Genomic DNA, 105,202 nt, shown 5'->3' with positions numbered 1-105,202 from the left:
ACTTTTAAAATGTAGCGTTCTGATCACTGTATATATATACACATACACGTATATATAATGTCATTAAATATGTGTCAATTATTAAATAATTAAATTAAATTATAAAATATACAGTATATTATATCGACAGTCCTTCATTCAAAATGTAATTGCAAATTGAAGATTTTAATGTAGCTACTACTGATGTTATGAACAATGATTTGCCTAAGGAGGGAGGGACAAAATTTAAGAGACATTAAGAGAAGATAGTAGTTTCCTGTATAAAATCCACATACAGGGTGTCATTTTAATGGCGCCCACGGACCACGGAAACGTATAGAGAACATCAAAACAAACAAATTTTCTCAGTAACATTTTTCTCATTGGAGCGTCGTTTCGGCGCTACAGTCGTTCAGAAAAGCCCGTTTTGCCGTCTGAGTGCTCGCAACCCAACAGAACATTTTATAGCATTTTTGACGTCATATCCTGTCGTGAAGCGAGGCGTTACAGGGTTGCCAGGAACACACATATTCTGTGAAAAATGACATAGCTACAATCAACCACATTATGTACGTAAAACAAAAGGAGAAAACGCGTTCTGTAACCTAACAGGAAGTAAACAAACGATACGAAAAATGATAGAAAGAAAATATAATTGAAGTGGAAGTGGTCATATCGAATTTTGTCTCAGCTTGAATGTCAAATATTTGCAAATCTAGTTACCAAGTTGGCATCTACAATTTAGTCTATCCACTTCGTCCTTCTGATACTAGTTGTCTGTGACAACTGTAATAAATTTGTTAGTATTAATCCTAAGTACTTGAATTTGGAAATTGGTTCAAACGAATTATCAATAATGAGATTTTAATTATTACCTAACACTTGGTTTCGGCATGTAAGCATATATTTAGTTTTCTCTTTGCTAACTTCCAAACATATCTCTTTAGCTGCTTTGAAAAATATTTTAGCGTTATTCTTGATTGTAAGTCTACATCATCTGCATATGCTAACAGCTGAGTCACACCGTTTAATTTTAGTCCTTCGTTAGTTTCCAGCGTATTCTAAGGCAAAATTAAAGAGCAATGGAGATAATACACACGAATTTTACTTTGTTTCACTGCTGCACACTTTTATCATATTAACAAGCTTCTTAGGTATTCCAAACTCGACTAATATGGTATTATACAGTGCGTCCATTTCGATCTGCAGCCGAGAGATCGGGAGAAACGTGGCGGGCGGCGCTGACGGAGGTGCCGACATTTGCGGCCTGTAATGCCCGCATATTTTTATGGACATATGCAGACATTTATATAAATATTGCAAAACTAGCACTAACCTGTGTTATAAGAGTTGTTCAAAGTGATGTCCACCTACATTCACACATTCCTGGCATCGTTTGATGAAATTTTGATTCACACGCAAAAGTTCTTCTTCCGTAATTCTTCCTAGTTCTGCCCTTATATTGTCTTTTAGTTCGTCGATGCTATGAGGGTTATTTCGGTAGACTCTATTTTTCAAGGTTCCCCACAAATAATAGTCACATACGGTAAGATCTGGCGAACGTGAAGGCCATAAACCTCTTGAAATTATTCTGTCATCAAACACCTCCCTTATAGCGTCCAAAGAATCAGCGGCGGTATGGGCTGTGGCCGAATCTTGTTGAAAATACCCATATTGTCTCTCATTATCTGATAACAACTGAAAAAACGGCGCGAGTATTTGTGTGCGGTACCTCTCTGAATTTATTGTGTCTTCAAAAAATATAGGCCCTATTATTCTTTTGGCACTTACAGCACACCACACACCAATTTTTGCATCGTGTAACGGAACTTCGTGTATTATTCGGGGATTTTCAGTGCTCCAGTATCTATTGTTCTGTGAACAAACATGACCACGCAAGTGAAACCATGCCTCATCCGAAAAAAATATTAACTGTGGATCAACAATACCATCTACAATATTCTGCAAAACCCAATTACAGAAATTTACTCTACTTACGTTGTCAGGGGGCCGTAATTCTTGCACTATAGAAACTCTGTACGGTTTTAATTTTAGTAGCTTAGTGGCTGTATGTGCTGATGATATTAAAATTTCGGTAACCACCAAACGTCTCTAATTCCCTTATTTTCGTATTTTTCACATTGATACTTACATATTCTGCATTCGTAAGGATTCTTCTATTTCGCGTTTCGTTTTTTGCAGGCAAATAATCTCAATTTTCGAAATATGGAGTATTTTTATTTTCTTCGCTTTTGCTTGCGTTACACGCGATATGGCGGAGAAATCTTGACTAGCGTAGTCCATGATCAGTGGTTATGCAGTGTTGCGACCTTCTTCATAGCAAAATATCTAGGTACTAGTATGGAGAATACGTAAGTATGAATGTGGAAAATACGAAAATAAGGGAATTAGAGACGTTTCGTGGTTACTGAAATTTTAATGATATGGTAAACAACATAGGCCTTTAGCCTAAAAATAAACTTCAGTCTGCTGACGTCAGAACGCAAGGTAGCAAGAGTGTTGTGCGATAAGTGATTGAAATAAAACAAGGCAACTGAAACCATTGGCGCGTGGATAGGTTAGTAGGGCCACGCAAAGGTTTCAATAGTTAAAAATATAGCCCCACGAACCATTGGCGCTAGCCCCACGAACCATTGGCGCGTGGATAGGTTAGTAGGGCCACGCAAAGGTTTCAATAGTGAAAAAGATAGCCCCACGAACCATTGGCGCTAGCCCCACGAACCATTGGCGCTAGCCCCACAAACCACTGGCGCGTGGATAGGTTAGTAGGGCCACGCAAAGGTTTCAATAGTGAAAAAGATAGCCCCACGAACCATTGGCGCTAGCCCCACGAACCATTGGCGCTAGCCCCACGAACCATTGGCGCGTGGATAGGTTAGTAGGGCCACGCAAAGGTTTCAATAGTGAAAAAGATAGCCCCTCGAACCATTGGCGCTAGCCCCACAAACCATTGGCGCTAGCCCCACGAACCATTGGCGCGTGGATAGGTTAGTAGGGCCACGCAAAGGTTTCAATAGTTAAAAATTGGTTTCGAAAAAAATATTCGTAGCCCCACACACCATTCTCGGATAGCCCCACGAACCATTGGCGCTAGCCCCACGAACGATTCACGGATAGCCCCACGAACCATTCACGGATAGCCCCACGAACCATTCATAAATAGCCCCACAAACCATTCACGGATAGCCCCACGAACCATTCATGGATAGCCCCACGAACCATTCATGGATAGCCCCACGAACCATTCACGGATAGCCCCATGAACCATTCACAGATAGCCCCACGAACCATACATAAATAGCCCACGAACCATTCATAAATAGCCTTAGAGATACTGGGCGAAAGGGGGGGGGTTATCAGCCTCATCAACCTCACATTGAGCACGCCACTGATCCTGCGCACGTCATGTTGTCGCAAGTTCGTAATCAGAAATGATGAACAGTAACTCACGTTTATTTACGTTCTAGAACTGTTACACAGTTACAAAACCGCGTATTTGGAAACACTGACCGGTTGTTACGTCATGAAACGCTCGCAAATATTTGGTTCACGTAGTAGACGGACATCAAGGGAACAGCTTTCATGCATCGGAGCGACATTAATGTCGAAAATTACATGATTTATCGGCAAAAAAATTTCAACGAGTTGAAAGCAAACTTCCAAGACCTTCCTAAAGTATAAATAAACCCATTTCGGTAAGTACTTTCTCCTGTAAAATTGAAGAAATACGTTTTGGGGATACGAAAATTTTACCCTGATGATTTTGACACGCCCATCTCCTGTGAAACACGGCGTAGAGGTTTGTTTGGAGAACGTTCTAACGCTGCACCAATTTCATCGAGTTTTGCTTCGGTTAGAATCCGTCGTTTTTGCTTAGGTGTTTTAAAATTTAACAATCCAGTTTCTCGTAATTTAAGGACAAGACGTCTAATCGTATCTCTATGTGGAGGTGAAACGCCTGGGAATTTCTGTACAAATTGCCTACACACGTCTCGACACGAGTCTGTTTTCACGTAAGTGTCATACATAAAAATTCTTTGTTCTAATGTGAACCTTGCGGCTGGCATTCCAATCGTCTGACTGATACAACACACATACACACTGCAATAACACAAACAAGTAACGGCAAGTAACCAAGAATAACACTCTTACGCACAGTACGAAATTAACACGCTCTTGGTTTACATCTGTCTGCCACTATATTCACAGCTCTGTAGTCGCGAAGGAACAAAAAACTTGAGCTAGGAGATTTCGGATTGCAAGGAAGCTCACGAACACCATTAGCTTTTAACGGTTCGTCTGCAGCGTAATCTTGATACAGTGTTGCACATTCGAAACCTCCAAACGATCCCCACCGACACAAAACTCTTTCAAGGATATAAACTTAAGCAGGACATTACTGGTCAAAACTATGATTAAAATGTTTTACAGAGTATTATCTGTGGCTCTTAATATAATTTCTAAAGCGTATTTATTTGTGTATATAAGGGTGGAACTTGGAAGAATTACAGAAGAACTTTTGCGTGTTATAACACAGGTTAGTGCTCGTTTTGCAAGATGTCCACACCCCCTTTACGCCTTCATGGCGTGGTGCTATGCACAGGGGAACACTTTACCTTTTTTTTTCTTTTTACTGAATCATATGCTTTTTTAAAATCAATGAATAGCTGATGGACATTTTGATTATATTCCCACTTTTCTCAAGTGTTTGTAATAGTAATAATAATAACACATTTGTAATAAAATTAGTTTGCTTTATTAGTTTATAAAAGTTATTGTATAATAATCAAAAGGCATAATAATAACAATAATAAATTATTATTATTTCTACTATTACTTTTATCAATGGCCTGATCCCTCTACAAGAACCTTTGGCGATGGCCAAGGTGAGTGACTTACTACTTGTTTTAAAAAGGATTGGAAGGCTAGATCTATTCTTTTCCCCTTTTCTTTGCCGTTATGTGCGGCCTTGCTTCACAGATTTCCGAGAGAGTGTAGTTTACACACAGTCAAATTATAAAAGCACTCATATTCCCCACATTCAATTATACTATATTTAGAGCATGACTGTAGTCGCGGAGAATAATATCGTAACGCAACTCCCATGCTGCGTTTGGGATCGAACCAAGAACCTCTAGATTGTATTGGGTGATGTAGTTATTCCTCATTCATCTTTCAGATGGTTATCACTCGCTTGGCCTAAATGTGATAAATGCAAGAGGTTACATTTAAAGGAATGGCGATAGAAATTAACTTGGGTTAGATATGGGTTTTATACTCTCCATGACTCAGTGGCGTGGCGTGACTTTTTCAGAAGTGTTACCGGCCATCAGACGTTATCATCTCCACTACACCCTACCCTGCCCTCCCCACAAGAAACATGCCTTTGATCTACATTTTTGTTCATTTCGTTCTTTTTTTTTGCAATCCGCTCAATGATTTAGCCACAATCACTCCTAGAAAGAACTACCACTCATGAGAGAATTACCGCAAAAATCCAGTGAATAGTAGTCGAGCCTTGTCAACCATCTCTGTTTCTTTGCAAAGAGGTGGAAAGGGGAAGAAAAACCACACATTCGGATCAGTTTGTGCGTTTAGCAGACGACAGAATTCCCCTCCTCCAGCGGTGGAAGGAAAGTCCAGATGTACGTACTACTGTTGCCAACTTAGTTTTAGGCCTCCCCGATGGCGCAGTGGTAGCGTCGTTGCCTTGTAATCAAGGGGTCCCGGGTTCGATACCCGGTGGAGGCACAAGTGGTTCGGATCCCACTTTAAACTGTGGGTCCAGTCCCGATTAGCCTTACTGTGCATAAAGCGGATTTAAAACACCAAATCAAACACCAACTTAGTTTTTTGGAATAAGGTTTGTCCAAATCACGAATCGCATCAAGTACTCATCTTTTCTTCTATTACGTAAACGGTCTCGGTTGAAGCTAAATCCAGTTTTGGCTTTTCAGTCTAGCTCTTGTTGCTTCAGAGAAATAGTATTCTCTTTTAGGCGGGATTTAGCTCTTTTCTGGAAATCCATTGTGACAACACTTGCTGATCCGGTAGGCCGGACCGGCAACTGGGCCCCTAAACAGTACACTTGCTTCTAAGTCTTTCCCCGCTGTTCCCTTGCATTGGCGCCCTTTCCTCTTGTTACCTTTTGAGGGTAGCGGAACGGCCTGCCTCTTCGCTTTTGTGGGCTGCAGAAAAAATGTCCTCTGCAATATACACTCGACCTTAACGCTGTCGGTTAACGTATTTAACAATGTTATTTTATTGAAAAAACTTTCTACTTTGCATTTTTCTGTTACCTGCGGTAACACCGGTTACATGCACGCCACGCCTCTGCCATGACTGAACCGATATGGATTGGTTTAGAAAAGGATATTACTTGCCTTACAAATAGATGTAAGACATCGATTCAATCACACACCATCGTCCAATAATCGTTCTCCACTTTGCTTCTCTCTCACAATCCGCAGTCCTTACTCTCTCTCGTATTCTCGCCAACTGCCCACCGTATTCCAACGCTCCAAGCCTCCTCGTCTCTCAAGTCAATAACCTAACGTTTGCCTAATTGCTTATTCCGCATTCCTTTTTATGCTTCCTGCTATGCTAAGACTTATACTTCTTACCCATTAGCTTGGGTACGATACGATATTTAGCAGTAAGGTAAAGAATGTTCCACGCTGAAATTAGGAGAAGAGTAAACATTTTTAATAATTCAAATTCACACAATAATTTTGCATTATTTACCTTGGCAATTGTTCCTTGGTTTCTGAGAGAGTCTCAAAGGGGTAAGAGGAGGGAGGCATGGGCGTAACTTGAGACCTAATTTTGAGGTGGCATAATTAAACGTGAGCCTAATTTTGAGGGGGAAGAATTAAACTTGGGCCTAATTTTGAGGGGGAAGACAAACTTGGGCCAAATTTTGAGGTGGCAGAATTAAACTTGGGCCTAATTTTGAGGGGGAAGAATTAAACTTTGGCCTAATTTTGAGGGGGAAGAATCAAACGACCTAATTTTGAGGGGGAAGACAAACTTGGGCCAAATTTTGAGGTGGCAGAATTAAACTTGGGCCTAATTTTGAGGGGGAAGAATAAAACTTGGGCCTAATTTTGAGGGGGAAGAATCAAATGACCTAATTTTGAGGGGGCAGAATCAAACGATCTAATTTTGAGGGGGAAGACAAACTTGGGCCAAATTTTGAGGTGGCAGAATTAAACTTGGGCCTAATTTTGAGGGGGAAGAATTAAACTTTGGCCTAATTTTGAGGGGGAAGAATCAAACGACCTAATTTTGAGGGGGAAGACAAACTTGGGCCAAATTTTGAGGTGGCAGAATTAAACTTGGGCCTAATTTTAAGGGGGAAGAATTAAACTTGGGCCTAATTTTGAGGGAGAAGAATCAAACGACCTAATTTTGAGGGGGCAGAATCAAACGATCTAATTTTGAGGGGGAAGACAAACTTGGGCCAAATTTTGAGGTGGCAGAATTAAACTTGGGCCTAATTTTGAGGGGGAAGAATTAAACTTGGGCCTAATTTTGAGGGGGAAGACAAACTTGGGCCAAATTTTGAGGGGGAAGAATTAAACTTGGGCCTAATTTTGAGGGGGAAGAATTAAACTTGGGCCTAATTTTGAGGGGGAAGAATTAAACTTGGGCCTAATTTTGAGGGGGAAGAATCAAACGACCTAATTTTGAGGGGGCAGAATCAAACGATCTAATTTTGAGGGGGAAGACAAACTTGGGCCAAATTTTGAGGGGGAAGAATTAAACTTGGGCCTAATTTTGAGGGGGAAGAATTAAACTTGGGCCTAATTTTGAGGGGGAAGAATCAAACGACCTAATTTTGAGGGGGCAGAATCAAACGATCTAATTTTGAGGGGGAAGACAAACTTGGGCCAAATTTTGAGGGGGAAGAATTAAACTTGGGCCTAATTTTAAGGGGGAAGAATTAAACTTGGGCCTAATTTTGAGGGGGAAGAATCAAACGACCTAATTTTGAGGGGGCAGAATCAAACGATCTAATTTTGAGGGGGAAGACAAACTTGGGCCAAATTTTGAGGGGGAAGAATTAAACTTGGGCCTAATTTTGAGGGGGAAGAATTAAACTTGGGCCTAATTTTGAGGGGGAAGACAAACTTGGGCCAAATTTTGAGGTGGCAGAATTAAACTTGGGCCTAATTTTGAGGGGGAAGAATTAAACTTGGGCCTAATTTTGAGGGGGCAGAATCAAACGACCTAATTTTGAGGGGGAAGACAAACTTGGGCCAAATTTTGAGGTGGCAGAATTAAACTTGGGCCTAATTTTGAGGGGGAAGAATAAAACTTGGGCCTAATTTTGAGGGGGAAGAATCAAATGACCTAATTTTGAGGGGGCAGAATCAAACGATCTAATTTTGAGGGGGAAGACAAACTTGGGCCAAATTTTGAGGTGGCAGAATTAAACTTGGGCCTAATTTTGAGGGGGAAGAATTAAACTTGGGCCTAATTTTGAGGGGGAAGAATCAAACGACCTAATTTTGAGGGGGCAGAATCAAACGATCTAATTTTGAGGGGGAAGACAAACTTGGGCCAAATTTTGAGGTGGCAGAATTAAACTTGGGCCTAATTTTGAGGGGGAAGAATTAAACTTGGGCCTAATTTTGAGGGGGAAGACAAACTTGGGCCAAATTTTGAGGGGGAAGAATTAAACTTGGGCCTAATTTTGAGGGGGAAGAATTAAACTTGGGCCTAATTTTGAGGGGGAAGACAAACTTGGGCCAAATTTTGAGGGGGAAGAATTAAACTTGGGCCTAATTTTGAGGGGGAAGAATCAAACGACCTAATTTTGAGGGGGCAGAATCAAACGATCTAATTTTGAGGGGGAAGACAAACTTGGGCCAAATTTTGAGGGGGAAGAATTAAACTTGGGCCTAATTTTGAGGGGGAAGAATTAAACTTGGGCCTAATTTTGAGGGGGAAGAATCAAACGACCTAATTTTGAGGGGGCAGAATCAAACGATCTAATTTTGAGGGGGAAGACAAACTTGGGCCAAATTTTGAGGGGGAAGAATTAAACTTGGGCCTAATTTTAAGGGGGAAGAATTAAACTTGGGCCTAATTTTGAGGGGGAAGAATCAAACGACCTAATTTTGAGGGGGCAGAATCAAACGATCTAATTTTGAGGGGGAAGACAAACTTGGGCCAAATTTTGAGGGGGAAGAATTAAACTTGGGCCTAATTTTGAGGGGGAAGAATAAAACTTGGGCCTAATTTTCAGGGGGAAGAATCAAATGACCTAATTTTGAGGGGGCAGAATCAAACGATCTAATTTTGAGGGGGAAGACAAACTTGGGCCAAATTTTGAGGTGGCAGAATTAAACTTGGGCCTAATTTTGAGGGGGAAGAATTAAACTTTGGCCTAATTTTGAGGGGGAAGAATCAAACGACCTAATTTTGAGGGGGAAGACAAACTTGGGCCAAATTTTGAGGTGGCAGAATTAAACTTGGGCCTAATTTTAAGGGGGAAGAATTAAACTTGGGCCTAATTTTGAGGGGGAAGAATCAAACGACCTAATTTTGAGGGGGCAGAATCAAACGATCTAATTTTGAGGGGGAAGACAAACTTGGGCCAAATTTTGAGGTGGCAGAATTAACTTTGGCCTAATTTTGAGGGGGAAGAATTAAACTTGGGCCTAATTTTGAGGGGGAAGAATCAAACGACCTAATTTTGAGGGGGCAGAATCAAACGATCTAATTTTGAGGGGGAAGACAAACTTGGGCCAAATTTTGAGGTGGCTGAATTAAACTTGGGCCAAATTTTGAGGTGGCAGAATTAAACTTGGGCCTAATTTTGAGGGGGAAGAATTAAACTTGGGCCTAATTTTGAGGGGGCAGAATCAAACGACCTAATTTTGAGGTGGCAGAATTAAACTTGGGCCTAATTTTGAGGTGGCAGAATTAAACTTGGGCCTAATTTTGAGGGGGAAGAATTAAACTTGGGCCTAATTTTGAGGGGGAAGAATTAAACTTGGGCCTAATTTTGAGGGGGAAGAATTAAACTTGGGCCTAATTTTGAGGGGGAAGAATTAAACTTGGGCCTAATTTTGAGGGGGCAGAATCAAACGACCTAATTTTGAGGTGGCTGAATTAAACTTGGGCCTAATTTTGAGGTGGCTGAATTAAACTTGGGCCTAATTTTGAGGGGGAAGAATTAAACTTGGGCCTAATTTTGAGGGGGAAGAATTAAACTTGGGCCTAATTTTGAGGGGGAAGAATTAAACTTGGGCCTAATTTTGAGGGGGAAGAATTAAACTTGGGCCTAATTTTGAGGGGGCAGAATCAAACGACCTAATTTTGAGGTGGCTGAATTAAACTTGGGCCTAATTTTGAGGTGGCAGAATTAAACTTGGGCCTAATTTTGAGGGGGAAGAATTAAACTTGGGCCTAATTTTGAGGGGGAAGAATTAAACTTGGGCCTAATTTTGAGGGGGAAGAATTAAACTTGGGCCTAATTTTGAGGGGGAAGAATTAAACTTGGGCCTAATTTTGAGGGGGCAGAATCAAACGACCTAATTTTGAGGTGGCTGAATTAAACTTGGGCCTAATTTTGAGGTGGCTGAATTAAACTTGGGCCAAATTTTGAGGTGGCAGAATTAAACTTGGGCCTAATTTTGAGGGGGAAGAATTAAACTTGGGCCTAATTTTGAGGGGGAAGAATTAAACTTGGGCCTAATTTTGAGGGGGAAGAATTAAACTTGGGCCTAATTTTGAGGGGGAAGAATTAAACTTGGGCCTAATTTTGAGGGGGAAGAATTAAACTTGGGCCTAATTTTGAGGGGGCAGAATCAAACGACCTAATTTTGAGGTGGCTGAATTAAACTTGGGCCTAATTTTGAGGTGGCTGAATTAAACTTGGGCCTAATTTTGAGGGGGAAGAATTAAACTTGGGCCAAATTTTGAGGTGGCAGAATTAAACTTGGGCCTAATTTTGAGGGGGAAGAATTAAACTTGGGCCTAATTTTGAGGGGGAAGAATCAAACGACCTAATTTTGAAGGGGCAGAATCAAACTGTGCCTATAATTTTGAAGGGGCAGAATCAAACTGGGCCTATAATTTTGAGGGGGTAGAATCACACTGGCCCTAATTTTGAGGGGGAAGAATAAAACTTGGGCCTAATTTTGAGGGGGGAAGATTAAAACTTGAGCCTAATTTTGAGGGGGAAGAATTAAACTTGGGCCTAATTTTGAGGGGGAAGAATAAAACTTGGGCCTATATTTGAGGGGGAAGAATAAAACTTGGGGCTAATTTTGAGGGGGGAAGATTAAAACTTGAGCCTAATTTTGAGGGGGGAAGAATAAAACTTGAGCCTAATTTTGGGACAGAATCAGACTTGAGGCGTAATTTTGAGGGAGTAGAGTCAAACTTGGGGCTTAGGTTTGGGGGAAGAGACTCGAAAAGTTTTCAATCCAATAAAAACAACATTCAGGATTATTTGCTAAATAACTGTGAAGTTTGCGAATTCAGAAATAACGCTCTTTATACTCTGCTCCTCAGGTCCCCTAACTTGTAAATTTTAATAAACAAACCTGAAAAATGGGTGGGGAGGGCAAGTGCCCCCTGCCCCCCGCGAAGTTACGCCTATTGATAGAGGTATACAGAGACGCTACTTCACAGGATTCAAACCTGACTTGTGTTTTGTAAATATACGAGGGGAAGTCAAAACTTATCCGCACTTTCACCATAACTTTCTTTAGGTTGGCCACACTGCCTTCAGCGCTCGCGTGCTGAAAGGTGGTACTCTTGTGGTTATATGGCCGAGGTTTTCAATTTTCCTTTCTTTTGTAACAAAGTAAAGATGGCCGCTCAGCTGGCAGTGTGCACCAAAGTAGAACCACAGATAAAGAATATCTTTCTACCGCGTATAAGTACTCTGCCACCAGTTGCGACTATGAATGAAAACTAGTATCTCTATTAATTTTGATGGTTAGTGTGCCTTAAGCTGTCCATACACGATCAAATGAATACAAAAACACATTGAATTCCACACTTAAAGGAAATACAAATTATAAATAAATCAGTTTTCCTTTCAACTTTTTATTACAAAAATAACTTTAAATACTTTTACATTTGCTAGTATTCTGTATAACAGTACCTTGGAATACATTGCAAAACATGTGTGTCATCATCAATCATTAGCTGGATAAATAACAGCTTCATTTTCATCTAAAACAAATATTTTAACCAACAATATCAAATTTACCGAACAAGAGAAATACTTGATGGTATGCTAACGATCAGTGGCGTGCCCAGGGATTTTGTACGGGGGATATGACCATAATAGTGTGATTACGTTTTCTCTTTCTTTAGCAGTCAGTCCAATAGTTTGTCATTAGGAATATTGGGTCAAACGGAGGTATCGTTTGACCAAAACTAACTCCTTATTGGACATCTCTCAGGCTATGACCACACCATCATGAGCATATGAGCCAATAAAATACTTCAAAACTTTGGCAAATCTTTCAAAAAGCTTGCTTTCAAGTCAGCATATATTTAAAAAAAACAACAACAACTTTAATATCTCTTTCATCCCTGCCATAAAATAAAAATTTTTGATCTTGAAGAAGTTATAATGTGGTAATACTGTAAAATAACGTAAATATTGTGACATCTCATGGACCAAATGAAAATTAACTACAGCTTCAGATTGTGTTAATAACAAAAACTCTTACTACGAGTATTTCAATCTAGAAGATGGAGCACAGGAATTAAAAGTGAAGTTTTTATTTAAATGTTGCCACCAAGAAAAGATCTAGCTGGGGCTATCACAGTAAACAGCTTTATGTAATACTCAAGTCTATTTAGTTAGTTATCGGCTTGTTTGTACGAAAAAACAGTTCAAACAAGTATTCGGTATTAACCTATTAATCATCACATGTGTCTACGATTTAGTTAACTGAGACGAAGAAATAAATATCACCATGTCAAAGTGGTGCCCCTGAATCTCAATTTTTGAAATTAAATGCAATGCTGTAACGTTATTCTATCTTGTGAATCAACTATCTAGACTTGTCATTTGGATAAATTTCAAGTTTTATACATAATTTACTTAGAAGGTAGAATGCATTTTACATATTGTTCCTTTATTTTAAATTTTTGATTTTCTTTTGTTTTGTATTGTGTTGCACCCTTGACACAAAATAACATTAATTTCTCCTTTAACTGTTACATTTAACTCCTTAACGTAGCAGATAAAATAAAATAAAAATCACTAAAAATAACAGTGTTAGATTATTTTGCATCTATAAAAAGTAGTTATGCGAACCTTTAAGAAGAACATAGATATTACCTTCTTTGTCTTAAATAACTTATTTTTCATAATTTGAAAATGATAGAAATTAAAATAAATTTATTATCAGGTAAAAGAGGCAGTGTCTTCATCTGTCCTACCCATGACACAAAATTGTTCACTTACAGCTATCAATCTGGGAAAGTATTTGAAGGGTAGTTATGTTTAGTTTCATAATTCATTGCACATAAACTGTAAGAAAAATGTTGGTGAACTATCAGTGACCACAATGTAATGCCCTATAATAAATTATCAACAAATCTATCGTGCAATATTCTAACATTCATTTAGAATTAATGGGTGTGAACAGTTCAGTGTTCGAACCCGCGAACACCTGTTTACAAAATTATGACAATGATTTAAAAGAATGGCCATGGAAGCCATGATTCAATGTAAGATACATACTCTAGATTTGCAGATTTCAATGGTAGCAGTGTTGTCTATGACAGCTTCTGGAAGTACGGATTTTTTTTCGTTCCAGGCACAACAACAAAAGAAACTGATTGAAGCTACGTGGTTGGATAACTGTGGGTTAGTCAGGTTTATGCTAGAGAGGGGAGGGGCTTTGATTTCTTTCCTTAGTAACAATGCTACCGATTCACATTTTTCTTGCATGCAAAATCAGACCCTGCAGGGGTTATAATTCCTACTGATCCTCTTATAAACACGGAGAATGTTATGTATTAACAGCTTGATATTAAATAATAATACTGTCTAAAACTTTCACAATTACTACATTATCAGTAGATTGCTATAAAATAAGATTTAAAAAACATGCTTATGACATGAACACTTGTGCCGCGCTGTTTGCTGCTGATAAATGTCCACAGACAAATTACATCATCACCAGTTTGTCGTGTGCTGCTATCTGCTGACTGAATCCAGAACTATTTGCAAAACTGAACTCTAAGCAGATATATAACATTTGTTGCATACTTTATACTGAAATGGTATGAATAATAAGCTAAAAGTAGTCAATATGTGGTGTCAACAATTATCATACAAACGCCATTCATCAGTTAATAATGCAAACGCAAAAAATCAACAACAATGTAAAGTTGTTGGTCACGGACACAGACACTTATCTTACACTGGAACCAACATATCTCACCAACGTTTCAGTGGAAGCTTATTTACGTCCTTGTGTTACTTTGCCTACTTGTGGCTTCCACAAGATCGAAACTGACCATTGCTATGTTGCACTAGACGATGTATGAGTAAAATAGATGACAAGATGGTGAAATTTTATCACAGATTTGTATTGTTCATTTCCCGGTAAGTGCCCTTGTACTCATCGTTTCCCTCAAAGGCCGGATTGTCCTTGCCTGCGAACTGGATAGTCTGAATAGTGCTGAAAACACCATTCTTTTCAACATCTTTGTTTTGGATTCCTGTGTCAACCTTTTCGCCTTTGGTTGTGACAGCATCTGAAGATTTTTTCACCTAGAAAATGAAAGCAAAGGGGTTTCAAACATTGAATTTTGTTACGAGTTTCTGTTATCTGGAGAATGATACAAAATTTACTGTTTGAAAAGTTCATTATCTTACGAACAGTGGACTTATAGCTTACTAAAATGCGCAAAGAAGAAAGGTTTGGCCTAAACTGTTCACAATCTATAAGCGAAGAACACTCACTATCTACATCCCATAATTGAAGAACACTTTTTTTTATTGTGCAGCTGACATGGACTTACCAACGAATAAGCAAACAACAGTGTAGCAATATCAAGGTATTAGCCTAAATACATAAAAGCATGCAATAGCTGATTGTCAGCCATCTTTCTTTGGTTGGGCGCGTCACCTTGTGGGTTAATTGAAGGTTTATTGTTATTGTTAATTTTAGACCCTGTCCCCAGGAACGATGGCTACATTTTACTCCAACTGGGAGTTACCACCTTTTTAGAAGTCAATGAAGAGGAGTAATTGTCATTCTTTCATACGTTAATGGACTGTTTAATTGGTTTTAGATATATAAGGGGTTAAATGACAATTTCCTGTTAGGTTTTGGGCATCTTGGAAGGGTCTTCTGTAGACGTTGAAGGGAAAGGCGATCTCTATTTCGGAGCGTGGCGTTCGCGTGACGTCTTTGACATTTGCATAATGCAACACTGTCCTCCTGATTTTCACGTCGGTCTTGATGGGTAAGTTCATCTTAGACCCTGATTATGGCACCACAACGCAACACTAAATCAGTCCGACCATAGAAACCAGCAGAAAATTTCCTAAGGAGGCTCGAAATTCGAAAATTGTGTTCTTCAGTGAGATGTGCATGTATCTTTTTTAAATCGTGTTTTACGGGTTATCAAAAAATAGAAATGTTTCCAGAGACCAGTGAGGGAAGTAAGAGAACAAAACTGAGAGAAATAGTGAAAGGAACACAAAGGAAGAACAGAGAGGAAGAAAGGGAGAGAGGAGAGGAAGAAAAGAGGGAGGGAGAGAGAGAGAAAAGGAGCTAGTGAATTTGATGAGAGAGCCAAGATGCTCGAGAAAGAGAAAGGAAAAAAAGTTGGAGAGATTGCTTGATTGAGTTGGTGTTTTAAGTCCACTGTATGCACAGTAAGGCTAATCGGGACTGGACCTACAGTTTAAGGTGGGATCCGAACCACTATGTGCCTCCACCGGGTATCAAACCTTGGACAGAGAGAGAATGGAAAGGAAAGAAAGAAAATATACTTGAGAAAGGGGAATGAAAAACGAGTTTAATAAGAGAGGGAGAGAAAAGAGACAGAAAATCAAAGACAAAAAGTAGGAAAGGAAAAACCTGTAAAGAACAAAGTAAGAGATGAAACAGACATAGGAAGGCAGTTAAGAAAGCAGATAAAGAAAGACAGAAATAAGGATAAGAAATACTCATAAGCAAGACTTGACACCTGTGGGTATCTATGGACCCAACTTAGATGGTTTCAACACCAATGGTACTCACATAATTGGCTCCAACGCTGAAATCCAACTTCTTCCTCAGTCCACGAGGAAGGAAGCAGAAGACTGTCCTCTTCATGGGAGACACGAGGTCAGGGTCCAGCTCCCGAGGGTCTTGTGCTCCAGTCAGGAAGCTGACTATCATCCCAACCACAAGAACCGTGACGCACGAGATCCCAGAGTACCAGAGATATGAAGTATAGTAAAGCCCCATTGCATCTCCACTGGAAGGGAAACAATAGGTGATAAGAAGAGTCCGGATATTGCCTAAATGTATACCTTGTTCCTGTGACCAGATTCGTATGCCCTTCACTGCAGAAGTGGTTTTCAGGCAAATACAATATTTATAAGTAAATTCTATAATGTCTGTCATTGCTTATTAGTACCTAAAATGTTTCAGAAGGGACAAAATAATGTTTCAACTGCGAAAAGTATATTTTTGTTAGGTGTTCTCACAGGTAGATAAGGAAGCATAGGAAGGCGCTTCCCCTTACATCAGAGGCGCAACCACGAATTTTTGTGGGGGGGGGGGGCAAGTACCAGGTGGATAAACATGCCAATAATAATAATGCCATTATTATTATTATTATTGGCATTTTGTTGATATTTTTTCAATACCTTCGATTTCACATTAGATAATAATGAAAAACAGGCACACAAACTGTATTTTTAAATGACCAATAACGAATATAATTATTTTCTTCGTGTATATGACATGTGTAACTTTCATATGTCTTACACATGCAACATGGAGCTACGTAAAATAAGAAAATACATAGGCAACATGTTAACAATAAATTGTGCACGTATTCAATCTTTCTTTAAAATATATGTATATTATTAAAATACATTACATAATGAATTCATGCACCTCTTAACAAACCAACAGCAAAAATTATATAAATTGCCTCTCACATGTACGGTGCTCCTTTTCCTCAAAACAATTGTTAATACATTTAAAGCAAAACTGTTTAGCAGCAATGGTCTGAAGTACATATTTTGTCCTACTTTTCTCTCTAGTAATTTACAATGCATTGCAGAAAAGAAGCACACTGCGAGCGAAGCGAGCAAGAAAATATTTAGATCCAATTCTTGCAAACCGAAAGCAATATTTAATAGGGTGCAAGTAATTTGACGGGGCGTCATGGCATTCTCTCTTTTACAGCTTTTTTCATTTAGATCGTTCGGTGCCCAGGTTCGACTCTTGCCGACCTCTTGCTACAGCTCTGATCTTGAGACTGTAAGAAAAGCAGGAATTGCGAGCGAAGCAATCAAGAAAATTTTACGAAACGTATTTTTATTTGCATAAAATATGAAATCGAGGGGGACAATTGCCCCTCTGTGCCCTCCCCCCCCTGCATGTGCTCTTAGCCGTCTGGAAGAAAAATGCAAGAAATATATGAAAACTAATTTCATCTTGAGTATAATTTTGTCTCGCTACTCTTAGATTCTACTAGCCTTGCTCCTCTTTACGTCAATGTTTTCCCGCCTTGCCCCCCCCCTAGAATTGGTTTCCGCCCAGGGTTGGGGGCAATGCCCCCCCCCCTGGTTTCGCCACTGCCTTACATAAACGTTCAGTATGGAGAAAAAGTTACGAAGGTGGAAAAAAGTATTTGTACGAAGTAAAAAGAAGCATGAATGAAACACAGCTATTCGGGGTCGTATTAAGGTTTGTGGAGGCCCCTGGGCAAAATGTTTTGTGGGCCCCCCCCATTGTTTATTATTTTTTACCAGGAGCTTTATTAGCTCAATATGTTAACCACCAATTTTCAGCATTTGAAATGGTAGACCTGATTTTAGAATCAGTAGTCATTCAAAATCGAACATATCGCAGATAGGTTTGCAGGGAGAATAGCGCAGTAAAATAAAGTTAAAGCAGTAAAATTCTGCGTCTAAATGTCTACAGTATAATATGTAGAGTTAACACCGTAACTACAATATATAGTAGATACTAAGGGCGCTCAGACGGAAAGAGAGAACTGAGCAGTAGACTGTACTTACGTACATAATTTATTATAAATGATATTATTTACAATTAAGAGTAAATATGTCACTACATATGCACGCTCCATCTACTGGACATTTAACGACAAGTTCATTGTGGAAATTGTAGTAACTACACTTTCTTCAAGAAAATTCCCAAAGGCTTAACACTTAGTACACACACTTTTCTTGCCTTTTTCGCCCAAAATTCATCTACTATATCATCAAAGTCCAATTCACGAAGAAGTTCATGTTCAATGCTTAATAAACAAAGATTGGATAAGCGATCCTGTCCCATGCCAGCACCAAACCTGTTTTTCACTAACTTTCATTTTTGATGTTATTAACGAAAGAAAGTTATGTACTTCGTAGGATTATTTATTATCTTAATCGTATCTGAGAATTGATTGTTTGAATAAGTGTGTCTTATTTCCACACCACAGCCGAATCCATGGTATAAAGTATACTGAGCTTCAGATATCTACAAACAGATCGACTGAGAACTGTGCTACAATTGGAGCCAGAAGAGTGTAGACATACGACAATATTGAAGTTTTTATTTTTATTTTTAAAATACAACTTCTTATGTAATTTTTCACAAACATGGCCAGCTGGTTAAACAATTTTTTTTGGTGGAGGCCCTTCATAGCTTCCTTTTGGTGGGGGCCTTGGGGGCAATTGCCCCAGTTGCCCATAGGTTAATCCGGCCCTGCAGCTATGGAATCGCTTACAATAATTTTCGATGTGTAAAGGTCTGATTGCCGTGTAGTTGAGTCATTTCAATTCGGAACGCTTGATAACAGGAACATTCTATGGTTAATTATGACATATTCATAAAAAAATATGTTTTTATAAATATTCCGAGGTGTACTGGCAACATTGGCCATGTCAGAGGACAGTACCAGATTTGCCTAACATCAAGCTATATTATTCAATCAATGCCAAGATCGATTAACAGATTTGAAGTTTTTCATTCAAAAACCTAACCTACATAACCCATCTTGATTGAATGTCATAGTCAGATATCAGGCACACCTGGTACTGACCTCTGACATGACCAATGTTGCCAGTACACCTCGCAATATTTATAAAAGCCCTACTTTTCTATGAATAGGTCATAATTAACCCCACAAATCAACTGGAATCCATTAAAATGCTTAAAAATTTAACGTTCTTTTTGCATTTAGATAAATACCCACACAGACCATTGATACACATCGCTGTATTTTATTCATGTTTCTTTTTCCTTCGTACAAAAAACTTTTTATACATTAGTAACTTTTCCCCATATGGAACGTTCATGTAAAGGATTTTCTTGTTTAATGTTTTGAAATATCTACATAGAGCAAGTGGCTTCATGTCTCTATCGCTTTTTGTATAAAAGTTATGCACGTTCAAAGTTTAGTAAGTATTCGTGATTAAAACTAACCGATATGCCATCTGGTGGGATTTTCAGTAACTACTCTATGTAGGATACGTTGTGTTGAAGTTGTTTAAAGCATGGCAAATATCGAATAAGCGAAAGACTAAGGTCTACTGTTTTTGTTGTTTTTTTTGCTCTAAATCGTTTTATGGGTCAGAACAAATGAAAAGTTTTCATGAGTTTCAATCCCCTGGGAATCAACAAAATGAAATTTGTAAATAAATCATGGAAAACGTAATTGATTGACAGAAGATTTTCATGGGGATATCACTGTAATTCGGCAAGGACATTACGAAGAATGCACGTGTCTGCTCACTTTATTTTTTGAGAGATAGATATATGTTGCCATTAAAGTAAAGTTTTAAATTGAAATTTATAAATAAAACTTTTTTTTTTCGAAAAGTCATGAAGCTTCTTACCCAATGCATGCATGTATTATGTATGTGTGAAATTTGGAACAGGTGCAAGTCGATGAAAATAGTTCGAGAATGAATTAGTGTTAAAGAAAATGGACATGTTAATGTTGCTGTTTCATTCAATACGATGTCCTTTTTCAGTGAGAAAAGCCTGGTCATGAAATCGTGAATATTATTATTAACCAGCCTTCCTCTTTCGATAAAGAACTGCAACGATATGTTCGCAATTTTCTCCTGTCCCAGCTTTTGAAGTACAGGGCAATTTCAATTGCTCTATTTTCAAATAATTTCCGAGAACTACAACCTGAGGTGCAGATGATACAGCACTGCTTTGAAGAACCAGTGCGTATACATTAGTTTCGTCTGCGTTTTCCGTGTTATTTTTGCCAATCATAATTAAATGCTTCGTTCTCAGCACAGCTTCACCTTCGTTAGAGTTCCTGGAATTCACGTCGCATTCGCAATATCGCGTAATTCCATACCAGCAATGACAACACGCTGCTATTACGTACTACTACTGAATGTAAACAAAGATTTATCCTACATAGAGCGGCCATATTGGAAGCGACACTAGCGCTCAGGTGGTAATTTTAATCGCGAATACTTATCTGTTAACTTTTAGCTCCATATAATATAAACAGCAGCTTACCTTGGCTCCATAGAGGGCGCGGTAGTGGTGAAGTTGTGCACACAGCCAAAGGTGGTGACCGGCTTCTTTGGAATGTGCAACAAACCTTGGGCCTTGGACACATGTGCCCCGATGCCAATCCAGAACACAAACACCAGGCTGACTAATGTGCCCACGATGGCTCCCTGGAAGGAAGGATGTAGCCGTAATCACAGGCAAACTTAACAAAAAAAGGCAAGACATAAAATTTCAACACGATTTTCTTTGCATTGTTGGTGTCTAACTTTGCTGCTGACAGTGCACTTGCTGTGAGCTCCGTCTGTTTAACTACGATGCCAGGGGTTCCGGGTTCGAGTTCTGGCCGGTGTATGGGTGTTCTTTGTTAGCGTCCCTTCATAAATTTCATCACTCATCCTCATCGTCGCGATTAGCCAAAAGTGGAAGAAAAACGACGCAAAATAACTTCAATCAAATTAATCCATCTGCTTTTTCAAACAGGTGCTAAAACTAAAAAAAAATATACTTGTGCAACCGTACTATTCTGAACAACCAACATAGTTCTCAAAATGGAGGGCTTCTTACCAGAAAATGAAGCAAAATCATACATACTTAATTAAATCAGCAGTTTTCATACAATTAGTTGAAGAATACTCATCAAAAATGCATTTCTTTTACAATTTCTTCTGTCGTTTAGACATTTTATCATTTTTTTTGTTTTCCCAGCTTGTACGGTCACCGGAAATAATAATTCTGAAATACTCGCTTCCTCACCCATGTTATGCGTGTTGCCTAACTCTACGGTAGAATTGCAAATAAAAATTTGCTTTTTAAATCCACTTATCGCCGTACGGTTAGGCAACACACATAACAGCTTGTAGAGGAGAGAGATTTCAGGATCTAGATGTCCGATTTTTATTGTCGGTGAGCGTACATATGAAATAAAAACATTTTTTTTAAAAAAAAGGAATCGTTTTTCTTTCACGTTCATTTCACATTTTCATGAAATTTTAATATACAGGTGGACAAAACTCCCCTATTGGTAAATAAAAAATACATGTGTAAGAAATATATTCAAAATCTTAACAAGAGAACTAATGAATTTCAGAGAAGAATGAGATTTCTTAGGCATGAATGATAAGAATCTGCCAGGGTGCGAAATCCTGGGGGGATGGGGGGATTTTCCCCCCACCAACAGCATAGGCCTAAAAAAAACCACTAAAATTTTCGGGGGGTGGATTTTTTGTTACAAGAAACAAAAGATAAGCAATTACTTTTAATTTCAAATATACTGTACTAAGAATAATATCGTATACATACATAAAGTAGTGTAGTTGTGAGTGTTCAATGCTTTTTCTTTCTCAAGAGATCATTAACAAATACATCAATACGCACAATAAAAGTAAAACAAGAATGCAAAACAATAATAACTATGAAATCTAATTGATTTATATTAACATAAAGCAAAAACTAAATAAGAACTTACACATAATAAAGCATTCAACTATTTCATAAGTTATTAACATCTTTAACCAGTTACTAAAGGAAGTAGTTTGCTACTTTATAATATCTGATATACATTAAAGCAACAAATTTATTTCTTTGTGTAATTAATAATAATATATCTTTAATTTAGTAATTTATTTGTACTTTTAATAACACTATAAATATGATTTCGCACCATAGAATCAAAAACTAAGTGGCACCCTTATCTCACTTTATATAAACATGAACATTTCTGAAAGTAAGAAACTGTTATTTGCAACCTTAACCATAATAACTCTTCTTCTAATCGGTTAGGCGACATTGAGCAATCATAAACATGTAAGTCATTCAAAAATTCATTATCCGAAAAACGTTAAATGACAATTTCAACTTAATCTGCCATTGAACTGATATCTATTTTTGTCTTCCACATCCCTATTGTCCAGACACCCTAGAAATTACACACAATCACACACAAGCACGTATATAGAAATATATTTCGAGGGGGTCCGATCCAAGTGTCTCAAAATAATAATAATAATAACTCATTATCATTAAGTATTTATATATTAAATTAATTTAAATAGTTATAATTATTAAGAATGTCAATTAACATATTCAAATTAATTAATATACTTTTATTACATGAATAGGTAAAAAGACGGTATAAGGTATTGATACAGTGTGTCCGAAAAGTAACTGTACAGTAGAACTGTTGGTGAATTTGAAGTTGTACTTACGGCAGTGCAGTTTCTCTACAGAAGATGCTGGAAATGTCCTCCTGCGACTTGAAGACATGTCTGCATACGACGTTTCATATTGTTAAACACTTTATGGAGGGTTGCTGGAGTTGTCTGTTGGTTTCAACAAGACCAAGGTCTACTGCACGCACGGCTGGTGCATAATCTTCCGTGGACTCTGGCTTGCTAGGTCTCCAGACCTCACTCCCCCGGATTTTTTTTTCTGTGGGGCTCACTCAAGGGACTGGTATACGAAAACATCCTCACACACTGACAGAGCTGCAGAGAGCCATTACCCAGCACATTGGACAGATAACTCCAGCAACCCTCCATAAAGTGTTTAACAATATGCAGCGTTTGTGCAGACATGTCTTCAAGTTTGAGGAGGACATTTCCAGCTTCTCCTGTAGAGAAAACTGCACTGCCGTAAGTACAACTTCAAATTCACTTCAACATTTCCACTGCACAATTACTTTTTGGACACGATGTACAATAGCACGTATTCATTATCTAGCTTACGTGTATAGTTAAAGGTCGAAAAAAAGGCAACTGTCCTGGCAAGGGAATTAATGTAAAATAGATAAAGAATTGAATATTTATTGAATATCAAAACAGGATGTTAGATCCCGTTGAAGAAAAGTAAATGTCCTCGTAATATTCCACACATATTATTATATTAGTAATAAATCTTGCATGAATATTCTTTGGTACCGCCATTCAAAGTCGTATGATCCCAATATAATAATTGCCTTCCAATAAGTTCGGCGGAAATAAAAAACCCTCGATTAAACAACAATAATACTTTCATTTTTTTAATTTTAGTTGTTTTATTATTTCATTATTTAATTTTAGTACTTAGTAAGTGCCCCCCTTAAATACAACCTGATTACACATGTAAATCCGAATATAAGTCCTTGTATGAAATTTGGAAACTTTGCACCGTCAACATAACAAATATCTTATCTTATTCAGAAAAAAGGTTCTGAGATATAAATATAATGCAAAATGAAATTTCAATAATTTATGTGCTTCTACAATTTTCTGTTGTATCATTTGTAAATATATGATTATCTAACAACGACCAACTTAACACTATCCTATTGCAAGTTTTTTAAAGAATAGTCGATACCTGGTTGTTTAAACTCCGAAATAGTGACAAAACTAATTGCTGTTTACTAATCTCAATTCTTAACACTTGATAACAGAAACATTTTGTCGTAAGTGAAAATTCTAGCTTCTAAACCACTTGTACAAAGAAGAAAGCAATTGAAATTTCATGTTATATTTACTTACAATTGAGTTGGCCCACGGGAAGAATATGCCGAGGGTAAAAACTCCAAGAACAGGTCCTCCGATCATTCCAAATATGCTCAACGCTGCCTGAAATAAGTAAAATGTATATGTGAATTGTAAAACTTATTTTTCTTTCATAAATAAATATATTTTAAAACACATCGTTATAGTATAATTTATTGAAGGTTAAAGCATGTTACTACAGACATAGACAATGTGTTTTCCTCAACATTGATCTACCCAGTACTTACGTTCCTTCCACTTTATATCAATTTAAAGCCGAAAACACACTTCATAAAGCAAAAGCATACAAGCGTGACAACTTTCCAACCTTACGTATGGCAAGAAATGTAAGCACGAGTACGTTATGCTACATTCATTCATTTCCAAGCGTTTCTTTCACCTTTCTGCACACCATAGATTGTCAGGATAAGAAATCAATCCGTATTAACTGTTATAATCATGATCTCATGCCCTGTGAGTCTCCCCTGTGCGTAAAATGCTTTAATTGAAATAAAAGAGTTTCGGTTATTTTACATCATTCATCTAGGATGAAATATAAATTGACGAATTAGACGAAGGAAGAAAAGGAGTTGAAGTTATGGCCTCTGATGTGTAGCATAATACCTCTGGCACGGAGGTTTGGTAATTACAGTGAGGACGCCGTTGCCGGGACAGCCATTATGGCAATGACCCTCTGTTGAAGCGTTTACTACCAAGAAACTTGCGGTCAAACAGCCAATTAGACCTAGGGTCAAGTGCCCATATTTCGGATAGGTTCCTAATTTCGGATACCAAGAAATTTCCACCTTAGAACAGCAGCGCCGAAGTGCAGATAGTGCTAACTAACACGCTACTTCGTCCCAAAGTTTCACCCTTGTGCGTGACCTTGAGCAATGTTTCTTTAGTGTGTGGCTGATATTTCTGACTTTTCCGGAGTTTTGATGTAATATTTCACCATCCAAACTTAAGGCCTACAACTGGAAGTTTAGTATTTACTCACTTCTGTCTAAATTTTATATAATCTTGAGAGATTCAGCAAACATTATTACGTAGTTTCAGTCACATTATTTCAGAGGGGGAACGCACAGAATCGCCATATTGAATATGCGACTGGGTTTCCTAATTTCGGATGCTACACGGGTACCTAATTTCGACTATCCGAAATTGTGCACCCTTTCGAAATATTCATTAGTAACCCTATCCGAAATTAGGAAATACCCTATCCGACATTAGGCAACCTTTTTGTCAGACTAAAAATATGCATACAATTCTTTGTTTCATAAAATATACCAAGTATTTCTTATAAATGTTAATATAACTTTCAGAAACATTAATAAATATATGTTCAATGTTTATCAACACATTTATTGCTTATTTTTTTTACATTTAGGTACTGAAAATCTAATTTGAAATTAAGTATCCGAAATATGGTCACTTGACCCTACCGCTTGGGCAAGAAGCGGCAACATTAAAATCCCTCCTCCCCGAAGCAGCTAGCAGGCAAAGCCCACGATGTAGGCCTGGGTGATTGCGGAGCAAGCGAACGATAAAAGTCATCCGCGCAAGCAGGTCTAGAGAGGTTCGACGCGCGAGAGGTAATGTGATCAGGGTTGTTAAAGATCTAGGAATGCGTTCAATTTGGGTTCCGCTGCAGGACCGGAACCTTTTTCCTCGCACAATTTAAATTCGGTCCAAGTTGCATATTGTTTCATTGAAAAAAAAGGTTCCTGGACCGAATTTAAATTGATACGGAGAAAAGGTTACTGGAACGTGTTTAAATTGATTCAGAAAAAAAATATTCCTGGACCGTATTTAAATTGAGCCGGAAAAAGGTTCCTGGACCGAATTTAAATTCAATCTGAAAAAAGTTTCTGGACCGTATTTAAATTGAGCCGGAAGAAAGGTTCCCGGACCGAATTTACATTGTCTAAAAAAGTTCCTGGACCGTATTTAAATTGAGCCGGAAAAAGGTTCCTGGACCGAATTTAAATTCAGTCTGAAAAAAGTTTCCTGGATCGAATTGAAATTCTTTATACATAAAAAGGTTCTTTACGGTCTAGAACTCATTTACACTTGCTGATCTTCTCTTCCAGACGGGAATTGAATTTATTTAAAATTCCTAGAAATTAACAACCCTGGGATTATTAAGGATCCAGAAATCCATACATTAAAAGGGTTCTATTTGGGTCCCTAACAGGAGGGAACCTTTCTTCTCGCACAATTTAAATTCGACCCAAGTTGCGTTTGGTTTTATTGAAAAAAGAATCCTGGATCGTATTTAAATTGATCTGATAAAAAGGTTCCTGGACTGAATTGAAATCCTTTACAGATGAAAGGTTCTTTACGGTCCAGAACCCATTTACGCGTGATGCCTTTCTCTACTGGACCGGAATTGAATTTATTTAAAATTCCTGGACCTTTAACAACCCTGAATGTGATTTGCATGAGGGGGTAACGCCACTTCAGCTACCAGCCGTTTGCAGCAGCACGCACTGCTTTGCTCCGTTAACTCACTTTCTCCCCTTTTCCACCATTATGCGCGGCGCGGTTCTCCGTGGCGGAGTGGTTAGCAGAGCGCACTTCGACGGCATGGGCATGGGGTGTTCTTTGTGAGTCACCAATTTAACCATATCATCACTCATCTTCATCTTCGCGATTAGCCAAAAGTGGAAGAAATGCGAAGTAAAATAAACCAAAGCAATGAATCATTATGAGGGACTTATACGCCGAAGAGACGTTGACACGCCTTCAGTAACCCCTTACACCAGTATATGAAAGTGAAATATAATAATTACATAGGTGAGGAAAGGGAGAAAAGATCAAGGAAAATAGGGTTGGTAATTTCTAATATGCTCAATATTTTTAACCCCTTAAGCGGGGAGCCCGAGATGTGCTCGGGCATTTGAATTTGGCGGCTTTTTGTGCATTTCAGATCCAGTCAAGGTTCCCGTAGCGGGGAATTATTTTCTTTCAATGTATATACAGTAGTACTACTTACATAGATACATTTCGTTTTGTACAGTTTGCTTCATTGTTTGTGTGTTCATTCACCTTTCTCTCATTTACAAGACATGTAATGTTATAATGTTATAACGTTGTCCAGAGCCATGTGACCTCTGGGACAGGTGCGGACTGGGGGCTCCCTGAACTGGGGTCTAAGATTGAACATACGATTTACTTTAAATTATGTGTGCAGTAGTTTCATTTGAATTTTAGGTTTAAGTTACTCTCTCTCTCTCTCTCTCTCTCTCTCTCTCTCTCTCTCTCTCTCTCTCTCTCTCTCTCTCTCTCTCTCCTTGACAATGTAGTGAGAAAGTTTACTTTAAATTATGTGTGCAGTAGTTTCAATTCCCATTTAGGTTTAAGTTACAGTCTCCCCCCCCCTCTCTCTCTCTCTCTCTCTCTCTCTATCTCAAAAACAACTGCGCATCGGATTCCGCATAGTGTACACAACAATACCTGAGAACAATTCGCGTTACCCGATCTGAAATTGGAATAAACTTTCCTGCCCGAACCTATACCGCGTTTGTTACAACCTGTCCCGGTTCCCGCGCTAGCTGATGGCTGGCTTTTCTCGGTGCAGGGGAAAGTGAAAGCCAGGCAGCCAATTAAAATACGCAACGTGGCAACAGCGTCTACGTAAGCGCCTCTCTTCTGGCGTCCATTCGCTCCTCGCTGTCCAGCAGACGATTTTTTCCTCGTTTCTCATTGGCACCGAAACTGTCGAGCGATTCCTAGCGCGGGAAACGGGACAGGTTCTAACAAACGCGGTATAGCTCGGGAAACCCGCTTAACGTTACACATTGCAACCCCGAACACAACTCGGGTAACCCGCTTGTAAATCAATTTATAAAATCGAAACACCCACTTAAGGTGTTTTAAAGGTATTTGGAGGAAGAAAAAAATCGAAAGTTACCTGCAAGACTTCACCCAGCTGCTCAGCAATGAACACCAATCCATAGCAAAGGATACCGAAACCGGCTGCAACCCACTTTGACCACTTGGCGGCCTGTTCGTCTGTGAGATCCTTCTTCCAGAACTGGGCGACGAAGTCCGACATGGTGATGGCAGCTAGGGAGTTGAGGCCACTGGACACTGTACTGGAAGCGAAAAAGCACAGAATAAAGATCTGACCACACGTTTCAGGCATGGTTCAGATACGGATGCTATTCCGTTTACGTACAGTGGGACACTGGCGTACGCAGAGGGGGCTGAAGGGGCTACAGCCCCCTCCGAAATTTTAAGAAAATCAGTACTTTCAAATGAAAGCATTGAAGGGTACTACTATAGTATGGGGGTAACACCTAAAAATCATATATTTCGCACTTTTTTACATTGCTAACGTACTATTTTGGAATGCGGAACATTTCCTAAGGTGAAATAAAGCATTTCTAACTATGATAATGTCTATTTCTTACACTTACGAGTACTTACTGTTACTTGTTATTTCCATTCTCTAACACACATTATGGCGACAGCGTACTGGTTCATCGCGCGTTCTGAGAGTGTTTTGTCGATAAATGCAGTGTTGCAACCTCGTTCACCGGGAAATACCTACTATCGTGCCCGGATTTGAAATGATGCTAATACCTCGCAAACCATTGACGTTAGCCTCACAAACCATTGACGTTAGCCCCCAAACCATTGACGTTAGCCCCCAAAACCATTCACGTTAGCCCCAAAAACCATTTTCCGTAAGGTTAGGTTAGGTTAGGTTAAGTTAGGTTACGCATGCATAGTTAAAAAAAAATATATATATAAATACTCGACACGTCATGTTATAGTGAAAACATGGCGAGATTTGAGACACTGACTACGGGATTACGTCATCTAACACACGGAACATTGTGCTCTCGTGCAGAAAGCAAATGGCGTTAGCAGAAACAGCGTGTCGGACAGATTTTCGCAGAAAACAACATGTATTCGCATTAAAATGGATCAAAACTACATTCACGAACTTCCACAACGCTACAGAAAATGATTTCCGTAAGTATTTTCTCCTGTAAATTTGAAGAAATCCGTCACCCCTATACTATAGTGTTACCCATTGAAGAACTTGGGATACACCACAGTATAAATGAAAGAAAAAAAATTAAAATGATTCCGATTCCCGTTTTGATAGTGGAAATTTCTAAATACACGAAATATCTTATTGTGTATTCGCCCCTCCTCAGAAAGCAGCTATATACTATACCCCTTTACAATTAGAGCCCCTCCCGAAAAGAAACCTGCGTACGCCAGTGCAGTGGGATGATGCACAAGTATTTATAATCAATTGTCCATGACAACTTGCATTATTCTTTCATGCAACCTACTTGTTTTTAAGAATTGTTAGGGTTGTTAAAGGTCCAGGAATTTTAAATAAATTCAATTCCGGTCCAGGAGAGAAAATCAGCAAGCGTAAATGTGTTATGGACCGTAAAGAACCCTTTTATCTGTGAAGTATTTAAATTCGGTCCAGGAACCTTTTTACCGGGTCAATTTAAATACGGTCCAGGGACCTTTTTCCAATAAAGCAATACGTAACTTGGACCGAATTTAAATAGTGAGGAAAAAGGTTCCGGTCCTGCAGCGGAACCCAATAAAATTTATGGGTTTCCTGCACCTTTAACAACCCTGCTGTACATACGATGTGCGAAAACAAAATGGCAAATATTCACCTTTCAAATGGTGGTAATATTTCTGTTCAGTATTGGTGAAAATATGGCCTTACAAAATCTACCAACAATTATTGCACACCCTGTATATTTACGTATGCTAGTACAAAAGTTGTCAGAGGCTTGTTTGGCCTTCTCATTAAGTAGACAAAAAAGAACAAACACGGTGTAGGATAATACTTGTACATCCCACTGTACGCTTCCTTATCGCGATTAGTGCAACAGAAATGAATGCGCCCTTGTTTTCAGGTAAGTCTACAAACGTTTACTTGGTTAACGTCCAAGATCTGAAGAGAGCCGTGGCCACGAACGTGGGTGGGGATAAACAGCGGGCGAGTTGTTTTCGTCCAATCACACTCAACCTTCAGCCAATGGGCGTAGCTGTCATTCTGGTCGTCTACTCCACGTGGAGTCTCAGTCACATGACTGCGGATACGCTGTTGCCGTACTTTGCAACTTCAATGTGGAGACCGTGGGAAGGCGGAGGGACAAGGTGGCGTAGAGTAGATGTGCGGCAACACTGTGCGTTGAGAGTGTATGTTGCAGCTGGTGGGCGCGCTCCGTGGACTTAAAAGTCAGTCGGTCGTTAACGTAGCTATACAGCATTCCGTTCATTTACATTGGAGCACATTTAATGTATACACATTTTAAGTAAAGGCCTTGTCTTGTCTTCTGTTCTGTGGTCCACGCCCCCTACAGTGCAGTTTCCTGAACAACATTTTGGCAGACTAACGATGCTCCACAGACCCCACAGCCAGTATAATCCGTTATAAGGCTCGTATCTGTGATTGCTCTTTCATTCTTATTTTCACGATCAACCACAAGCATAATCGTGCGCAGACCCTATGATTAGAGGGGAGTGGGGCAAAAGCCTTGATGAAAGTTCAATCGGAGATTTCATCTCACTGTATTCTTATATTGATGGGTACGGAACAAGGGCGTATATACGAGGGGAGAGTGAAAAGTTTTGAGCCTCACATGGAAGGAGTGGTGATAGCCAGTTAAAATTTTGGAGAATATAAGGTTTGAGTTTTAGGACACACTGTGCGAACTTTTATGAAATTCATATGTTTTCTTGGTAAAATTTCCGTATCCTTTAAACGGATTTCTTAAAATGTACAGGATAAATTACTTACCGCATGCAGTTTCTTTAGACTTGTGGAAGATCGGGGAAATGTTTTCTCGCATCGTTCATTGAATTTTGGCGGTAAATCATGTATTTTTCGATATAAATGTGTGACCGATGCACGAAAGCTGTTGCATCCATTTCCTTCCAGCCGGATGTTGCCTGTGTGTGATGACGTGATCCCGGTCAATCCCGGTCAGTGTTTCCAAACACGAGTTTTTGTAACTGAAGAAGGTAAGTTTCCGCAAATGGTTTGTGGGGCTATGTGTCAATGGTTCGTGGGGCTATGCGAGAATGGTGTGTGGGGCTACGCATTTTTTTCTAAACCAATTTTTAACTATTCTAACCTAAACGTGACCCAACCTAACCTAACCTTACCGGAAATTGTTCTTGGGGCTATGTATAAATGGTTCGTGGGGCTATGCGTCAATGGTTTGTGGCGCTACGTAGGTATATTTGGGTGGAGTGGGGTGGAAACACTGCATGCAGACTACGGTAATGAAACTGTGACCGCCATTTATCGTGTTACCGAAGGGAAAAAGAAACCAACAAAACTTACTCCATACGTCGAAAATATAGATAATTTCCTTGAAAAAAACGAAATGCCACCTTCAGCAATGTTTCTCAATGCAGAATACGTAAGTAGGAATATGAAAAGTGACGTAAATTGCGAGTTTCAGGCGTTTTCCGGATACGGAAAGTTTACCGTTTACTTCTATTTTTTTGTCAGGTTGAAAATGAATGAAGTGTCAGAGAAGAGAGTGGCCGACAGGGCCGTGATTCGGTACCTCTGTCGGAAAGGCCTCACTGCACAGGCCGCTTTGGTCGAGTGTGGCTTCACCGCACTTCCCCATCCACCTTATTCCCCCGACCTGGCCCGTCAGATTTTCATCTTTTCCCTGCTATGAAGAATTAACTTCGAGGACGTCACTTCCACACGGACGAAGGCGGTCATTAAGTGGTGTGAGACTCAGGACAAATCATTCTCCCAGACGACTGTAAACAAATTGCAGCACAGAATGCATAAGTGCATTGATCTGGGGGGTGATTATAAATAAATCATAATGTGAAACTGTAGCTCAAACACCCCTTCCCTCCCCTCGTAGTGTGTGTCAGGACCAGCCGAAAATCACCATTAGAAGAAATCAAACGTGTGTGGCACCAGTGTTGTGTGTCCCCTTCTTTCCCCTCTCTGTGGTTCAGATATTAGTTTACATGTAAACATGGTTTCCTACAGCAGATTCAAAACAACTACGCATAATTTATTAATTTCTAACATTGGCAGCGGCAGTTTCGCCCCAACACTTTTTGCCCAATGCATATCAGAGGCGTCTCGTGAACGCAATCTTGCGCATGCGTCAATTGTGGGAAAAAGTACAGCTTGCTCTGCGACGACATTAATGAGCATTTGTACATTCTAATTTCTTCATATAGGAGAAGTATTTATTTTACAAGAGAGCGCTCAACTAAGCTTATATTACATTTCTTGGATCTGAAGTGAAAGGAAGTAATAATTATTTTCCCACAATTGACGCATGCGTCACTTCAGATCCAAGAAATGTAATATAATCTTAGTTGAGCGCTCTCGTGTAAAATAAATACTCTCCTATATGAACGGCCTCCCCGATGGCGCAGTGGTAGCGTCGTCGCCTTGTAATCAAGGGGTGGAGGTGCGATTCCCGGTGGAGGCACATAGTGGTTCGGATCCCACTTTAAACTGTAGGTCCAGTCCTGATTAGCCTTACTGTGCATAAAGTGGACTTAAAACAACAAAACAATCAATCCAATCTCCTATATATATATATGCCCGACCCTGTGGCCGAGTGGTTAGCACATCGCGCTGCGACGCCAAGGGTCCCGGGTTCGAATCCCGGTCGGGCTTGGTTGTTTGTGAATGTCCATTCATCAATTTCATCATTTCATCACTCATCCCCATCTTCGCAAATTAGCCAAGAGGCACAAAACGCGAAGTAAAATAAACTAAATCAAATCAATCTCCTATATGAAGAAATTAGAATGTAGAAATGCTAATTAATGTCGTCTCAGAGCAAGCTGTCCTTTTTCCCACAATTAACGCATGCGTTCAGGAGACGCCTCTGATGCATATGTACATAAAAGTACTGTTCTTGCTCCCCTCCATCCCAAATTTTGTCATCCAATCGCCGCTACTGAATTTTAATGTATTGGCAATATATTCTGCAAACGCATAGAGGCAACACAACTAACGAATACAGTGTGTAGGGTTGTCAATAACAAGAAATTTGCTAGAAAACGAAGTTAAGATAGTTTAATTTCATAGGAACTCGTACAGTAATGCACCTTCCTTCCCTCCCAACTTGCTTGGGACTTTCGTTGGCTTGAATATACTTCATTTTGTATGTAAAGAGCATAATAACAGTGATAAGATTCCTCTACACTAAAATTTCTAAGTGAAAGCATTAGGGGGGCAACTGTCCCCTCTTGCCCTCCGTGCGCACGCCTATGACCTCAAGTAGCTGAAAAGCAAAGTGAAGTAAAAAAAATACCTGAGTGCCGCACTGAAAATTCCAGCGACGAATAAACCGGGAAAACCCGCAGAATCCCCCAAAGTGTCCATTACGAACAGAGGCAGAAGTTGGTCAGACTGTTTTGCTAGCTGAAAGAAACAAACAAATGTTTTTAAATATATTTTTCACTAATCATTAAAAGTGTCCTTAAGTTTGTGACTAGTACATATGAATAATAATTAAGGATAAATCTTCTTTAGTTATGAATTCTTTCTCTACTTATTATGGATCATGAGCGAATTAAGAGTGGGAGGAAGGCAAGCAATCGCCTCTTGACACATAAAACATAAAATAATTGTTAAATTAACAAAAGTAAAGAGCTTCCCCTTTTGATGTCCAACATTAAAACCTTCAAGGGAGAGTGAATTTCAGTAACCCCCTTCCCCAAGTATGTTCTAAGTTTGAATCTCTCGTAATATTTCATTGTGTTGTGTCTTTCATACATCTCATTAATACACCACTCACTCTCATTATCAGGGCCCGGATTTTGAAGACCTAGAATAATGATCTATAAACTGCATAAAAATATCAATAAAATGACCTTAAAAATGACTAAAATGTTGTCTTTATTTCAGGGTATGACAATTAGTATCTACGACATAGTTCTTATTTCTGTAACGTTAGAACTGAAATTTCAAGGTGTATTTGAATGTTAAGTATAAATCTGTAAAACAAACTTCAGTTATACAAAACTATTGAAGTAGCAGTGGCGTGCCCAGGATTTTCGAAAAGGAGGGGGGTTATGTATACTTTTTTTTGGTAGTCAGCCCTCATTTTGTCATATTTTCCTACCTTTGACATTCTTTTCTTTAGGAATACTGAGCGAAAGGGGGGTTATAAACCCATCAACCCCCCCTTGGGCACGCCACTGTGCAGTGGGTAATATCGAGCGGCATGTTGCTTTGTTCCTACAATCACGTGGCGATAGAATTCTTGTTTTCAGTTCCTGGGTAAAAATGAAAGTGAAACGTAATGCAATTACATTACTTTTTTTTGCAATTACGCGAAGAAAAAGCAGAAAAAGAAGTAAAATGCGAAAAATGACCGAAAAATTACGTAAAACTTGAAAAAATAGAAAATATTAAGAAAAAAAATGCACAATAAAATTCACATTTTTCAATCAGAGTTTCATATTCAGGATTTTAATACTTAAGATGCATATTACATAAGAAAAAATGACATGTCATCAAATCCGTGCCACGCTCATTATCATGGTTAACAGACACAAAAACGCCAAATCAAATTAGAACGGGATCAAGAAGGGGCCAATTTGGCAAAGAGGGGTCCCACACAAATTCTTGGAAGTTCGAAATTTAATACAAAATATTCTTTACGGGAAAATGATACCATTGTGTATACCTGATAAAAAAAATTCTCCTTAAAAACTGTGGGGGGAACGATCTCCCCTTTAGAGTCGCCATAATGTAAAATTATAAAATGAAAAATTAATAATTAATATCTTGTTGCTTCTCAAGAGACAATGAATGATAATCCAATATTTTAATATTTTTCTTGGAAGACTATGCTGTGTGTTCTTTTTATTACTGAACAATAGTACCATTTTTTTAAAAATATTACCTGTGATGTTAAAGGATCGCAAGTGTGGTATCTGGCATAGATAACAAGGCCTCCGAAGCAGCATATTAGCAGAATTGCTAGCAGCCCTATGAAGTTAATCCACAGCGCTCTGAAATGAACAAAAAATTAATGTCACTAACAAAATAACTGTCAATTTAAAAGCAAAAATGTCAACAAAAATATGTTTGATCCGAACCACTATATGTTCGATACTCCACTGGGTATCGAACGCAGGACCACTTGATTACAAGGCACTTTACTTTTACATATCCAAGGCCTCTAAACCCTCACATCAGAAAATTTTCCAAATTTTGACGATTGGGAACATTCCTGTACTTCCTACAGTATTTACACCTAACAATTAATAGCGTAGCACAAACCAGTTTCTAAAACTCAAGAAATGGGTTGGTATGTTTGTTTTCTTTTTATGTACAGCGCATTCCCTGACATTCGCTACGACACTCGGCGGCAAGCGGCTCGGCGTCAGAGTTTGTCTTTCCCGGCGAACGGGGTCCGCGACAGCCGGTACAGTCGGCTATTAAAATTACAGTTTTCATATTCTGTACTAACCTTGACTACAGAAGGTGTTGAAAATGATGTCCCTCTGCTGCAACACATTCCTGGCATCTCCGAAGGAAATTGGCATTTACACGTGCAAGTTCGTCTACTGTAATTAGTGTTGCCCACGGGACGAGACGGGTCAGGCTTTTAAAAATTAGAGACGAGACGAGATTGATCATGTGTCCCGAGACAAACGAATATTTTCGAGACGAGACAACATTTCACAGCATTTCCACGAGACGAGACAGGCCAAAGTCTCGTCTCGTGGGCAACACTAACTGTAATTCTCCCGATTTCTCGTACAATACTCTCTTTTAACTCACGGATGGTGTGCGAATTGTCTTTGCATACTTTATTTTTTTTTAATTTTTATTTTTAGATTGAAGAATTTTAGCGGCTCTACGTAAATGCTGTGGTTTTCGAAACACCCGTTTCTTGTGAGAGGCGGCGGATAGATTTCCGAGGAGACTGTTCTAACCTTTGTCCTATCTCAGTAAGTACACGTGGGTTTTTCTTTCCATTTTTATTGAGAACTGACCCTGTTACTCTAAACTTTTTTTTACGAGGTTTAATATAATGGTCCTATGTGGAACGGGAACACCAGGAAATTTCATTGCAAAACGTCGTCGCACTTCTCCACAATTCCTCTTTCCGAAATAACACTCGACAAGATAAATCCTTTGTTGTAATGTAAACTTTTGTGGTGCCATATTAAGCCACAATCTTCAACACACGGACAAGACACAACACAACTTCCGAGGGGGGATTATACTGGCGTCAGTCTGCAACGTCAACAGAAAGGGAAAGAGAGCGAAGGCAGGGAGAGCGAAAAAAAACAGACTGTAGCGTGCGACTGTCGCAGACCCCGTTCACCGGAAAAGACAAGCGCTGACGCCGGGCCGCTTGCCGCAGAGTCTCGTAGCGAATGTCAGGGAATGGTATGTATATGTGTAATAATTACAAACAATAAAGGACAAAAAGAAAACGGGGTAACCGTATAACCTTTCGCGGAACTGACGCCCTGGTTTTAAATATTCAGGCACCAGGGCATAAGTGCATATTCCTGAATGCATGCCGGTGGAGGCTGGGCATATTCGGGGGAACCCCTTGGTGCATTTTTACAATATATTTTGGCTCTTTTGACGCAAATCATGGTGGAAGATGAAACCCAAAAACCACCCATTGAATTGTGTCGACAATTCCCTTATTTGAGCCATTCTTGAGTTACCGACAAGGTATATGATCGACTGTGTTTCCTAATAAGGCACAAACAAAATTCTGAGGTAATACTCACATCTGGGCCTTCTTCATTGTGGGAACTGTGAGGTATCTCTGCACTTGCGCTTGGTTAACGCCATATATTGTCACCCACGTGAAGTAACCTCCAAATATCAATGTCCATGTGGTATGACGCTCTCCTGGGTTCGGGTCAAAACTGAAAATAAACAACGTTTACATTAATTAGCAGTTAATGATTTTGTTAACTTTCCTGATCATATGAGAATTTTTTTGAATTTAATTATTCTCAATAAGATTTGTACTGACCGCCTTTTCAACTGGGGTCTGGAAAGCAACAAATGAACGATCGATTCGATTGTGTTCGGCCAATGTCGTTTACTTTCGTACTACAAGGTGCCGAACGCCGCTCGCGACACCAAACAGATGAGAATTAAACACACGCCATGTTGCCAAACTTACTGGAAGAGTATGTCTTACCCCTCGTGCTGTTGCAAACGGCACAGATGCTATAGTGTCATGTTTAGAAGAATTGATACTTCTATATAAAAGAAAGTTCATCTTCTCAATTTCCCTGCTCATTTCCTAACAATAGAAATTTATTTCGGGGAGCAGCTCATTCCTTATTAGAAGCCGCAATCTAAAGGGGCGTAGAAGCCCTGAAGATGAATATTTCAGCATATTACAACTTGTTATACGTTTAACCCTGCAAAGGAAGTCAAATTAATTACCACTATATACTCTCTCCATCGAAACATTTGTAGGATTTGGGGGGAGTCTTCAACCCCCAGAGCCCACTCCCTGGCTACGCGCCTGTGTGTACAGCAAACAACCGTGGTTTGTATACGATTCAGGACCGGTTTTAATTCGCGAGTTCAGCCGTTCGGGTCATGCACCGAACTGAAGCGAGTTGTACAGATCTGAACCAGGAGCTCGTAGGTAAATTCTAGTTTCATTTCCTTTAAATCAATTTGCCAATGGTCGTCTGTGCCGAACCGATCGTTGATAATGGATTTCCTGCATTGGGTACACATACAACTGCATGCTACGGATCATGTTTAGATTTAGTTTTGGTAAATATGCAGTATCGCCCGAACGGATTTCTTCATTTTTACAGAAGAAACTACTTACTTTAATCAATTTCTTTGACGTTGTGGAAGTTCCTGAAGGTGTTTTCTTTGATCGTTTAAGCTTTCTTACCCGGAATTCCTTTTTTTCTTTCGTGAGAAATGTTTCCAACACGCAGAGGCGATTGCTGCCATTCCCTACGTTCGATGACGTACCCCGTGTGTGTTTCCAAACACGCTTTTTGTTTCGTGAAATCGAAAACGACCCCAAATTTTAACTGTGTTTGCCTAACCTAACCAAACCTAACCTAACCTTATCGTGCATGGTTCGTGTAGGTAATCATGCAAGAATCATGGAAACATGTAAAAAAAATCTTTAAAAAAATGGTAATAGTACGTAATTTTCGGTCATTAAGGTTTGAAACACTGCTTGCGCACTGCAAATCGACAAAACACAAGCATGACTCGCGATGATCCATGACGAGTGCACGCCATATTGTCTGTTAGACAAGCGGAACAAGAAAGACAAATAATGACTCGTAATATGAAAAGTTGACACTATTTTATGGAAAAAGGCATAACTTCACCTTAAGGAATCTTCCGCAATGCAGAATAGGTAAGTATCAATGCTGAAATTAACGAAATAAATGAGTGAGAGGTGTTCGGGCATAATTAATTTAGTTTTTAACAGTCTGTCTACTGTACATGAACAAGACAAGAAAATTATTATCAGTGCTTAACTGTTGTTCTTACTCAAAAAGTTCCAATCTTCCACTATCCTTGTTTCTCTGCCAAACAACATCAAATCCTCCAACATCATAATTCCCTTTGATGTAGACGGCCAACATTGAGATGAACATCATGGATACTTGAAAAGCATCGGTCCACATCACAGCCTTCATCCCTCCCTAACAATGAAAAGGCATATTTAGAGGTTAAAATTGTGTACATTTGAAACAATTTTTAAAACGTTCAAATACTCAGAATTTGTTCTAAAGTTGCTATATATTTGACAATTGTCTTGCAGTGTATAAAGCTTTGGAACATTGCTTTCCTTAACTCTGCCACGATAGCATAATGGTTAACGCTATCGCCACGTAAACAAGGCTCTCTATACTACATTTAAGCTTTCAACACATTCATTATTGTACTATTTAATTTGGATATATTGCTAGCTAAATGTGCTTTAATCAGCAAAAACGAATTTAACTAGAAGTAACTCTCAGAGAAAAGCAACTTTATATAACTAATATTGAAGTAGATAATTATATAGGTTGAAAGATTGTAAAAATGTCATTGTAATATAATAACTTTGAACAATTCTATTGGAATTTTCAACGTTAGCAGACAAAATTGGTTAAACAGTTACGTAAGTACCGTACTGAAAAGATAGACAATTCTTTGGTATTTTCACTACTATATTAATATATTTGCATATGTTAATATAGTAGTATTGTTATTAATTGTACTTGAAAATTATAATATCAGCAAAATTACTCTCATGCCACGATTTTGACCGTCCGTTTGTCTGTTCATCTGCCGTATTCACATAATATAGCTATCAGTCTAAATTCTAAAACTAATGAATCTGAAAATCTAAAATTTCCTTAGGTTGACGAACGAGCATATATAATTGTTTAATGCAACGCAAACTATTGCTATTGGTCCGTTATCTATTAATACATTTTAAATTTAATTTAATCTTCGAAAGCATTCGAGTTACAAATATAAAATTTAGCGAGTTGAAAGAATTGAATTACCCGTCTGTTTGTCAGTTATAGTCAACACACAAAACTAATAGAAATCTATCGATTACTCAGAAACTGATAGTACTACAAAGATAAAATTTACTGTATTGTAGTTCCTGCACAGCAGTAATGCCAGACGGTTCAGGGGCGGATTCTTCCATTTCGACCAGCCCCCCCCCCCCCCAAAGTAATTTCCATCCTCATGGAGTACATCGCAGTTACACAGCAAATGCCTCTGCAGCTTATATTTATTTTGTTCCAATTTACGTTCTAATGTTGCCTATTTAAGAAAACATGTATATTTCTAGTCTATATGGTAGCAAGTCTTAAATTCACGTACCAGAACAGTGTAGAACATACAGACGAAGAAAATCAGCGTGACTGTAATATAATGACTGATTCCTGTCACTGAAAGAGAAAGAAAGACAACGGAATGATTACGAAATCATTATACATGCGGCTGAGATTAAAGTAACATGTTCAAATGTCTTACAACTAGTATTACTAGGGGCCAGACACCCACACAATATTCTGTTAATTGGTTCCTAGAAAGTAGCGAGATTTCAGATCAGGACTTGCTTCTACATCTCCATGTGTCTGCAGCGGGAATCTGTGGAGTAAGGCCGCGCAAAACTGTAGAGAAGTGGAGAAATCGAGTGGGCGGAGCAAAGCAGAGGCCGCTGCAGCAAAGTGCTGGTGGTTGCAGTCGCGTTTTCCCATCCATGCACTCACTTTTCCTCTTACGCATTCATTGGTCGAGCCCTCCCTCGAGTTCTACTTGCGCACAGATTTAGTTTTGCTTCTCCATAGATTCCCGGGACAGACAAGAGTGTTGAAGTGCTACATGCAACGACACGTAAGAAGGCGGTTGACCATTCTGCCATGCGATTGAAGAACGAGTGCGCTGTTGCGAAATTGAACATCACGGAAAATGCCGAATTCTGTCGTCTGCTACGTTCCTTTTATTTCGCTGGCCAAGTCAGGTTTACCAGGCTGTAGCCACTAGGGTACAAGAACCCATACATTCTAATGTGTTCCACTGCAGGACCGGAACCTTTTTTCTCGCACAATTTAAATTCAGTACAAGTTGCGTATTGTTTCATTGAAAAAAAAAAGGTTTCTGGACCGTATTTAAATTGATGCGGGAAAAGGTTCCTGGACCGAATTGAAATGCTAAACAGATAAAAAGGTTCTTTACGGTCCAGAACCCATTTACGCTTGCCGATTTTCTCTCCTGGACCGGAATTGAATTTATTTAAAATTGCTGGACCTTTAACAACCCTGGTAAAATCACTCTTAACAGGTAATTTATCCAACAACTGTGGTATCTTTCTTCTTCCCCTTCACACATCACATCTTGTATTGTTATATGCATAGCAGTAAAATAAGACAATAAGATTACTATTAGCCTTTCTGTGCATATAGCGGACTTAAAACATTTCAATCAATCAATCATTAAGCTTACTATCATCAATATGCAATTAAAGTTTATGCATATAATATAGTAATATAGGCCTATAAATGGCACAGTGGGATCGTCGCTGCCTTGCAATCAAGGGGTCCAGGGTTCGATACCAGGTGGAGGCACATAGTGGTCTCACTTTAAACTGTAGGTCCAGTCACGGTTAGGCAATTTCTGCCTAAAGTTGACTTAAAACAAAAACATAAACTCCAAGCGTTAAAAATTAGCAATTACAGGCGGGAATTTTCCCTGATCCCCCATTATTACATCACCCTCATTATTATATTATTAATGTATTATTACTATCAACAGAGAAGATTTTCTCTAATTACAGAAGATGATGGCATGCATTAGACAGACATTTAAGATATCGTAATATCATAATTGTAATTTGCATACAAATATTACACGAAATAGTTTATTTATACCAATGCTATAAATGGTTAATTCCTGTATGTTCATTATAAATATACACTAATCTAAAAGGTGCTATATTTATACGGTAAAAACTCAAATTAATATCCTCCTATAACCAGTTTGAGCGTTGCTGGTGTTATTATCAGCAGCATCATAATTTTGGAATAAACATATTATAATAATATGAACCTTATGCATACCTTGATTTAATGCCAGGGCTGGTGCTAAAACTACGACTGCCATGTAAAGACTCTGTAATAAGAAATTGCTGTTTAATATACACAAAATAACTTCTCTAAAAATTACTAAAATAACTTTAGTTTCTGAAGAACACAAGTCATTCAACTGTGTCCAGTTGAATTGGGTGAAAAAATTTCTTCATTCGTTAACATTTCTATAAATTAATAGTTAATATATCCCTCCCACCTCACATTTATCATGCTATGAAGTCCAACCAAGGATCCCGGGATATATTGTATGGGATTTTATTCCATTTGTATTCTATTGTACTTTTTTGTTTAATTTCTTTGTAATCTTGAATTTTATTTTATTTTAATTTTAATCTGTACTTTTTGGGAATAGGTGGTAGACCAGCAACAGCTGAACCTCGCCCAGCAATAAAGTCAATTCAATTCAATTCAAATCTCGAACTAAATCCAACAGTCATTTGTTTTTTCCTCTCGCTTCGCATTCCCTTCCTTTGCATGTCAATTTTTATAGGGAACATTGAGAAGCTGAAAAGTTATTGAGGAATGTTTGGGTTTCCTAGCGAAAGAATCGTCCTTAATTTATATGTATGAACATAAAGAATGTTTATATCTCGATTAACAAAGAGCAAACATACAGCATAAGAGATTTACTTACAGTTTGAAACATAAAAATGGCGGATGCCAGAGTCCGGACAGTGGGATTGAATCTTCGTCCCAAGTACTGAAAATAAACAAAGCTATTTTTTAAATCATAATTACTAACTATTACAGGTGAATTAGCAATTTGGTAGATTGAGAGTTGTTATACAAAAAGCAAATCACGTTGCTATGTGGAAGAGTTCTATGCTCGTGTGTTTAAAGAAATGTTTGTTTGGTTATCGATTCTCACACCATCTAGCGGTTGGGAATCAAAATATCAGCGATAGACCTGTAGGCTTAACAAAAATGGGACGTGGAAGTTATAACTTACATTACTATCATTGAGTGCTATAATAGTGTGTGTATTACCTGTATTCTAGTATGTATATCAACTACTCCTACTTGTAATTTTTTAAGAAAATGTAATATCTACATAGTTCTCCATGTTAAAGATATATTTAGTACAGACAGTTTTTACTCTTGTCATTTTCTTTTTCAAATTTACTAATGTTGAAGAAAACTGAAATTTACATCTTGAATATTCACATTTTATCATCCAATAGTAACCTACAGAATGAGGTTATTAAAACATCGACTGTAATCGAATGCTTATTTACAATATTTTGTCTAATAGACTCCAACGTGAATAAGTGGTTTAACGTGACGTCAGGATGCGTACAGTCGTCATGTTTGCGGCCAATTTTATTAGTTTGCAAGAAAATATCAACCATGTACCGTTCGTTACATCTGCACCAACTGCAAGTTTGTCTTAAATCACGAATATGTGTTTTAATATCCCGCCCGCTTCAAATTCGTATGCTTACAAGAACTGGCCTCAATCATGGCTGCTCGAAGCCACAATGCAGCAGTTTGTGACGTAGGTGAAACGCACCTATTGCAGGAACATCTTGGTTAGCACTTCCACTTTATTGGCAGAAGACAGCAGCGTGCAACTACTTGTTAATACAGACATTAGAATCACATGTTCTCAGGCACGTAGCCAGGGGGAGGGCCAAGGGGGCTGAAGCCCACCCGAAATCCTACAAATATCTAATTTAAATAGTGTATCGTGGTAGATAATTTTACTTGCATAGCAGGATTAAACATTAGATCGAAAAAGGTTTAGTGTATAATAGAGGAAGCAGGTTATATTTTTATATTCTACAATTTAATTAAAAAAAGAAATAGATCCACAGCTTCCAAAACTTCTAGTTTTCTTTGTGAGAGGTAACAGAATATAAACTTTATGAGTAAAATTTAGTTCTAACTTTTAAAGCCTTTTTTAAGAGAGAGAGAGAGGGGGGGGGGGACATGAAATGAACAAGAGAAACAGATTATTGAAGCAGTCACCGTGATAGCTGCAAGCAGATGTCAGAGCACTGAATGGTGGGAACAGTTTCAGGATGGGTCTGGTCTACTCGTGCCACGGATCTCAATCACCTCTTAAGCCCCGCCTTTCGCGTTCTCACGTCAGGCTCAAATGGCTTCGTTGTTAGATTAAGTCGGTTAGGTTTAGTTCTCTTAGCAAAAAACACTGCCATTTTAACCTGACGTCAGAAGACGAAGGGCGGGTCTTGACCAAAAAGGCGGTTGAGATCCGTGCGACGAGTGAGATCATTCAGGACAAACCGTCTGAGGTATACACCATACTCACCTCGTACGCGGATGTAACTTGGAGCTTGTAGAACACTGGCATATACCAATACGCGGTCGCAAGGGTGACCAAAATATATCCAATCGCCACCAGGACGTATTCCGTGCCATAGTTGTACATCTCTGCAGGGGTGCCCAAAAGGGTGATTGCAGACATGAAGCTGCAATTACAAGAGAAGATGCTTAGTAATTAATTATATTAACAGCAAATTATTTATAAAATATCCAGTGGTTAATAGCTAGAGAATTACTGTAGGTGGAGCTAAGATACAAACAGAGTCACTATTGAGTTTCAGTCTATTTTATGCACAGATAGCCTAATCGGAACTGGACCTACAGTTTAAACTTGGATCTGAACCACTGTGCAATGTGCCTCCATCGGGTATCGAACCCGGTGCCTCTTGATGACAAAGCGAGACAGTGGCACTAAATAAAAGACTTGCTTTATAATTTTACACAACATAATCCGTGTCAATTCCTTTGATCTCTCTGAACGAACTATTATATTAACTTTCATACTATTGACACAAACACGGGTAGCATAAACACAGTACCTTAATATAGCTATTGTGCCGGTCGAACACGGACCGTGTAGCGGCTGGAACAATTCAGCTTGCCGGCGAAATCGCAACCCCTCAACTCAGACTCATAGAACACATCGTAGCATTCTAAGCCGAAGCATAATAACCTAACCAAAATACCAATTTGGATATGTAACAGAATGATTTGAATTATTCTGTTAACAATGAAATTGTTAGAAAGATGTAGTGTAACCTAATTAACGTTTATTTTGTTAAATTAAGAGACTTTATATTTTATTTATGTTATAAATTGTGGGTGGAAGTATGGCTTCTTTTTTTAATAGTCGTTGTTATAATATACAAGTATTTTATAACACTTGTATTTAAAGTGCAGGTTAGGTTCTGGTTTTTTTAGCATTTACACGTTTTGAGTATAGGTTAAGCTAATTACAATGAGTTGTATATTTTCACATTTCTTTTATTTTACTTGTGATTATTTGTTGTTTTTTTAACACAAGAAACTTCCTCTGAAACTTACAAGAGGGTTAACTTCAGCAAACTATACTAATCGAAAGCAAATATTTCCGAAATTGGTAGATTACTTGACTTAAACTTGCAAGAATTGCATTCTCAAAGCTTTATACATTATTTAATGCTCATTTCGTATCTTAAGAACGCTTTGCTGCACGCTCGAGTGACTAGGGTAGACCAGGGCATTACGGATCACAGGGCATTATGGATCAATGTAAGGTTCACGTGACCTGCAAAGAAAACTGTTGCAGGCACGAACTTGAAAAATATAGCGGATCATGCTGCCATCTGTCCGCTTACTAGCTGCCTGTCTTTGTTCGCTGTGGCAGTTGGCGCGCGTCTGTGACAAGTGATTGTTGTAAGCAAGTTGGTGGAGACGGTGCAGAAAAAGTACCCATTGTAAGTTTTGTTCGACGTTTGGTAAGGTTGCATTGTAGAATGTAGGGGTTTAAGTGCTCTACAATTTAACATGTGATAAGGCAGGGTGTGTTTTTGCGATGTGCCAGTATTTGATATGACTAACCCTATTTGTTATTATTTAAATGGACATATGTCGAGAATATGCAAATCAGGGCATTACGGATCGGCCAAAACGGGGCAAAACGGATCTCCCACTTTCAGTACATTTTACGTACTTTTACTTAACATTATCTCTTCTAACACGACGCTTTCAATTTTCAGATAGTTCGCGATTATCAAAAGAAGTCCACCAGAAATTCGTGGTCTGTATTAAGAATGTCCCGGGTTCGATCCCCGGCCGGTTCAAATCCGGGAACTTTTCTAACGATGGAAGCGGCCCCGGCGCCCACCCAGCGTCGAATAACATAAGTACTTGGGGGAAACCCTGGGGGGTAAAGGCGGTCAGGGGCGTGATGCTGATCACATCACCCCCACTCACGACCGGATCAAGAAAGTGTGGGGCGTTACCCCCACACCCCCTATACGCCTTCATGGCGTGGTGCTATGTACAGGGGAGCACTTTACCTTCTTTAGTAGGAATGTGTGAAGCTGTGCGTTTGGTGACATCCGGAGAAAAGACTATTCGGCAAGCTGCGGAACTTTGTGGTGTGCCATATACTTCATTGCAACGAAGAACATCTGGTGGATCAGATGACGTTGGTCCTCCTGGTGTAAAGCAAGTGTTTAGTGATGAGTTTGAGCAGGCCCTTTCTTCGAGATTGTGTGATTTAGCTCGAAGAGGATTCGGGCCAACACCCAAAGCTGTGCGAAGATACGTTTTCAAGTTTGCAGAGAAAGAGAACATACCGCATCCCTTTAATAAAGAAAAAGGACTAGTCAGGGCGCACGAACAAATGTAATGTCGAATGTAGACATGATTGCTAGCAATTCTTGTAGTTTTTGTAAGATTTCATATGATGATCCAAGATGTGCACAGATGGGAGATTGGATTCAATGTCAGTCCTGTCGTAAATGGTATCATGAGCGTTGCGTAAATGCTGTCGGAAGAAAACAATTTGTGTGCGGTATATGTCAGACCCCAAAACTGTAATACAGTATACGGTACTTGTTTTTATGTTTTTAATCTTATGTTACATACATAAAATTAAACTGATCCATATTGCCCCGTTAGTGATCCGTTTTACCCCTGCTATCAGGGCAATACGGATCAATTGCAGTGTCCCACAAAATATTTTTTTCTGAATTGTATTTTCAACTTCTGGTTCTTTCAATGCTATGCACATGTAGTAGAAACTATAATTAATTTTTTGGTAGAGTTTTGTGTTGCTAGCATAATTCCTTGGCAAATAAAAACTGTTGTAAAGAAAAATTGATCCGTAATGCCCTGGTCTACCATATATGTATATTTTTCCTAAACACGAATGCGATCTATAGTGGTGGACAATTTAAACAACACTTGTTCACAGAACTTACTGTCAATCTTGCAAGTTCTCTGCCAGCAGTCTTGCTGACCAAGTGTTCATCGTAACGTGCTGCGAATTCAGAAGTCCCAGGTTCTAATTCTGGTCTCATAATCAGTTTATCATTCATCATCCAAGTCGCGATTAAACCAAGAAGCGAAATAAAACAACTGAAATGGAAAGCAAGTTCACTCCCGGATGTTACTTTCATCTGGGTTCATCCAACAAGCAATTGATTGGGACATGATCTACTGTTTATTTACAGGGCCTCCCCCATGGCGCAGTGGTAGCGTCATTGCCTTGTAATCAAGGGGTCCCGGGTTCGATACCCGGTGGAGGTACAAGTGGTTCGGATCCCACTTTAAACTGTAGGTCCAGTCCCGATTAGCCTTACTGTGCATAAAGTGGACTTAAAACACCAACTCAAACCAAACCAAACTGTTTATTTACAAAACCTTCGATGTGCACTTACCTCGCTATCAGAGACATGGACATGGGGAATATTCCCATCTGTCGGTTTCCCATGAGAAACTCGCTGGCCGTCTTTTGCTTCCCTCCAAAGCACCCATAGAAGATTCCGATGGCCGCTGACACCAGCAACATGAAAGCGAAGACCACATAGTCTGGCCACCCAAACCTCCCGCTCTCAATCTCCATGATTCTTGATCAATCTGCATGAAAATAAAGCAAAAACCCTGAAATCCAATACCAAAAGTATATCTGAAAATATGACATTACGAATTAAAGTTAAGTTATTACTACAGTACAGGAATACAAGTAGTGGTTCTCAACTTACCAGCACAGTAACAGCCGTTTTCTTTTGTGCAAAGGGAGAAAACTGCCACGAATGTTTCTTAGATCACTACACGCTTACTATTCTGGAAGTGGACAAGGACCTTCTTGAACGTGAAAAACACTTGCAATTTGACAAGTATCGACGAACAATAATCCCAATTTTCATTGTAAAGGAAAGCAAAGAAAAAGTATAAGAGAAGTTGGAGGGTCGAAATATCATACTTAGACGGGGGTGCCCCCCCCCCCCAAGGCCGGGAACGCATCCCCTCCAAAGTCGTTCATCAAAATCCCCCCAAAGGAATTGTTCAGCATAACATCTCTCCACGCCACACACACACGGATATAGTTTGGATAAACACACAATAATTGATTTTTGTTTGAATGTCGATCATTTGATTTAATTTTTTACAAATTTTAAATTTTCGAAATACGTATGTAAACTTTAGACAACGAAATCTGACAGTATTTTACAATTATCCAGTCAGTCCTAGCACAGGAATACATACAAGCGAAACTAATCACAAGTCATGCCCGAAATCATGCAACACAAACTGAAGTCTGCATGTCGGAAGTTACGAGCCGATTCGGAACTTCAACAAATAAAACACCAGAGATTGTTTACCACTGGCGGAGATGCCAACAATCGAAAGGCTCGTGACATCGAAACCTTTCATCGCATTTGAAATTAAAAGACTAAAGAAAAAGATAGCATGACAAGTCAATCAAACGAAACAACCCCCCCTTTTTTGTGTGAAGGTATATATAATTTGTAGCTAAACTATAAAATGTTGTCCCCCCAAAAAATTCCCATGACGCAGGCACGCCATGAATCACCCCTGTGGGCACGCCTGTACTTAGACAAGGTTAGTTGCACCAAGGGTTGGCAAGATTTGTTTTTTTCGACATTTTTTTTGTTTTAAACAGGTTATTAATGTTTTAAACAGTGATTTAATCAAGAGCCAAAAAACATGTTTTAAACAAATAAAACGTTTAAAACATTATGCCAAGGATTCTTATGTTCTAAGAATAATGATTAATAAGGTATCTGTTAATAATTCAAGGAAGGACAATTTTCCTAGTTATAACGTAACCGCTTGATTAACTTCTTAAAATACTTATTTTTGATAATCTTAAATCTCGCATGTAGGCTGTTCATGAATCTTCAACTAATGCACAGTTGCCAGGTCCCACTCTATTCACGTGGTAGCTACTCTCACAAGGCTACTCTGTTATTCGAAACACATTTTTTCGTGAATGCAACAAAATATTGACATTAAGTCATTAACCACCATGTGTTTCATCCATCACTACATGTTTCTTTGTTAATTGAATATATGTTTTCAGCCACTGAACAGATTTCTGTGCACAATAAACAAATTAACACGGAATGAATGAACAAAGTTACAAAACCCGCAAATAACCACAGACTATCAAACATCAAGTATCAAAATGAGTTTTAAACAAGTCTAAAAAAGCACATGTTTAAAACAGTTTGTTTTAAACGTTTTAAACATTTACAAAAAACAAAGCCGTGTGTCTTAAACGTTTAAAACAAGTTGATTTAAACATTTTTGTTTAAAACATGTCAACCCTAGTTGTACCGTACCTCAAAATACTGTTTTGCAGCAACGATTGTAACATACTAACTTCGAGTAACACTTTCTTTTACAATGTCAAGGTTATATGCAAAGAGATTGGGAGGAGTTGCTGTAAACAAATCGGGTGTTTCTTCACAAACCAGAGATAAAGAAGGTTTTAAAAACAATGGCCTTCTGATAACTTGAAGAACAAAACGAAAGGTTGTCCCGTTTGTCACACTTGAAGGTAGTAACAATGCATCAAGGTCTGAAACAAGGGCATGTTCATTATTCTCATGATATGGTGTTCACCGGGCAGTATTTATGACAGTTTATTTTGATCAGTTTCTGGGCGCCTACGACATATTTTTCTAAGGAGATGTCAAAATCTTAGTTGTTTCCTGAATTTGGTTATATTGATGTCCGTGTTTATGAATCTTCATTATCATTGGCCAAGGACGTATTTTGGGAAGGTCCGGACCTCCCCCGAAAGATTTACTAAAATTAAGTAATCAAAATACAATTCTTTAGCATTTGAACTTATTGGAAGGCAAGGAATTTGGCTCATACGGCTTTGAAGGTCAGTTCCAAAGCATAGGCGTAGCTAGAACTTTATATTTGGGTTTGCACAAAGAAAAAAAATGAAGTCTTGTACCTTTTTAATAGCATATTTTGCAACATAATCACTCGGCTCTTAAACTGCACTGATGTTTGTAAAGGAATATAAATTCACTAAATGACAATGTTGAAAATTTCTGATTATATGTAGTACAAAAAAATCAAATTGCATAGAAATTACACACACACAAAATGTTCATAAATGTTACAAACAAATACATCAAAATACACGTCATCTATAACAAGAGACGTCTGTCAAAAGGTACAATGTTCTTAAACTGATCAATAACTTCATTTACATCAATAGACTAAGCTTTTTCCTGTTCCACAAATAGCAAGAGCAGGGCTTCCAAGGAGAAAGAAAGAATGAAAGGAAGAACCAAACTTTGGTAAGTTTGGAGAAAGCTATCTCTCTCACATGTGCAGCTTGAGACAGGTATAGAAGAAAAGTGCTGCAGGACAGAGTAGAATGCAGTACCGTAAATATCTTCTTTCTCCAATGACATCAAAAAATCGAAAATCTATAGACACTCGTTTCATCGGCGATAATGCACACTTTTATACCAGGTAATGACATTTTCAACTTCTTACAAACTGCCGCTTATTTTCTCTCTTATTGAAATATCTGTCTTTAATTCTCTTTGATAAAGCAGCCCATTAGGGTGTGCCTAGGCACACCCGGCACACCCCGTAGCTACGCCTATGTTCCAAAGATTTATGCACTCTACTACTTATGATAATATGCATAAAATATTAATTAACAACTTTACTTTTCTTCAATTGCAATAGGCAATTAAAAGTGAAAATTGAGCAATTATTTACTTTTGCCTATTAGAATTGGATCTAATTCCTTCTTGTTATTAAATAAATATTCAAATTTTTATCTATTTGATATTAATTTCCTTTCCAGGACAATTGTTTTTAAACAAAATTTGTCGAGTTAGTTAAGAGTCCAGTAAATCTAGTAACGATTAATGAGCTTAACTTTGAAAGTCCCGTACATTCAGAAAATGAAAAACTGTAAAGGAACAAAGGTAAGAATATAATAAAAGAAGAAAAGAAGAAGAGGATATAAAGAGACGATGAAAATGTACGAATATTACGTAATATCCGAATATAAATATATAAAGCGTGATTTTTCTTAGGTCCATGTCCAGGCATTTCATCCAGGCATTAAATGTGAAATATAAGGTAGTTTCAAAGTGTTGGTTCTTTTAAAGATAACACATAGTCGTTGTATAACAACAAACTCCTCAAACATGTGTTTCGGTTTTGTTGAATGTACGTATCTCCTTTAAAGAGCTCCATCTGAAGTCAGATCGACATGTATCCACTTCTTTAACTTAGCAGTAAGGTGGAGCCACCTATCGCCAATTTACTGACTCTTTAAGACCCAGACATATTCCTGAGAATACATTATTTCCTCTCTCCAGTAAAATTGATAAACTGGACTTACGTCAGTCTGGTTCTCACACGACGTTTGCGAGATATAAAGGCTGAACAACCAATCGAGAATTGAAAACGATCAAACTCCCTTCAAGATAGGGGAGTTGTGGTGTGTAAAATTTAAGAAGTGAATTATGAGAAAGTGGTTCATCATTGGGAGTAGTAAACAGGTAGAAATAGAAACTTTTATATTCTTAACATTCACAGCTGGGTAAGAGTCAAGTAGCATAAAGTTCTGGCCAAATGACACTTGGGTCGTGCCAATTTGCGAAATATGGGAATATGAAAAATACACACATACTGGAGTGTACCTTATATCTTTGTACAATATGTCTGGGTCTTAAAAGAGTCAGTAAATTGGCGATAGATGGCTCCACCTTACTGCTAAGGTTTAGAAGTGTATCGCTTTACTTCAAAATGTACATTGTTTCTTTCCAAAGAAAATAGTAGCTTTTGTATTCAGTGTCTACATAGTACGCACTGTAATCAATAAACTGGTCGTTAGACCAGTGGCGGTATATTTTAGAAGTTCAACTCAAGACACTATTCTGCACTTAGAAAATATCATTAATGCACAGATCAGCTAATCAAAACTGGATTTTCTGTTTAAAGTAAGATCCGCGTCACAGATATGATTCCATTAAGAACCGAACCCTGGCTTGTTCTACATGACACGTAAATTACGCATAACGGGAAGTACGTAAAAAAACTTGAATCAAACATAAAAATTAAAAGAAAGCATTGATTTTTGCGATGGTTATTGTTATGTATGGCAGTTGGCAGTGACAGAAAACAAAAAAAGGCTTTAAAAAACTTTCCTTCCGAATTTGTATGTGCTCTTATATTGGGGTTTTACAAACTGCCATATTCACATTCACATCTTAACTTGAAGCTGTTAAAATTTTGAAATCCAATCCAAATAAATTGTCTTTAATCGTTATGATTTATTGATTGATTTGGTGTTTTAAGTCCACTTTATGCACAGTAAGGCCAATCGGGACTGGATCCGAACCACCATGTGCATCCACCGAGTATCGAACCCGGGACCCCTTACAAGGCGACGACGCTATCACTGCGCCATCCAGGAGGCGTTAATAGCTATCTTATGTTATAAATACAAGTACTAGTGCAACACGTATACATCAAAAGGTTTCTCATCTTTTTTAAATATGAAAAAACAGTTCCATTATAAAAAAAAATCGTTTGTGATAGTGAGGGCGTGAGATGGCTGTATGCACAATATTCAGAAAATAATGATTTTGTGCTGAAATATGTTAAGAAAATTAAAGGTTTAAAATGTAATATAATTAAAGTAGTTTTTATATCACTAATTTATGAAAGAACATTAGTTTTTTTACATTTTTAGTTTTTCTCTGCGCAAAGTAAATTACTAGTAAATTACAAGTAACGGTGGCTCAGTCGGTAACGCGTCTGACTACCATGCTCAAGGTCCCGGGTTCGATCCCCGGCCGGTTCAAATCAGGGAACTTTTCTAACGATGGAAGCGGCCCCGGCGCCCACCCAGCGTCGAATAACATGGGTACCTGGGGGAAACCCTGGGGGGTAAAGGCGGTCAGGGGCGTGATGCTGATCACATCACCCCCACTCACGACCGGATCAAGAAAGTGTGGGGCGTTACCCCCACACCCCCTATACGCCTTCATGGCGTGGTGCTATGCACAGGGGAGCACTTTACCTTTTTACTTACGTAAAAAACTTAACGACTAAATTACCTTTTCAAACGAAGCTATGGCCACCAGGTGTCAAAAGATATAAATAACTTTCTTGCCATTACGAGGTATGTCAAAATACTTACCAAATCAAATAGGAACATGCACGAATGTCTAGCCTGAAGCCACAATTCCTGAAGCTAAGTTGTTGTCTCCAAGTGTATGAGGCAGCAGCTTTGGTTGAGGAGAAATTGAGGCAACCGTTCCCTATCACGATATGTGAACCTGGACAGCTCTAAGTAGGTGAACGCATTAGATAAGAGACCTTCGTCCTCATTTCGAAGGTCGCTGTTCGAATTCCGGCACTAGCATTCACAAAGGCTTTACGAGACTGAACGTTGAAGGATAAGCGAGATTAAACTTGACCCGGAAGTGTTCTTTCTAATGACACATTCACCATGACAAATTTATTTATTTGACTGTGAAAGAATTACAAACTCGAACAGTTCACTTGAAAGAAATTCAAATATAGGGCGAGATAAAAGTCACTTTCCCCAAAGAAATGATCAATGTACATTTCTGGGGAAAGCAATTTTTAACCCGGTCTGTATATATGTATATTATATATATATTACAACTGGTGAGTCGATACCGATGTCGATGTATCGATATCAGAAAGTATCGGATTTTACTTGCTTATTCCGATACTTTCTGGTATCTTGATCATTCGTAGCCCCCCCCCCCAAATGCTTTAGCGGAGTCTAATTATCTTGGAAGTTATGCAAATTTCGAAGTCTCCATTGATTTTGTACCAATATTATGTGAAAATAGTGGATTTTGTAATTCCATAACAGGCATTTTTATATTCTCATGTAATGTTTTAATATTTTGAAGCAAAACTCTTGTAAAATTTATGCTCATCTGTTGTATGGGCTCAACCCTAATAATACAGAGCATTCCCTGACATTCGCTACGATACTCGGCTGCAAGCGGCCCGGCATCAGCGCTTGTCTTTTCCGGTGAACGGGTCCGCGACAGTCGCATGCTACAGTCTGTTTTTTTCGCTCTCCCTGCCTTCGCTCTCTTTCACTTTCTGTTGACGTTGCACACTGACGCCAGTATAATCCTCCCTCGAAAGTTGTGTTGTGTCGTGTCCGTGTGTTGAAGATTGTGGCTTAATATGGCACCACAAAAGTTTACATTACAACAAAGGATTTATCTTGTCGAGTGTTACTTCGGAATGAGGAATTGTGGAGAAGTGCTACGACGTTTTGCAACCAAATTTCCTGGTGTTCCCCTTCCACATAGGACCACTATTTTAAACCTCATAAAAAAGTTTAGAGTAACAGGGTCAGAAAAATGGGGAAATATAGTATACAAAGACAATCCGTGATTTAAAAGAGAGTATTGTACGAAAAATCGGGAGAATTACAGTAGACGAACTTGAACGTGTAAATGCCAATTTCCTTCGGAGATGCCAGGAATGTGTTGCGGCAGAGGGACATCATTTTCAACACCTTCTGTAGTCAAGGTTAGTACACAATATGAAAACTAATTTTAACAGCCGTCCACGGCCGGTTTAAAACCGGGAACTTTTCTAACGTTGGAAGCGGCCCCGGCGCCCACCCAGCGTCGAATAACATGGGTACCTGGGGGAAACCCTGGGGGGTAAAGGCGGTCAGGGGCGTGATGCTGATCACATCACCCCCACTCACGACCGGATCAAGAAAGTGTAAGGCGTTACCCCCACACCCCCTATACGCCTTCATGGCGTGGTGCTAAGCACAGGGGAGGACTTTACCTTTTTTTTTAACTCTAGCGACTGTCGCTGACCCGTTCACCGGGAAAGACAACCGCTGATGCCGAGCAGCTTGCCGCCGAGTCTCGTGGCGAATGTCAGGGAATGCTCTGTATATATAGCTCTTAGTCAGGCACGTATAATAATAATAATAATAATAATAATATAATATAAATTAAAATCATGACATTAAATTAATGACATTAATTAAATGTCTAAATTAATTAATCATGTATTGTTATTATTAGGTGCATATGTAAAAAGACGGTGTAAGAATACAGATAGAACAGCACGTATTCATTATCTAGCTTAGGTGTGGTTAATATCGCAAAAAATGTATAAAAATTACTGGCCTGGCTGGGAAATTAATGTCAAATTGATAAAGAATTTAATATTTATTGAATAACAAAAAGGATGTTAGATCCAGTTGACGAAAAGTAACGTTCCTGGTAATATTTTATGCACATTATGATAAGTAGCAGCGTGCATATAACGTTTTTGATACTGCCCTTCACAACCGTATGATTCCAATATAATCCTTGCCTTACAATACGTTCAGCGGAAATATCTTCGAATACACAACACATATTATAAAAGGATATTTTCATTATTTAATTTCAGTACTTGGTAAGTCTTTCTGGGGGTTCGGATCACCTGGCCCCCCCTAAATACGTCCTTGGTCGTAGTGATAACGTTGTTGCCTTGTAATCAAGGGGTTCCGGGTTCGATATCCGGTGGAGGCACATAGTGGTTCGGATCCTAATCTAAACTTTTCGATTCTGCACCCCCTCCCAAAAGTTAAGGCGTAAGTTCGATTCTGCCACCCCTGCCCCAAAGTTACACCCATGGTGCACCACTATATGCACCAACATGAGATCATATGATTACAAGGTGATAACGCTATACTGGTGTGCACTAGCTTCCAGCAGAAAACTTGACAAAATCTACAGGAAAACATTGAGCAAGTACACAGTAATGGCCCAAAAGTAATTATACACAACAGGTAATTAAATATTTAATGGGACATTACGAAATACAGGAAGCACGTGTAGGCATTTCACTTTATTGTACAGTCACGAATATTCCTGACATGTAACCACCCAATTAACTTTGAATGTAATCATAAGCTACTGTTTTGCCTTAACGATTATTATGAAGGTAAATAATGGAATTATAAAACAGTTGAGAAAATAAAGACTGATTCGCAAAAATGACTTTAGTTTCACTCCTGTTATATTGGCTATGATTTCTACAGTACAATACTCAATTACATTGTTAGGTTACTATTGAATTGTTTGTATTTGTTGAGTGTAGACGTTGAGGATAAATGTTAATTAGATTCAATAGGTTAAAAAACAAACACTATGGCTTTGTTCGAAATACGAATACAGAACCTTCTGTAGCAAAATGGTGAGTTTGAATAGCACGGATATATAACGAATGTTATAACTAGGGAAAGGATTTTAAGGTGCAAAATTATAGTCGGAAAAGGGAAAAAAGGTTCTGAAAATGTTTTTAAAAAGGTGCTGATAAAATACCTTTACTCAATGCTATCTTTTTCTACGTCTTCTGTATATAATGCGCGCGGACCGCAGAGAGAACTGTGTTTCTGCCGAATAGATTTTGTTAAGTTTGTTATTTTCTCTCGCGGGTTTTGCTACATTATCTTGGAAACTATTTGAGCTGCAATGATTATATTATACCATTTTATAGCTCTTGTTCTGCTCTACAAAATGAGACTAGGATTGTAGATTGTATGAAAAATGCGGTCAGTGAAAATGCGCTCAAATGGAATGTTGCGAAATTTGCGCTCAGCTTCATAGAGGAAAGAAGCGCACCTGCGTATGACTCACCGCTGAGAGCAATGCACCCCTTCGCCACCAAAACTATTTATTTCATTTCAGGTGTGACTTTTATGTGATACACTATGGAGATTCTTACAACTACAGAGCATTCCCTGACATTCGCTACGAGACTCGGCGGCAAGCGGACCGGCGTCAGCGCTTGTCTTACCCGGTGAACGGGGTCGTCCACGAATGTCGCACGCAGTCTGTTTTTTTCGCTCTCCCTGCCTTCGCTCTCTTTCCCTTTCTGTTGAAGTTGCAGACTCCCTCGGAAGTTGTGTTGTGTCATGTCCGTGTGTTGAAGATTGTGGCTTCATATGGCACCACAAACGTTTACATTACAACAAAGGATTTATCTCGTCCAATGTTACTTCGGAAAGAGGAATTGTGGAGAAGTTCGACGACGTTTTGCAACGAAATTTCCTGGTGTTCCCACATAGGACCACTATATTAAACCTCGAAAAAACGTGTAGAGTAACAGGATCAGTTCTGAATAAAACTTGAAAGAAAAACCCACGTGTACTTACCGAGGAAAAACTCGATGAGATAGGACAAAGGTTAGAACAGTCTCCTCGGAAATCTATCCGCCGCCTCTTACAAGAAACGGGTGTATCAAAAACGCTCTAGGTCCCCTGATTTGTCAGCCTCCGATTTTTATTTATGGGGAAATCTAAAAAATAAAGTATACAAAGACAATCCGCACACCATCCGTGAGTTAAGAGAGAGTATTGTACGAGAAATCGGGAGAATTACAGTAGACGAACTTGCACGTGTAAATGCCAATTTTCTTCGGAGATGCCAGGAATGTGTTGCAGCAGAGGGACATCATTTTCAACACCTTCTGTAGTCGAGGTTAGTACACAATATGAAAACTGTAATTTTAATAGCCGACTCTACCGACTGTCGCGGACCCCGTTCGCCGGGAAAGACAAGCGCTGACGCCGGGACGCTTGCCGCCGAGTCTCGTAGCGAATGTCAGGGAATGCTCATGTACTAAAGGCAAGCCTAGCGCGAACTAGGAAGGCTACGCGTACCGGCAGTACAGGAGTACAGCAAACGGCCTTACCACTTGGCGATGTCTCCGGGAGCAATCGAAGGAGTGTCACGAGACAATGAAAAGTAGGGACAGTGAAGTGTTAAGTGTCACTGAACATTCATGTGGAGCCCCGGATGATGCGCGCCTCGAAATAGAGAAGAGTTTACATCAAGTGAGCTAGTAATGTACATTTCGCCTGTCACTTACAGGAATTGCAAAAATAACAGAGACGCCACTGAACTAACTTGCATCAGTGACGTGCACTGAGGAGTAGCTAGTCTAGCAGATAGATAAATCAATCTCACATCTCGAATTATATTCAAATCACAATATTTATTGTCTTGTTAAAGCCACAGTTCTTTCTTTTCCACGCGCTTCTCATTCATCCGTGCGATCCGCGGTCAAAGCTGGCTGGATACCCTAGCTCGCTCTTTCTCCGCCTGACCAGTTTCCAGGTAGAAACGGCCGGCCGAATGAAAAAGGAAGATTTCTACCTCTACCTCCCTTGCTCCCTCGACTCCCGCTGCAATGGTTGAAAGCCCAGGCTTTCAGGTCCAACAGTCTAAATAGGTCCACCAGTCTATGTCCTATAGGACATATAGGGGATTGGTTTCCCTTCGATTTATTTGTAAATCCTCTAAAGAACTCAGCTCAGGGTAAAATTTTCTGCAGTACTTATGTTCTCTGTATTTACACAACATTTTACACGTTGTACAATATGCATGTATAATATGGTATGTAGTTTTATTATTTATGAAATGGGGGCGTGTTATGTGCAGACAATAATGTTATGCTTTCCTTCTTTTCTTTTCTTTTTTCAAATATGGAATATATAATGATTAAATTACAAATGTGTGTTCAGGCTCTCTCTCGTTCTCGTTTTAGTAGTGTTTTATTTAAATATACTAATCTCTTGGCCTCTAACAGTCATAAATACGGACGTATTTATTCAAGCAAGAGAACGCGCGTTCATATTATTGTAACAAAAATGAAATCAAATCATTGATTGATTGCTTGATTTCGTTTATTTTACTTCGTTTTTCCGCCACTTTTGGATAATCGCGAAGATGATACGATAAAAATGATGAAGGGACATACACAAAAATACCCATGGCCAAGCCGAGATTCGAACCCAGAATCTCTGGCTTAGTAGTCAAATCAAATCTTTTTTTTTATTTTCGAATGTGGGTGGGGGTTAAGTGTACTTTTTTTTAGTACTCATTCATCATTTTGCAATCTTTTCATGTTATTGACATTCTTTTCTTTAGGAATACTGGGCCCTAAAGGGAAGAGGGGTGTGACCCACACCAACCCCTCCCTTGAACACGCCACTGGCTGCTACCCCAAGTGTCGACGTCACCGCACGCCACTCCTACAAGAGACTGCACCGAACTATGAATGCTGTTGAAGGATGGCATAATCGCCTAAACAATCTACTTGGACGGCCAAATCCTAGAATCAGAGACGCAGTTCTTTGCTTGAAGAAAGAAGCGGAAAATTCAGGCTTCGTGTACATGAGATCACAGTTAAATTTTGAGGGAAAGAGAAGGAAAACTGCATAACAAAAGCTGGATGCAAGTATCGAGAACACAGTAAAGAGGTACGAAGAAACAGGGAACATTAGATCGTTTCTGAGAGCGATATCATTCTTACAAAAGCTACAGTAAACTTGATGAACCGATGATATGACAAAGCTAATGAAGTTTTTATAAACAGATTTTAAACACTCCTAAATAGTTGAAAGATATTTCAATTATTTAGCCAGTCCACAGCCTGGAAGACGTGTGATGGCAATCATGGACGTCCGCAGGATTTTTTCCAGGGAGGGGCAAGGAAGATATTTTTTTCCAGGGGGGGGCCAACATGGCATATTTTCCCCAATAATAGTGTTCATCCCTCAAAAAACATTGCTTAAATTTGAATTTATCATGTTCGTGCAATAATTAACACACATTATTGTGGCTGAAATTAAATTATATGTGTGAAATATGTAATTCTTGGTTGAATTTGAATTTAAAATTTTGGGAGCGTCAGCACTTAGGCTATTTTGCTCCCGTCACATTATACGGGGGCCAGCCCCTTATCATTACAAATAACAACTCTAACGTTGCATAACTAAAAATGTTAAAATGTTCTGACTTCTGATAAAAGCTGAGGCTGTAAACGGGCACTCAATACACACAAGGACAAAAACAGGACAACACACACAAAATTATACTGGCCAAAGTGCCAGTCGCCAGAGCCTCGTTAGTCTCTTGTCCAGGGTGCACTACGTGGAAGTGAGGTTGACTTTTGGGCGCCTACGTGGAAGGTACCCCTTACACCCCTAATTTTTGGTTGACTTTCGTTTTCCAGGGGGGGGGGCACGGCCCCCCTTGCCCCCCCCCCTTCCGGACGCCCATGATGGCAATCAAATATTAAATAAATATAATACATGAATATTTGATTTTTTTTAGGGTGGGGAGGGTCATTAATGGTTCTTGGAAGCGTGAGTGGATATTTCGCTGAGCGGAACTTTCGCGACACTAGGATGATATGTAACTGCTTAAGAAGAGTGAAAATCATTTATTTTTCTGTCCAATTTTTCAACAAAACATGAAAGAAAAGGAAAGAAAATGGCGCTGAAGCATCAAAGAGGGGGTAAAAAGGGGATAAAGCTAAATGTGGTCATCTTACGAAAAGGTACTAAAAGGTGCAACAAAGTGTGCTCCATTTATTGATGTCATGTCCTAAAATACATATCTCAAACAATCGTTGTTTGGAAAGGTGCTGTACCTTAAAATCCGTTCCCTAATTATAACGTAAGAAACCAGCTCTATCCGGTACTCTCTGGTGATGTGCTGGATCAATTTGTACTTACGAGAGGGGAGCCAACACTGATTAAGTGTGTTTAAGGCCATCTCCTACCCTTGTAAGATTTAAGCATTTTCAATGTAAGCTTATGGGGGTAACTTTGGTCACAATTATCTCGAGAACCAGTCGACAGATCATTTTCAAATTTTAACTGAACACTGAGAAAGGATGTTTCTAGAGAACCACTGACTGAAATTTCCATTTGCTGCATCAACGTTCCGAAAATGATTATTATTTTTAAAATCTTGAAATATCGTAAATTTTTCACTTTTCTTGACAGGTCAAACCTCCTGTTAGAAGGCAGACTCGCCATAGGACATCATGCTCGCCTTATGAGCTGGTAGAAAGAAGGTTGGAACACAGCGGGTGGTTTCGTCCCAGCACACAAGGGTTTTGAATAGAATATGAACAGAAAGCAACATGTCTAGTGATTTTCATTCTGGCATCTTTGTTCCTTGAACAGCAACTACTCGAAAAAGGTAACGCTAAAGATGAACATTCCAACGGTACAATCCCGTACGGATGAAATCCTATCCGGTGAGATTTTGTGAGGGGGCAGAGCCGGCCCTAGAAGAGGCAACTCGAGCACTCTCCGAAGCCCCACGTTTCAGGGAGCTCCTTCAGATTAAAACTGTTAGGTTTATTACGAATTTATTGGACGCTGGTACGTACAATTAAGCGAATATGTTAATATTTCGACTTCATGGTTGTTTTGACATACTTAAAAATATCTAAAATTATTGATTGATTGATTGATTTGCTTTATTTTACTTCCCTTTTTGTGCCACTTTTGGCTAATTTGCGAAGATGGGGATGAGTGATGATATGATGAAATTTATGAATGGGCACACAAACATTCACGCCCATGCCGGGATTCGAACCGGGGACCCCTGGCGTCGTAGCGCGATGAGCTAACCACTCCGCCACGGGGGTCTGCTTATATATAATATTGTTTAAATTGTAAACAACTAATAATAATAAGGGGGCCTGTACTTCAGTCTAAGGAACAAGAATCTCTGATTTTTTCAGATTATGAAAAATTTTGGTTACAGGCCCTTATATTATATATATAATATACAAAATATATTGTATATTGTATGTCTCAGGCCTCTTACCAACTTCAGACCGTCCCTGGGAAAGAGATAAACCAACGTATGGGGAGCATTTAGTCTCAATGACGTAAAAATTTCATGAGAGCTGTATTTAAAGTTGCTAATTCATGCATTCATCTTTAAATCGTATCTTTACATCACTGTTATCTAACTTACCAAAACGTTAACTGTGACAAGTTCGTCTCCGTACCTTAAAAATCACGAACGAAGCCCTTGCACACTTTTCCCTTTAAGAAAACGTACGTAGCGAAGAGGATAAAACATCAAACTGCAAGCTATCACGGGTTAACAATGATGGAAATTTCAACTTGCGTGTTTCAAATACTTAGCAGTAACTCAAAATGCAACAGGAAAGCGATCATAAACTCTTTAACTCGTAGCTAACCTTCTATGAACCTTGCGAATACTTTCAGTTGCACAATACACTCGTTAAGAATTATTTTCGACTGGTACGCTTTGTTGAGCAAATATTGTAAGGTAATTGCCGCGCAAATGGCATGTCAAATCTGAGGATTTCTTGTACAATTAGTGTCAGACGAAACATTACTGATTTTTCCCCCATTGGTCACAGATTGCATTTGATCGCTTTGCCCTTGTACACAAAAGGAGGAAGTGAACATGTTCGAATTTTCAGTGGAATTACAACAGAGAATCGGAAAATGAAACTAACCGTGTTGTGAACTGTAATTCGATTCCCTTTACTGTCTTTCCGGTGAGAAACATTGACATGAATGACAATGAGCAGGGTTGTAGTCGAAAATTTGCGTATTCCTTCTGTTACAATGCGTACACTTATACTTTCGGGTACAAAATGTTGAGTAGGCTATGGATACATGATGCTCGTCAGCATTTTATTATCATTTGACTAACCAACGTGAAAGTTTGGCTTCATATGAAAGGCGCAACCACGATATTTTGTCTGGGGGGGGGCAAGTACAAGGATAAACGCACCAATAATAATAATGTTATAATATTATTATTATTATTGATTTGTTTTATTTTACTTCGCTTATTGTGCCACTTTTGGCTAAATTGTGAAGATGGGGATGAGTGATATGATGAAATTGATGAATGGACACTCACAAACATCCATGCCCAAGACTGGATTCGAACCCAGGACCAACATTATTATTATTATTATTAGTAGTAGTAGTAGTATCAAAGGCGTTATTACCCTCGGAAATTACGCAAAAAGGGGGTAGAAGTTGGTGCTAAAGCATTTGTGTTAGAACAAACGATTTGAATTATTTTTTCAACACGTTCAATTTCACATTAATAATGGAAAACAAGCACACACACTATTTTTGAAAGACAGAAAATGCTTAATAAATGCATTCCAAATATATATATTTTTACATTATTATGTATAACTTTCATGCACGATATACGAGGAGGTATCAAAAGGTTTTGCCTGTTGAGGTATAATTTCTTTAGTAATGGAAAGATTGCAACAATGACCATACATATAGTTTGCCTGTAGTGTCCTCTACTCAGAATTACCCTTGAACACAGTTGCCATCATGTTCGATGCATTTGTGCCAGCGTTTTATCCAACCCTCAAAACCGGTTTGGAAAAATTCCACAGAATACTCTCTGCCCCACTGTTCAGAGCTGTTTTAACCTTCTGTAGGTCATCGAGTCTCATGCCACGAAGCATAGACTTTATGGTATCCCAAACTCTCAATCATTGCATGTGCTGACCCATAGAACATGTGCACTGCATCAGAAGTTTACCTGGATGGTGATGCGTCTGTCTATCCGCTCGAATGAGCTCATCATCCCTGTGGCGGCTGTATTCGGTCAACGACGTTGATGGCCTGCCACTTCTTGTCATGTCCACACTTTCGGTTTCTCCCACTTTGAACTTAACTACTTTAGTCTGAACTAAGTCTGTGCATCGTATAGTGGAACCACAAGGAAAGAAACCTGCGCAGACCCCATCGCGCTGGCGGGTGGGGGAAAAAGACAGGAGGAAGAAGCCTTCAGAGTCGCCAACGTCAGTGTTGCCAGACCTATTGATTTCTCGGTAGGATTCCATAATAAACTATTGCTATGGCACCTCCGACGGCCAGCTCAAAAACACGTTTCCTGCTCATCTTTACTTGAACATGGAGGGGAGATGTGGAGTGGAACTCCACTCAGCCCTGAAAAGTGCTGTTTGAACTGTGAAATTATGTCAAACGCTACTCAATTGTGCTAGGACATTATTTTATTACTTTTACTACATTACTATTTTTAGATGGCTGTATTTTATCCCACCCTAAACTCTATTTTTATTTTAGTTATTTTACGTCGCTTTTGTGCCTCTACGGGTAAGTACGACAATATGGATGAATGAAAAACTGATGAAATGGATGAAGTGACACAAACACAGTGAAACGTCCTTGCCTTACGAGGTAGAAACACTGACTTCGTAGCGTGGGCAAATTATGTTATACATGTATGTGTTTGTGGGTGTGTGTGTGTATTTCTAGCAGATGGGGAGGATGGGTGGCACCCTAACATAAGCGTTGCTATCTTGAATTATTGAGGAAGACATGCTGTCTAATTCACCAAATATATTTCACATACGTAATGCATTTTTTCATTATGGTGCAGGACGCGTGCCCACCCCTATCGATAGCTGCACACGAACACCATCAGAAGGCAAATTGATTTGTTATTGTTAGCATTCGACTTGAAAGATTGTGGAAAATCGCTGACAACGAAAGGCGGCACGTTAGCTTCATCTGTGAACACAACTTTTTACCATTTCCTGTCATAAAAATTCCTCGCGATAATAGAGGCATCCCAACCCCTTGTGTCGATGCAAATTTGAGGGTGTTTTCCACGCACCCTCTAACCGGAAAATGCGGAAGAGATGAAAGATGTTGGTCGGTTCCTTCGGGCGGTTTACTTTCTTTTGTTTGAAACATGTCCACTCCTGAAATGGAGATCTTCGGTATATTTTCGCCAAACACAGGGTGCTGGGTTTAGCACCATTGTTACAAAAGTATCTGTGACGTTTACACCGTAAACAATGCGCGCCACTCCCCCTTGCCCCCCCCCCCCAGTGCGCACAACTATGCCGCCCTTCCCCCCCAAGAACGTCGTTCATCCTCTTCTATTAGATCATCGGATTTTGTAGCAGAACTTCTGGTTCCCAAGGAACAATCTCCCGAATTTTTCAAATCTGACCTGGCAACACTGCCCCGAACACCGATAACGGCAGGGAAGTTGCGCGAACACTTTGGACGGAAGGTTTTTTTCCTTGTGGTCGAGCTATAGCATGAGATTCGATGACCTACAGGAGGTTAAAACAGCTCTGAACGGTGAGGCAGGTAGTGTTTTGTGGATTTTTTCCAAACTGGTTTTGAGGACTGGATAAAACGCTGGCACAAATGCATCGAACGTTATGACTAGGGAACGGAACTTTATGTGCTAAAAAACTCAGAAATATTTATTTTTTATGTGTCATAAATGTTGAAAATATGTGATAAAAACAGGAAAATAGGTGACAAAAATAAAAACATTTGGTAACAAAAACAAACTATAACATGCATTTTAAACACCTGAAATTAGTTTCTAAATGATTATCTCTTAGCGAGCTATTTTTTGGAAGAGTTGCAGTGGATCACCATAGTTTTTTACCAAATTCTCCATTGTAAATCTGTGACGATTATCTCTACAAAGCATCTTATATTGTGAGAAAGATCGCTCCACGTCACAAGAAACAATTCTTTCATATTTGAAGCACGAAATGTCACTAACACTGAAGTTTTCCAAAGCTTCCTCTTCCTCTACTTCACCTCCTTCCAAAACACATGCAATTTGGCACAATGTTTGAAAACCTTGGTTTTTCCCCAAAAATTCTGTACATTTAGACATTTAAATCCAGTGAGTTCTTTCAGTTTCGTTTCTACTGTACGGACTTCACCAATGGAAGCTGCCAAAGTGTTCGCGGACGATTCAAGCTTTCGTATGGAATTAGAGAGAATGGACAGGTTTGTTGAGATGTATGCCAATTCGACTTTTAAGGAGGACTTCATCAACTGTTCTTGCAGAATTCTTCTTTGTCGAGATCATTTACAACAGATACAATTTTTTCAAAGTTCTGGGCATAACATCTGCATCCAACCAAGTGCCCCATCGCGTTACTACAGGTGTAGGGGGAAGGGGAACCTCAGGACATTTTTGTTTAAAAATGTCTATTCTTCTAGGCGACTTGATAAAAACTTTCTTCCCATTTGAAACCAGTTTATCGACATTGGGATAAAGAGCTCTTATCTTTTCACATATTCTATGCAACGCATGAGCCACACATGTAACGTGCACCATTTTGGGGTAGCTAACGGCAAGACCACTGCATGTAAGCTGCAGCATCTGTCAAAAGAACATTGTCAAATTTTATGCCTTCTGGCCACAATAGCTGCATTGCTTCATTAAAAAGCCTTGCTATCGTTACGTGTAGCCAGCCCCAGCTACTTACAGCTATTTTCTCCCAATAGGATCGTAGGCGAGGCGCCAGAAGTCTGCCAGCGAGGGTGTTCAAAGACAAAACAAACCTAGCACTCTCGATATGAAAGAGGTGCGGAGAATAAACATTTTTCCTTCTAGGATTTCGAGGTAGCTGAAGTCAATGAGCGATTTTATGTATTTAAAATGAAAATTCGCAAAATATGTATTTACATACGGAAAACTGGAAAATATGTGTTTTTATGTAAAATAAAATTTGCTGTGTTGACATATAAGGCTATGATCAGAATTTTGGCAAAAATGAGGGTCTCTATCTTATCGCAGAAAAAACATTTATTTACCTGAAGTTCCTTTCCCTAGTTATGACAACTGTGTGGAAGGGTATCTTTGAGTAGAGGACACTACAGGCAAACTATACAGGGTGTTTCATAAAGGATTTTACAACTTTGTAATGATATATAAATTTATTCACACAACTTACAGAGCTGGTTTTGGTGTCATTTTGTAGCAAAATACATCAAGTTTTTACCCTATAAGTCAGTAAGGTTCAATGTGACTTCCATTGCTAATTTGGCAGACATCCCATCTGAAGTCGATTTCTTGCCAAACCCGCTACAGCATGTCAGGCGTAACTTCCTCAACTGCAGCGTAGATTCTTGCTTTGAGATCAGCGAGTGTAGCAGGTAGGGGTGACCTGAAAACTTTATCCTTGATAAATCCTCAGAAGTAAAAATCAAGAGGTGTCAAGTCTGGTGAACGATGTTGCCATGCAATCGGTCCACCTCAACCTATCCACTGATTTGGAAAGTGGTTACTGAGGAAATCCCGGACGTCGTTGAGGTAGTGTGGCGGTGAGTCATCTTGCTGGAAATGAATTTGAAAACTCTGCAAACACTCACTGGAAACCAGTGAAGGCAGCAATTTTGACACAACTGTCGCTAGCACTAGCGGTGGTGTGATTCGGAACTAAGCTACTACGTGAGTCAAAACTTGATGTATTTTGCTACAAAATGACACCAAAACCAGATCTGTGAGGCGTGTGAATAATTTTATATATAATTACAAAGTTGTAAAGTCCTTTATGAAACACCATGTATGTATGTTCATTGTTTCAATCTTTCCATTATTAAACAAATTATTCCTCAACAGGCAAAACTTTTTGATACACCCTCGTATGTTTCACATATATGCAACATGGAGCGACGTGGACACCAAATTGTGTACGTATTCAAAGTTTCTTTAATACATATTATATACAACATATATTATTTAAATACGTTATACGACAAATTTATCTATCTCGCAATAAACCAACAGCAAAAATGACATAAATTGTCTCTCAAGTGCACGCTCCCTTTACTGAAAGAAATTGTTCATGCATTTAAAACAAAATCAATTAAGACAAGTCTTATTTCTCTGTCTGGCAATTTTTGTAGAATTCATTCCAGATAAGAATGTAGTATTGCGAGCGAAGCGAGAAGAAAATTTTTGGATCCAATTTTTTTGCAGGCTGAAATCAATATTGATTTAATAGGGCGCAAATAATTCACACAATGCATTCTCTCTTTTACAACTTGTGTGCCTTCCCGATTGTGTAGTGGTGACATCGTCGCCTTGTAATCAAGGGGTCCTAGGTTCGATACTCGGTGGAGGCATATAGTGGTTCGGATCCCACTTTAAACTGTAGGCCCAGTCCCGATTAGCCCTTCTGTGCGTAAAGTGGGCTTAAAACCACAAATCAATCAATAAATTTTACAACTTATTTTTTTAATTTAGATCGTTCGGCGCGCAGGGCCGACTCCCGACACCCCCTAGCTGCGGATCTGAACTTGAAAAGACTAAGAAAAGCAGGCATTGCGAGCGAAGCGAGCAAGAACATTTTAGAAAAGTATTTTTATTTGCATAAAATTTGAAGTTGTGGGCGGTAATTGCCCCCTGCAGGTACACTTGGCCGTCAATGTTTTCCCCCTTGCCCCCCCTAGAACTCATTTCTAGGTTTCCAAGGTTGGGGGGCAATGCCCCCCCCTGTGGTTGCGTCACTGCTTCATATGACTTGAGATTTCAAAGAATCGTGTTATGTCCCATGCGAAAGTCTACACAATTGGCAGGAGGGACTCTTAACGCGACAATTGAGGTCTTTGTATTTCAATTTTAAACACTGAAAGAGAATCCAAGTTTTCCTAAGATGGTCCTTTGAAGGATGCAACCGATATGAGAATCCATTTCTTAGTAGGAAGAAAAACCTTTGAACGTCTCAATCTGATAAACGCCATAGTCTAATCAAATAAAATAATAATGGATGATAAATCTTTAAAACGTGGACAATTCAATCAGTACATGTGTTTACATGTTAGAGAATGTTTAATAAATTCGTGCTTTCTAGAGAAAATTAAAAATTCGTTGACTTAAGACTTATACCTGTACATTTTCGTTAGGATTTTGAATAAAAGTTATTTTCTTAAACTTTGATTTGAACTTGATTTTTTTCTAAAACGGTCCTTTATGTAATAGTGTTTAACTTTATATCTGCAAAACTTGAATGCATTTTTCATTTCAATCAATTCAATAATTTCATGATTACGTCACACACATTGTAACGCTGGAATGCTCCATATATGTCTACGATTATTGTCAAATAACCTTGATTATTGCCACATTAAAATTATGTTCCATTGTAAACGCTTCAGTGTGGGAGACTCTGACGCGTACGACCGAACAAAAGTGGTTGTCTAATGTCGTATCTGAAATATGATTGTGGGGTAAATATGTGAATTTTCCGTCTGTTGTTTCTCGGTACAGTTAGATCCATGAGTATTAAGGTATTGTCCATGACTCTTTTCATTAACTTTTCTGGTATCAGTTCGTTATATCGGAGACACTTTAAAATCGGATATTTTGTGTTTCGTATGGTTCGAAACATATTTGGAGGTGCCATTAAGGTTTCCACACGATTAGAAACATTTTTTACACTAAAATAAGCCATTCCTAGAAGTGTCACGGAACGCACGTCATGATGCGAGCCCCACAAACCATTCACGCATAGCCCCAAAAACCATTTGGGATCGTATAACCATCCACGAATAGCCCTAAAAACCATTCCCGGATTTCCCCACGGACCATTCACAGAAGGTTAGGTTAGGTTCCGTTAGGTTAGGCAAACATAGTTAAAAAACGGCGTGGTTACGTATTCGCTTAAGTTGAAGCAACGGGAATTGATTTCCGGCTGAAATAGATTGAAAGATGAAAGAAAATACCTCGAAGAACTTCGACAATACACAGAAACTGATTTCCGTAAGTAGTTTCTCCTGTAAATTTGAAGAAAAGTGTCTCCGATATAACGAACTGTTACCACTTTTCTTTTACATCCTGTGTGTTTTAAGCTATGGATTTTTTGTGTCTTCCCATTTCACACACTGCCTGAATTCCTTCCCGATTCACTGATCATGGCCCCCCCTCCCCAGCGAAGTGTGACACGTGCAGTCTTCTCTTCACGTGCAGAACCTCTTCCCAATTCATAGATTTCACCCCTCCCCTCCCCACTTTAGGTTAGGTTAGGTTTGGATAGGACATTGTCTTTCTACCTATTAGAGAGAATTATGCAAATCTATCATCTTCAAGAAAAATAGCCATTATTGAAAATCTGTTAACGACATATTACATATACAGGACGTGGAAGTAACGCATCATTATTTCTTCCAGGGTCCATATCGCATAAACCAAACAAATTTCACTTGGATCACAAAATGTTCACTTCGCACAACCACGTCAATTCGTGTGTGTTTATTGAATGAATCCGTGAAGGTGCTTGTGGCTGTGAATTGGGCATGAATCGGATTTTTATGTATGCTGGTGCAGAAGTTGTCAACAGCTTGTTTTGAGTTTTCTTTTAATTCTTGAAGCTCTTATTGGGTCAAATAAAGTGCACGAACATGGTGATGGACAATTTGTACGGGTAATACTCATGGATTCCACTGTACGACGGTTAATAGGAAGTTGGAAATTAAGAAAATAGATGTTTTTATTCATTGGAAACCCCTATCACAAGGCCGGTTAAGATGAAAACTGAAGCTGTACTTTAACGAAGGATTTAGAATTGCTTTAATTATTACTAATGCATGTAAAAATTAATTCTTCAGACTTCATCCTGGATGGGGAATAGCCACATTATTTAATATTTTTCAAAACTTCCTGCACACAAGAATGTAATTCTTAAGAACAAAATGAACAAATCTTATACCCACCACAACTCAATACAATTTTAGATTTGAAAATATTCAATTTTATCAAATCTCAGTGTAGTTATATAACAATGTACAGTGGGATCCATTAGTATTACCGTGCAAATTGTCCACGACTATTTTCATTAATATTTCTCTTACATCCTGTGTGTTTTTAAGCGATGAATTTTTATGTATGATGGTGCAGAAGTTCTGAACAGCTTGCTTTGAGTTTTCTTTTAATTTTTGAAGCTCTTATTGGGTCAAATAAAGTGCACGAACATGGCGATGGACAATTTGCACGGTAATACTCATGGATCCCACTGTACATTCACTATACTGTAAAAAAAAATAGCAAAAATTCTTGACCACAAGCATAATTTCTTGACCTAACTATTGATTTCTTGACTTTTCCTTGAGTGGTAGATACCAGTGTTGCCACATTAAGGGAAATTTCGCTATTTGCAGGGAAATTGTGACCGAATTTTAAGCCAAGAGGGAAAAGGGAATTTCGGTGAAAAATATCAAAATTTCAGGGAAATTTCAAGCTATCAGATTGAACAGTACGCATTATAGTATGTTTTATTCACATTTCTTGTTTGCTGTCACTTGGTATTTCCATTCCTTTGAGTTTAAGCTTGTAAGTATACTTAAATTTATATTTTCTTAACGTCACTTTTCCTGGCCAAGGTTCGAACTTGGAACATCTAGCCTGATTATGTAAGCATTGTTAAACATTTTCGAAAATACGTACATGGAATAACGAAAATACTAGATACTACTAATACTTATTATTATTATTTATTATCAGCACTTAAAGTAAACTTTATTATTATTATACCTATATTTTGTTTTAGTTGAAGGGAAAAAATTGTCGAAAAGGGGAAATTTTGCTCCTTGCAGAGGGAAATTGTGCCATCAAATTGTGGCAACACTGATGGATACCCTGTTAAAGAACTTTTCTCTAGGTTCTGCAAGGAATATCATTTCAAATATCGCCATTTCGATGCTGGAGCTAATTGAAGCTCGAGTATATACAAGACGGTATTCGAAAAACACGCTTTTTTCGTAAATTTGTTATTCACTGGACAAAATGGAAAAAATATACTTTTCACAACCGTAAGGAAGATTTCACACCGAAGCGACAGGCGACACGTTCGTTTGAAGATTTTACAAAATGAACACTGGCTTGTGCGCACTGCCATGCCGCTACGATGTCAAACACTGCTGTTGGTTGGTTCGTTACCAAGCGGCATGTGTCGCTTCTGTCTGAAATCTCCCTAAAGTGAATACTCCAACGATTACAAGAAGCATAGGTGCGCGCACAGTCTCTGATGGGGGAGCGAAAGGGGACAAAAGCATTGATGAAAGCACATTCGGGGAAAGAAAAAGTACCTTCCAACTCATTGATTTACAGAGTCTGTATGATACGTACACGATAAGGACACATCTAGGGTGAGTCCGGATCTCCAGAAAATACCATTCATATATATAGTATTTGGTGTAATTTTAGGCGGAGCCTAATCATATAGATGCCATACATCTCATGCGGAAAAAGAACTATTATATAACTTACCAAGTCAAGTCGAATCTAAACAAAATTCACTGCTCTTCTTATAGGTACAGTGGAATCCATGAGTATTATCGTGCAAATTGTCCATCACCATGTTCGTGAACTTTATTTGACCCAAAAAGAGCTTCAAGAATTAAAAGAAAACTCAGAACAAGCTGTTGACAACTTCTGCACAAGCATACATAAAAATCCATCGCTTAAAAACACATAGGATATAAGGGAAAAAAATGAAAATAGCCATGGGCAATTTGCACGGCAATACTCATGGATCTCACTGTACTTATACGAATTGAATGCAGGCACATTTGCAAATATTGGATAGTGAATGAAAGACTGTTGGTCTAACATTGGAATGGACTTTTTGCAGTTCTACGAAAGTATTCTATCCTACAATGTTACTCTTCGTTCAGTTCATACAAGAGTTGTAACCTCTCCCCTGTAACCAGCGGCGTATACTCTGGGTCATCTAGGTAATCGCAGATGACCCGGCTGTATTTGTTTCTTTTTTTTTAAAAAAAATATATATACATTTCTTCTTTGCTTCCAGCGCGCCGCGAATGCTTCCAACAGTTTGCCGCTGAATGTCCGGGAACCTTTCTCCAGCCGGTGGAATGACGTTAGGGAATCTCACCCTGACGTCATTCCCACCCGCTTCCTTTACAACCCTAAGCGAGAAGAGAAAGAAAAGAGGGGGAGGAAACTCTGCTACTCAGGCGCGGCGATTCCGTGGCCAGGGTAAGCTCCTTCTGGTGAGAGTCCACCGGTCTCAACCCCTAGAGTTTGCCTTTCCCTCCGCTGGCGACCATTGACCTCCTACAACCCTCCTCCACAATTCTCTCCCGAAGAAACTGTGTTTTTTATGGCAGGGACATTTCTCAGGAACGGGAATCTTGGGTTCACAAATTGCCTTCTGTAAGGGAAATAGGGAAAACATACCCGGTAAAGTGCGAAGAACAGGAAAATATGAATAACATAGGCAAACCAATTCTACGCTAATTTTCACTATACATTTACTTCTGTCTTGCTGATGTCTGTTACAAAAGGAAAAAGCTTAAATATTGAAGATGAAGCAAACTAAATTAAAATTCAAAACTTAAGCGATTAATGCACCTATAAGCTGACTCCCCCCATTCTTGTATTTGCAAAAATTTCTCTCTAATCTTCAAAAGCAGCGAGAGTACTTCCTTCACGGAACTGAATATTTTTTAAAGGTAAAAAAGGTAAAGTGCTCCCCTGTGCATAGCACCACGCCATGAAGGCGTATAGGGGGTGTGGGGGTAACGCCCCACACTTTCTTGATACGGTCGTGAGTGGAGATGATGTGATCAGCATCACGCCCCTGACCGCCTTTACCCCCCAGGGTTTCCCCCAGGTACCCATGTTATTCGACGCTGGGTGGGCGCCGGGTCCGCTTCCATCGTTAGAAAAGTTCCCGGATTTGAACCGGCCGGGGATCGAACCCGGGACCTTTAGCATGGTAGTCAGACGCGTCACCGATTGAGCCACCGCTGCCACACGAATATTTTTTAAAGGAAAAGATATATATAAATTACATATATATTTTAGTTTATTTAAGTTACTATTCCACCTTTTTAGATTAATAGTGATGAAGATGAACGACTAAAACATATAAGGAACAAACACATCAGGCACGTAGCCAGGTGGAGGACTCGGGGAGCGGAAATCCCCTCCCCGAAATCATTCATATATCTAATTTAAAAAGTGTATAGTGGTAATTAATTTTACTTCATTTGCAGATTAAACACCTTGCATAATACGTTGTAATTATCTGAGATTTATCTTCAGAACTTCTACCCCCACTTTTTCAACTTTATGATGCGGCTGGTAATAAGGGATGAGTACCCTCCTCTCCACCCCACCCCGAAATAAATTTCTGGCTCAGGCCTGCACTGATTCGAACTTTTAAAACCTGTCATCGCAGGGAATTTGGAGCTCGGAAAGGGAATTTTTTTTATCATTCATAGGGAATTTCATTCTGAGTCCTGGAGTAAGTTGAATTTTGCACTTAAATTAATAATGAGGGTTTCTATTTCACTAGTGCATGTCTTTCATTTTATATTTCACAGGTTTTTTTATTTTGCTTTATAATACTGTCTTGTTTTATTATTTGAAACTCTACACGTATATTAAACTGCAATAATGAGAATTAATTGATTGTGGTCGCCACAATAAGACAAACATTCCCACAAAATATTCCTAAGTCCCATATGGATCCTGATATAAAATGCACGGAAACATTTATTAGTTTGATGATCAAGGGTCGGAGATTACCCACTCGTTAGAACCAGCATACGCCACTGCCTGTAACGAACACAAACACCAACACAACTTAAATTTTATGGGGTACAACTGCCCCCTTGTACCCTATATGCGAACTCCTCTTGGAGGTACGATACAAGAGTATCTCCTGAAAGATCACGTGAACTGCGACGCGTGAAATCAGGGGTCAATCTTTACGAAATGAACCACTACCTCACCGATTCTGACCTTTTTCAATTAAAGCGCTTCTAAGGAAAATTCAACCTAAGTTGAATGTTAAAATTATAATACACTTATTCCCTAGGAAACCAACCTACCTCTTGTGATGTAATTGAATATTACGGACAGTCGCAGTTTTATAATTCCACCTTGCTGTTGAAGTCCAATCTGACCACCATTTTAACGTTCAACGCGTTTCACAAACACCAGAGCCATCTGGTGAATACTTGCCTAACAATGTTAATGGATAAGAATGTTCTGCACGCGAACTTCAATTCCTTCCTGGCTCTAACTGATTCATAAAAGGTAGGTGCGACATGGTACCAGGAATGCAAACGGAAGTTATATTGGAAACAAAATGTGATGAAAGATAAGCCGGTAACTAACAGTTATTGCTAAAAGCAGAAAGTGAGTCATGTTTGAGTTATGTTGAGCAAGTTCGATTTCATTCAATGATTCTTTTCAAGGTCGTCGATTTCTCGGAGGAAATGGTCAGGAGTAGTGCCACTGGGAGTGTCAGGAATTATCAGGCAGGTCCGTCCATGCGTCAATTTCCTCCCAGGGCCGGATTGGCCATCGCGCCCTCCCCGCTAGGGTGCAGAAAAGATGCATCCACTACCATTAGAACAGCATAGTAAAGGCCGAATCACACGGAACTAGATTTCCAGTAGAAATGCCCTAGTTGGCGCTTGACTGGCTACCTGGCTGGAAATGATGGCTGCCGAGCTGGCTGGTAGACTTGTTTTGGCTACTAGACTGTGTTCTAATTGCAACTGGTTTTCTTTGCTAGATTCTGTTGAACAGCCAATCACACCGAAAATGTGGTCGTGTGAAGATGATCTGTGAGTTTGTCAAGGGAAAGTTTTTGTCTGTGGTTTACGAGTGCTGTTTTTTTTTTGTTCGCTGCTAGATAAAAAAGAAAGAACAACAGAGATGGTGTTCATTTGTATTCATTAATATTTAGAAATATCTCCAAACCGATGAAATTTGTATACCACAAATGCGATCAGCCGATAGTGAAAATCCTTATTATTACCAGTTTATTAAATGTTTGACATATTAGTTGAACAATATATTTTTTTATGAATGAATCCTGCAAATCTTTTGATGATGAAAATATAAATGAAACAGACGTAAATAAGAATTGGGAGCACATACGTAATGCAATAGAATCAGCAGCTAAAGAAAGTATAGGATACCATAAACCAAGAAAAAGTAAGCCATGGTTTGGTAATGAATGTCATAATCTAATAGAAATAAGAAATCAGGCTAGACTTAGGTGGTTCAATAACTCTGATGCAATTATAATAGAATAAAGCGAGAAGTTGACCGCACGTTTAGAAGTAAAAAAATAGATTACTTGAAAAGCAAAATTAACGAAATTGAAACAAACAGCAAAAACAAAAATATCAGAGATTTATATAAAGGTGTAAATGAATTTAGAAAGGGGTGGCAACCTAAAGGAGATGCATTATCTCCATTGCTCTTTAATTTAGCCTTAGAATATGCTGTTAGGAAGGTAAAAGAAACTGACGAAGGACTAAAATTAAACGGTGTGACTCAGTTGTTAGTATATGCAGATGATGTACTTATTGAGGGATGATATAAATACAATTAAGAATAATGCTAAAATATTTTTCAAAACTGCTAAAGAGATAGGTTTGGAAGTTAACAAAGAGAAGGCCCGTGTTGCTGCAGCCATGAATCTTCGGGTTTAAGAAGGCTAAAGAGTTAGTTAGTTAAATCTTTTGAATGAATATACCTACCCGCAGTGGCGGCGATTGAGTTCCAAAACAGGGGGGGGGGCAAAGACAGTATATTTCCCTTTGTAGATAAGGTTTAGCATAGTGCGGGGGCAAAAGTGGATAAAAGTGAAGGGGCAACTGCCCCCTCGCTCTCCCCTAATCGCCGCCACTGCGTACATGAGTTCATTAAAAGGCTTGTTGAGTACACCTTAATCACCATATTTTCTTTCGAGTCAATTTCTAGCCCATACTTTTTTTTAAATTATTTTAATTTTAATTTTTGATAACAACAATAGCCATTCTCCTACAACGCTCTTCAAATCGTTCGTCCATGCTGTTAACTTGTCTGCTCTGCGCAATGCCTTGTGGAAACAAAAGTATACGACAAGTATGGTAAAAAGTGTCGTGCGAGGCGAAATCTAGCAATTGAGCCAGTATCACAAAACAAGTCCAACTGGAAAATCTAGCAGGAAATTTAGCCTCGTGTGATTCAGGCATTATTCTATTGTTGCAAACAACAGGTCTGGTGAAGCTGCCTGTGGAAGAGCGCTCTAGTCAGTGTTGCCAATCTCCGAATGCAGGATTTCCCTTTTACCAGTGTAAAATTTCCCGTTTTCGACCTAAATTTCACTCGATTTTCAAAACACATCTGAAGCTGTATCTTTGTATTACTATAACTGTTAATCAGGACCGTATATAAGGGGGTTTAGTGGGTTCAAACCCCCCATTGAATAAAATACTAGAAACTGATCATAGTTTCATAATATAATTATCCTAATTAAACAGTTGAATTTTAAAATAAAACAATAATGTATTGAAAAAATCCCCAAACAAAAAAAATTTCGTCTGCGGAGCAATGATTGTCGAACTTTGAAACCCACCCATTGTCAAAGCTTAGCTAGGGGCTTGCTGTTAATATATTTCTTTTGACGCCTGTTTCGCCTGAGGAACAAACTTCATTATTATTATTAAATATTTATGAAAATCATAAAAGTGTGAAGTAATGGGCAGATATTCTCGAACAAGAGAAGATAACAGTGGCATACGAAAATGTGAGTTTAAATTTCCCTGTTTTTTTAGCTATTTTTCATTAAATTTCCCTTTTCCCTCTCAAATTTCCCTGTGCCGAGGGAAATTTCCCTGCTTTTGGCATCACTGGCTCTAGTATGCACGTGTGGACTGCAGAGCGGGCAGCGGTACTGTAGCGTTGTAAGACGAACGCACGACGAACCCCCAGTCGTTGTACGTTTCCATGTCCGAAATCTCATGAGAAACGTTGTTACGCTTCCCCCAGGAGACTTGAACCTGCGTGCGTTCCGTAGCCGGATCCCAAAGCTTGCGCCTTAGACTGCACCAGTGAGGGCGCCAGCCAGAAATAAGTGGGGGGGGGGGGCTAAAGATTTTGGAGTCAAATTCTGTCGGGGCTAACTTATACCAGCTAAAATGTATTTAGATAATAGACTTACTAATTACTATTCGTATAAACAGTACAAAATACGTCATAAAAGCTACGGGTAAACGTATAAATATAAACATTACCCTATTTCTATGTAAAGAGTTTGAGTACTGTTTTTTTTTGCTAAAATGAGAAAATGAACCACATCAAGAAATACGATAAGATAAGTATATTTTCATGAGCAGCTACAACCTTGTTTAAGGTGAGGAGGGACAATTTCGCACCAGGCATGCATTTATTTAAATATCGTCGGAATTGGCACAGCTACTAAAGAAAATCCACGCATAATTTGAGAGTATGAATTTCTCCCCATGTTGCAAGTGGAAGCTATTTTTAAAGTTGATTATTAAGCTAGATACCATGTTTGAAAAATGTGATGAATACGTACTTGCAGAATCCCATGTATTCCTTATGGAGAGACAACTTCAAATTGAAGTTACGGCTAAACAAATTGGAGTTCCGACTATTTCTAGCGCAAATATCATCTTCAATGGATCCTTTACCCGATCATATATTTTTTCCGCCATCGGAAGTTTGATATCTCCAAGAAAACGAGTAAACTAATTCTCCTATAAGCGTACCTTGCCTTCTACAGCCATCCTGGCAGTGTTGTCAAACCTGGTGTGCATAAAAGAGCTACATTTCACCAAGAGCTAAAGATGACTTTAAAGGATCTAGATTAACGAAGGCTGCATGAAGTGTCTCCTAGGGTAATTTAGGTGTCAGAGGGGTGGGGGCGCTGCTATTACCGTTATCTTTAAAATGATGGAAATGTATTCTTAGTTTTCACCGCCTAGATTTGGCGGCATTACCCATGTCAATAATTTTATGATGTTCATATGAAATCGAAAATAAAGGATTCCCGTATAATAATATTGACATCTTCACCTTAAGCCACAGCTTTATATATAAAAATACCTGGGGAGGAAAGAGGGGTGTGGGTGACGCAGCCTATATATGAATATCAAGTCACGTTCAATATGTACACTCATGGCAAAAGGTGGTCGTTATGAGCCGGAGCCAGTGGTGGCATCATGGTGGGGTAGAGGGCGGATGCCACAGTTCACAGTAACGAGTGCACGAAAGAGCCAGATCTGGCTCCAAAAGAGCGAAGTTGGCAACAGTGATCGACAGCTGTCCCAGCGAGAAAGACCTAGGGGAAATTGTCCCTCCTCGCCTTAACCAATTCGATTACGAAGATAACACCTGATTTGCTGCAAACAGCCGTTGATGGGGTATCACATTTCAATAACACAAAGCTTGTAAAGTTCGTAAAAGGCAGTTTTAATTTTCAACCATTGCAAGGAGGTGCTGAAGGGTCTTTTTGGTTCCTTTCTACCTCATAGTGTGCCATAACTCTAAATTGTCCAAATCACAACAACAGGGAGCGGCAAAAGATTGTAGCTCTTCGTGCTTCATGAAAGTGTCACTAACTTAATAAAGTAAGCAAGAAATAAACACCACCACCCTTGAATAGAAAATGTAATGATATTATTTACTCTGCTGCCATAATGAAATATCATACGTTTTCTTGTTCAAGGACTGAAATTCAGAACTTAGGGCTAAAAATGGGGAGGATACAAGAAATACCGTCAACATAGGAGGTGCCACTCTCAAGGAACAAACATATTTTCACTATAAAATTCACCTCCATTAGGAGACAAATATATTGACATAAAAGCAATTAATAGAGGTGCAACCCTTGCACCGAGCATTTTGACTAGTGAAAATAACTGCTGAAGATTATAATTTTATTTCAGAATATATTATGCATAAATACTGATCCGAATTGGATCAAAGATTGATTTTCCAGCACGGATACCACTATGACGGTACTGCAGAAATTGCTTTCTAACCGCACAAATGATAATTAATTAAGATGTAGGACTAAGACTGCGAGCAATAAAATTGCCCAAGCATGTCGTTTTTTACGCACCGGATTGGTATTAAGGTCCACAATATGCACAGAGACCTACAGTTTCTAGTGAAATCCCAGCCGAACCACTTAATGAAATGTTATACCTCGACCGGGGATGAAAGCCAGGACCCCTTGATATCAGGTTTACGGCTAGACTATTGGGGATCGAAGCCCAATTTTAATGTTAGCATTTAAGAATCAGGTAGTTTGTGTACTCTTTGATTCTTTATCATCGTATTTTTCCCCTCTCGAATATTTCCAGCGATAAGAATAGATATAACCATGCAACCAAGGAGAGAACATCGCTAACACTTGTGCAATTGTCCAATGAGGAACTAACAAACAGAAAATAAACATAAAGCTTCTTTAAATTTTGACCGTCGTCCTACTTATTCATGTAAAATTCATTTGTAACACCTGCTAGACCTATTCAGAAACTATGTATGCCAACAACCAAATAACAATGTCACAGTCACTGAATACGTTCACCTACCAGACAGGCACCAGATTTCGTATCAAGTTTGGCGACTCGATTGGCCAATTACTTAGTATCAAATAAATTATCAGTGGCTACTGTTATCCAGGCATATCTGCAGCTCTTCTCCCTTTATTTAACTTTACAACACATCATAAATAAGGGCCTCCCCCATGGCGCAGTGGTAGCGTCATTGCCTTGTAATCGAGGGGTCCCGGGTTCGATACCCGGTGGAGGCACAAGTGGTTCGGATCCCACTTTAAACTGTAGGTTCAGTCCCGATTAGCCTTACTGTGCATAAAGTGGACTTAAAACATCAACTCAAACCAAACATCATAAATAAGGCGATCTAACGAACTAGAAAATGTATTTGAACATTGTACTTGCCCCAATGGAAGTTTTATAATGGAAAATGTAAACTTCTACTTTTTAAGTTTTCGCTTGAAATGCATCTACCGTTTAGGGGGGCTGCAGGGGGGGCTGAGACAAGTTTGGGAGGGGCTTTAGCCCCCTGGCCCCCCTGTAGCGCCGTCCCTGGACTGCACGAGACTTCATTTCTGTTATCAGCAATACAAATAACAAGCTTTCTGCTTTTTTGTAACTTGAAATGAACGATGTCATTATCGAAGGACCGGTTTGACCGCCTCCCCCTGTAGCTGGTGTGTGTGTAAGTCACTAAAAAAGTAATTGACAAATTTCTTCGATAATTTTTGTGCGTAAACTCCCTCATACCTACTCGGTTCCAAAATGGCACTTCTATATCATTTGTGCTTACACGTGAGCTGACGAGGGGGGGGGGGAACCAACGCCGCCTCCCCCAACTGGGCACGCCACTGATCATACATTAAGCAGAACCAGCACTTCACAAGGAAACGTCAACGCACCGGTGATTCCCCGGTTGATTTCAATTAAATCGCGTGGCAACCAGTCAAACCTCTTGACTCACTTTTGGCCAACCGCCATTGGCAAAAAGTTCGCCAAGATGGGCGCGGTAGCATGACCTTAAAATCATGACGTAACAGATCGTGGATGAATGACCGGACGAAGAATAACACGCGTCAACTTCGAAGTGGCACAAGGTGATGAACAGGACGTCTGCAGAATTTTTTTCAGAGAGGGGCAAGATTTTTTTTTCCAGGGGGAAGGCAAAGGAAGCACATTTTCCCAAATAATAGTGTTGTCCTGACAAAAACACTTTCAATTTGAAGTTGTGGTCCTGCAATGGCCTTATAATAATTAACAATTATCGTGTACATTTAGTGGCCTCACCAAAATTTTGGGGTTCTGCACGCATATGAAGGGAACCCACTTTAATTTTTTTATATTAAAATTGTTTTAATAAGCTGCCGTTACGTTACTATTTCTTTAAAATTTCTGTCTCAAATGTTCTCTTTCATTCATCGACTGTAGATGCACCCGTCGATATGCAAGTTCGTTGGTGCACTATGGTAATAGTATCAGAATCTTATAAAATTTGAACTTTTGTACTTTGTATCTAATTTTCTCTTCTTTTCTAGGCGGCATTCACCCCCTGACCCCGCAATGTCGCTGTTTATATCCGTTTCAAAATATTTTTAGCCCCCCAAAAGCAAGTCTTTGATAGTACCCGGCTACGGCGCAAATCATAGTAAAAACGTTCTCAGCTGAAGCGTGTTGGTTTGATTGAATTAGGATATTTTACTTCGCTTTTTTGCCACTTTTGGCTAATTGTGACCATGAGGATGATGATGAAATTGATGAAGGAACACTCACAAAGAACACTGTAGGCAGGTCAGGATTCGAACACTCCGCCACGGAGATCAGCTAATACATGTGGGTGTGATAGCTCTAAGTGTAGGAAACACTTGTGGCGTTTAAGTGTAAATTTAGAACCAAAAATGACCATAAATCGGATTCTTGTGAAAAATTCTAGAGGTATGTTGACGACATTTGGGAGGTGTTACGGGTTTGTCTGGATAAATCGCTGTGTACACACACACACACACACACCGATTTCTTGTTTACACCAGGATGCAGTAATAGGTAGATCACCCCCCCCCCCCCCCAAAGCATGAAGTTTAATTCGTAGCACCACCGTTTACACTCCAGGGGATGTATATTACTGTCTTTCTGTTTATACTTTAGCAGCGACACAGGGGAAGCAATATGCGTCTATGACGAAAACATCACTCCGTGTTATTCATTACAGACACGCAATGTTTCTCCGGAGATATCAGGGCAATCCTTCCATAGAAATATGACATTATACAAACTGTTCTTCACTATAACAGTGGCCACAAAACTAGACGTTTGGACAGAAGTGCACTGTTGCCACATACGAACGAGAGATGCCAAAGAATCGATGATGTGGCCAAGTTTAACATGCAGTGTTGCCTGCTCTAGCGCCAGAATATCTGCGCTTCGGAAAATATGCGAAGTACAGGCTTCCTCGTAGCTTAAAATTCGACACTAGCGCCACTGTTTATAAGCCAGAGTTACGCATATGGGTAGTCAAAGCGTAAAACCTTTTTCCAAGGAAATAGACCTTTGTCTAAACTGATCTCTCGAGCAAACACTGATGCCATGTTGTTATCGTGTGTATTACGAGGACGGACTGCAAAATGAGAACACATATTTCCGTAAACCTCCCAACAAATCCACCTGTGAACAGATGCATCTGCATTAGTCTGAAGGCTAATGCCAAAACTGTGCCTTTTGTGTGTAAAAGTTTTGAAACTTTACAAGTGGGATGCACAAGTATTGCTCAACAAATTATCCAATACGGTTTTCGTTTCGTTTTTCTCTTGCATCCTACGTGTTTTTAAGAAATGGATTTTTACATATGCTGGTGCAGAAGTTATCAGAAGCTTGTCTGACATTTTGTTTAAATTCTTGAAGCACTCATTACATAAAACAAAAAGAATAAACATGGTGATGGACAATTTGCCTGGTAATACTTACACATCCAACTCTACATTTCAATTATTAGCATTCGACTAAAAACTGTAGATCGAGTCGCGATTAATCTAGCTGAGTATAGAAGTTGATTTGTAACAAACTAACCTTAAAAAATACTTCCAAGTTAAAATTAAAACAATATTTACGACTACATTCTCAAACAAGTGTGATCTGGGCTTCAAATAATAAGCAAAATATTTTATTCTAACCGTCAAGGTTACATTTTCTAATTGTTCCTTCATATATTTCATCAATCGTTCTTCTTATAGCAAGTAACGTGAAATAATGAAAAATGCAAAATATATTCATAAACCCATTATACATGTTCGGAGAAAACTTTGTGCATCTTTACTTTCTTGCATCATTGATCGCAAGTATGGAATTGTACAATGAAAGTGATCGAACTTTTAGAAAAGCGGTTCTGGGATTCGAACTACAGAAACTTTTATTTGTAACGTGTAAGTTTACCAACCACTATATCAAGAAAATATTTTGAAATTAGTGCCTTCTGAAAATATGGTTGCAAGCAACACACTTGCTTTCAGATTAAAATCAAAACTCAATTGATGCTTGTTTTGATCCACTTGTGACAAAACTAATCTATTCCCAATACTAAAAGCAATAAAGAAATAATTAGTTAATAATATATTATTGTCAGAACTTCTATTGCGTTTGCTTTCAAACTTGAATTGATAGAATCCTTACTTTTCCACCAGCCAAGAAAACCAATTCCTTCCAGCAGATGTCACTACCGTCGAAATTTCAGACGTCACTTGTCCAACATTTGAAAAGCACTATTACGTTCATGAACTTTTTGGTATAAAAACTATCTCATTTCTTACGCAGCACAAGTACTGAGAAAATAATATAAACTTGTTCTACGTCAACTTCTGTAGGCGGAAGTAGCAAAACCATCAGTTACTGTAAGAAGAAGTATAAAAATGAACCTACTGTCGCCAAGACATTTTGTGGCCCCGCACAGAGCGTTATAATGCCAACTGTATCCTGTGCAGGTTGTTATATTACACATGCAAAGTTACAACTAGAGCAAGGGGAAGAGTCGATGGGAGAAATATTAGGACAGAAAGAAGTTCAGGGTTAACAGTAATAGGATACACACTGGAACTAATTGTTGTGTATGTTACGTAACATTTTTAGCTAAGGCTGTAGGAATGCATGCACGTACATTAATCAGTGTTCAGACAACAAACACCCTTTCCGATTGACATTAGCCTTTCTACTACATTTAAAAAGATGCCAACTTTCGTTGCATAGAAATTGTTAAGGTCATTTGTCAAGCTATGTATAATTCAAAGAAGTTTGTGCCACTGCATAACATACATAGGCGCAGAACAAATAATCTAACCTTGGTTCAAGCAGCAGTTTGCTGTCGCACGTTGTGCTGCTTAAAGTGTGAAATTATTTCTTTGTCGAAGTTTCACAAGATATGTTTCGAAAGTATAATACGTAAATAGTTGGATGCGTAACTGAATTTAGAATTCTACAAAAATCCATATCGTTACAAATCGCTGGGAAGGGTGTGCCGAGAGGGTTATTTTAAGAGTTCAAACGGGATCTACAGTTTAAAGTGTTATCCAAACCACTGTGTACCTTTACTCGGGACCTCCTGTGTGGAACTCGGGACCTCCTGATTTCAATGCTTTCAAAATAATACAAAACATTTAATCATGTTAACATTAAATGCATAAGAGTCGTAAAAACTCATAATATACCACTATTGCTCATGATAATTGCAAATTCTTATTGCTTCGAAACGAAGATTTGGATTTTATTTGCTTTATTTTACTTCGCTTTTTGTGCCACTTTTGGCTTTTCGAAACAAGAATTACACCTTTGAGTATGGAAGGTGAGACATGCAACTACACCACGTGAATTCTGTACTGGTCTTGACACGAATCACACGCAACTGGATTTCCAGTAGGAATGCCCTAGTTGGCGCTGGACTGGCTACCCATTTGCTAGTTTTCACCTCACACGATACTTATTACCGTACTTATCGCTAGACTTTTGTTCCCATAAGACATTGCGCAGAGCAGACAATCTGTAAAGATGGACGAGCAATTTGGAGAATGTTGTAGGACAATTACTGCTTTTATAAAAAAATTATAGAAGAAAAGTATGGACTAGAGATTGGCTCGAAAACAAATATGGTAATTAATGCGTACCGAACAAGCTTTTTAATTAACTCGGTTATGCATATTCATACATGAGATTAGCAGGATACATGCACAATTTTTTTTAATACACTTGTAATAATAAGGATTCTCATTTTCGGCTAATCATATTTGTCATGTCGACATCTCATCGCTTTGCATAAACACCTAAATATTTATGAACTGAACACGTATGCACTGCACGTCGTCTCTCGCTTTTTTTTTTATCGAGAAACTTACAAAACAGCCAACAATCGGAAACCACAGACAAAAAACTCCTTTCACACACAGATTATCTCCACATGGTCAAACTTTGCTCTGATTGGCTGTTTCACAGAATCCAGTCGAGGAAAGCCAGTAGCAATTAGAACGTGTACAAAGTGGCCGCGGCGGCTCAGTCTGTAACGCGTCTTACTACCATGCTAAAGGTCCCGGGTTCGATCCCCGGCCGGTTCAAATCCGGGAACTTTTCTAACTATGGAAGCGGCCCCGGCGCCCACCCAGCGTCGAATAACATTGGGTACCTGGGGGGAAACCCTGGGGGGTAAAGGCGGTCAGGGGCGTGATGCTGATCACATCACCCCACTCACGACCGGATCAAGAAAGTGTGGGGCGTTACCCGCACATCCCCTATACGCCTTCATGGTGTGGTGCTATGCACATGGGAGCAACCAGTGAAACAGCTAGCCAGGCAGCCATCACATCCGGGCAGGTAGCCAGTTCAGCGCCAACTAACTGGATATCTAGTTCCGTGTGATCCTTAACCTGACACATTCTAACTTCCATGTCGTTTAGCTAGGTACGAGCCATCTGACTTCGAGTGATGTACTGGAACCCGCACAACCAGCGAGAAGAAATTTTCCACTCGGCAGTTTTACTGGTTGTTAGTTTCTTCTTACACTTGTATGGATGAATGAATGAATGAGTTAACATTTCTGGGTGCGTCGGCACGTGTGGCCATTTTGCAGCCTTTAAAGTATACGAAAAATCCCACTTATACTTATAAAATACTTATTTGAAAAACTTTAAAGGGGATACTTATAAAAAGTCTCTTGAAAGAGGTTAGAAGTGAGGGACGCATACAACACTAAAGACTCCCTCAGAAACAGTGTGAAAGGCCTGTGCTTTGCTTGGACTATGTTATAATAGGTCTTTTTCCTCATTGGTCAGATGGCGTTACAAAAATAAATTATGTAATTTTATGTTCGACTTCACATTAATTGAAATAGAGTGAGCAGAAATAAAGGTTTAATTATGCTAAAAGCAGCGAAGAAAGTCGGTACTCAAAATTACGTTAGCTATAATCTAAATATTGACAGATATCGAGTTATATAAGTTGCTTGATTATGCTGATACAAAATGTATTTGTGTTACCATTCGTTGTGTGGTCTCAGTGTCATGCGTTTACGGTTATTTGTTCTTCAACGTATTCGTATGTACTGTAATCTTGCTTTGAAAACATACATCTGTGTGTTTTCGTGAATATTCACTTCCGTTTAACTTGTTCTAGATCCCACGACAAAAGAGCTCGGCTGCTCAAAGATTTAACTTGGCTGACGTGAGTTTTCTTGTTTGACATGAGCATATTTCAGTAATTGTTGCTGTTGAATAGCTTAATAAGTATTACATCAGAGATCATCAAAGTAGTGGACAGATACTATTATTTTGAACTTCCAGTGCATCAAGTTTACCAATTCTGTTAGCGTGTATTACGATCATGGGGAAATACTCGATGATCTCGAACAATATTTCCGACGCTCTTGTCATCGTTGTGGAGGTAGAAGTGACACGTTATTTACAGTAGAACTGTAATGTTACAAATAAGTTTGATAGTTAATGCAAAACTAGAAAGTTTATTAGCTTATTTTTCTATCACCCTGGCATACTTTTGTTTGTTATTGTTGGGGATTTCCGCTACGTTTGTTCAATGAACCAGATAAAACATGGACATACGTTCAAATGCAGCGTGTCAAATGTTTTGCATTGGAAGGGTTCAAATTTATAGTCAACACTGCTTGTAATTAATACCTACGGAATTGGTTCACTATATCCGAAGTTCACTACATAGATAGTTCGATATATTGCTTAAATGTTTTCTATATCCTTGGTCTGACCTTACTCCCTCTGTTATGTTAAGTTGGACAAACGTTTGATGTAGGTAATCAACAACTAATTGCAATTTATTCCAGACCTGGTATTGCTTTCATAACCACTGAAACTAGCACCATACCCTTTATACAAGTTCTCCATACTGTTAGGCAAGCTAATATAGCTACTATCCAATAACTTGACGCTTTTGAATTGCTGCAATATTCTGCAATCAACTTGCAAGATATTGTTAAATAAAACCATAGCTTCGTGTAACATTCTTTTCATAAATTCTACTGCTTCTTTAGTAAACCTGAAATCTAAAGTATCTGTTCAGCGGAGCGGCAGAAAATGCTTGAACAAGCAAAATTGTTAGAATAAAACGGGCTAAATACTGTATAATGTGGTTGATTTTTTAACAATTTACACAATATGAGGCGAAAAAAGGATCATTTGAAGTCCTTTCACTTATCTCTCAAGCATATTCTGCCGCTGCGCTGAACGGACAATGGCGCCAACTTAACGAAAAATGTCATCGATTGTATAAAATTTCTACCATTAAATTACCCAAAAACTGCAAGAAATAGCACTTTTGTTTCTATTTTATTTCAACAAAGAAGTTTACAAGGAGGCTCTTAAGTTGACGCCATTGGCTGAACGGATACCCATAGTTCACCTGAATTGAGGTTTCCAGTGGTTATCGTAAAGTCACAGAGAGCTTTACCTGAAATAATCTCGCCACTGCATAGCTTCAGATATCTGGGTTGTGTCACAATCAGTGACATCAGCTACAGTCAGAATGTGAACGCGAGAATAGCAATGACGAAAGATGATGTGTGTTTTGTGGACCTTCGAACAAAGAAGTAAGACACGTATGAGAGTCATTCCATGCGAAATCAACACTGCCTCCAACCTGACCATCTCCGATTTTCATGAAATTTGGGGAGTTGAAACTATGCATGGAACTTAGTAACTATGAAAATTTTTAGTCTCGTGCGTCTTGTAATTGTTAGATTATTCAAGGTCAAAGTTAGCAGAAATTGCCCTTTTTGAGCCCGCATAGCTACACTAAATGTACTGTAACTCCGCCACTATTTTGCCAAGAAAGCTCAAATAAAGCTTATTGTACAGGAAATTGAACAAGCTTTCCAGTGATATATAACAAGCCTACCTTTGGATAAAAATATAATTTTGTCACGTGACCTTGACTTTTGACCTTGAATATCTCAAAACATGTCATCACCAAAAATCGTGAAAAAAACATATTTGGTCCCTCATGCCATACTCTAAAACATATAAAAAATCATTCTGGGACTGCAGTGGAATCAGAAGATACAAATTAATATGTTTAACTATGTGACTGATAAAAGCCTCATTACATGAACTATGACGAGTCAAATGTCCTTTAACACCCCCTACAAAATGTAAAGGAGTTATCCTGGGTATAATTAGTCATGAAAGAAATAGGTTAGGCACAGGGAGATCTCTAGCTGTGTGTGTCAAGCGCAGGTCCGGCATATTGTTGACCGCCATTTTGAATTCAACGCAAACATTTCAAAGGAAAGTGGGTGATGTGAAATATCAAATCAGGCTAGAATTTCACGAGAAATGATGTGACGAAAGTTTCTCCAACGTATCTTTAGCCAGCAAAACGTTATACGCATATCTTTCACTTACGATATATGTACATTGTAGTGTTGTCAATATTCCTGTGAGCAGACTCGTTGACGTCTCTCACACTCACATAGAACATTTGGCAATGTAGCAGGTGCACCATCATCGCAAGCAGCAACTATGCCTTCTCTCAGATGGTCAATATCAGGGACTTTTAGTGCATGCACCATTCTCTTCAAATGTTTCTGAAGGTAAAAGTCCTCCTAAGATGTTAGATCTGGGGAATGTGCTGGCCTTTTAATCGATCCCCATCTGCCCATCAATCTACGTAGAAATTTACCATGAAGAATGTTCACATAGTGTGGTCACACACTGTCCTGTTTCAAAACTCTGGAAAAGTGTCATACCCCGTAAGCAAGGATGAAAAACGTGTTCACTTAACATAACACATCCAAGAAGCCCTCACCATTTAAGGTTCCGTTGTTGAATGTGGACCAACCATTCCCGTTCTCCATACACTATACCACATCATTAGCTTACCAGCAACAACCATTTGGCTGGGATATCTCTACTGTAGATTATCAAATCACAGGTATTGCGTATAATTTTTATTAACTTTACCGGGAACATAAAAATTAGCATCGTCACTGAAGAATTTTTCATTCCAAAGGAAGTGTCACGTAATTGTTTGAGATACTTTTCCCAATATTCTCCACTATTCAAGTATTTGGTGAATGTTGCTGATTAAAATCATATGCAATGGTGGGTATACTTCTTTCTGTCCCAAGATGTCAGCGTGATCTCAACGAGTTCCTAACAAGTTAGGAGCATTCTTAATTCTTTGTTTTTAACACCTCGTAAAGGAGAAAATGATTACAAGCATGCAGTAATAATTTTTTGCTGGTTAAATATACGTTGGAAAAAACCTTCGGTGCTTCATTTCTTGTGAAATTCTAGCCTGATTTGATATTTCACATCACCCACTTTCCTTTGAAATGTTTGCGTTGAATTCAAAATGGCGGTCAACAATATGCCGGACCTGCGCTTGACACACACAGCTAGAGATCTCCCTGTGCCTAACCTATTTCTTTCATGACTAATTATACCCAGGATAACTCCTTTACATTTTGTAGGGGGTGTTAAAGGACTTTTGACTCGTCATAGTTCATGTAATGAGGCTTTTATCAGTCACATAGTTAAACATATTAATTTGTATCTTCTGATTCCACTGCAGTCCCAGAATGATTTTTTATATGTTTTAGAGTATGGCATGAGGGACCAAATATGTTTTTTTCACGATTTTTGGTGATGACATGTTTTGAGATATTCAAGGTCAAAAGTCAAGGTCACGTGACAAAATTATATTTTTATCCAAAGGTAGGCTTGTTATATATCACTGGAAAGCTTGTTCAATTTCCTGTACAATAAGCTTTATTTGAGCTTTCTTGGCAAAATAGTGGCGGAGTTACAGCACATTTAGTGTAGCTATGCGGGCTCAAAAAGGGCAATTTCTGCTAACTTTGACCTTGAATAATCTAACAATTACAAGACGCAAGAGACTAAAAATTTTCATAGTTACTAAGTTCCATGCATAGTTTCAACTCTCCAAATTTCATGAAAATCGGAGATGGTCAGGTTGAAAATTGCACATATGTGTTTTGATTTGACATGGAATGACTCGTATGAAGGGTTTGTGTGTGTGTGTTTGTGTGTGTGGAGAGTAGATGTAGCGTTGTATGGCGCAGAATCCTGGACGCTACGAAGTGAGGAAAAGCGACAAGAAGCTTTAGAAATGTGGCTAAAGCAAAAATGGAGCGTGTTAAATGAACAGAGAAGGTATAAAATGAAATTGTGTCATAAAGAGAGCAACTCTGGATATGATTAATTCAGACACCCTGGCTAAGAAGGAACTGCCTGCTACAAGATGGGATTGAGGGAATGGTAAGTGGCAGTGCTCGGAAGGGAGGATGGTATTCCCAGCTAGGTGTTTACACAGAATTTTCCATCTGAAGGGTCTAATTTCCAGTGGCGTTGCATGGGCATTTCGGGTGGGAACGCCAAGTCCGAAGGAAGGGTCGGCCCTTTCTTGCTTAATAATTTACTTATGGAATTAGTCGCCACAGGTATTGTTTATTTGCCTGAAGTCAGCTGGGTTTTCAATAAAACATCATCCATGCATGTTTTAGCTAGAAAATTAGATGCCTCACTATGCCACAAATGTTTTGAACTCTGGTGTTTTATACCTTTCTGCATGACGCAAGTCATTAAAAACCTATCTGAATCACAAGCGCCTCTGCACAACAGTAGACGTCATTGTTGTGGATGATCCAACTACTGATTGATTTGGTTTATTTTACTTCGCTTTTCTACCACTTTTGGTTAATTGCGAATATGAATATGAGTGATGATATTGATGAAGGGACACTCACAAAGAACACTCGTGCTCACGCCGGGAATCGAACCAGGGACCTCTGTCGTCTTGGCGCACTGTGCAAAGCAGAGTGGATGATCCAAATATCGTACACTCTACTGACGTAACAGTGCCGATTATTAATTCAGACCACTGTTTATTACATCTTGAGAATGCTGATAAACATTTTAAAATAAGTTTGTCCAGAGACCATTCGATGTTAAGAGTTTTCAAATGAATGCTAAACATTTCCATTGACACAATATTAAGTATTTAGATAATAACGAAAAAATACAGTAAAAAAATTAATAGTTTTGCGGGTTAAGTGGTAGAGCAGCCACAGGCTGAATTTCTACCACGAGGACTTCACCAACTTATTTGACAAAAACTGAGTTGATCTTTTAGTTTCTAATGCACATCGCTGTTCGTGCGATAAATTATACAATGCAGTCGCCATTAAGAAGCAGTATATTTGAGATTGGTAAAGTTACGTCAGTCAATATTGCGTATTGTAGCATCACATAGCACGAGTTGCATGAGCGCGAAGAGCGAAGAACCGGGTATATAGGAATTCTACCGCTGTCGTCTGCTTCAGAAGGCAGGAAGGGTCACATGAACCAATCACGGTAGACCTCTCTGCTCCGTACGCTGGCGTACGAGAGAGCATTTACGCGCGTGCTGTAGAAATCGAAGCTTTCCCTCCATAAAGGCAGCAAGGAATATAGAGTCCTGTACGCCGAACCTGCTCGGCGTCCGCCCGGGAAAGGCATTGAAAAGAGATGCTAGAACGAGTGTTGAGAGTGGAGCGTTGCAAGCGGATCGCGAAAAATAACTATTATAATGCCATGAAGGTCAAACATATATGAAATTAGTTACGTTTTACTTTATAATCACAGCATTTAAGCATTTTTGAAATTTTAAATCTGGAAACGCCGGGCGTACGGGCGTACTATAACGCTACGCCACTGCTAATTTCGTAGTTATGAGATGTAGGGGTAAATTTAGAGCCAAGATGACTACAAATTGGACCTTTGTGAAAAATTTGCGAGGCTGTTGAGGAAAAATACATCCCCCTTTAAAGCTATAATGTTGGCCCCATGTTAAAGCATAGGAGCATCCTTTCAGCCAATATCAGTTCTGAATCAAGCATCCCCCAGTCTAACTATTTTCGGTCGGAAAGACAAAAGGAGGGTCCCGGGTTCGAATCCCGGCCTGGGCACGGGTGCTCTTTGTATCGCTTCATCAATTTTATCACATCATCACTCATCTTATCGGCATCTGTGGCGGAGTGGTTAGCAAACAGAGCTACGAGCCCAGAGGTCCAGGGTTCGAAACCCGGCCTAAGCATGGCTGTTCTTTGCGTGCCCCTTCATCAATTTCATCATATCGCCATTCTTCGCAAATTAGCCAAAAGTGGCACAAAAAGCGAAGTAAAATAAACGAAATCAACCGATGAACCTTCGAGCGCCCTGGTGTCGAACGAAAGATGGAATTTTACGGCAGAGAATACCGTAAATTTCACGGTAAAACCAAAACAAACAAATAAAAACTATAAGCAAGCCCATCCACCAAAGTAGTAGCTTGCTCACACCGATTTAAATTATTCGTACATACCTGATAGGGCTTTGAAAACGCACTGATAGTTAATGAAATTCTGGATAGAGATTATATTGCATATCCTTTCCTCTAATTTGATTTCCTGTGTTATGTAACGAGTTAACGGTCGAGTAGAATGCATGGTACGAACTTTTGCTTCTTGACATATGATTTTCTCATGCAGCTCACTTGCATAATGAAAGGAAAGTGTGAATTACACAGTCATTAATTCTGGAAGTTAAGGTTTACTTCCTCTGTCCCTCCACCCGACATTCTTGTGACTCCACTGTCACATGACCTTGAGCTCTTCTCTTGTTTGTGGTTGTGGTAAGATCGTATTTTACGTCGCTTTTCTTCAGTATTAATCGCCATCCACGAGCGTATTCCTGTATTTTTCGATCCAATGCATTTTTACTTTCATTATTCTGTTCGAATTGTAACGAAATAAACGTTATTCCTGTTCTTAACAATAAGAGTAACAAACCCTCGGCTTTCTTGTATCTTTATACGAACGATGTCAATTTCCAGGGGGGGGTCCACTGACCCGTTCGACCCCCCCCCCCCTTCCCGACGCCCATGCTGTCACATTGGTTCCGGTTTCACCAGAACGAAACAACTGACTAAGTTTTATAGCGCCTAAAATAACCTATTTTGTTTGTTAGAACCTATTTTAGGTTTATGTGCCTAAATTAAATCTTTTTTTAGGTTTTACAGGATTTTTATATCTCACAGAGGTGTTTGCTAGGTTTGGTGGCGAAATAATTCAATGACTGGCGTGTTTGAAACATGTTTTCTGTCGATTTTCCTCCCTCCAAGTATATGATGTTTATCAAAGCTTTAAACAAAACAAAAAATGTCTGACGCCACTGTTACCTGCAGAGAAAGGGGACAGTCCCCCCTACTTTTTACCCCTGCACTATAGACTCCTAATGCTACGCCTTGCTTACTAAGATAAACTAAACTGTCCTTGCCCCCCCCCCTCCTCCCCATTCTCAGTTTTGGCAGCCAATCGTCTCTACTGCCTGCACAGTCCCAAGTGCAAATTTCTGATCTGTGTGGCCTTGCTAACTTTCTCGTCTGTTTGGTCCTTTTTGGCATTCACGCCTTGCGAAGTAATGTTTCAGCATTCAAATTTGCACTACTGACTATGTTTCTGTTGAAAGATAATTTTCAGCACATGAAATGATCCTCACAGACAAATGGTGGAGTTTGAGTGTGGATAACGGAAAAAGATTCATGGTGGTCACTAGGACCATGATAAAATTCAAGTATAATTCATGGTTTTCAAGGTGAACTTTCCAAACATTCAAGGATACAAGCAGATGTGTTCTCTATTCCAACCTTACGTATTACCGACTCTCACCTCCCTTCCACACAAAAATATTGACAATATAAAGGGTTTGTATGATTTCAATGTACCAAAAAATTTACCAAATCAACTTCAAGATATATCATTTTGTAATAATTTTCCGTTTGTCAGATAGATTGTTCTGTAAAAGACACTAACGAAGTAAACGGATTGAGAAAATGTTGTTTTATTTTCTGTGTAGCTTTCTTTTTCTTCCTAAAAAAATGAATGAAGTCAAAGCTAAACTGAGAGAAACTTACCTCACTCAGGACATTTATAAACATGTATAAATTTAATGGGATATGGATTAACAAAAGTTGCAATTTTTCACGTCTACGGAGAAAAAAATGGAATAGAGAAAATATCGGCTTGTACCTTATTTCATGTCTTGCCAAAATTCATGAATAATTTCCAGAGCCAATAATTCACGCATAATTTCCGTTGTCAATAATTCACTCGTAATTCCCGGAATTCCAAGTGAGTAGCAACCCTGATATTGTGCAGCAAATTATACATACGTAATTCATTCTTCATATCAACAAGTAACTTTTTCTAACAGCACAAGTGCACTATTATAATAATTTGTAGATAATTTCGAAAATGATATAAAGAAATGAAAATTTGTTTAGAAAATTAATATTTGGTTATTACGGTTCTTGTGAAATTTTGTTTTTAACGATTGTATCTAATCGGTATTTTTCAGGAATTTTGTACCAAATTAAGTGTTTTTGCTTCCGGATTTTTCGAGCCTAATTTAAGGTTTTTAGAACCTATTTTAGGAATTTTAGAACCTATTTTAGGAACCTGAAAGCACGCTTTTTAGAACCTAAAAATCTGAGCCCTAGTCATTACTTAACAAGTGGTTGAGTGAAAACTGGCGCAAGCAAAATGCAGGCAGAAGGCAATCAATTTTTCACTCCCCCCCGTGATCGCCCGAGGGGCCGTGGTTAGCAACTTTCCCGGATTTATCGTTGCACGATGCACACCTCAATGCATTCTGCATGCAATGGTATTTTCTTCAGCGTGTTGCTGTCCCAAGGTCACTTCCATGACGAAGGTAAATGGGTCCAACCATGCGAAAACATTACGTATCATGCATGCATGAACTTACACGCTTTAAGGTAGCAGGGATTTGACTATACTCGTATTTACCTTGAATTGTAATAAACCTCTAGCATAGTTTGACTTAATTAATATTGTTTGTTTGTTTAGATTAACCACGATAGAAAGATATGAAGTCGGCAGAAAGACGACACTAAGAAGCAGAAGAAAAGTACGTGACCTTCGATAAAGAAACTGCCTCAGCATTTGGATACAAACATCGAATTTGAAGCCACGAACCTTAAACCTCCTCTTTTTCATTTACTTGTTTATCACTTCTTGCTTCTACAAACACAAACACCCATGCCTTATCGTGGATTCGAACACGGGACAGTTGTAGTGGCGCGCTGCGATAGCCTCCCTGCCATGGAGTTCGCGAGTCCCACCTCTACCCAAACTACTATATCGGTACTTCTGACGCAACGTTAGATGTGTATATTGAAGATAGTCCTTGGTAAAGTTCGTTTCTAATTTCACTTTAGGCTAGTCAGAACTGGAGACAAAGCTTAAAGTACGAGAATCCGAACGGCTGTCCTATGTGCCTCCAACAGTAACTAAACCCGTAAACAATTGATTCCAAGGCAACAGCCCGAGGAAGAACGCTATTATTATTATTATCTGTATTCTGTGGATTTCATGAGGAGCCATACTTTTTACGCACATCATTTCGCACCGGCCCCCGGCTACGACGCCAGGGGTCTCCCGGGTTCGAATCCCAGCCTGCGTATGGATGTTTCTGAGTGTCCATTTATCAATTTCATCATACATTACTCATCCCCATCTTCGCAAATTAGCCAAAAGTTGGACAGAAAGCGAAGTAAAATAAAGCAAATCAACATCATTTCGCCCGTCCTGGTCATTTTTTTTTGTTGTTATTTTCAGTTAAATTTTCGACCACTGAAATAGTACTTTAAACAATTGTGTATTGTGGAAGTGTAACCTGTTCTCTAATGTTTCAGCGTTGGGAAAGAAACTGTGCTGCTAGTTGGTAAGATAAATGAAAAATGTATGCCTTTCCTAGGCATTTTTGTACGAAGCCTGGTCAATAACGTGTACTTTTGTACATAATGTAAAAAATATTACATCTAAATTCATCCAATTATTGTTTTATTACGACATTCTGACGTACTTTAAAAAAAAACAATTTTGTAAAAATTACGACATATTACCATTTAATATATGGATATTAGTTTAATTCTTTCTAGTGACGGTTAAATTTAGGGTCTTTGACCGTTTATTCCTACGGTCAACTTTCACGGTGAGGATTGGCCCCCCCGATGGCGTTGTCGTAACGTCGTTGCCTTGTAATCAAGGAGTCCCGGGTTCGACAGCCGGTGTGGGAACATAGTGGTTCGGATTCCATTTTAAACTGTAGGTCCAGTCCCCACGAGTCCATCTGTGCATAATAGTAAGGTTAAAACAAATTTCAAACAAACAGTGTGGATTTGTTAACTCTCATTCTGAACATAAAGCAAAAAAAAAGCGCGTGTTGTAGTACATTGTCGAAATTATATTCCCCAACGTAACAGAAGAGGATCGTTATTGCATAATCCTCCTTTGCTTGCATAAGCAGCCGGACGTGCTTTTCTTGCTCATCTGAAACAGAACGCTGACCTGAAGATGCATTGCAAAATGGAGTTTCTTTTGCGAAATTATTGCGAAATAGCATTTTCTGGCGAAAACATCTTTGCTTGTGGCCCACCCACTATGCTAGCAGTGACCTTGTATGTAACAGAATAGCGCGATCCAAAAGCAACCAGTCTCATTTCTTCACTGATAACCTTTGGCGTCGCCAGAATTTGGGGGGGGGGGTGGCGGGGGTCAGATCGTCGAAATGAAATTGATGTAGCAATAATAATAATCCTCATTATGAAAACAATTATACAATCAATAATAATTATTCCGTTATTATTAAATAATTGCACAGCTGTTTTCCTTGTTTATAAGATTTTAAACTAATAGTGAACTGAAATGTATCGACGTAAACATACCTTTTTTATAAATTTTACAAGCATAAATCAATGGTAGCATTTTGGGGATATTTTAGTTACAAAGTTTATTTATAATTGTGTGATGTATCACACAAAAAAAACATTTGTGAAATTTGGAAAATTGTCTTATGAAACCACTTATTCTTTGGATTAAATGGTATTTCTCTCTCTCTCTCTCTCTCATATTATTATTATTATATAGAATTAGCTTTTTGTTATTTTCCTACCCCCAGATGAATGATGCCAATATTTCCGGGAAAGTGAACCAAGCTCTTCGCCTCTACTCACGACAACAATCCTGATAGCCTAGTGGTGTTATGAATTTTGGGTACTGTATGCACATGTAGTAGGTTCATCCGAACTGGACCTACAGTTTAAAGGCAAATCTGAACCTGTGTGTAATGTGTGCGGATCGAACCCGGGAGCCACTGATTACAAGGCGACGGCGTTAGCATTACGCTATCGGGGAGACCATTCAGTCCACCGAACAAAGTACCATTACTGTACGGCGCTGTAACAGAGTAACTGTTACTAAAACGACGCTACTGTTATGTGCTAAACAATGCATCGGTTGCTACAACCGCGCTAAGGTTGTATGTGCTGAACATGTACAGTGGGATCCTTGAGTATTACCGTGCAAATTGTCCATCACCATATTCGTGCACTTTATTTGACCCAGTAAGAGCTTCAAGAATTAAAAGAAAGCTCAAAACAAGCTGTTGACAATTTCTGCACCAGCATACATAAAAATCCATCCCTTAAAAACACATAAGATGTAAGAGAAAAATTAATGAAGAGTCATGGACAATTTGCACGGTAATACTCATAGATCCCACTGTACTGCATATAACGGTCCCATTACTATTTACTGATTTGGCTATTTTACATCGCTTTTTCCACTTTTGGCTAATCGCGACGATGATAACGAAAAGTGAAATAGGCGAAAGAACAATCACCAACAAACACAGACAGAGCAAAACTCAACAAAGTAAATCATTACCTCAACTTCTCTATAGTTCCATTTACTGAACAAAAGTAAGCGTTACTTTAAATTCGAGCTACACTTACATATAATGTAGGTGACAACGGTGGTCCTTGTTAAGTTTCTAGGGTAATTTATAAATCTCTAATGACAGAAATTTCTAAAATTAAAAGAAATAACTCATATAACTAATTAACAACGTGTACCAAATGGATATTTTGTAACATTGCTTGTAACTTTTTTTAAAAATTACAAAACCGTTACACTGTTCCCAAGGTGGCTTAGAAAATGATGCTTGTGCTCAAGAAAACATATTCATTCATGTTTCTACATCTTATTAGAGAAAATTGTTGGTGTCAAACTTTTGATTGTTGACGTGTTATATACAGGGTGTCTCATAAGCAATAGCGCAAACTGACACAACTAGGACGACGTTTACAAACAATGAAGTCAGTGGTGGCTTGTATCACACATTCGCGATTATCTCGAAAACTGCTCGTTTGCAGACCCATGTTCACTGAGACTTTTTTGCTTCTATTATCGTGTACTTTCACCTGTGTCAGTTTGCGCTATTACTTTTGAGACACCCTGTATACAGTAACGACGAATACCAACCTCCGTGGCGGAGCGGTCTGCACATTTCCTACGACGCCAGGGGTTACACAATAACTTACATAAAATGGCTGCTGGCAGCCCGAGACAATTCGTTTTCTGAATGGTGCACCTGAGGGAGACTGAGTATGTTAAAGTAGTGCCATCTATTAGCTATATAAAATACTAATATGATTTTCGTAATGTGGACCATCTTGGGAACACGGGCTACTTTTGGCTCACCTACCTTATTGAAATATTAACGGTTACTAACATGGGCGTCAGGGGGGGGGTCGAACGGGTCGGTGCCCCCCCCCCTGGAAATTGAAATTGTTCATTTAAAGATACAAGAAAGCCGAAAGTTTGTTACTCTTATTGTTATGAACAAAAATAATGTTCATTTAGTTAGTAGTTGAACAGAATAATCAAAGTAAAAATGCATTGGATCTAAAACATTGAGTGAAAAATACAGGAACATGGTTATATTCTCTCATTTCATTCAAAGAGCAAATGGTTCCACAGTTTTCAAAATTCTAATAATTACAGTTGTAGGCGAGAGGTCACACAACAAACTTTATGAAAATAAAAATCATCTTAACATTTAAAGACTTTTCTTGAACGAGACGTGCAAAAGTTAATATCAAAATGCATTTCAGATACAAACTGCATAAAATGCACAATAAATCATGGAAAATAGTTCTGCTTGTAATAACTCGTTTGGTGGATCGATTCTACACATTTATATATAAATAATTATTATTATCATTTTTATTATTATTTCGAATAAAAATTATTTTTATAACATTATTGTATAATGACATATTATAACCGTGGTAATAATACTTATTGTTATTTTTTCTGCTATTCAACTTTTATCATTTACCCGACCCCCCCCCCCCTGCAAAAATTTCTGGCGACGCCCACGGATACGAAATACGTTAAGGTACATGCGCTGGATATAGTAAAACGGAGTTAGTTATGTGCATTGATGTGCCGTAGACTATAAGTTTACGTCTACATGCGTTGTCTACATTTAATCTACGCGTAGATTACATTGGGTTGTAGTTTACGTAGATTACGTAGACAATCTAAACTGCATTTTCAAGGGTTTCATGGAAGGAAAGTGACATTTACAACTATATTGGTTCTTAACGAAATGAAAAGAATCCTATTTACAATAAAATTTATCTTCTCTTCTATCATCAACTATGGAAGAACGAAGAAGATAAATAGTATGCAAAGAACAACAACAGATGGCAGTCGCGACGCAAGAGTGGTCTATTTCCCATAAAACACTAGAATATTTCCTATATTAGGTTTCTTCCTAGGTGAGAAATTGTTCGAATTTGGAAGAAAGAGTATGAAAAGTTCTCCTCACACATCAGCAACTGATACGCAGTCTAATTTTGTTTTACTTTCACGGCGCCCTTTGCTAAATTATCATCTGTCGCCATGTTGTTTACATAGATCTGCGTGTATAAAATAGTCTACGTGTAGAATGTAGACTATCGTTGTTTACGCGTAGACGCACATCACTGGTTATGTGTACTGAACAACGGAACGGCGTTACAATTCTGTGTACCGCGAAGACGACCTGTCTGTAACGGCGTTGCTCCCGAAGTCCAAATCACACCTTAACCCGTTTCCACTTACTTGGGACCTGCCTCTCCTTCCGTGTGGGGTCACTGATGGCACACTAGGGAATAGAGAGAGGAAAGGTTCGTTCACTGACACCACCTTCGAACCAAGGTCCGTTGACCCCGTCTGCAGGGGAATAGAGGTCAAGGACCCTGTGTTTGAACGAAAATCGCAGGCTGTGGGAACTGACCAAGGTCTTCCCCTTGAAGCCTCCAGCCATTGCCAAATAGTCCGGGACTACCTTGACGGAGTGGGGAGTCCCGTGGTGCTTTCGCCAATGTTGTTCCCACTCATTCCTCGAATTGGCGCTAAAGCGGCAGACGGTAACCGGCAGTGTTGCCACACTCAAATTTGATTTGTGTCCATTTTCCCTTCTTAGAAAAGTTTCCAAACTTCCTTAGGTAAAGTTCCCCGTGCATATAGCACCGTGCAATGAAGGCACATTTATGGGATGTGGGGGTACAGCCCTACACATTCTCGATCCCAGCCATTTTAGAGGTGATGTGATCAGCACCACGCTCCGGCCGCCTTTACCCACCGGGATAGCCTCCGAGTGCCAATTGAATTGAGACTGGGTGAGTCCTAGAGCCGCCACAAGGCCGGAACATTTCTGGCCTTAGATCAGCCAACCCGGGAATCGAACTCGGGTCTCCCGCATGGCAGTTAGACGCCCTACCGAATATACCACTGCGGCTCTAAACTTCTCACAAACTACGTGTCATCGACAATTACCATTCTAGTTAGCGAATAGAAAGCATAAATTCATAGAAATGTGTGGAATGACTGAATGAACAGAATTAACAGAAAATGAACAATATTCATAAAATTCTACACTTCAGGTTCTTGAGTTCGTTTATTTTACTTCCCTTTTCTGCACTTTTGGTTAACTGCTACGATGAGGATGCCGTAAAAAGAGGTGTTAGAAATTTCTGAAAAAATTACGCTATTTTACCGTTAAAATTTAACAGCCCCGCTTAATTTACGGGTCGCAACCGTTTTTAAAATTTAATTGATTGATTTGCTTTATTTTACTTCATTTTTCTCCCACTTTTGGCTAATTTGCAAAGATAGGGATGAATGATGATATGATGAAATTGATGAATGGACATATACAAACATCCCTCCCCAGGCCGAGATTCGAACCCGGGACCCCAAGCGTCGTGGAGCGATGTGCTAACCACTCCGCCACGGGGGCCGGCGTTTTTAAAATTTAAATAACCCTATTTTATTATGCATAAAGATATATAATGATTATATCCGTATCAGTTGTGCGTAGCCGACCTATAAGGCGAAGTGGTTATCGCATCGAATCCCAGCTTGGGCATGGGTGTTATTTTGTTAATTCCCTTTCACCAATTGGGGCCTCCCCCATGGCGCAGTTGTAGCGTCGTTGCCTTGTAATCAAGGGGTCCCGGGTTCGATACCCGGTGGAGGCACAAGTGGTTCGGATCCCACTTTAAACTGTAGGTTAAGTCCCGATTAGCCTTACTGTGCATAAAGTGGACTTAAAACACCAAATCAAACCAAACCAAACCTTTCACCAATTTCATCATCATCGTCTCGATTAGTCAAAAAGTGGCAGAAAAGCGACGTTAAGTAACAAAATTCGAAATAGTTGGAGAGTCATTTCTCTAGTCATGTTTTTAAGGTGTACAGTGGGATCCATGAGCATTACCGTGTAAATTGTCCATCACAATGTTCGTGCACCTTATTTGACCCAATAAGAGCTTCAAGAATGAAAAGAAAACTCAAAACAAGCTGTTGACAACTTGTACACCAGCATATATAAAAATCCATCGCTTAAAAGCACATAAAATGCAAGAGAAAAAATAATGGAAAATTTGCCGGGCAATACTAGTGGCTCTCACTGTACCATACCTCTCTGATACGATATTGATCGTGCAATTATAGCTACTTCTCCATTTAGCACACATGAGTGCGTATTCTGAACTCCAAACAAAAATAAAAGGAAGCCAGGATTTTTTTTGAGGGGGGGCAAGCCCAAAACCATAGTTATATATATATATATGGGTGTGTGTGTGTCAATTATTAAATAATTAATTAATATCATCAAACATATATAAACAAATTAATTTGCTACATTTTTAAACCACTAAATTAATTCCTTTAACAACTGGTTCAAAATGTCAAGACATTAGACGATGGGTGAAATGCGTTTAATATATCGATTTATAATAAATATAATCTATGTTTACAACATAATATATTTTTAAATTAAATTATACGTATTAGGAATGATTCTTATAATGAAGAACATGTCTGAATGTGAATTAACAAAGAAAAAATGACGTTTTCTCATCAAGACTGCAGTTCGAAAAAAGTCAGGACAGGAATTAAAAATGTTGAACTGTCTCGACCAAATTGGGACCTTTGGAAGCTATGCATAAATGATTATAAAATAAAACTTACTAAAATAGTAGACTGCAGTCTTCTGGAGTCTGCCTCTCTCCAGAAACAACACATTCATTTATAAAAGAAAACCGCAATTCTTGCAAAATCTTAAATATCGTCCATGTTATTTTTGTAGATTTTTTATAGGTTTGCATTAAAATATTACATGGCTCGAGGGGGGGGGGGCATGTTCCCCTTGCCCCCTCCTTGGGTACGGGCCTGAAGGAAGCAAACAATTACCTTTAGTCAGTCAATGCAGGTACAAAATTCGAAATTTTAATTATTATTATTATAAAACGAAGTTTTGTAACAAATTTAGGGCTATTTTCGTATTTTCCAAGTTATTTAGTTTTTCATCGCAATCATCACTAAATCATCCGAAAGGTGATTTGCCAAGAAACACTGTTTACTTATTTTTAGGTTATGTTGATAAGGACTTCCCAGAACATAATACTTGAAGTCCTAAATTGAATCAAATATTTGAAGTTGCATATCAAGAATCTTGCTTAACAATAGATTTCTATCGTGTATATATCTAATGAAACACTTTAACGTCCAATTGCAGAGCAAGATTTTGAGACGTGCACACACTAACAACTGTTACTAAATATTTTCTAACAAATCTCCCATATCAACAAATATGATAAACATATTGCGATGTGTTTTATCTCAATCATATCGTGGAACATGTTTAATTCTTAAATAGGTTTCTTTACTACGCCACATTTTCCCTCGAACCTTGATCTAAAAGCTCGTCACCTAGGAAGGTCTTCGGGTCACAGATTGAGAACCGATTATCCCAGTATGCAGAGAATCTTTAATACAATTTCTGATTTTGAACTTTTTCGACTTTTGACCCCCTACCTTTCCACACATTACTAGACAATACTTCGTACCGTGTATAACACATCACCGTTAATAAATCCAAAATTAAAATAATCTATAGAAATGTTTTGCAAGTTAAGCGAGCAAGAAAATTTCCTCTAAATCCATTTCTTTGCAAACGGCTCCACACATTGACGGCCTCGGCCACGATTGAGTTTCAGTTTTTGTTTTAAGTCCACTTTGTGTACAAAAAGGCTAATCGGGACTGGATCTACTGTTTAAAGATAGAACAGAACCACCGAAAATCGACCCCGGGATCAATTAATTACAAGGCCCAAGACGCTACCAGTGAGGCGCTTGGCCACTATTGAAATGGTGCGATCATCACCACGATTCATTCACCCAGTTTCAACCTCTGGTTCCAATTGATGAGAGGCTGGGAGAGCTCCAAAGCCAATTCTGCACTTATATTCATGGAAACATTTCCACCCTGTTATTGTCCACCTATACTGACTGAACTAATTCAGTGTCTTTTAAAATAATCCAAATTTTAACTGACTTGTATGCAGGGTTGTTCAAGATCCAGGAATTTGAAATAAATTCAATTCCGGTCCAGTAGAGAAAATCAGCAAGCGTAAATGGATTCTGGACCGTAAAGAACATTTTGATCTGTAAAGTGTTTCAACCTTTTCCCGGATGAATTTAAATACGGTCCAGGAACCATTTTTACGGTTCAATTTAAATACGGTTCAGGAACATTTTTTCCGGATCAATTTAAATACGGTCCTGGAACCTTTTTATCGAGATGTTTAAATAGTGTCCAAGTTCCGTATTGAAATGAAACAATACGCAACTTGGACCGAATTAAAATTGTGCAAGAAAAAAGATTTCCGAACTTTAACAACTCTTCTTGTATGTAGAAATGTGAAAATAGAACTTTCTGCAGCCCTCCCCCCCTCCTATCTCTCGACTATCAATTCGAACGCTGCTTAGAAACAAAAACAATCCACTATTTTGTGATTCACTTCGAAAAACTCACGTCTACACAGACTTCAATTGTTTCCACTTACTTCAGGTAGTTTCGCTCCCTCCGCGTGGAGTCGCTGACTGTGACTGCACTCTCGCAAATGAGGAAGAAGTTCGCGTGCATCGGCCGACACGTTTGAAAGAAAAACAAAACCACAGGTTATGGCTTTCTGTCTGAGTTTTCCTCATAGAATTGCCAGGCCGTCGAAGATGACTGTCCCACCTAGCGGTTGGGACTTCCAGCGTGACGTCACAAGAAAATTAGCCTGCCCGAAGACCGGGGCAGCCCCTATTGATACTTTCGCTAATATTGCCTTTCCTTTAGACACCTTCCTGCATAACG

General features: G+C 38.9%; 1 protein-coding gene across 5 annotated transcripts; it reads right to left on the bottom strand.

The window, feature by feature from the left end:
* Window positions 1-12,065: 12,065 nt before the first annotated feature.
* LOC145981342 (sodium-coupled monocarboxylate transporter 1-like) lies at window positions 12,066-104,991 on the bottom strand. Of its 5 annotated transcripts, none has more exons than XM_083114562.1 (15): window positions 104,904-104,991; window positions 47,512-47,710; window positions 44,109-44,268; window positions 42,471-42,536; window positions 41,807-41,858; window positions 40,068-40,135; window positions 38,733-38,887; window positions 36,971-37,111; window positions 35,116-35,224; window positions 33,517-33,626; window positions 28,125-28,308; window positions 24,206-24,292; window positions 20,712-20,875; window positions 16,245-16,464; window positions 12,066-14,764 (listed from the first exon to the last, which is right to left on the bottom strand). In XM_083114562.1, the coding sequence occupies exons 2-15, from the start codon at window positions 47,694-47,696 to the stop codon at window positions 14,570-14,572; spliced, it is 1,896 nt and encodes a 631-aa protein (XP_082970688.1). In that variant the 5' UTR covers window positions 47,697-47,710; window positions 104,904-104,991; the 3' UTR covers window positions 12,066-14,569. The 5 variants fall into 5 exon arrangements, with proteins under 5 accessions (XP_082970688.1, XP_082970689.1, XP_082970690.1 ...); XM_083114563.1 differs by lacking the exon at window positions 104,904-104,991 and adding an exon at window positions 74,631-74,717; XM_083114564.1 differs by lacking the exon at window positions 104,904-104,991 and adding an exon at window positions 61,979-62,063.
* Between the last annotated feature and the right edge of the window lie 211 nt (window positions 104,992-105,202).

The sequence above is a fragment of the Lepisma saccharinum genome, chromosome 29 (genome assembly GCF_977018435.1).
Source record: "Lepisma saccharinum chromosome 29, izLepSacc3.1, whole genome shotgun sequence".
Lineage (NCBI taxonomy): Eukaryota > Metazoa > Arthropoda > Insecta > Zygentoma > Lepismatidae > Lepisma > Lepisma saccharinum.
Note: the sequence above shows the minus strand (reverse complement) of the source record. Positions and strands in the feature narration are given on the sequence as shown.

Bases quoted from the DNA above. Each gene is read 5' to 3' on its own strand.
- LOC145981342 (XM_083114562.1), bottom strand. From the start codon at position 47,696: ATGGAGATTGAGAGCGGGAGGTTTGGGTGGCCAGACTATGTGGTCTTC. The intron at 40,136-41,806 runs GTATGCATAAGG...TTTCTCTTTCAG, and splicing joins AGCCCTGGCATTAAATCAAG to TGACAGGAATCAGTCATTAT. The intron at 35,225-36,970 runs GTGAGTATTACC...TGTTCATTTCAG, and splicing joins ACAATGAAGAAGGCCCAGAT to AGCGCTGTGGATTAACTTCA.